General features: G+C 38.4%; 1 protein-coding gene across 7 annotated transcripts; it reads left to right on the top strand.

The window, feature by feature from the left end:
- Nucleotides 1–55,308: 55,308 nt before the first annotated feature.
- Nucleotides 55,309–135,378, top strand: gria1b (glutamate receptor, ionotropic, AMPA 1b). 7 transcript variants are annotated; one of them, XR_007139024.1, is made up of 16 exons: nt 55,309–55,833; nt 55,932–56,066; nt 72,689–72,928; nt 84,634–84,818; nt 86,412–86,465; nt 92,474–92,632; nt 93,303–93,470; nt 94,623–94,727; nt 95,129–95,239; nt 97,894–98,100; nt 100,421–100,878; nt 113,780–113,978; nt 116,267–116,508; nt 118,787–118,901; nt 119,401–119,515; nt 127,991–128,125. XR_007139024.1 is itself a non-coding variant. In XM_027153481.2 (16 exons), exons 1-16 carry the CDS (start codon nt 55,752–55,754, stop codon nt 132,495–132,497), a joined length of 2,754 nt encoding a protein of 917 aa, XP_027009282.1. In that variant the 5' UTR covers nt 55,309–55,751; the 3' UTR covers nt 132,498–135,378. The 7 variants fall into 7 exon arrangements, 5 of the variants coding, with proteins under 5 accessions (XP_027009282.1, XP_027009283.1, XP_047661824.1 ...); XM_027153481.2 differs by lacking the exon at nt 119,401–119,515 and adding an exon at nt 132,339–135,378; XM_027153482.2 differs by lacking the exon at nt 118,787–118,901 and adding an exon at nt 132,339–135,377.
- Nucleotides 135,379–144,179: the final 8,801 nt, after the last annotated feature.

Here is a 144,179-nt window from a genome sequence, read left to right as displayed (position 1 = left end):
GTGTTGCTGAGCCTGCTTTTATCCTCTGAACAGAACACAGGGATCTTCTGCCATCTGTGAGGAGCACTGTCACACCTCTAAAATAAAACGTGGGAAAGTCACTAGAATATCTCCACAATTGCTTTTACGCCAAGTTCTATTAAAATGAAAGTTTGGATGCATTTGGCAGGCCTTGTTCTGAACAGCAGTGCTTACCTTCTCTTGTTACTTTTACCTTTTGCCACTTGCCTTTCCTTTGGCAGACTTTCTGAGGGTTGATGATGAAAATGTGTCATCATGCAGGCAGATGTTATGCGTCCTGTTACGGTTTCTGTGTTAACATGACAAGAGTGATGAGTAGGATTTGAAAACGATTTGCTTGAAATAATCCCAAATCAGAAAATGTTTTAAATTCCTTTCCATTACTAATATTACACAGATGTATTATTATGGTTTAGCCTTGTATCATGTTCCAGCATATCTTCCAGATGGTACTTCATCCTGTAACTCTGATGCTTTTGTGAATATTCATGGGGATTTGGGGAAAATTGTACTCCATTATTTAAAAAGAATTTACACTTGGCTCATAAATTACAGTAGGCTTACTTAAAAGTAAAAAAAGAAAAGTCTTCTTTTTCTTACACATGCAAATGAATAATTATTCTAATCACTCAATATAAGTCAAAATTCACAGAAATTCATAGCCTTTACCATGGTCACCTGGACATACATTTACATTTACGGCATTTAGCAGACACCCTTATCCAGAGTGACTTACAACTGAGCAACTGAGGGTTAAGGGCCTTGCTCAGGGGCCCAACAGTGGCAACTTGGTGGACCTGGGATTTGAACCCATGACCTTCTGTTCAGTAGCCCAACAACTGAGCTACCACATACACATACATCAAGAAATGCAAGATCAAGTGATCTGATTAAATGTATGTCATGCAGACACAAATCCAAGGCTTCAGATAGAATTTTTAAAGCTAATTTAAGTATTTTAGGAACAGCTAATCGCCTGGAATTGTCCTTTTCAACATTCTCTCTAGAATGTACACAGAGTGGTGCAAAAAACAACAAAAAAACATCTCGTTGGCAGCCATTCTGATGGTGGAAACAACCAATTTAATTCTATTTAATTTAATTTGTATAGCACATTTAACAATAGACATGGTCTCAAAGCAACTTTACAGAACACAAGAAATATAGTACAAAAGGTTAAATATTATACAAAGATTAATATTATACAAAAGTTTAAAATAAATATTAAACATATTTAAATGTGTTTGTATTTATCCCCAATGATCAATATTGAGGTGGCTAGAAGAGGAAGAAACCTTGAGAGGAACCAGACTCAAAAGGGAACCTCGTTTGGGTGACACTGGAGGGTGTGATTATAAACTGTTATAAACCCTGGAGAGTGTTATTATTAATAATGTAATTTCTACAGTCATATTCAGTCAGTGTGTTTTAATTAGGAGGTTGTTGTCCTCAAAGACCACATGTAGCTGGCATCTTTTCTTTAAATGCCCGAAATCCGCATGAAGCGGAATCCAACTGGAGCTGGTACATCTCTATATGTTTCAGGATCCTTACAGGGTCGGCCTCTTCTCACTGAAGGTCCGAAATCTTCACAATTGGGCCTGGTACAATCTCTGGATGCCTCAGGATGGGTAGAAAAGAGAAGAAACAAATAGTATAGGATGAAATTCTTCTCTGAGAGGTCAGAGAAGAATGGTTCTATAAATAACCACTCTTTACAACCGTGGTAAGCGGAAAAGCATGTCAGAATGCACAACATGCTGAAACTTCAAGCGTCTAGCCTTCAGTAGCCACAAAACACATTGAGTTCCAACACATTTCCTGCCCAGTTAAAGTGAGTGTTCCCAATGTCATTACTTTAAAGCTGCCTGAAATGATCATGAAAATAGAAATGTTAATAGAAAAAACAAATAAATAATCTTGGCATATACTTAACCTGCTAAAATGTGACCATAATCCAATACGTATGAATTATTAAACAGCAATCAAAAGATCATAATGGAAGAACATCAAATCTAAAGTACACATTGTTTGTTAATCAGTTTTATTCATGCTTCCTTCAAATAATGAATAGTGTAGAAGCTACATTAATGTGTTTTATTTACCCAGTGTATTTTTTTATTTTTATTATTTATTTTTTACCTTTCTCTTATGGACTAGATGGGTGGTGTATATTTATTTATTTGTTTGCAGCTGTAGAAATGCTTTTGCCAACAAGCATTTTTTCCCCTACATACCTTTCTTTGCATTCCATCAGGAGGCTAAAATCCACACTCATCAGCTTTAAATCCTCAGTAGAGTAGCAATGAGAGGCAGGGTCATTGCTTGGAGCAGAGCAAAGACTGAAGCCCATAAAACATCACTAGATCCCATTAGCCCGCAATTACATATGGTTAGCTTTCCACTGTAGGCATGTTTGAGTCTCAGACCTCATCCGTTACAGCAATTCGGCATAGAATTTTACAATGAATCAATACTGCTTTATTGAAATAAGTAATATGTTTTTTGTCTGTGTCTTCAAGCCAATACATTTCCTTGCATTGCCTTGTGCTCGGTTCCTGAAAAATGATTGAGCTATTATAAATAGGTTTAGTTATATTAACACAGACATCCTGTGTCATTTAGGGCACAGTGTTTTCTCCGAAAGGTCTTTGAAAGGATGTGTAGGAGTCATGTGTGGCTGCAGAAAAGCTAATCAATACCCTATGTGTTGTGAAGCCTGCTTTTGATTTGAGAACATGTGATATTGAGGCAAGCTCATTTTCACAGCATTCAGCCAGTTTTAAAGAGGCTTTACCCGCCTTGATTAACTGACATTGAGTCAATGATATGAGGAAAATGACTTCTGTAAAAAAAAAAACTGTAGTGAAGAAATGTATTACTTAATGCAAAAATTTCAGCCTCATTTCTTACTATGATTTACGGCATAGATTCAAATGGTCCTCGACGTATCATAGAACATCTTCGTCAAATTATCAGTGGCGTTTAAATGGCAATGGAAGTTTGAGAATTTGTGGACAAAAAGGAGATGATGATTTCCAATATAATGAAAATACAGTTTTCTGTACTATATTTTGTATCTGTTCTCAAGTTACAATTATATTTCACATACATATCTCATATCTACATTCGTGATAATTGTATATAATACAAACCTGAAAACTTTCTAGCTTCTGGATGGTTTGTGAATATTACACTAATCAACATTATTGTTAGACAATTAACCCCTTATGGTCAAACGTTATTATGGAGTAATTCATATGAAACCATAAGCTTTAGTAGAAATACTATTGAGTAAGCAATAACCAGTGTGAGATTATACTGATAAATTCAAACTAAGTAAGCTACGTTTTTAAAATTGCTTTAGTATTAAAAAATGAAATTGAAATTGATTTAATAATTTCATTTCCATTTTCATGTGAAAAGTAATTTTTAAAATGACTAAAATGATTAATTATTTATCTTAAACATAATATTTTTTCCAGTTATTACATATTAATATTCAATTTGTTTAAAACAATTTAATTACGATTATTTAAATTTCTAAAACTACGCTGTTTTGCCTGAAAACATCATTTAAAATATCTCGGTAGGTTTGCTGGTCATGCTTGTGACTATCTTTGTTCAGTGTACTAAAGAATGAATCTTTTCCTGTAAAAAACTAATATTTTACTAGTAGTAATATATACTTATAATAATATTTACTCTAAATTGACTTTAGCAAAGAAAACACCCTGACGTAGTAAATATAGCATTTCTTAGCGAAACTTACCTCAGTATTGAGTGAATATGAGTGTGTGTGTGTCTATGCATAGTTCAGCATAATAGAAAAGGTTTACTGAGATATTTACCCTCACGTTCAACACAGTCCTGTTGTCCATATTCAGATGTACATGGAATTAATTAGCTATAGTGCAAACTACGTTATATAGCATGAAAGGTCTCTAGTGAGACAAATGACACATGGGTCCGATTCCTTACAGTGTTTTCCTACATTGATAAATTTAAATACTTAAATGCTTAAATTAAATTTTTTTTAAATGCAATCAAGTATTCAATTTCTGTAATACTCAGTAAAGTATAAATATAACAAAGGAACAGAGTACAATTAATCAAGTATGTTCCATACTTCTAATATAAAATTTTCCCATTCGATTTAGTTTATTTGTGTAGTGCTTTTAACAATGGACTTTGTCTCAAAGAAGCTTCACAGAAGTATAGAAACAGAATAGAAGTTTTGAAGTTTAAAATTAATCTAAACTATTTATTTTTAAAATTTATCCCTAATGATCAAGCCTGAGGCGACGGTGATGAGGAAAAACTCTCTGAGATGATATGAGGAAGAAACCTTGAGAGGAACCAGGATCAGAAGGGAACCTCATCCTCATTTGGGTGACACTGTGGACAGTAAATAATGTAAATGTAAATAATGTTCTTTCTAATAGGAAACTTGTAGCTATAAGAGAGATGAACATCTGACAGGATTTGGGATTCAGTGCTCTCTGTCTTATATTTTAGCTTTGCGCTCAATAGTGTCACTGGTTCCAAAAAGTTACAAAATGCTAAGTAAATGCCGCTAACGTCTAATGTTCAAAATCAAATTTAGCATATTAAAGAAGTAACAAGGTGTGTGCATGGTTCAGTGCTTGGTAGTAATTTCTGGAATCTGTAGAGGACGTTTAAGCAGTGATAAACGGCTGAATTAACAAAACAAACCAATTAAAAGGCACAGTTATCATACCTTCGGGGTCGTGGGACATTGGTATGGGATGAAATCTCTTCAGGATTTTTTTCTTTGCTTTTTTTCTGCCTATAATGCTGGTTGCTAGATAATCGAATGACAGATTTTCTCAACATGCTACTGTACTTCGGATAGATAAGTAAGCTGACTGCCTTATTGAACTAAATCTCTCAAAAGCAAATGTAATTATTGCCCCAATGATATTTATGTAACTGTGCACAAAGCAGTGAGCTTGACACTCAGTTTAAAGACAATGCTAAACATAATTGATGATACTGGCAGAGATAAGTGAGTGCCATTTTCAGCTGCAGTGTGTAGTGTTGTAGCTACACTCCAAATCCACACAGTTTCTTTTACTAGGCCATAACTCTTCTTAACAAGGAGGCTTCTAATACTGTTCCTCTGAGAGCACTTAAAAATACACACAAATGACAACGAAGTTTATATAGTAAATGAAACAATCGTCATCCATCTTTTAGACGTACCATACCGAACACATGCTTTTATTTATAATGTAATCGTTCTTATTACCATTTCCACATATTTCAATTTTGAAATGATATATTTATTCAAACGGCACATTATGCAAACGTTTAACAATTACATCTGTATTTTCAATTCTCAACATATTTTGAGGGGGCACGGTGGCTTAGTGGTTAGCACGTTCGCCTCACACCTCCAGGGTTGGGGGTTCGATTCCCGCCTCCGCCTTGTGTGTGTGGAGTTTGCATGTTCTCCCCGTGCCTCGGGGGTTTCCTCCGGGTACTCCGGTTTCCTCCCCCGGTCCAAAGACATGCATGGTAGGTTGATTGGCATCTTTGGAAGATTGTCCGTAATGTGTGATTGCGTGAGTGAATGAGAGTGTGTGTGTGCCCTGTGATGGGTTGGCACTCCGTCCAGGGTGTATCCTGCCTCGATGCCTGATAACACCTGAGATAGGCACAGGCTCCCCGTGACCCGAGGTAGTTTGGATAAGCGGTAGAAAATGAGTGAGTGAGTGAGTGAGTGAGTGAGTGAGTGAGTGAGTGAGTGAGTGAGTGAGTGAGTGAGTGAGTGAGAGAACATATTTTGAACCAAACCTGAATAAAGAAATATAAAGACTGAAATTACTTGTTTTAATTTCTGAATCAAATAATGAACGTTAGAGGTTTTTGTCTGTATAAATTAAATGAACCAAAAATGTACGCGTTAAGAATCGAGGTTTAATATTGTGAACAAAGTGTACTTTAATATATATTTAAGAAATTCTCAGTAAGTCTCAATAGTCTCAGTGACTGAGAAGTCATTTCAGCATGAAATAGAGCTCCAAATATGGTTAAAATGATTGACTTGTGTAGCCTCTTACATGGCCACTAGACTCACAAACAGGTGCTCAGTTATAATGAACAGTTATTATGTGTTTATTAAGTTATATAACGTATAACATGTGTGTCTCTCGGTATATACACACTCTTGCATTTTAAGCTCATGGGCTGTGCAAAATTCTGATCTTCAAAAAGTGCAGCAACATTGAAGATGCCACCATTGTTTCACAAGCTTTGATTTAAGGTATCAGTTCTCAGGGGTGTGTGAAGACTAGAGGAAATATAAGAGCTAGACCTATAGAACAAACTTGAGAAAATAAAAAATAAGATTCTGATTATGTTCTCTGCTTGTGCCCTAAAGCACTTGGCAATAAAGCATGTGCCTGATCTTCCAGCTTGATGGTGTTGTATAACAGGGGTGAGAAGATGTGTGTATAGAATTGGCTGTGACAAAACTGAGAAAATTGCTCAAAATTGCGTTGACTCTAATTAGGCTCAATTGACCCTTACCTAGCTCCAAATATAATGACTGTGCTCCAAATATAAGTGCTCCAAAACTCCAGCTCCAGCTTGGTTTTAGAACCTTTATTGCTGCTCTGCAGAGAAAAGGTGTGTTTCAGATTTTGAAGTGTTCAGAGTCTACATGTGAATAATGCAGTAAGTGAATAATGCATATGCTCTTGATTATCACATGGTATCCAGGCTGGAACAATGTGACAAAGTGCTGCCGGCTTGGCTGCATAAGTGTATAAAACTAATGGACAAACCAGGAGCAAATCACTGACCACAGACTGTTACACATAAATGATACATGCTATAATAAAGCAACGTGCACTCAAGACACCGCGGCAGCAATTAGAAACACATCTTTTACAACACCTTATTATTTAGTGCAGCTTTATTATTTGTATTTCATTTATGTATCTCTCTCTCTCTCTCTCTCTCTCTCTCTCTCTCTCTCTCTCTCTCTCTCTCTCTCTCTCTGTCTCTCTCTCTCTGTCTCTCTCTCTCATTCTCTACCTACCTGTCTCTCTGTCTGTCTGTCAGTCTCTATCTCTCTATCCTTCTACCTCATGTCTGTCTGTCTGTCTGTCTGTCTGTCTGTCTCTCTCCCTTTCTCTATACCTGTCTGTCTGTCCGTCTCTATCTCTTTATCCCTCTACCTACATGTCTGTCTGTCTCTGTCTGTCTCTCAATCTTTAGCTGTCTGTCTGCCAGTCTCTCTCTCTCTCACTATCCGTTTACCCCTTCTCTACCTACCTGTCTGTCTGTCTGTCTGTCTGTCTGTCTGTATGTATGTCTCTCTCTATCTCTTTCTACTTGTCTGTCTGTCTGTCTGTCTGTCTGTCTGTCTGTCTGTCTGTCTGTCTGTCTGTCTCTGTCTCTCTATCCCTCTACCTACATGTCTGTCTGTCTGTCTGTCTGTCTGTCTGTCTGTCTGTCTGTCTGTCTCTCTATCTCTTTCTACTTGTCTGTCTGTCTGTCTGTCTGTCTGTCTGTCTGTCTGTCTGTCTGTCTGTCAGTCTCTGTCTCTCTATCCCTCTACCTACATGTCTGTCTGTCTGTCTGTCTGTCAGTCTCTGTCCCTCTATCCCTCTACCTACATGTCTGTCTGTCTGTCTGTCTGTCTGTATGTCTCTCTCTATCTCTTTCTACTTGTCTGTCTGTCTGTCTGTCTGTCTGTCTGTCTGTCTGTCTCTGTCTCTCTATCCCTCTACCTACTTGTCTGTCTGTCTGTCTGTCTGTCTCTGTCTCTCTATCCCTCTACCTACATGTCTGTCTGTCTGTCTGTCTTTCTTTCTTTAGCTGTCTTTCTTTCTATCTATCTATCTATCTATCTATCTATCTATCTATCTATCTATCTATCTATCTATCTATCTATCTATCTATCTATCTATCTATCTATCTATCTATCTATCTATCTATCTATCTATCTATCTATCTATCTATTACCACAGTACTACAGAATTCTCACTTCTGATTGGTCAGAAGGTTCTTTACCCACAGCTCTGACTATAGTTTTAATACAAATATAAAAATGCACTGTTGTTTACCGAGGAAGAACATGTAGAATATTTTTAATGTGAGGTTTTTAATAAGGAGATATTTATCAGAAACACACTTTCTTATGTATGGATTACTAATACGTATTACACTGTGCTGTGGTCTCATTAAAATTTGGTCTCAGAAAACGTTTAAAAAAATCTATCTAAACAATTACAGGTGAAAAATGATTTCTTTGAGCTTTTGGAACAACAGGAAATCAATTTTTTTCCACGTTTCCTTGTGCTTTTGTACGCGCTAAACCGATGTGCATGCTTGGCAGAACACATACAGTGTTTAGTCAGCAGTCAGCTGACATAAGCTTTTAGTTTTCTTTTATTTATTCAAGCCTTATGGTGCTTTTAACATTGACGAGGCCTACGTGTGTGAGACTTTTCTGGTTTGAACTTGACAGCAGTTGAAAAATGGCTGGAGATTTCCTACAGGCTTTAGGCAGAGATTTGAAGGAAAAACTGGTGGGAGACAGTTAAAATGAATTAAGCGAAACAGGGGAGAAAAATCAATTAACAAATATGAACAATGAGAAAATAAAATTGTCGCGGGCATTTTTATATTTGTGTATCACCATAACAAAACAAACTAATGACAAAAAGATAACTGTTACTCGTTATTGTTTAGCGTTATTGTGTACTTAGCAATAACTTGCACAATACAATACAATTTCTGCTTTGTATTCATATCGTTATATTTACAGAGAGAAAAAAACACTGATCTTTTCTTAATCCTTTTGCTTTTTACTGTCATTATGATCAAGTTCATCGGTTTTACACAGTATCACCTTCACCAGTTACTGTAGAACTATAGTTCTTTAACTTTCTCATCTCATTTGCTTTCCCCGAATCTCCTTCCTTGCATCTCAGTTCCTCCATCTGATGCCGAACGTGTTCGCCGAAAGACACATCCTACTACGTGTACTACAACATCACTCTAAAGTGACACTTACTATTGACTTGTACAGGCGGCTTTAACGGATGTTCACTTACACAAGAAGGAACAAGTATACACTGAAGTGACATGAGCATTGATGATAGATAAAACTGGCAGCTTTAATGGGAACCTCATCTCCTCATCCAATCACGTAGCAGCGGCAGAATGCATACAATCAAGCTGATCAGGTCAAGAGCTTCAGTTAAAGTTCACATAAAACATCAGAATGGAGAAAAATATCCACACTGTTTCTAGACTGTGTCTTTTTCCAATCTCGAACCAATGCTTTATGCCAGTGTGGTATCACTCTGCAGTTCTTTGCTGATAGGTGTGGAGCATTATGTGATCTTCTGCTGATGTAGCTCAACAAAGCAGAAAAAATGTTTTGCTTGTTGTTGCCTTCAGAGATGCTATTCTGCTCACCAGAGTTTTAAAGAGTCTCTCTCTCTCGACGAGAGGCGAGACTGTTGGGCCCCTGAGCAAGGCCCTCAATTGCTTAGTCGTCTGCCAAATGCTGGAAATGTAAATGTAATATAAATATTTGTTGACCTGCACAAGTCAAGCCATAGATATTAAATAACAAGTTAAGTTATAGTGACCACAACCTGAAATCCTCTTTCCTAGTCCACATGTGCAAACCAAATCATGTAAAGACACTTACAGTGTTCTGCATTGATTGCTTTTATTTTCCTCACAACCATTTGTGTGTCAATTTAAATCAATGTTTAGGGTTATTGTGATCCATTTATGGTTAAGTCTTAAAGCTCTTAGCAGAGGCAAAGGTTTATTGGTTAAAACAAAATCCTTTTACTTGGCAGAATTTACAGTGACATAAATCGTGGGTTTTTGGACCACTAATTGCAAACAATTTTACTAAACATGGAACATGGAATTGAGTCACTTGTAGTTCAAATGATGTTTGGTGAAGTTCAGGCACGTGTGAAACTGGGAATTTTGAATTCTTCTTGGTCTCCCTCATTATTGTCCTCTGAGATTTGTACAGCTTTTTTTTTAATATTATTAACTGATTATGTTGATACAGTATGCTAATATTTTTGGTAGAAATTCTCCAAAACCTCATCACCTATGTTTTTTGAGTGAATGGCATTAGTTGAAATTGAGTGTTTTTTTAAAGCATTCAAAATATTTTCTTGAATTGTTTGGAACATTCAAGTCACTCTGCATAGTATTACTTTGATACAATAATTTCGGCCCTTTTCTTGAAGGATGCCTTTAAATGCAGCTGAGAATAACAAGCAATCAGAACACACTGAATAGAGATGTTTAGCATTCATAACATGTCATGCTCACACAGCCGAGCCCTGTTGAGGAGCTTTTACTTGAAATCTGTAAACCTTAGCTTGTGTGAACTTGTGTCCATTACAGAACAACCTCCACTTAACCCATGCATATACAGACAACACTGGAGACCACAGACTTTCATCTCCTTCACCTTCCAAAGCCCAGAGTAAAGAAAATGATTAAAATAAACTCTCTAGTCTGGAAAAATAGTTGTTATATATTCAAGACTTTAATCCTATGGATCATCTGTCCGGTGCCTCAATCCCTCTGCAATCACACTCTCACTTCCAACCTTCTTAAAGCTTCTGTGCTTCACTCACTAACCGTCCTCCGTCCCACAAAGCTTCTCATTAACTCTCATTAATAAGATGCTTTGACAGTAATTACCGCTCTGATTCGTTTCTTGTCTGGTAATATATGAGCATTCAGATTTTTTAAATAGAAGCTTAATTTCTATTGTGGTCCTAAAAACCTTGTTTTGAGATGATGGCGTCCAACTGTTGGTTTACCAGTTGATGTTAATGACCATCTGTGAAGTAAAAATTGTGATAATAGTGGTCATAATAAACAATGTGCTTGAAGCTTTTTTCTTTTTCTTTTTTTTTTGTGAACTAACATGAGCTCTAATTAGTTCCCTTTCAGAAGCTTCCAGCAGTACAACGCTCGAGATCAAATGATCTTTCTCTCTCCTAAAATCCTCGTCATCGTATACTTTTCAGTCTTATGTACAAGTGTGTTATTTGAGTCACTTTGTATATGTGTGTGTGTGTGTGTGTGTGTGTGTGTGTGTGTGTGTGTGTGTGTGTGTGTGTGTGAGTGTGTGTGTGTATGTGAGTGGAAGTGCAGTTGACACCTCCAGGAGAGACCCAGGGCTTAGAAGAAGCGCATCCCAGCTGTGAGCCCTCAAGCTATTGGTGCAGAAGGAGCTCTTTTCCACCTTCTGAAGCACTTTTTCCTCTATAGTTGGGTTTAACGAACAGAATCATTAAATGCATGTAAAAACCAGCAGGTGAGTAATTAGTACGTATTTGTCATTCTGTATTTCTTGATGGTGATGAAAATTTATGGGCAAAAAGTTCTGATATCTGGCACATGCTTTATTTATTCTTGATTAATGAGGCCTTTGCTTGACTAAACTAAGATGTCTTTTGGTTATTTTATTTTTTTTGCAAGAGATGACAAAAGACCTATTTAGAGTTTGTACTATGTAGTAATTTGGCAATTAAAGCTCAAAAATTCATCCATATTTACACAGGGAAACATTGCACAGCTGCTTAAGTTTACTGATTGTCTGAGCTGCCCATTCAGATTAATTAAACAAATTACCTGCTTGTAGTTTTAATGCCTCATTTGAGTTACTAGTTTTTTTCCTCTCTCTGTGTTTTCATGATGGTTTGGTTCAATATTAGCTTGATAATTGTTAAATACAATTGCCTTTAGTCTGCAAATAACAAATGTGGAGTTATTCGCTGTCAATCGTAATATGATGTAGAATAATAGAAAGAACACCTTTATTTTGGCACATAAACATTACAGCACAGTGAAGTTCTTTCTTCGCATATGCCAGCATTGGATGTTAGGGTCAGAGCAGAAGGTCAGCCATGATACAGCATTCCAAGAGCAGGGAGGGTTAAGGGCTTTGCTCAAGGGCCAAACAATGGGTGCTTGGCAGTGCTGGAGCTCAAACCTCTGACCGTCCAAGCAACAACCCAGAGCCTTAACCGATTGAGCCACCACTGCTCAACAAGGCAAATAAAAAAGAACTTGTAAGAGGTTAGAAGAAATGTTCTCGAAGACATAAAAGCGTTCAAATGAGAATCCAACAGAATTCTGGTATATTCACAGTATTTTGCTGCATGTATAATCTAGTTCAGGGGTTCCCAAACTTTTCAGACCACGACCCCCAGTATTGGACTGCTGATGACCCGTGACCCCCCCTCCCAAACAATTAAAACTTCATGTAAATGTATTCAGAAAAAACACCTAATGTAATGGATGGGCGCTGTGCACGGAGCAAAGCAGGTCCACTCTAGGTTCAATTTTGGAGATCGCCCCCCGCAGATCATCTTCCACAGTAAGCTGTGACCTGTGTTTATTCTTAATGTAAGTCAGTGTGGAGAAATTCTTTTCGCATAAATACGTTGAGCCAATTTGCATCAGTAAACCCAACACGGCTTTCGACAACTGTGGATATTCCAGAGCGACAGAAACCCAGAACTCATCCAGCGTTTTGCCTTCAAATGCCGTCCTCAGGATTCGATCGGTTGAAAGTTCTATCAGCACATCTTCCGTATCTGACGCCAGATTGAATGGTGACCTTATCCAGTCATATTGGTTGGGAAGCGTCTCCTTAAGGGAAATACTTATGAAAGTGATCCAAAAGAGACATCATTACAACCTTTTTTAACATATAAATAAATAAATAAAAAATAAAAAATAAATAAAGTTTCTGGAAATCATCTCGTGACCCCCGTTTGGGAACTGCTGATCTAGTTTACACCCTCATTATTCAGCAGCTTTTAAAATAGCACTTGATCCAGCACAAAAGGCAAACAATTGTGTTTGTGGGCCATTTAATTTTATGCTATTTGACAAATAATAAAATAACACGATCAGCATGCTCTCTTGCAAGAAAGAAAAAGAAAAAGAAGATAAAACATGCTGCAGTTTAAAGGAAAGCTGACTTAGCACTCATATTCATTGTTCTTATGGTTATAGCTATAACGGTAAATAAGTGCAGGTAATTCATATAATCCCCTGATGCCCCATGTAGATAAGATGATTAAATTTGTTTCATTTACTATAATTGTCTGTATAGTGTGCAGTAATCTGCAGGAATGCACTCATGTAAATCCCAGGGAGAGCTTGAGTCAATGCCCTTTTGGCCACAGACTTTACACTCTTGCTTGGTTTATATAATAAAGATATTTTATGTGGCCTCCGGGTGGCTCATGGATAAAAGATGCCTGACTGGAGTGTAGTTATAAGCTCTGCGACAGGGTTCTTGCCTCCAGGTATGACATACTCAAAGATTCACTTCGTCAAACATAATTGGCTCAGTCTTACTATGGGAAACAATACAGCTACAGTAAGGTATTAGGTTGGCTTCCATAAGTTTTATCACCCCTAGTAGGCTGCCATGGTTTGTCTAGGAATAGAATACCTCAGTAAATTTTGTCCTAGTTTTGGTTTTAGGGGCCCATTATGGTTCTTATATGTATCGTACACTTTTCTGTTCACAAGCTTCCGAATCCAAGTTGTAATCCCACATCTGTGAAAGTATACCTGGGACAGGTAAGACGTCACGTGACACATAGGTGCAACAGGTAGAGCCGTCCGTTGCAGAAGAGACACTAAATTAGTAGTGAGCACCGAACTTGGGTGTTGTGTGAGTGTTGGGGAAGTTTCTTTCCTTATCTATCTATTTTTTAGGCTGTCAGGTTAGAGGGTTAATACAGTATGTGAGTTAGACTAGAGTTTTGTTTTCTTCTTTTCTTTGTATGGCAAATATCCCATTACTTTTCTCTTGTTTTTTGTTTTTTTGCTTTGATACATCCTTAGTTATTACTGTTCGTATTTATTCTTGTTAACCTGTTTCATTATTGCATACAATTTTTTCCTTTGTATTTCCTTTCCTTTTTATTTGTGTCTAATAAACTCAATTCTTTTACACTCTTTCTGTAACAACAAACCCACACAAACTATTATTATCTTCTAAATGTTACACTCTCCACTCAAGATAACATCTGGAGTCATGACACATACTGGCACTTAATATCCAGAGGCTTGTTAATGAATTAAAAAAAATCTTAAAGCTTTGTTTAAGGAAGAGGTAAGTAATCGTGATACTCTGTTTGCTGGAGGGTTACAGGGAAAATAACACTTTCCTGAACATGTCAAACAAATATAGTCAAGGTAGCTCCGGCCGTCTTTCCTGACTACTGCAGTTTTTCATGCTGTTGTCTCCCAGATGTAAGATGAAGGCCGTTTCCGTCTCCAGCTGTGCCTGGCTCTGTTTTACCTTAACTGTTTAAATGATTGGAGTTATGTTAAGTCTTCTAACCTTGATGTTGCAGCGATCGCTGTCTGAAGTACAAAACCTTATGGAGTACCCAGAAAAACCCCATCTGTTATGTTTTATATTACATAAATATTCCAAAATAAAAACAATTACTGTATGAATATGTTTCATAACAGTCTTTCCTAAACTATCTCAATTTATGAAATTAAAGGGCTAAAATATAATATCTATCAATAGCCTGACAGTGAAAATTTTATGACGTAATATCACTAATATCAATATCTCCTCAATGGCACAGTAAAAATTATAGGACAGTATTACATAGCAGAGTGGCAGCTGGATTTGTGACGTTGAATACAATGTCCCTAAAAAGTCCCAACTGCTCTACTGAGATCATGACACATTACTACTAAACAAAAGACATTTCATTCTTACATTTCATCAATACTTCATTTGGACAATTACAGCATTTGTTAGACACCCTGATCCAGAGCAGCTTACATTTGTATCTCATTTCTAAGCATTAAGGGCCTTGCTCAGGGGCCCAGCAGTGACAGCTTGGTGGAGCTGGGATTCAAACAAAACTGATCAGTATTATAACTATTTTTAGTTTTCACTCCAGAAGCATTTTGAATTAAAAAAATAATAATAATTAAAATGTAAAAAAAAATGGCCAAGGGTATTTTTTAGAAATATAACTTTTGGCTTAAAATATGAAAGAAACATGGTCAATGGAAACTGAAATGAAAGAAGTAACGTTGAAAGAAGGAATTACCTCAAACACCTTTAACAGGATTGTACAAATCAGAAAGGAGCCAGTTAGCCGACATGCTAATAAAGTATGTGTGGCTTCTTTGGGACTCATTTTTGCTGGTGGAAAAATAAACATCATTTGCCTGTATCAAGAAGGTGCAGAAGTTTAGGTCTTTGAGGTCAACCGTCCAGTGTGATGGGGAGTGTGGGAAAGAGGTTAAGAGGCATGAAGTGTCAACAAGAATCAAAGGAAAGGTGAGAAGACAGTAGTGAGAGCAGCTCTGCTGTATGGGTTAGAGACTGTAGCAGTGAGGAAAAGACATGAGGTTGGCTCAGGTTGGCTGTTTTGGGGACAAAGTCAGAGAGGCTAGATTGGTTTGGACATGTACAGACGAGGGAGATGGTTATATTGGTAGAAGGATATTGGAGATATCTGCCAGGTAAGAGGCCAAGAGGAAGGCCAAAAAGGAGATATATAGATGTGTTAAATGAGGACATGAAGGTAATTGGTGTGAGAGTAGAGGATGCAGAGGATAGAGGTAGATGGAAACTGATGATCCGCTGTGGTGACGCCTAACAGAAAAAGCAGAAAGTAGAAGAAGAAGAAGATTTATGCGTATCTTGTCTGAAATATCACTTAATCAGGATTTCATCTCTTGTTTATACTGTAGAACTGTTGTATATAAGCAACATCACACTCGCAATCATGCGGTTAAAACAAATGTTGTCACAGAAGTAAGATTCTACCATTATTCGGTGTTAACTTTTTCTTTCTTTCTCTTTTTTTTATTTGTAGAGTAAAGCGTTACTCATTTATTTGACTGCAACCTTCAGCTGTTTTTCTCTGTTTGGATTCTGCCTGTATTGTTTTTGACACTTTCACCTTTCACACACTATTATCATTGATTCATTGCTTTTCTACATTGATCGGAAACCAATGGCGTGTTTTTTTTTAATCCAAACGTGTCTTGCCTTTTAAATTAATGATTTACAGCAACGTATGACCAATTTTCTATTTCCGTTGTTATCTAATTAGATGTCTGTGTGCATCTAGATACCAAGTAATTATAGAAAATGATCAGTGAATAGAGTTTAGATGCAGACAATTTGGAAACAAATAGCCATTGTGGTGGTGGTGGTGTTGTTGTTGTTGGTGTTATAGTTTGAGGGCTGGAGAAAGCACGCCTCCCCCCTGATGCGTGATGATGAGTGCAACCAGAGAAGGAGGGAGAAATAATGTTTCCTCTCACATAGCAGCCAGGTGTTGTTCTAATAGGAACAGATTGATGCACAATTACGCTGAGCCAATATGGAGAGGAGATTTCATCACTGACATCGCATGCAAACGCTCGCTGCCACACATGCGATCTCCAGCATGCATACTCACGCCTATTAGGGAATGTTCATGGCATATTTGTGCACTTTTCTTATGGCTTGTCCTTAAGTTTCCAAAAGCAAATTGCATTTCTGTAACAATGTTGACACCTGAATATATTAAATGGTGAACAGTAATCATGCCACATAAGCTTGGGGTAAAGAGATACACATTCAAGAATCATCTGCTTATCCTGATCAAATGAGCACAAAATAATTAACAGCCTAGAAAAGTGCTCATGAATAATCTGATACCCATGAAAACGTTCTTTGCCACAAGCATCAAATTGAATCTTGTTTTTTTCCCCCCAGTTTTTTCAAGAGTTTGAGAATTTTTAATGTTATGCTCTTCTGTGCATGTCTATAAGAAAACAAATGGAGATTTTATAGATTTGTTGATTATTCAAAGACTCTCTGAGATCACGTATGATTTTGGAAAGCTTCAAAAGAGTTTTCACATCCTTATAGCTATCATTGATTTATTTGTGTCTCATTGATTGGTGGCTCAAGTGGCTAAAGCTCTGGGTTTTTGATTGGAAACTTGGGGTTCAATCCCCAGCACTGCAAAGCTGCTGCTGTTGTGCTATGCTTGGGCTTTAACCCGAATCTTCAAATAAAAATCCCAGAGACTTAACCTGACTGCAATGGAACAGTTGTGATGATGTCTGATGAACCTTGATGCAGATCCCACACTCTACGGGTGGAGTCAGACCCTTCCATCTCCTCCTACCTACATGGAGTGGAACCAAAACTCCAAGGGGTGTCCAAGTGTGGTATAACGTTTGTTGTGAGTTATGGGAGGAGTTGGATTAGGCCCAGCCAAATCCAAGATTTTTTTAAAATTGGTGGATGGTTAAAAAGAGAATAAAGAACTGAATGCTCCAATTTGTAAATTCTGTATAATGCAAATCCAGGTATGTCATCAAGTAGCAGTCTTTGTGCATTGTACATATTCATATCAGTTTGTGGATTATTCATTCAGCATCTCTAACCAGATATATTTTCCACTTAGCAACTGTTTTGTGCCTGTTAATAAATTAAGACACCTACTGTATGTACTTCCTGGATAGCTTTGTGCATGGATCATGAATATGAACTTCTCTACATCCGTGATTTCTTCTTGTTCATAGTTCTAATGCTTCCTCTTTGCTACATTGCCTGCATGTTTCTATGTGATAAACACAGTCTGCCTGAAAAGCCTGGAAACGCTTGCGTTCTACCACCTCCGACTCCACAGCCTTTCATGCTTGATTACATATTTAATTCATTTGCACAAGGAACAAGTGACGACCCTAAAAAGACTCATGCAACTCATGACCGTGGATTCTGTGTGGGGCAGAGAAACATGGATAACGACATAGCCTCAGTAGTCACCTCATAATAGGCAGCTGAGCTTTAACGACCTACAGTCAGCCAGCATGCATTTTAGCAGCTCGTTTTGATACGTTTGGATGTGCCTTTGTTTGGTACAGCAGGTGTGTAACTGTTAGCATTCTCACACTGTGTATGATAAATGCAGTACAGCTAATAGCATTAACCAGGTCTGGCAGGTTGCAGCAAAACATTTCAGCCCAACTGCATCTCAAAATAACCACACAGAAGACCTGAAAAAAATTCAGCCATTGGAAAAGTCACCATTTTTAATGACTGGACATTATCCACTTATATTTTAATCTATTTGTTATTAGGAATCTTTCTGATACTGTATATCTTACAAGAGAAATTGTTCAATATACAATAGAGAGACTATAGTATATGCACTTACTGTATACGTTGCCATTGTTTTCACATTTCATGCTGGTTACTTGCTGTGAAACAAGATCTAGGTGGTCATAGAGTATTTTTAAACTACGAATGTGGAAAAAATGTAACCATGGCAACCCTGTCATTAACTATCCTGTCTTCGCCTTCTCCAATGTAAATGTTCATAGAGGGAGCCTGAGGCAGCGTAATTCCTGCCCTAATAGGCCTCTTTTAACACATGTTGCTTTTATGACCATTAGCTGCAATAATAAGTTTATGGTGCTAAATGGGGCTGTGGAGTGGGAATGCTATCTGTTAAGGTCTATTTAATGTCTGTAAAGAGAACCCCTATCAATAGGACATCAGCTTATAAACAAGAGGTCATTTACATGTAGGTTGCAAATGGGAACTTTATTTAGACACGATCTGAAAAAAAAGAAAAGAACGAAAAAATGTACAGCGCTGTCTGTACATGTGTGTTAGGTTTCGTTTGAGATGCACTAATTATAGACGTTGCCTTACTCACAAACTGACTCATTTCACTACCACACCAACCTGGTGTTTTTTTTAAATCATCACAAAAGCAGCAAGCGGCTGCATGGTTAAAAGCGTCTTTGTATGGTTCCTGGTGTGCCTGTACGTCATGAGAGAGAGAGAGAGAGAGAGAGAGAGAGAGAGAGAGAGAGAGAGAGAGGCATGTGGGACTGAGCCGTGATTCACCCCATCATGTAGCCCAGCCAAATGCACTGCTAACTCCTTCCCACAGTGGCTTTCAGCTCCACAGACGAGCACAGTCGTATAATGACACAGAGCTCCAGTAATACACAGGATGTCAAATCAAGAACAAGACTAACAGTCTAATGAGAGATTCTCGAAATGAGGCTCATTTCAAAGCGTGTCCTTTTCTCATCTGTGCAATCAATAGCCGGAGCGCAGTGCGGAAGTGTCACAGGGAATAGCAGATCACTTGGTATTACTGTTTGCAGGCCTGACATTCAGCATGTATCTGCATGTCCTTACTGCTACGAATACAAAACGTCTTACATTTCAAAGTCTTATATTTCTGATGTCTTTTACAAAATGTCTTAGATTTCAAAGAAATCATTTTGTATGCCTCTCATGTCCCTCGGTTATTAAAATCAAAAGTGCGAACACGTTTCCCAGCGGAATTTCAAACATTTCTCAATGACTTTTTTTCCTCGTGAGAGAAAAAAGCAAGCTGACAAGCAAATAAGATGTGTGTACCCAAGGAATAAATTATGAGGTTGCTGATTTCCTGACATTGTATCCGCTTTTCTCAACACTGTATTTCTTGATTTGGATGAAAAAGATGGTTATTTATTTGCCGGATACTGTATTTGCTTAAGATTTTGTTATATACTATAGGTAATAGGGGATAGATGTCAGGAAAAATGGTTAGCTTTAAGTGGTCAATTTTCAGATATATATTTTAAAATTATTTTCTTTTCTTAATAGCAATTATATTTTTTAATCATGTAAAAATAAATGTCATATAAGGGTTTATTGGCTCCTATCATCTATTATGTCTTAAAGCCAGACTTTGTGTTTTTATTAATCAAAAATTTAACAGTCTAATTAATTTTTTTTCCAAAAACTTTTTTAAGACATATAATTTAATGATATTCTGACAAATGCTGAATAATTTAGTAAACTGTATGATTTTTTTAATTGTAGTTTTATATTATATTATTTAGTGTTTAATTATACTTTAAAAATATCTCCAAAATTTATGTAGAATATTTCTAAAGAGTTAATGATTCATTCAGGATGAGATATTTCCTTTGCTTAAGCAAATAAAAAATTAAATATTCACCTTTAAATTTTTTAAAATGAACTAGTTATATTTAAGTAGATATCTTATTACCTAGCTAGTTACTAATAAATAATAACCCATTTTTTAAATGTTGCATAATTTAGTGTAGAAAAATCTTACTTTTTACTCGCTCACTCACTCACTTTCTCAGGGGTCATTGGGCATCAAGGCAGGATACACCCTGGACGGAGTGCCAATCCATCGCAGGGCACACACACTCTCATTCACTCACACACTACGGACAATTTTTCAGAGATGCCAATCAACCTACCATGCATGTCTTTGGACCGGGGGAGGAAACCAGAGTACCCGGAGGAAACCCCCGAGGCACGGGGAGAACATGCAAACTCCACACACACACAGGGCAGAGGAGGGAATCGAACCCCGACCCTGGAGGTGTGAGGCGAACCACAAATCCACCGTGCCCCCTCTTACTTTTTAAATAATTAGAAATAATTTTCAATTATTAAAAGTAATTGTAAAAATTGTTTATTTTGTTATCACTTTTTTTTTTAAATAACAAGATATACCATACATTTGCAATCTTTATATGCATAACAAAAAAAAAGTCTTGAAGGTTTCCTGATCTTAGTATTTTTCATCACCAATAAAACCTTCTAATACAAAGGTCATGGTTTGTTGTGGGCTTGTGGAGATGTGACCTGACTACAGTGCAGAGCCTGTGTCAGGGTCAATATTAGCGCATATCTTCAGAAGAGATTCTATATTTGAATGGTTGGCGTGAAGCTGCTAAGATTGATTCATTGTGTCTCAGGAGTCTCGCAGTCTCACAAAGACGACGGAGTTGAGACTACCATATGCAGTGCTTCGCTCGCTCACCAGTGCGGAAAAGGCAGAAGGTTTTCTGGCGGATCTAATATGTAAGCTGTCCAAATATGCGTAAATGCTACGATTAGTTACCGAAGAGTTTCTCATCCTTCAGTCTGTGGGTTCGATCGTGCTGCAGAGACCCATGCCAGGCTTTGACACATAAGTGAGCCTGTGGGGAAATCGGCTTGCTTACGTTGAAGTTGAGCTGTGCTTTTATGGAAATCACTCAAAGAATATGATACACGGTGCGAAAAAGAATAGAATAAACAGTGAAACAAATATCCAGCCTGTTCTAATGTGCTAGAGAAGAAAATATCACCACTTCAGTGCCTCCGTTCAGCGAGAACAGACCAGAAGCATTTACATACTATACATGCATAGAATTAGGTACAAAGCCACCGTAGAGCCATTGTACAGTGTTTGTAGCTCAAACCCCAGGTGCAGCATTTAATGTGTAGGCATGTGAACATTTTTCTTTGTGTGTGTTCATGTGTGTGTGAGGCTTTATCCATCAAAAGCCAATAATTATGCAATTATCTCTAATAGCACCATTTAGGTAGATGTGCATTGGGGTTTGTCAAAACTTTACACCTGGAAGAAACCTCCTTTTTGCCAGCTAGCTATAAAGCAGTACACACACACACACACACACACACACACACACACACACACACACACACACACACACACACACACACACTGACCATTCAGCTAATTAATGCATTGATTACACCAAAGGCTTTGAAATAAATGCTATAGTTTTTTTTTTTGTTGTTGTAAAAAATAGTTTTCCTACTTGGTAGATTATGGGCAAAACTGTTAAACATCTCAGTCTTTGTGGGGTATTTAGTCATGCCCCATCTCCTACAATCCATGTGTTTTATTATCCTTATGTACTATTTTTCCCGAGTTGCAAAAATCCTTCTGCAAAATTATGAGCAATACTTGATGAGCAATTCAATGAAAAGTAAAACACTTGAAACAAATATAAGCTCATGTAAGAAGTAAATATTTTTAAACACACATTCTACAAATCTAATAAAAAAAAAAATCACATTTTACAAATGTACACACTGTTCAGTACAAACGCTTTGGGTCAATAAAACATCTCTTATGCTTGAATACAATGTGGCCACATGCTCACAGACGGCACGTTAAATAATTCACACTAAAACATTTTATATAGATGAGTATTTTCGTGTCCACTCAAAATTCAGAGCCCTTCAAATTCTTATTAACTAATAATAACCCCATGCATGCAATGAAATTAAAATGGATGGCTGGCCAGAGAAAATGTTACATGATTAATTTAAAGGCTGTTTTAATCTTTGATGCTTCTTAACTTGGGCTGATAAAAACTTGAGTAATTGTACTTTGTTATTTTTTTTTAATTATTATTATGATAATTATTATATTATTATGTTGCCTTTGTAGAAGCCAACATTCTGATTTCCATTATAAGCTTATAATAATAATAATAATAATAATAATAATAATAATAATAATAATAATAATAATAATAATAATAATAATTATTATTATTATTATTATTATTATCATGATTATTCTTAGACAAAAATGTATTAAAACGTGACGTCACGTGAAAATAAAAAATTTGCACAACATGGACATGTGACATATCAAAACACTCAGCACAATGAGGGGAACTGCCCCACGGGTATTGTGGTCACGTCATGTGGGGCAGTTCATGTGGGGTCACGTCACGTGGGGCAGCCACGTGACATCATGTGAAAATTAAAAATTTGCACAACATGGATGTGTCATATATCAAAACACTCAGCACAATGAGGGGAACTGCCCCACGGGTATTGTGGTCACGTCACGTGATATTATTATTATTATTATTATTATTATTATTATTATTTTCAGCAGATACTACTATTGAAATCAAAATTGTTCTCTCACTTAAGTACATTAAGAAATATCTTAACTTTAATGCCTTATATTTTCATCTTGACCTTTGAACTTCTCTCTACAAATCTCACATGCTACAATGTATTACAGATAATTATTCGGGATGTATTTTTAAATGGCTAGTCAAGTTTATTATATTATTTTATATAATGTACTAGCTTATTAAGTTGTGTAATATAGCGATTTTATATTAGCTAGCTACCTAAGTTTTGTAATGATGTTATTGTAAATTAACTAGCTTGTTGAGGTTTGCAATGTACTGTAGCTCTTTTATATTAGCTAGCTAGTTATGTTTTTTTATAATGTTATTGTAAATTAGCTAGCTTGTTAAGGTTTGCAATGTAGCTCTTTTATATCCGTGAGCTAGTTATGCATCGTAACAGAGTTATTTTAAATTAGTGAGCTAGTTATACTTTCTTATGTAACTATTTTCTGTTGCTAGTTAAATTTTGCATTCATTGTCAATATACCTTCAAAACATAGGCTAATGGAAATTAAATTAAATCGATTCCCGCCTCCGCCTTGTGTGTGTGGAGTTTGCATGTTCTCCCGGTGCCTCGGGGGTTTCCTCCGGGTACTCCGGTTTCCTCTCCCAGTCCAAAGACATGCATGGTAGGTTGATTGGCATCTCTGGAAAATTGTCCGTAGTGTGTGAGTGAATGAGAGTGTGTGTATGCCCTGCGATGGGTTGGCACTCAATCCAGTGTGTATCCTGACTCGATGACGATGACGCCTAAGATAGGCACAGGCTCCCCGTGACCCGAAGTAGTTCGGATAAAGCGGTAGAAAATTAGTGAGAGTGAATGATAAAAAAAAATCCAAAATGTACTGGCAAAAACATCATGTATCTATTTAAACATCTATTTTTTGGCGTCATTTCATCACTTCGTGCATTAATATGAATGATGTTACATCTTGGTAAACAGTAACATCATACAAATGCTAAAAATGTAAAAGTTTAAGTTTAAGTTAAAAAGTCAAAAGCGTGTAAGCAGCACGATGCTTGTGCTCAAGCTTCAAGAATACATGCATAAGCTGTGGTGTGCACTTTATGAGGGATGCTTTTGAGAGCCAAATTATTATTCATTGTACATGTAAGCCAACTAATGCATAATTTACTCCATGAGCTATATAACGTTCTTGCCTGTGCTGTTTTTATGACATCAGCCATGCTTCAAACACACTATCAAAGGGCCTCACATCCCCTGGTCTCATTCTCTTCACAAGTCTTATTCCTGTGTATGTTTTTACTATACACTATCATGTGCCTGATCAGTTAGACAAAGGAATAAATAAATAAATAAACAAACATAATGTCCACCATTTTCCATTTTCACTTTTTTTTGGTGCTCCAATACTTTGCTACTTCTCTGATTACAAATTATTCATTGCGTTTTTTAATGCATTATGCATTAGAATACTACAGCATTAGGAGGTCAGCGTGTGTCTGCGTGTGGAACAGGATGTTATGTATTAGTGGGACTACATCTAATCTGAATCTCATAGACAACACTCGGACTGAGAGCAGCCAAGAGGTCTGCGCTCCACATTATATAATGCAGCCTTTGGATTTAACAAGTTTCACAATGAATATCTCTGTTTCCAAAAACATTAGGATGAGTATTTGGATTTTAACCTTAATGCTACATTGACACATACAGCGACTCTTCAATTCAATTCAATTTTTTGTAGAGCACTTTTAACAACAGACATTGTCTAAAAGCAGCTTTACAGAACATAAAAAATATAGTACAAAAAGTTTATTAATATTACACAAAATCTCAAGATTAATATTTAAATATGTTTGTATTTATCCTCAATGAACAAGCCTGAGGTGACTGAGGCGACTCTGTTGAGGAAAAACTTTCTTAAATGGAAGAGGAAGAAACCTTAAGAGGAACCAGACTCAAAAGTGAACCTCATCCTCATTTAGGTGAGACTGGAGGGTGTGATTATAAACTGTTATAAACACCGGAGAGTATTATTATGAATAATGTCCTTTCTACAATCAGATACAGTCTGACAATTCTGTATGGATTAGGAAGTTGTTGTCATCAAAGACTACATGTAGCTGGCTTCTTCTCTTTGAATGTCTGAAATCTTCATGAAGCAGAATTCAACTGGAGCTGGTACATCTCTGGATGCCTCAGGATCCTAACATGGTTGACCTCTTCTCACTGAAGGTCGAAAATCTTCATGAAGTGGAACACAACATTCATTCCATTTCAGCTGAGTAAGAACTAGCAATTTCTGGCATCACGATTGACAGCGACCCTTAGCGACTAGATGTGGGCGTGTCCTTTGAAATATTCAACATCACACAAATCTGGAGCAACTTACCAAATGCAATAACGACCAATAGGAGTGAAGACAGTAGAGCCTACTTGATCTGGATAGAAGATCACACACTGCTTTTTCTTCATGTCGTGTCTCATGATATGTTTCAGATACTGGAATGTTTTAATTTAGAGGCAAGAAAATTTTTTTTGAATGCTAATTAAAATGTGCCACCCCCTGATGGCAGGCTCTTATTTCCAGGGATTTCAGAACAGCGTAACAGATATTGCATCATCGGGTAGGCATGGTCTATTAATCTAACCATATTCCTAACCCTAACCATAACTGTAGTTTTTGGTTGTTTATTTGTTTTCTAAAATAAATCTACCTGTATGACTGTTTTGTCCTTTGTAGTATGCTGGGGTTTTTTTTAAAGAGAGCGTTTTTCCCAAGACCTCCGGAAACATGCCCACTTTACATTGTGGTAATGAAACCCCTAGAATTTAGTGAATGCCATCCACTGATATATGTTGCTATGGCAACCATTAGTAGGAACAACTCCTGGTGACTAGCGACTCGCAAGGATAAAATCGATCTCTGAACGTATATTTAGTGGCCATGACCTAAAACAGAAGAAATTTCTCTAACATTTTCACCCCATTTTGGCTACCTGCCAATTCCCTCCAAGCTCCCAGTTCTCCCATAGTACGATAAATACTAACTGGAGAACAAGAAGCCTGACATGTGACATGTGAAGCCAGACAAGTGAATCTGTTATGTTGATCTCATGATGCATCACAGGGCAGTGTAACTAACACTCAGAAAAACACTATTAACAATCTTCCGGATACATGAGCTCATAGACACTCTGGATCGTGTCACTGTGATTGAAAAGGATGGATATGCCATCCCTCCTACCCTTAGGGCCACCCCTCCTACCCTGCATTATTATGTGCTGTTCAAGTTAAACCTTTTCAGGTGTCTGCATCATAACAATAAAAATGTCATTCATTCATTCATTCATTCATCCATCCATCCATCCATCCATCCATCCATCCATCCATCCATCCATCCATCCATCCATCCATCCATCCATCCATCGTTCCATCCATCAAACCACTTTAATCTAAACTGGACTAAACCCCAGGCAGAAATACTCTCTCTCACACATACTCATAGGCAGACCATTGTGGAGCCACTCCACCTACAAGCATGTTTTTTTGCCATGTGGGAGGAAACTGGAGATCTTGAAGGATACCCATGTGGCCATGTGTAGAGCGTTGGAAATCTCTAAATTACTCTAAAACAGTAACCCAAGCACCTACGTGAACCCCCAAGCATCATCACCAACATGGCGGCTTTGCCACTTTGGCACACACCTGAGATAATGTAGTAGAGAATACTCTATTATCATTCCTTCAACTATCGAGTGGAACTATGAGGTATAAACACATTTTACTACTATGAAATCTACAAAAATCGTGTCATATATAATATCTTGGAAAAGCTGAAAGAAAAAACATACAAGCTGCCCATACTTGTGTAAATGCTGTGTTTATTTACCGAGGAGTTTTTTATCCATTGGTTCAACTGTGCTGCAGAGGCCCACGCCAGGCTTTGACACATAAAGGAGCCTGTGGGAAAATTGGGTTGCTTACACTGAGTTGTTCTTTTATGGAAATCACTCTTGGAAATATTACAGAGCATAAAAAAGCGAAAAGAATAAACACGGCCTAAATATCTTTCCTGTTCTAGTACGCTGGAGAAAAAATAGAACGGTTCAGTGAGGATTGTCTTTCGGCGTATTTATATGCAAACAATGAAATAATAAGCTACTTAACCTGTTGTACTAGAGATAATAGAGATAATATATGGACTACCGGAATATCGCTGTAATAATAAACAACAAAAACAAGGGCTGAATACTGAACTACTAAAAATGTGGCATGACCAGATGAAGTATGATAGCTTTTTCAATTCATCTGAGACAATGATCTACCAACTGGAGCTTGTCTAAAGGTGATATGAAGCATTGCAAATTGAATGTCCATGTTTACATAAGATTATTTTACATAAGGAGTTAGCAAAGCTGTAAAAGTCATCTTCTGCGTAGAGCTGTACAGCTTGCAGCTGGTGCTATTTTGACATTCTTGTTCCTGCCAACAAACAAGTGCTAAACTGGTCATCATCTGTCCTCCTACATAATGTGTTCACAGAGTAATTGTGTGTGTGTGTGTGTGTGTGTGTGTGTGTGTGTGTGTGTGTGTGTGTGTGTGTGTGTGTGTGTGTGTGTGCGTGCGTGCGTTGTAGTGCTGGAAAACCACTCTCCATCTGCTTCGATTTTATACGATCCATCATTCACGGCAGCTGTTGTTGAATTAATTGACCGTTTTTGTTACTGATTGTGGTTAAACTGCTGAATCTCACAGTATTAATGAGTCTTCAGAGGTGTTTTTCTGTTTGTCACCTAGTTTAAAGGACTGACATGATTTTTATTTCTTGATCCAATTTTGATCAGAACTCGACTGATACTCAAATGTCAGGAGCATGTTGTGCGAAACATCAAGGCTGTGATGGTTTAGGACAAAGTATATCCTGTGATTATATTCATTCATTCTTTAGAATGTGATTACGACAAACATTAATTAATAGAACTGTATCTGTAGGTGGTGTGATGGGACCAAATGCAAAGCATCGCCATTAACAACTTGAAATAGATTACTGTCCAATCACAGCAAGCGCTTAAGATGCCTTCCTATACCTTTCTGTATACTGCTGATAATGGAAGTGGTGTTTACTTTAGCATAGCATGGCTAGTTCACATAAGAGCAGAACAGATAATGTCAAAAATAGATTCTCTGGGACATTGATTTCTTCACTGTTTTTACTCTGATTAGATATATATTTGACATCTGACTTGATGTGAGGAAAACATAAAAATCACTGATCCCACCTTTAATGCTCCCTCACAGCTTCCTCTGTTCCTTGCATCTATGTTCCTTGCCCTGGGTTTGGTTTATGTTACCCACAGGATGCAGACTGCTTCCGCATCCAGCTGTCATGCCACCATAGGTGGCGTTGTATTTTGACATACCATTTAGTACAGCAGCGTGAGGTTTGGGACGCAGCCCAAGACTCATTACTCCTCCGCACGACCCACAAAAGCACTTCATGGCACTGCTACAGTTGCTATGACGACCGAAATAAAAGCAATTAAGGTTGCTTTAAGGAGGAAAAAAGCTGATAAGCCATAATTTCAATGTATAGTCCTTAGAGTGAACGAGAAGAAGCCAAGCACTAATGTGATCATTTATCCTTTTCCAATCTTTTCTTGCAGTTCTGTAGACTATAGGGAGTTCAGAGTGCTCACTCATGACTTGGATTTTGTGATTTGGTTCTGTGTTTCACTACAAAAACAAAGGACTGCTTAAGGAGGTTTCTTTTGGATTTGCTATGAATGATGCTGACATTCAAGTCCACTAGTCAGGGGTCTTTAATTTGATGCGCAAAAACGGCTGACGTGTCTGCAGGCTTTTATCCATCCAGACAACCGATTCCACTTCTTAAACGTAGTTATCTATCTTCAACAACTTAAAGGTCTGTCTCCTATTTGGATTGGACAAGAAGCCACAGCCATGCTAACCTTATTTGCTGTCACTAGCCTAAAGAGCTGGTATGCTAGCATGACATGCTTGAAGCTTTTAATGTGGCCTTATCAACTTTACCTTATAACTCCGTAGTGGTTTGCATAGGACGTGCCATTGTTGTTTCAGGAACAACATACTTTCCCCAGTGAATAGCAGATGATGTCACTAGCCTGTGTTATATAATCCCTACGCTCTTGGGCCACCTGGAAAAAAACACTCTTGTTTTAAACACGAAGGATATAGTGTAGGTGTATCACTTTCCCACTAATGGACTAATAGATGTGAAAGCACACTAAGAATTCTTATTTAAATGAATGACAAAAAGCATGCAGCTACAATACAGTGTTTGCTCTGAGTTCGTTCAATTTGTAGGAACTAAAAGCTGAGATAGACGGTGCTGTAATTTTCAGAATTACAGCATGTTTTGGACACAATTCATAAAATCAGGTTAAAGCTTGACAAACAGAGTAAAATAGACAAATTATGAAATGAAAAAATAATTAAATAATCTCCTTTACAATGTTTTATATTGTATCACAATGTTTACAATGCTTACTAACTAGCTATCTAGCATAAATCGAATACTAAGTGGAAGGGGAAGGCAATATATATATATACTGTATATATATATATATATATATACTGTGTATATATATATATATATATATATATATATATATATATATATGTAGTTCTATTAATCTAATATAATTATCACTAGAAGAAAATCACTTTCACGCATCACCCAAAAATATCTAGGGTGTGTAGGACTAGTGCAGAAAGCCAGGTCTGAAACTCTGCTCTCGGCGCTTCCTGTACAGGTCCTGTTTATCTCCACACTCTCTGTACGAGTACTGACAGCGATGTCTTCTTCCATCAGTCCCATGACGTTGATTCTTCCTCACAAGTTCACCATCAATAGTGAAAATGATTCTGAGCTTCAGCAGTGACTCGGGACCAGTTTTTGTCTGAACAGGACGACATTAATAATGACAGACTAAAATACAAAAATAAGTCGAAAGGTCATTGCAGTTGATATGACTTATGCTATAAGCTACTATAGCGCGAGATTTCAGTGTAATCCTGTAACAGGCCGATGAGAGTTGACAACATGCAGTCATCCCCCAGCATGTTTTGTGTGATTAATAGACATACCTTTGTTCAACTGGGTTTTATAAAGCAGGCATGATTCCTATTGGCAGCAAAGCTGAACACCAGACAGGCAATATATTTAACCAGGGTTGTCAGATTCCAGAAAAATGTCCCACCTAATTACATCACAGAAACCACACAAAGACCTGAAATTAGTCCGAAAGAGAGAAAGTGAAAAAAAAGAGCTCCATCTGCTCTGAAGTGGTCTACACCAAATGTGATTCTCTCGTCAGCAGGTCTTATGGTGTGTGTCATATCACAGTTTCAATTGCAGTCATGACTCTGAATCATCTCTCTGGTGTTTTATTCACTTCAAGAGCTCTAACCTTGTGGAGTGTGACCTGTGAAATGTGTCTTTTAAGGCCTATTTGTTGGCACTAAATACCTTTGTCATGAGACATATCATCATAACCCTCTTCTCAATCTAATTTTAGAATGACTTCCTTTTAATTTTAATAGTATTAATTTCACTGTAATTAAATAATAATATGTTTTAAGTAGAATAATTTAATTATAGACTGGGTTTTACTACTGCTGGGGTAGTGGTGGCTCATGTGGTTAACGCTCTGGGTTGTTGCTCAGCAGATTGGGGTTTAAGCTGCCACTGTTGGGCCCCTGAGCAAGGCCCTTAATCCTTTTTGCTCCAGGGGTGCTGTATCATGGCTGACTCTGTGCTCGGTCCTCCAAAGTTGGGATATGTAAAGAAATAATTTCACTGTGCTGACAAAATAAAGGATTCCATTAAATGAAACTTATGTTAATGTCCACTTGCGGTTTAATGAATATTAATAATAACAATAATTAAACACAAATACTAAGAAATATTAATAAATCACACGAAACAGAAAAATATAGAAACAAAAAGCTCACATACCAAAGATGCATTTAATAGTATGGTAAATAATAGGAATGATACAGAATTTTTTTTCCAAAAATACATCAAAATTCAATAAAAATGATGCGAGCTAAATTAATAAAAAAAAATACAAAATTACCGTTAAGACTAAGTTAACAAACCAGCAAAGTTTTTTAGAATCGGTTACAGATTGAGTATAATAAATGGTCCAGATTAAAAAAAGTTCATAAAAATAAAAGCAGGCAAACAAACAAACAAACAAAACAACAAATACATCTAATGTGATTTCATTCGTAGTATGTTTATATCCTTACTGTTTTTTGCTTTTTTTTATCCTCATCTCATTTTGTAGCTTGTTTGTCCTTTTAATACTATGGATTAAAATCAATTTGACATGCTGGTCCTATACAAATATTGAGTAATTTGTAAAAAAAAAAAAAAAAAGAAAGAAAAAGAAAAAAGAAAAGAAAACAAATATGTGTGTGTAAAACCTGCTCACTGCTGAAGTCTGACTATTTTTACACACACCTACCTCTGTGTGTGACTAATACACACACCACACACCACTTTATATTTATATTTGACAGTACAGCAGATCTCTAGAAAATAAATTATGAAATTCCAATATAAGAAAATAAAACAAACAAGAGTGTAAATTTCACTCAGTGTACACTGGGTCGTGCCTGGATGTTGTTTTTCCTTTTCATGTTTCGATTGTGTCGCCAGCTATCAGGGGACTGGAGGGAAATTATTTCTGAATTATTTATTACATTACTGACAGTTTGAAAAACTTTGCAATGGAACTCAAGTAGCAGCAGTAAGATGCTGAAAAAGAATAAAAGAAATAAAACAAAATAAGGTTTCAGGTACACTGTAAGCATTTATGGCAAAACTATACCATGGATCGTTTCACACCTGTCTGTGAAATATAAAGGAATTGTTAATTTTATTAACACGTACAATTGGATTAGTTACAACAATTTAATTTATATCTGTAGGCAGAAATTACAAATTTATTTGCCTCTATATGTAAAAAAAAAAAAGATAAGTAGATAAGATAAAAGATAGTTTGGAAAACAAAGATGACAAGAAAGATAATGTCTCAAACTCAAAAAAATCTAAACAGAATTTTAGTATTAAAAAAAAAGTATTGGTTAAAAAATATACAGTCAAATATGTACACAGTTAAAAAAAAACCTGGTGAAATGAAGGTAATGTCATGAAGGCTGAATTTTATTATGTGTGTACAAGTGTTAGAAGATGAACAACTACAACTATTTGCCTGAAAACAGCATTTAATTTGTTAAAATTTTAGCCAAATGTACAACAAATGCTACATAGCTTGCTATTGAATTAATCTGAACTAAAATATAATGAAAAATAAAGAAACATCTTTATGTGTCATTTATCCAAAATATTATTTGCAACCCAGTCATTTATGTTAGCTAATGAATTTGATGCTAGCCTATCCAGGTGTTAGCAAAGAAAACAGAAAAAAGCTAGCTTGTTAAAAGTAGCTAGTTTTCGTTGAGAAATTACAAAAGGAGTAAAGGCAAAGGAGACGTCACCTTTTTCTAGTACAAGGTTTTTTGCTTGCTTCAGTGTATTGAAATATTTTACTGAAGTAGCGCCAGACACGCTTATCCTCAAGCACAAGAGTGCAGTCTGTTAGCTTGTCCCTATTCAGATGCACAACAGTACATTTACTGTGTAGCATTAAAATGAATTGGCACAAATAACAGTGAATAGTTATTTTTACATTGATATTTTACATTTAGCTACTAAACGGAAAGGGTGTGATGCTAAATCCTTTAGATTGATATACCGTATTCAATTATTGGATGAATGTGAAAAAAAAAGACCTTCAAGATTCATACAAGTTATATGTTCTTTCCAATCCTATAATTACTCAAGCATTTTTTCTTTCCCCGAAGTAGGTCATTACACCAGCCTAAACTGTTCCCCTCTGTAAAGCTGAAGCGTTGTGGTTTTTACACAAAGATAATTTGTTTCCTTAGCCCTCTTATTCTACCCTTGACTGCTCACCACCTTTCCAAATAAACATTCGCTTCTTCCATCACCTTCGGTAATAAATAAGACCTGACAGCTGACACAAAGAGGGAAAAATTAACATGAATGGAATGGAGTTATTTTTCGCGTCAGTCCACACGGCTTTGTGCTATAATGACAGTAATGGCCACCTTGCTTCCTGTTCCGAGACCTTCTGCTGCCTCTCCGTCTGCCTTTCAAAGGTGAAAGGCTTTTAAGGTGTAATGCGAATGCAAATATTCTCAGCCAGCACTGAGGAGGTATATGTGCTTTTGCCACCTTTAACCATCAGATTAAAAAAAAAAGGAGATAGGTACAGTTAGAGGATATTTCCTGAATAGCAGTTTTGCACTAATTCAAATGAACTTTGGCCATTTTATAATGAAAGTTGACTTGCTCAAGGCTGTGTTCCATTATTCATATTTATTCATGTTTTATCCACCTGTTTGCACGTTAATCTGTATTGACGATGACTTCATCAAACTTTACGTGTATAAGCATATGAACGTAGGCATTGTGAGCTTTATCCAGAGCTATTTATTCTCAGTATTGCTGCACTGCTGTTTGCAGACAGATCAGAAAAGCTCATCTTTGATGTTTGTGCCCCTGATTTAACATTAGCATTAACCCAATGGTGAAGCCTGAGTTATGGATTATTGCAGGGGTTTAGTCAATGCTGAAGTGGTTCTTTGAAGCCCAGACAGAGGAGAATGATTACCAGGTTAACGACATTTCATTGAGGGGTTTTGCAGAGACAGGTCTTTGCAGAGACAAAAACACTATACAGAGAGGTCTACAGTATGTGTTGAATTTTTGGGAGTAAATCAGCAGCTGAAGCTTGTAGACTAGAATTCAATATCTCTGCCAAGCAAGCAAAAGATATAAAGAATTCTTTATTCATAACATAACTAAATTTATAGCATCGATGTCCTCATACTGGCCAGTTTATTAGAAACACTTTATTAGCTTATTCATTTATGTAGTGATGTAATGCATACGTTAATGCAGATGCAGATCCAGAGCTTCGGATAATATTCACATCAAACTCAATAATGAGAAAAAAATGTGATCTCAGATGTTCCCACCAAGCTCTAATGGTTTTAGTTTTCAAAAAAAAACGTGAGTTTTTCTCTACACATCTCCAAATCCAAGATGAATCCGGTCTGTAATTAGCCACATTGTTGTATCTTAATGGAATTTTTTCAGTTCTAGCAAGATTAAAATCAGATCAGCATGGTTTGTTTTCTTGCAGACTTCCTGCAGTGTACCCTCATTATAGGTTTGAATATTACAGACATCGGTTAGGTCCATTAAATTACCATTAAATCATCAGCACTCTGAACCCCATTAGAAAACCATCAAATAAATCTGGAACTAGCCACAAGTCACATTTTGGACCTTATTACACTATAATATATGGATAATATCATTATTAACTAATTATACAAAGTATTACAAAACAAGGCTAAAATAAAAGGGACCTGGAATGATTTTCAGAGTATTTTTCAGTATGGAGTCTACTGACCATATAAATGATCCAAAATATAACTGAATTTAAAGAACTTTTTACAGAAAATTTTAAAATGAAAATTTTAAGAGAACTTAGGGGAAATTTTTTCTGGTTTATTTTACTAGTATTAGCCTCTGAAAAAATACTTGGTGTTAAAATGACCGTTGTTATGTTACACATACAGCGATACACAGCTCTAAAGTGACCGGAGACCATTTATGGTACATTATTACCATCATTTATATTACTAGATATAGGTTTGTCCAGCGATGCAACAAAACTTTATGCAAATATGGAGCAACCTAGTGCAATGATTATGAATGAGAGTAATGTGTGTGTGATCTGGGGCACACACTACTTCTTTTTGTATGATCTTGTATGATACGATGTATATACGGTATACACTGTTGAATTTTATACACAAACTCCAAATCTTACTACAGAATGTTTTATATTAGTAGCAACAAAATTGATTTTGAACACTTGTTCAAATGCGGCACTCATTGATAAACGATATTACTATGACAACCAGTGTAATGTAGAAAGTAATGTAGGAAACTGGTGACTTGCAGCTATAAAATCACTGTATTACATAGCATTAGCTCTACGTGATATACAGGTGTGGTCAAAAGCTTTTAGAATGAGGCAAACATGTTGAGACAAATAAAGTTGATTCAGCTGCAGGATCGACTGACCACCAGTGCAGAGTTTGCTCAGGAATGGCAGCAAGCAGGTGTCAGTGCATCTGCACACACAGTATGGAAAAGCTGTTTGGAGGATGGCCCAGTGTCAAGAAAGGCAGCAAGGAAGCCATTTATCTCCAGGAAAAACATCAGGGACTGCTGAGGACTGGGGTAAGGTCATTTTCTTTGATGTGTCTACTTTCAGATTGTTTGGGGCATCTGGAAAAAAGCTTGTCCGAAGAAGGAAAAGGTAAGTGTTACCATCAGTCCTGTGTCATTCAAAAAATGAAACATCCTGACAATAGTCATTAATAAAGGGTTCACTCAGAATTTTGCCTAAAAGCACAGCCATGAATAAAGAATTGTACAAAAACATCATACGAGAGCAACTTCTCGCAACCATCCAAGAACAGTTTGGTGATGATCAATGCCAATTCCTGCAAGATGGAGCACCTTGCCATAAGGTATAATTGATAACTAAGTGGCTTGGGGAACAAGACATCGAAATATTGGGTCCATGAACAGGAAACTCCCCAGACCTTAATCCCATTCGAGAACTTGTGTCAATCCTCAAGAGGCAGGTGTACAAACAAAAACCTACAGATTCTGAGAAAACTGCAAGCATTAAGTATGCAAGAATGGGATGCCATCAGCCCAGACTTTGATTGACAGCATGCCGGGGCGAATTGCAATGAGAGGAAGGGTCAACACTGCATATATTGACTCTGCATAAATTTAATGTAATTGTTAATTAATAAAAGATTTTGACATGTGTAAAATGCTTGTAATTATACTTCTGTTTACCATAGTAACATCTGACAAAAAGATCTAAAGACACCGAAGCAGCAGACTTGTGTCATTCTCAATAGTTTTGGCCACGACTGTACAGTATGAGAGGAGCACACAGAAGAGATAATATAGTTAAGCAGGGTTGCCCTGTTTCAGCAAGCAGCATCTAAAATCTACAAAAAAGACCTAAAAGTAGCTAGAACAAAATTGGGCATTAAAAAAAAGCTAATTTTTCACTTTACCTTAGGTTTCATGTAAGAAAACAAGGTCATTGTGGTGCACATACTTTTCTGATGGACCACCACTGCATAAACATTCAGACAACCAGACAAAAGCCTTCACTTTCCATTGTTGGTTTGTAGAATTTAAGATCATGTTGGTATCTGTATTTTTAAAGAAGGAAGGTCATCATTGGGACGGTGAAAAATTCTATTAAAAATAATTGTTTGTCATTTAAAAGATAGAATGAGAAATTTAATGGGATTAAAAATTTGAGAGTAACGGCAATAAAAATGAATATTTTTTTAAATGCTTGATACATGTACCGTGTATGGTTGGATGGTTGGACCCTCATTTTTCACTACGGACGAGTTCAACTGTTGGCGTTGGAAACCTGATTAAGTAACAATGTTAAGCAAATCAGAGACCATGACTGAGCAATCTGATATTTTCCACCACACCTTCCAATCACAGCTGGAACACTTACAGTATGTTGTACCCAATTATTTAGAACGTTCATGCATTAGTTATTATCTGATTTATCAGTTACGTTTTATCTTACATTGCATGTGGCCATTTTGCAGAAGACATTGTTTCGTACCTAAGGGAGTAATTCAAAATGAGAACATAATAAGCAATAATATAATTTTTGCATGAGATACGACATAAGGGACTTCAGATGGCCGTCAAAAGAACTAGCAATCATCATGGACATTAATTTGATGGCACCGATCGTTCACAGAGCTGTTTTGTTTTCTCTTAAAATGGGTCATATAATTTAATGCATTATGAGCAAGTTTATTGCTTGGTGTTTTCAGCGTTTGTTAATTTGAGGGAATATTAGGAGTTTGAGCCAACTGCATATGATAATGAAGTATAAATAGAATAGAAAGAGGTGTTTAGGTCTTTGCTTTAAAAAGAATAATAAAGGGACTCGCCATGAGCCCTGTGTGCAAATTTGAAAGTAGAGATGGTGTGGAACGAATTCACAGTTTACAAATATAAATCTGATAAATTATAATGTAGTGAATATGAAGTGTTTATTATTTATTTATTTATTTTAATTTCACTTTTCTTTAAAAAGATAAAGTGCGAATAAAATCTTCTAGCTATTTACCGTATGGAATTTTCAATGCAAAAATGTAATGAATTTTATGTGTATCATAGCATATGTAATATAAAATATTATACAACTATTACACACAGTCCTTCTCTAACTGTGCCTGAGGGACCAGCTCTTGAGCAAGCAAATCCAAAATACGTACACTTAATAAAAGAGGAGACTAACAGTATATTGTGCATGATTTTTATATAAACCAAGTGATAGTTACTGTATATGGTTTTCTGTATAGTTGTAGGGAGTTGCTGTAAATATTTTATCGCACCTTAATTTCAAAGAACCAAGGCTCAAACAGTGATGTGGTAGCCTATTGTTTAAGGTGTTGGAATACTGATCAGAAGGTTATGAATTCAAATCCCAGGTCCGCTACGCTGCCATTGCTGGGTCCCTGAGTAAGGCCCTTAATTGTTCAGTTGTGTAAAATTAGACAAAAATGTAAGTCGTTCTGGATGTCTGCCAAATTTCAGAAAAAAATCAATAGCTTATAACTGAAAAAAGAAACCAATTGCCTTTAGCAGTAATTTTCTTTGCTGACATTTCTTTATTGACATTGGTTGAACAAAACCATCAAATACACTTATTCTCATTTCTCCTAAGACCAATATAATCAAAATAACTGTCGTTGTCTTTTATGTACAGCACTGGTTAAGAAAGAAAGAAAGAAAGAAAGAAAGAAAGAAAGAAAGAAAGAAAGAAAGAAAGAAAGAAAGAAAGAAAGAAAGAATGAAAGAAAGAGGATTCCAGCTGATGTTCAAGAGACTATTACAAGAGCTTCTGCTGCATCAGTACTGAAACTGAGATTAAGTATCCATGAAAATTCACTATACTGACAAAGGTTTGTGGAGATCTGACCATCACACCCATCTGACCTCCATGTCTGATCTCACTAATGCTCTTGTAGCTGAATGAATACAAATCTTCAAAATCTAGAAGAGTGGAGATTATAAAAACAGACAAAAGTGGGAATATATCTGGATTGGGATAGTATTAGATTGGGAATATGTGTGATTGTCAGATGCCCATAAACTTTAATGATATTCATTGATATACTCCATGATGTCGTCAGCTTGGACTAAGGTTCATTAAACAAACTCTCAATATCTGATAGAATGCCAATATACTGAATTAGTTGCTAAATGCTAAATATATCTCATCTCAAACATGAAGAAATCACTGCTGTCTCTGTTCTGACTTTCCCCGAGCGCTGCTATCAGAAATAAAACTATACATCCCCATTAGACCAGAACAGTGTTGACAAAACCATTTTCCCAGAGTTATGTAGTGCCAGGAGCATTTACTTCACCTAGGAATATTACACTCCTTATTTATTGTTTCACTAAGATGAAAAAAAAAAATCAGTAGCAACTTTTCGCTTGGAGATCCTTACATAAAACTGCCAGGAAGTGTTAAAAAACCATCACCCAGTTTAATGCTATGAGCTATATAAAAACTTTTACTGGGATGATGGATATAAATTAAGGAAGCCCTGAACTGCAAGTTGTGCAAAAGAATTTTAAAGTGCTTTGCCTTTATTTTGACTTAATAACTCATTATTTCTCGATATTGTTTCATTGTTTTGACTAAATATCTCATTATTTTCACAAAATAAGTCATTGTATTAACTTAATAACTCAATAATATATTGAGTAATTATCGCATTATTTCACCATACTGTCGTATTGCTTTGGCTAAACTGCACCGCACCATATATTAATACAACACAATTCTTTTTTTTTTGTGAACAATTCCAAATGGAATTCCAGGTGGAATCAGGTGTGGCTTGTGCTTGGTTGGAATAAAAACCTGCACCCACACCGGCCCTTTCCGGATAAGATTGGAGACCCCTGGTCTAAATGATCAGTAATTTACTTAAATGTGTTCAGGTATGTTACATAAAATTCAACCACACATAGCATGTATATCAATTACATCAATTCAGCCATCAGGGTCAAAATAATATGTGAAAATAACGAGATAATAACTCAACATAATGAGATGAAACCAAAAAAATAGCTAGTAAGTCAAAGTAGGAGTTCAGTTTTTCTTTATAACTTATGGTTCAGGCTGTACTGTAAACGTGTGTATTCCTTTTCGATCAATGTTTAATATCTCACAATTCATGCTCTGTTTTAATAGTTAATGGTTTATGGCTATTGATTGGGCCATTTATATGATATTTGGCCAATTGTATAACTTATAAGCTGGGAATTGATGCCAAGGTTATGCCATACTTCAGCTCAGGGCTATGTCACATGACGGTATGAAGCTGATTCACGTTTTGAGTTAATGATCACTTTAACCACAGTTTTGTCTTTCTTAGTGTTTGTTGTGACTCGGACCTTATAATCTGTGTCTGTTTTCCCTATAGATCATAGTTCATGTTTATGTCTTTAAGGTTTATGATGTCTGTATAGTCCATGTTTTGTCTATAAATTCCTGACAACTGTTCTTTAGTACACATAGCATTTTTTGTTCTTATTTCTTATAACTAAGATATTTGAGTCTGCTGTATTTAGTTCATATTTGGAAAGGTGTCATCCAAAGTACCGGGTTGTAAGAAATGGCATTGGACTTCTAACTCTGAACCCGAAGCCAAGAAAATAGCATCTTATCTCTGAAACTTTGCTGAGAAGGTCTTGTAAGGTGGTAACTCATATTTGGATTAGAATCAGCATATTAATTTATGACCATGAAAAGATTAAAAGTGGAAATATTAACCTACAACAAAACAAAGTAAGAACACATTGATGTTTTACAGAATATTAAGCTTGTGCTAGAATGAAAATGGAGCACTGAATTTCCTGTTAATAAATAAAATTTGGCCTGATTTATTTTGTCCTGATGCAAGATAAAGTTTTACACCAAACATCCATCCATCTACTGTACCTTTCCTGCTATTATATTCTTTTATATAATGTATTATATTATATAAGTGTTCATTCCAGTATTTCTACACATATACTATAGAATGTACCGTATGTACACTAGGTGCTGCTTATGTGTATTTTCCTTTATGTAATGCCTTGTATTGTTTGTTTTTACTGTTTTTTGTCCTGCACTATTTGCACTGTGGCCAGGACTAAATTACTTTAATTCTTTAAATTAGCATATTTATTCAGGACTCATTTTGGTCATATTTTAATCACTTCCCTTGTGTCAATTGGAATGTCCTACAGTAAATCAGACTTTTCTGTCCACATAGACTCCTCAGTCTGGACAGACTTTGAGAATGACCTTTCCATGCAGCCCGTTGCATTTTTTCTCCCCTCGATTTAAATAGGATTGAAAAAACAAGTCTTTTTTTCTCTTTGAATATTTCCAGCATTGCCTTGGCACTCTTAACATGGAATGTATGTACTTGGTGAAATATTCTGAGCTCTCAGAGCAGCTGTTTGACCACAAGAGAAGGCAGAGACATGGCAGAACCTCTCCATCTGGATGAAGCTGCTCTTAAAAGTATTTTTTCACCCTCCTTTCAAATCCCCAATGAAGCTTTTTCGAATCTGAAAAGGTTATGTATAGCTTCCAAAGAAGGTGACTCAGAATCTCACACTGATAATGCTGGGCAGTGCAAAAACATTCCAGAAATGCTCTTTTATTAAAAAAAGATTTATAACCCTTTTTTCTTTATGTATCTGTCCAAACGAGCAACTGAACACCATCAATAAATTTGAGAATAATTGTTTTGTATGACATTTTTACTATGACTATCACAAGACACATTTCAAGGTCATCTTGAGGACAAACAATGATGCGTTCTGTATATGTTTACTGACCCATATATCTACAATCATTAAGCACTCCATCACTGAGCAACATCTGTACACCTATTAATTTATGTAATTTTCTAATTAGCCAATCATTGCGCATTAGTGCAGTGCACATACAGTGTGGCAACTTCGGGTTAATGTTCAAATCAACCATCTGAATAAAGGGAAAATACAGCTTTCAGTATTTGTTTTTACTGTGAGATGATTGTTGGTGCCAGACTGAATATTTCTATAACGGCTGATCTTTTGGGATTTTCACTAACAGTTTACTCAGAACAGTGCAATAAAGAAAAACATCCAGTTTATGCTTTGTTGATAAGAAAGCTCAACAGAGAATTGCCAGACTGGTTCAATCTGATGGAAAGTCTACAGAAACTCAGATAACAATAATGTACAATTGTGGTGAGAAGAAGAGCATCTCAGAATGGACAACACAATGAACCTTTCAATAGCAGAAGGACACGGCAAGTTCCACTTCTGTCAGTCAAGAACAGAAACCTGAGTCTAAACTGGATGCTGATTGAATTTGGTCTGATGATTTGGTCTGATGGCCTGATGAACTTTGATTTCTTCTGAGGTACTGAGGTATTGTACAGTATAGACATGACCTGTCTTGCGTCAACCGTCCAGGCTGGAGGAGGTGATGTGATAGTTAGAGGACTGATTCTTGACACACTTTAGGCACTTTAATATTGGATTTGAATCCTAGAGAAGACCTTTGGGATGGTGCATAATGGGACATGAAACAATCATGTGTGATGGTTATGTGGTAGCCTAGTGGTTAAGGTGTTGGACTACCAATTGGAAGGTTGTGAGTTTGAATCCCAAGTTCACCAAACGGCCAATGCCGTGCCCTTTAGCGAGGCCCTTAACCCTCAATGCTTAGCATTATAAAATGAGATTAAATGAGAGTACTGTAATTCACTCTAAATAAGAATTTCTGCCAAATGGTGTAAATGTCAACATGGACCTGAATCATGAAGAACTAAGGTTGTTTTCAGAGCAAAGACAAGCCCTAGCTCTTATTTGTATAGTGTTAATAAATAAGGTGTTCTGGGAGTGTATGTGAATTAGAATTTAATCCAGATTAAGGTGTGTCTTAATCTGCTGTAAAGTTTCTTCTTTTTTTTCTTCCTTTTTTTTCCAGGCAACACTGAAAGTTTCAACCTCTGCTACATCACTCAAGTTCATAAAGGATCTAGAAATGTAGGACTGTGTTTTTTTTCCCCATACTTTTTATTTATGGTGCCTACCAAAACATGACCCTCCTAGACATAGTTATAAAGAATGCACTCGCATAAAAGTAACACTGGCTGAATTTTATTTTGTTGTGTCTCCCGGGATTGCAGTCTCTGTTCAATAAATTCCCGTTTCACATGCATCTGTATTTGTATTTATTGAGAACACATTATCTGTATTCATATTTGGTCATACCTCTAAAATGTAAGTAGAAATCTTATGTTCCAGATGACGAAGGAGAAGTTTTATACTGTAAAAGTGATAATATTTTATCACCGACAGTTAATCGCTGCAAGAAATACTGCAATGCCAATTAATTCAGGCAACCTGTTATTCTGACTTTCTTCTTTTTCTTAGCACCATCAGCAATTCCATACTCTTTACATTTATTCAGTTCAGTTTTGTGTGTGTGTGTGTGTGTGTGTGTGTGTGTGTGTGTGTGTGTGTGTGTGTGTGTGTGTGTGTGTGTGTGCGTATGTGTGTGTGTGTGTGTGTGTGTGTGTCCTGGCCCTGATTCATAATAAATCCGACAGCTAAAGCAATGCATACTGTCATTTTCAAGGAAATATTCCCCCAAAGGAAATTCACTTTACCACTGTTTCTAGAATGAATAGCCTGGAGAACTTAGCAGCAGTCCAACATCACGTTCATGATCATATTCATGATATTCTGTTTTGAAAACTTCTACAAAGAATAATAAATAGCTTGCCATGGTATTCCTAGAATGCTATTAACCAGCAGGGAAAACGGCTCACAAGCTCCAGACTGTATGAATATTGAAATCCTCCTTTTTTGTTTTTAACTTTGTAATAACAAAGGAAATTTGGATATTGTAACATGATAGGCTGTTATATGTTATGATGCAATAACATGCAACAATCTGTGTAGTAAAAGTAACTAGAACGTACATTTCCTGAAGAAAATGTGAATGGTGCTTGCACGTGGCAAATCTCGGAGGCTAGTGGAGACGAGCATGTGACGTCATCTGAATACTCTTGAGGAAGTTCCCCTCATTGTGCTGAGTGTTTTGATATGTCACATGTCCATATTGTGCTAAATTTTGATTTTCACGTGACGTCACGTGACATCACGGAGGCCAGTGGAGACGAGCATGTGACGTGACCAGAATACACGTGAGGCAGTTCCCCTCATCGTGCTGAGTGTTTGGATATGTCACATGTCCATTTTGAGCAAATTTTTTATTTTCACGTGAAATCACGTGACATCACGTGACTTCATCAAATTCCAAATGAGGAAGTTCCCCTCATTCTTCTGAGTGTTTTTATATGTCACATGTCCATTTTGTAAAAAGTTTTTTGATTTAGCATATTTTGGGGGCGGGGCTGCGGCACAACCGGAAGGCAAGTTGGAGACCCGGTACCGGAAGTACCGGTACTCGGATCGCTTAGAAAAGTCATAGCACACCTCTCCTCAATGAGCCAGTCAATTTGACACCTTATTCATGGGTCTAGGACAAAAGCTGCGGGACAAGTTACACGCCGAAGTTTTGTCCGGAAGAGTACGCACAATAGTAAGAATGTTGCTTTGCAAGCACCATTAATTAATAATTATTTAAATTTTAATGTCTCAAATATATGTTAAATATAAATATATGTAAGTCTCCGGTAATTGAATAAATTTGAAATATCCATGTTATTATTTACATTATTTAGCATGTTTTAAGTTAAGTGATTTTAAATTTAAATTGTCTCTCTTTTTTTTATTTTATCACTCCTGTCTTCCTTCTTCTGATATATTTTTAACATGCCTGTCTGGGTCTCGTTTTGTTAAACTTTTTTATTTTTTTATTTTCAGGGTCTCAAAGTATGTGTTATTAATCTATATGTCTGCCTCTTTGTTTCATTAGCTTTCTTACTTTCTGCCTCACTTCCACCAGTTCTATTTCATTTCTTTCTTTCAAAACCCTCCGCACGATTATTCATTCACTTTGATAGCATTTGGCAGACACACTCATCCATCTCATTTATACTACATGCGCAGTTGAAGGTTAAGAGCTTTGCAGTGGCATCTTGGTGGTCCTGGGATTTGATCTCCTATCAGTGGTCCGGCGTCTTAACCGGTGAGATAGCAATTTAGACTCTTCACTCTGTATCTCCATCCATACATTTCTTTGACACCAAATCCATGCACAGATTAATAAACTTGCAATTATTTAAAATGCTTTTTTGTTTGTTTGTTTGTTTGTTTATTTCGTATGGATCATGTTATGAACGCTAATGATTGTAAGCAAGTCAAATGATCTGTAACTTTAGTGATTCTATGATAAAGACTTGTCCTGATCTGCACTCTCTGTCTCACACTGTCCCTCATACTCCTCTTCATTCTCTCAGCCCACTGCTTCCTTTCTTACTTTTATGTATTATTTGGTACATCCTGCCATCCCACTCTGTGTAAAATGAAAATAAGAGAGCAGCTGGTCTTCTGTTGACTGTTGAATCAAGTATTAAGCAATTTCTTATTCAAAATCCAGAGAAACAAGAGCAAGAGCAAGAGCAACTTAGTTTGGGCTCAGCTGTACAGTATAAATGTAAGGTGCTCCGGACAAAGGTGTAAATGGAAATTGCACCATTTATTCAAGTGTGAAAATGCCACTACAGATCTGTATTATTTTAAAGAAAATCAAACTAAAAATAATAATATATGAGTATTGAACATATACTGTATCAAGTATTGTGTCAAAATTCAAAATTGTAGGTGCAGGGAAAATTTACGCTCTCTTTCTCTCTGTTTGTGTTTCTTAGTCTCAGTTCCCCCCCCCCTCTCTCTCCTAATATCTGTTTGTCTCTCTCACCCTCTTCCAGTCCTAGGATCTCTCTCTCTCTCTCTCTCTCTCTCTCTCTCTCTCTCTCTCTCTCTCTCTCTCTCTCTCTCTCTCCCTTTATATCTGTTTGTCTCTCTCGCCCTCTTCCAGTCCTAGGATCTCTCTCTCTCTCTCTCTCTCTCTCTCTCTCTCTCTCTCTCTCTCTCTCTCTCTCCTAATATCTGTTTGTCTCTCTCACCCTCTTCCAGTCCTAGGATCTCTCTCTCTCTCTCTCTCTCTCTCTCTCTCTCTCTCTCTCTCTCTCTCTCTCTCTCTCTCCCCTAATATCTGTTTGTCTCTCTCGCCCTCTTCCAGTCCTAGGATCTCTCTCTCTCTCTCTCTCTCTCTCTCTCTCTCTCTCTCTCTCTCTCTCTCTCTCTCTCTCTCTCTCTCTCCTAATATCTGTTTGTCTCTCTCACCCTCTTCCAGTCCTAGGATCTCTCTCTCTCTCTCTCTCTCTCTCTCTCTCTCTCTCTCTCTCTCCTAATATCTGTTTGTTTCTCTCTCTTTCTCTTGAGATACCAGACATCCTTACCCCTTCTGGTCTCTGGATCTGCTTGATCCATCCTGATGCCCTACTTCTGGTTGGAGTCTCATCAGTTGGAGGCCTCAGGCTGCTGCTGAAGATGGTTCCACATGGACAGCCTAGAGATACAAAGGATTTACATGGAACCACTTAGAAACCATGAAGATAGTTTTGGACTGCAATTTGCACTCAGGTCTCCATCAGTGAAGAGCTGATAACAAGACAGGCTTCATGTTAAAACTGGAATACATTTAACGTACGAAGGAGTAACCCATGTATAAAAATCATCAGACTTACTTTCTTTACTCTTGTATGTAAAGAACTTTACCTTAATTTTCAGAAACTTATGATCTCCAAGGATTTTCACACTTAACGGCATGAAACAGCATGAAGCTCAGAAGAAAATGAACATTACAAACATGCTGAGAAGAAAAGCATCAAAGAATGGACAAACTGAATGCACAAACTGTGGATGAGATACAACAAAGCCAGAGGAATGAAAGTGGCCAAAATAAAAAACCAAACAAAAAAATAAAACCATTCATTCATTCATTCATTTTCTACTGCTTTATCCGAAATTCTTGGGTCACGGGGAGCCTGTGCCTATCTCAGGCGTCTTCGGGCATCGAGGCAGGATACACCCTGGACGGAGTGCCGACCCATCACAGGGCACACACACACACACACACTACGGACAATTTTCCAGAGATGCCAATCAACCTACCATGCATGTCTTTGGACCGGGGGAGGAAACCGGAGTACCTGGAGGAAACCCCCGAGGCCCCGGGAGAACATGCAAACTCCACACACACAAGGCGGAGGCGGGAATCGAACCCCCAACCCTGGAGGTGTGAGGCGAACGTGCTAACCACTAAGCCACCAAATAAAACCATCCAAGAACCTTTTCTGAATTATTCAAACCAACAACCAAGTCGATAAGACTGCATTGTTCCTCTGTTCTGAGGTCTGACGTGAACATTAACTAAAGCTTTTACTCTGCTGCCACATGAATCACTGGACAATTAGAAGAATGCACTCTTCTTCCATTATAGAGAGAAGCTTGCAACAATTATTTATTTTTTTTAAATTACACCTTATCATAAACGTACAGCAGGTCATTTCTGCTCCATTTGCCATCTTGACTGTTTCCCCCACATGGAAATAGTCTGTTGTTTTCCCAACATCACTCCAGTTTTCCAGCATGATCAGTTTTCTAAATTTACTAACCATGTTATACTGTATGTCCTGTTTGAAAAGAAGGAATAAAAAAGCTAGATTTTTTTTCTCCAGAATGTTACTTACCTTAAACACTGATCTTTCTAGGTATGGATTAAATTATAGCTGCATAAAACTGTTAAAAAAAAACATAAAAATGTTTCATATTTCAACCATTTCTAAAGTGATTCTGTCCAAGAAGCCAGTTATGTTGGACATTTCTTGTCTATATGCACCGACTAACGGCGGTTTATTCAAGATCACAAACTGGACACATGAGTCTTCATTCTGTCCAACACTCAGCTTCTCCGTCACCTTCACCCTACTCTTTGAACTCTCCATCTGACAATTCTTTCTGCACTCTCTCGTTCTCTCCTCTCCTGCTGGCTCTCTCCCCACCTGAATCGTCTGGCTCTGTCTGACTTTCTGCATGAAGAAGTACACCATGTCCTTTTTTCTCTTCATTTTGGAGGGAGCTAAAATACAAACATAAATAATAAAATATGAGTATCTGGACACCGTCACAACACATTTTCTGATCTAGCTACAACATTATTCATGATTTTTCAGGTGCAAAAATGGACGAAATTTTTTAATTTTTTAGAATTAATACAGATTTTTTGCAGTTTTGGGCCGAGATGTCATCCGAAGTCATCATAATGTATTTAGCTGACCCCTTCTTCAATTCACTTGCGTAAAACATGAGTACAGCTCTCATAGAAAGTCATTATGTATGTGTCTTCATTGGTAGGAAATTAAGAGAAGAATACTGTGCTACGATGGCTTGGTGGTTAGCACGTTCGCCTCACACCTCCAGGGTTGGGGGTTCGATTCCTGCCTCCGCCTTGTGTGTGTGGAGTTTGCATGTTCTTCCCGTGACTCGGGGGTTTCCTTCATGTACTCCGGTTTCCTCCCCTGGTCCAAAGACATGCATGGTAGGTTGATTGGCATCTCTGGAAAATTGCCTGTAGTGTGTGAGTGTGTGAGTGAATGAGAGTGTGTGTGTGTGCCCTGCAATGGGTTGGCACTCCATCCAGGGTGTATCCTGCCTCGATGCCCGATGACGCCTGAGAAGTTTGGATAAGCGGTAGAAAATGAATGAATGAATGAATACTGTGCTTGCGATTGTACAAATTCGAGTAGCCCAAAAAATGGCAATTTTGAAAATAGTTGAAGGAAAATCAAGTGCTTTTGGTTGCAACAATCAAAAAAATACTCCTGGGGTGACTGATGATACACAATGTTATACACTACATACAATGTCATTTTTCTAGTTCCAGTCATGCCTCGTTACACTTCCCTCTTATCTAAGTGGAGAGAAAAAGCCCTCTGTTCCACACCATAAACGCCATCATCCATCATAGAAGGTATGATGAAAAAAATATCTTTGTTAAAATATGATCATGATATATAGTGTCGAAATACATAAAATTACTTCATTTATAGTGCAACCACATGAGACACTAAAACCCTCTAAAACCTCAAGAGAACCAAAAAGTGCCACTTTGGCTTGTTTCACTCCCTTTTTAACGGAATAAAATAAAGCTATTTTATTCCAGCACTTCAATTTATTTTATGATTTGATGAAGGCTGGAAATGGGTAAATGTTATACAATATGCAATATTGGAATTTTTATGAACTTTTCAAGACATAGATAAAAAAAAAAAAATACACATACATTTCAAAATCCTGGTTCTGTATTAGTGGTGTAATAAACGCATTACACATTTTACGCATTATAACACTATCCCAAGTCTCAAAGCTATCTCTCCTCTCCTTCAAAATATTCAACTCAGTCAAGAATTAACAGAGAATTGAAACAAAAAAAAAAAAACCAGTTGTGTCATGTTGAATGTGTTGATATCTCAACTGTTTAAGAGTCTAATAACGCATCATCATCATTAACTTAGGGTATTCAACCACTCGTACTCACGAAACGGTTAATGCTAATCTGCAGCCGGAGGGACACGCTGTTCTTAAAGCTTACAGACTTTCCTGAGATGAAACTCTGGTAAAGTTTTATATTTCTGTGCTTTCATTATGCAATCAATGCAAAGAATAGCCTGGAGACGTCACAGACAATCAGCACCTCCATTTTAACCTCCTGCTATGCTATGATTTGTAATTAGCTACACATTAGCATTAACAACTGTTGTTTTTCGATATTTTTTAAATACTAGAGTTCCTACTGATGTTTTTAGGGAGTTGGCACTGTAACGTTGGGCTTGGTGATTAGCGGCTAGGTTTCTGCGAAGCAATGACGTCTTAAATAATCAAACGAAACAAATGAAAAAAGTTGCTTGCGAGTGTTTAGAGTGAAATTAGGAGTAAATGTTCTTCTACAAGTCTAAGTGAGTCTAATTCTAGGTCCCGATGCATTTTCAATATCTTAAAATTGTCTTGAAAAACACACATTCTTTCATTGTGTGTCAAACAATCTGAGTAACTTGTACTGCTGCAAAAAAGTCTTTTTTTGGCTATTCATGTTAAGGCGTGCTTCTGCATTTGATGACATTCTGATATTTTAGCTTTGCCATCTCTACAGTTCCAGATTCAGTTTGAGGTTCACATTTAGCATTGTGCAATTCCTCTAGCAATTCTGGCTAGTGACTCTTAAAGACAGCCTGTGATGTCAGAGTATTTTTATTAAAATCTCAGAGAGCTACAATGCTAGTTGTTAATCTACTGATAATCTGACTGTTAATCTTATGACATATGATCATGTAAAACTCACAGAACAGGCTACAGTATAAATATAATGCCAAAACATAAACCATACAGATAAACGAATCCTTCTGACCTCAAAGTCAGTTTAAAGATGTTACTTTTAAACTGATATCATTTTCTACATAAACCAAGATCACACTGGTTGATAATGCAAGCATAGTGATAATCTTTATACTTGTTTTCATCATATTTTTAATTGTATTTCTTTAATTTTGAGGTTTGGGACTAAGATCCTTGCTCTGGGGCCCACTAGTGCATGGGCCTAGGATTTCAACTCACAACCTTTCAATCACTAGTCCAACCTTAACCACTAGGCACCACATCCAATAGTGTGTGTGTGTGTGTGTGTGTGTGTTTGTGTGTGTGGGTGGGTGTTGCTTTGTGATTGACTGGTGCCTCATACAGATTGTATTCCTGTCGAAGACCAATTCAGTTACTGATTAAAAAAAATCAAGAAAAAAAATGGATGGATGGATGGATGGATGGATGAATAGCATTTGCATGCAATTTGATTTACTCTCAGGTCAGTACACAGGAATTTGGAGGGCGACTTGAGTCGCAAGTCCGAGACTCAAAAACCAATCTTTCTTATAAATTAGCTAAAATTAAAATAATACCTTTTTATAATGTCACTGCTAATTTGGAAAATGTCACCAACCGGCATCTTTCCGCTCAGTTAGTAACATATGCAGGTATATACTGTATAATACACTTGTGCTTTTGTGGAGTGTATTTTATTTATACATCGATTCTTTCCTCAGTTTTTGTGCACCTTGAAAAACTGTTATATTAGTTACACAGTTCGATTAGATGAGTCTGTAATATTGTGGTGTTATTGTAATACGCAACTCATAACACTCAGAATTGGTCAAAATTGAACTCTTGAGGTTTCCACTACTTCAGTTAGAGGTTTACTGTAATTGGAACAGTTATTGCTAGAATGTTGGTAAACCTCAATACGAATGTAAAAAAACAAATGGGACTTCAGCCATACAGTACAGCATAAAAACACCACAGTTTTATTTAAAATAAATAGAACTGTTTCACATTATCAGACCTGCAATAACTAGGAGCTTAAAGTCAGGGTGTGAGAGAATCACTTTACCGGGGCTTATCTCGGAAACATTCAGAGGTTAGGCCAAAGACATCCAGGCATGTTTATCAAAGGTAACTCCAGACTCATAAATCTAAAAGGGCAGGCAGAGATTTTAAAATCAGGAGACAACAAAACGTGAATAGGACGGAGAACAAAAACAAAGCAACTTGGAAACTATGGTTACAAACAAGGAAGAAGAAATCACTTGGAAACTATAGCACAGACATGCTGGAGAAACAAGTGCAGGACTTCAGAAAGAGCACATACAAGCTGGGGGCTGCGTAAACACAGACTAAGGGGCAAATCCAGGCTGGCTAATGAGACCAAACAAGATAAACAAGACCATTTTGGAACAATGACCACAGGGTGTTATTCAGCATGATGCTGGAGAAGGAGGACTACCGGAAGTAAATACAAGTAAATACAATCGAAGTAAATACAAACTGGACTGGTCTTATGGGAAAAGTCTTCTAAATCTTCTTAAAGTTTTCTCAATGAAAATGTCCAGATCCTACAAGAACTTTTAAGATGAGATATATGAGACAGGTCTATTACATGTACCACACGCATACACGTTCACACACTCATTTAGAACTGGGGTGATCTACACTATATTTGTTGAAACTTGACCATCACACGTACTGTATATGCGCTTGTTGAAAATCCCATTCCAGGTTTCTTCCTTCTTTCTCTTTTAATAAGCATCTCTCTTCTGGAAAAGATTTCCACTAGCTGTAGGAGCGTGGCTGTTGGGATTTGTTCATTCGGTAACAAGAGCATTGATGAGGTTAGTCACCGATGTCAGGTGAGGAAGCCTGGGGTGCACTTGGTCTTCCAGTTCATCCCAGAGGCTCTGTCTGAACTTCTTTCCCTCCATCTTTGGTACACCATGTCTTCGTGGAGCTCACTTTGCATACAGATGCATTGTTATTCTGAAACAGCTTTAGGCTTCTTAGTTCTAGTGACAAGAATTTATAAAACTGAACCTAAACCATATCCACCTTCCAGTATATACAGTATTTTGAAGGTGGGACTATGTAGATATGGAGAATATGCAAAACTCCACAAAGACAGTAACCTAAGCCCAAGATTTAGACTCTGGAGCTGTTGAGTGGCAATGCAACAGAATGCTTTCTAATAATCTAGTGTGGATTAGTGAAAGAAGTAACTTCTTCCTCATCAGCAGTGGTCATTTTATTGAAAAGAACTCATTTTAAAGCTATTGTTGAAAGTAATTATGAACTTGTGAATCTTAGCTCTTTTTCCCAGAAGTCAGAATATGAAATTTGCAAATGTTTGGTTGTGTCCATATTCAACGTTGAATGTCTTTGTCATATTTCACTCCACATTGGTGGTTAATATGGAGCGCATATGAAGGTAAATACTCAGGACTTTGTAGTTTCTTGTAGTATTTCTGTTTGTATCTAGCCTAATAGGGGCAATATATTCATGGGAAAGTTAAAAAAAAAAAACATATTCACACAAATGTTTTTTATCTTCAAATTAAATGTTGATATCAAACTCATTTCTGCTCTCTGAGATGCCCCAGAGAACAAAAGTGTTTGTTCATGAGCATATAAAATTCCGTATAAGGTCATCCGATGGAGGGAAAAACACACGTCTCACACTGAAAGCCAAGTGTCCTGACTCCTTTTATATCTTACTTGTGACCAGAAAATAATTCATTTGTTTATACTGATTGAAAATGTCCCATACGTTGATTTGTCTTCTGCAGACTGGTGCACCTATGTACTGGTAAAAAGGTTCATTTAAAAAAGAAAAAGAAATGTCAAAGGGAAGATTTTCTCACCTGGTCCTTTTATTTTGAGAAACTCAGTTCCACCATGCACCATTTCAAAAGTTCTTTCTCAAAGAATTAGACAGCAAGGCTTTGTGACAGGGTAAAACTTTGAAAACTCCCTGATGTGTAAGAATGCATTAAAATTCAAGCCAACAGTCTGGACTTTAACCTGAACAGATTAGAATTATGTCCTGGAATACAGAACCGGAAGAGAAACTGCATGGAAGGGAAATTGCATGCCTTTAAAATATTTCTTTGGGATCTGAATCTACATTTGCAGGAATTATCACTTTTTTAATTAAAAGCCAGCTATGAACCCTGCTTAGAAGATCTCTCTGGTTAGTATTTAGTGTGATCATCCATAAGTAAGGAAATAAACCTCTTGGGCTTTTCAGAACCAAACTATGACCTTCACAATGTGGCCAATGGGAGGCTTGTGCTCACCAATGAAAATTAATTTACTTGTGTTGGGTATAAGCACACTTTCAAACCACAAACACTACATATTTCCCATGTGGTGCATGGAAGTATATCTTGTCTAGAATCGTAGCCCTGCACAACTGAATGGTGTTTTTGCCATCAACAGAGGAATTTTTCAATAAAATAACCATTTCATTAAAAGTCTTGAAAACTGCACAAAGAGAGCTTTAAAGTTAGCCCTTACGAATTGACGAGTTTTCTACACGGATCCCTGAAGAGTTCGAAATTTATTTTCAAATAATTACAGCAGAGACAAAGCCACTACAGCAGGTTCCAGTTAATGACTGCATCTATTAGTTTAAAGTTTGAGAAACCTATTCCCAGCACATTCATTGCCCTACATAGCAAAAATATGCTCGGTCACCACTCTGTTTTCAAACCACAAGTTGTGGGTTTATGAAGTTACGTTTCCTCCCTGGAGGGAAGGAGTTGAGATGGAGTTGTGATATCCCTGCTCCAGAACACCTACTGATCCTGGTAATTAAATGGTGAATTGAGTCTGGAAAAACAGTAGAAGAAGGAATAGTGGACTGTAGGGCGACAAGTTGGATTTAGCATTTAAAGGGAATTGTTTAATCATTTACATTTACAGGAGATAACAGCAAACCTACAAATAATATACAGTATATACAAATATATATATATATATATATATATATATATATATATATATATATATATATATATATATATATATAGATATATATACAGATAGATAGATAGATAGATAGATAGATAGATAGATAGATAGATAGATAGATAGATAGATATACACAGGACCTAGAAATTTATGAAAAGCACTGTACTTGCTTAAAAACAATGATCACAGGTCAATTCTTTGGAGCACTTGTATCAGAAAACAGAAAATAGCACCAATCAGGTCACACAGTGGTATCGCACTGGGTAGCAGCTGCCTATCTGAATTAAGCCACCCCATGTGCCACCCCAACACCAACCTCAAATCCCACCTCTGGGAGGTCTGTTTCCTTTGCAATTCATGCAGACTTGATGACTCATTTCTAGCTTGTGTTGATTACAATTATAGGTTGTAGATATTGTCGACAAATCATATATCTCAGCAAACACAAATAGAAAACACAGTGGTGCTTTACCCATAATGCTTGCATTTGACTTCTTCTTGGTTTTGAAACAGGAAGAAACTGAACATATTTTTTGAGCTCTAAGTGTATGAACAACAACGTGGTACAAAATATGAACTTGTATTCTATTAGGAACAGGCTAGCCAGCTAAAATAAAAAAAAGAGTATTTTTACTTTCTGAAAACTATACAGTCACTGTTTAAACAACTAATGTGTGTATGTTGATTTAACTAAAGTAAATAATACAATAAACTCAGTTAAAGTAAGTAAGTGATATTTGCCATATTGAAATGACATGTGTTGAACTTCAATTCAATTTAATTCAATTTTGATTGGCAATTAAAAACTCCCTTAGATTGAAGAGGAAGAAACCTTGAGAGGGACCAGACACAAAAGGAAACCTCATCCTTATTTTGGTAACACTAGGGGGTGTGCTTATAAATTGTTATAAACACCAGAGACTGTTGTTATGAACAATGTCCTTTCTATAGTCATATACAGGCTGACAATTGAGGTGTATTGGTTAGGAGCGTTTTATCCTTAACTTGTGGTTGAAGACTTTATTCTGCTGCAATGTCAAAAAATGAGGATGCCATTGTTTATATAGCGTATTTATGAACTGCTTCAAGATCACCAGCTATCTTGGGTTTGTCAGTAGATTTTCACACAGGATGGGGTGCTAATCTATTTCAGGGCACTATGTGCACACTCACTTACAACTATTGTCAATGTAGTGTCACTTATCCAGGAAGGAAACTATAGAACCCAGAGGAAACTCATGTGAACATGCAAAACTCAAGTCAGACAGTAACATGGATTTGGAAGGAAGCATCGTTTAACCATAATAATAATAATAATAATAATAATAATAATAATAATAATAATAATAATAATAATAATAATGGCCCTTTGGTGTTCCCACATTAGAATTGTTTGAGCATGCCAAAGTGTGGGCTACACACACACACACACACACACACACACACACACACACACACACACACACACACACACACACACACACACACACAACAAAACAGAAAACAAAACCTTTTGGCCATTTTGGGATCTCCGCGTGTCCCACATTGCCTGTGACGAGCCAATGTGCGCAAGTGGAGTGGGACTACAACTATAATAATATAGTAATAATAATAAATATAATGACAATTATAACAGCAGCAACACCACCACCACCACCACCAACAGCAACAACAACAACAACAACAACAACAACAACAACAATAATAATAATAATAATAATAATAAAATATTCTTCTTATTATTAACAACAATAATAACATTAAAATATTTGTTGTCAGAGTTTTTTTTATGTTTGTGTTACAATTATAATTACAGTTTTGCTTTGATGAACTAAATCTAATTTATTTACACGCAGACACGCAAACTGAGGATCCATCATCCAAAACAGCGCACAAACGCACGACTTGTGATTTGTGGTCTCCAGAAGCCGCGGAGAATAAAGCCGGGAGGGGAATTTGTCCACCAGAGCGCACTCATCCTGTTGGGTGAAAAACGCAAGCGTGTGTGTTCGTGTTCAGGTCTCTGCTGACGTGTTTAAATCTCTGTATCCGTGCGTAGCGCTGCCATTCTCGCTCATAACGCTGCGTATCGAGACAGTGTACGCGGTGCGGTGTTGTGCGGTGCGGTGTTGTGGTGTGCGGTGCGGTGCGGTGCGGAGCGCACGTTAACGTTATAGCGTTCATTCGACGCGCGCTTACGGCCGCGCTGTAAAGTGAAGCGGCGGATGCTCAGAGGGATATATATTCGGAATTCGGCTCATTTTCGCAAATGAAAAAGGAAACATGGAGCCAAGCCTGGCCTTATTGCTCACCAGCTTCCTCGGCTGGTGCTCGTGCTCGAGTTTCCCAAGTAACATTAATATAGGTGAGTGGAGTCGCGCGCGTCCTTATAGCGCATGAAGTTTTTATCTTTACTACAGAAGCTTGTGCAATGTTAAACGTTTTCTCTTGTTGTCTTGGCAGGCGGTTTGTTCCCGACCGACTCGCACGAATATGAGGTGTTCCGATTTGCGCTCTCTCAGCAGCATGAGCTCCCCAAACTGGTGCCACAAGTGGACATGGTGGACGTGGGCAGCAGTTTCGCCATGACATACGCATGTAAGTTCTGTCTCAGTCTCTGCCTCGAACCTTAACGTGACTAGATCAAAAAGCACATGAATGATGCATTGACTCGAGCACCTGTTCGCTCGCTGGAGACTTCAAACTCCTCGCCTTTAAAATGAGAAATGAAGCGTGTCCTTTATGGTCTCTGGATAGACGAGCATGCAACGAGGACAGATGAGCACAGACAGCCTTTAGGGAAGATTAGGGAATAAAAACCCATGGTCATGACTTCGGAATCTGTTGCAGCACTCAAAGTTGTGCAGTAAGGATTTAAAGGTGCATGCTCTTCTTAAACTGTGGGCTTATATCCATCAATAAATCTCCTTTCTGTTTCCCAATGTGTATATTTTGATTGTATTAGATATTTCTTTTATGATGCAGTATGATATGAAGGATGGTTAGATCCAGAATGCACATTTTTCACAATGCACAATCCCATTTTTTCCCATTTTCACTGCATATACTGTTTATAACTAGACATGCATCTTTGCAAGCATCTGTTACGCAAGTTATGCAAACCAGTCTGTGTTGTGTATTCATGTGCATGACCTGGGTCACGTCTGACAGCGTCATACTCAAATTTACAGCATACAATTCTTCCACTGAGTTCAAGACTTAAAATACAGAAAATACCGATCCAGCACTTTGCTCTGAACACATACAGTACACTGTATCATCTCAATTCGACCCTAAAGTGCTGTTTAATAGGAATAAAGTTCCTGCTTAATTGGAAGAAATGCAATAAAAAGCATTAAGCATGTTGTTTCTATGAGAACAAGGCAAAATAAGACAAAGAAACGAGAGACAAAGCTTTCTTTTATGTCATTACAAGATTACTTTGATTTACTTGAACATCAAAAGTGACTGCGTTCACGGCGAAGGCGAGAGGTGCATTCAGCATGTGGTGCATTTCTAAATCCCGCTGACAGCTTAGATGATGAGAAAATCCTCACCTCGACTCACTTGCTCGCAAGTGCGTCTTCTTCTTGTTTGAAGTCTGAGGTTAACTCAGGGAACTGGCATTATTTATGTCAGCTCTAGACAGAGTGCCTGAACAGTATTCAATCCTTATCATCACACTGCAAAAGGTCCTGGAGAAGATTTGGAAGATGTGATATATAATATTTTACGATGTGTTTTTTTGGTAGATGGTGCATTTAGCATGAAACATCAATCCCTGTTATAGGCATCTCCACCAACTATTAGCAGTTCAATTGCTTTTTGAAAGCTCCCCATGCTTTTTCATTGCACGTTGAGGATGCCCTGAGAAGCTATTGGAAACGCAGCGTAATTGGCCATCAGTACTGTGGAAGCGTCTGTGATTGATCCCCGGGATGATTGCATTAGTTGTGAATGTGGAGCATCTTGGGAGAGTGTGCACTTCAAAGTGGGCTCCTGCGTCTAACATTTGTGGAAAGTGAAAGCAATTATACAGAGCTAATTACCTACACGACCAGAGAGTCTTCTCATCAGGGCGTGTTTGCGCTACCTGCTTTGAGTCTCATCCCTTGATTGTGTGCAACTCTCTGGCCCAACTCATCATACCGAACATGATGAAAGAGTCTGCTCTGAACACCATCAAAATGAATTCTTTGCCTCCATAATAAGATCCCAAATAAGATGTCAATCTTGTTTACTTCATTTGGCATGGTCTAAAAATTGGTATGAAAGCAGCACGGGGGGCTGGTGGGGGTGCGGAGAGAGACTCTTGAATGTTTTCTGAAGGCCTGATTAGAAGGCTGGCTGATGTAATACTATGAACTCATCAACCATGTCCACAAACATTTGTCTGTTTGTTGTTTTGAGAAACAAGTACAAGTCCTTGATAAATGGGATGTTTGTCGTGTGTGACAAGGGTGCCATTTTTAGTGTGTTTTTGCAAAGACGAATCTTCTTCTGTGCTCATTTGTGCTTACTTGTTTTGAAGTTACACTTCCTGTCAAAAAAAAAAAGGACACTTTACAAATGCCAAAAGGAAAGTGCTATTAAAGAGATATTTGGCCTTATTAGGAATTCACTGCAAGTTCCAAACAGTTTCAAAATGCCAATTCATGTCCTGAAAATGTCAACCTTGCAGTGCAGAGTGTATGACGGTAATATGCATGATGTGCTCGTCACTTGCCGTCCTTCCTGAACTCCTGATCCCCAGCAGAAAATTAAACAGACATGCAGATTCAAATGAAGGAGTATTAGTCCCGATGTCCTGTAATGAAGATACACATTATCATAATCTGTCATTGGAGGTGATTAAAAGAAAATAAGCACCAATCATAGGTAGCTGATGACCTGTCCAGCCTATTATTTGTTACACCTGAGGAGATTGCATATATTATATACAGTATACTTACTTAAATAGACCAAGTGTTTATAATGGATAAAAGGCATAAGCACACTTGCCAGAACGATACTATAGGTATGCATCCATGTCTGGAATGATGCAGGACATCTTTAGTAATTCTTCCTGACCAGAGTCACATGGTTTAAATTCTACCGTTTGTTTTGGGGAAACATGACAAAATCTGTATTCGTTAGAAACTCATCACAGATGAGTACAAACAAAGATAATATCTGAATACTAGTTTGTACTATGAAAAGTAGCTGAAGGTTGAGGAAATGTCAAGAGAATTTTAGTGCATTGATGGTTTCTAACACTTCTGCAGGTGGGTAAGGTGTGTATTTGGTAGCCCAGTGAAACAGCGTACACTCCTGACATTATTTTATATCCAAGAATGAACAGAATTAATGATTTTTTGTCTTGAATGAGTGAACAAGCTGCTGTTGTCATAGCTAGTTGTAGTGAGCTAACAACTTGAAGTGTGCTAGCCTAGCACTTCTCAGTCTAAATACTAGCTAGCTAACTAGTTAGCCATGAGCATTTCCATTTAATTTATGACAAGTTGTCTAAATGTATTATTATATTTTGACTAAGTTCCTCTCCTCTTATTTTTCCTTATGATTGACAATTCTTCTTTATCTCCTGAAGTTCGTTAACTTATTCGGTTGGGTTAAAGTGCCATTTTTGTTCCTGTCACTCCACAAATGGCCTCTCTGTGGCTGCCTGATACAGAACCAAACTATAACAAAATGGCTTTTTATTGCTTATACCATTTATAGCAAGAAATAATCCTACACTGATCCTACATGACCAAAAGTATGTGAACACCTGAGCATTACACCTGTGCTTGTTAAACATCCTGTTCCAGATTTAGTGCCACTTTTCAGTTATAATAAGCTCCACTCTTCTGGGAAGCTTTCCACTAGATGTTGGAGCGTGGCTGTGGTGATTGGTGTTCATTCAGCTACAAGAGCAATAGTAAGATCAGACACAGATGGTGAGGAAGTTTGGGGTGGATTTGGTGTTCTAGTTTATCCCAAAGGTGTTCGGTGGGTTTGAGTCAGGGTCAATTTTAATGACTTTGTGATGCTTGTTTTGGGCACCGGTGCATTGTCATGCTGTAACAGGTTTGGGTCTCTTATTTGCAGTGGTGGAGATCTTAATGCTACAGTACAGCTATGCATACAGTGATACATACAATGATACAGCTACACAAACCATTGGCTATATAGAGAAGGTTCAGATATAAATCCCTTGCAGAAAAGCACTCAACGGTAAAAAGTTTCCATTAAAAAACTGTTTATATAGATACAGTATAGATAGTGGCCTTGCATTAAACCCCTAATTTATAAGCAGTTTGGTTCATATTCTTTATTCATCCTGATTTTTCTTTCCTGACAGAAAGTTACATTAACCTGTTTTTTTTTATTTTGCTCATGTTTCTATTAGCTGGCTTTTTCATGATAAAAAAAGACCCTTACAGCATGCGAAGGCCAACAGGGTGTACATAGACGAAGGAGGCCACTTATGCTAACTATTCACAGTGTGCTGCAACTTTGCTCCAATGGCAGCTGTAAAGGCCTGTCTAAGTGTCTGCATCCCGGAGGAGTTGCGCTAATCGCTCGGCACAGCCTGCGTCTGCCACGTTCATTTAATCTATTATTCATCGTCTCATAAGCGACGTGATTATTTTTCCGAAGTTTATTCTCGAGTAGCAGTACCCCTGTTCTCGCCGTCGTAATAGAACGTAGAACGAGAGTTGTTAAAAATCAATTTATGCACACAGGCGATATTGTGCTGGAATAGGACATGGCTCTCTGGAGAAGTGATTAAAAATGCCATTTCAAGAAACATTTTCAGATGATGGAGCAAGAAGGCAGAGTTGAAAGACAACATCAGGACAGGGACAGAAGTGCATTTTCTTTACCTTGTAGAAGGAACAGCAGTGATTATGTTGTTTACAATCATTTGACGATATTTATATGTACCACACTAAAGATCACTGTATATCAGAGGTGATTATTGTCATGTACCACAGAATGCGTACCGATCTTGGAGTCGGCCATTTTAAAAGCTTCAAAGACCTTTCCTTTTCTAAAAAAATCCAACAATCCACCACAAAAACCAGAGAGCATAGAAACTTACTATGTTTCCCTCCTGTAAAAGATGAATATTAATGCTGTACTACTAATACGATATCATTTCTATAGTAACACCTCATATATATGACTTGTAGGCCAGATGTCCATATAATCTAAACCTTATAATAAATTTTAAATATCAGTTTGGTGTTGTTGTTAAAATAAAATGTATAATCATTGATGTGGTACAGTGAAGTTCTCTTTTAGGAGACATTTACTGTAGTAACATGTATGGAAGGAGACTTCTGTGCTTTGTAACTGTTAGTACGGAGGCTTTCACACTGGTAGTTTAATTCAGTTTAATTAAATTTTATTTGTGGAGCGCTTATTGTCTCAGAACAGCTTTACAGAACATACGAAATATAGTACAAAAAGTTTAATATTGTACAATATTGTACAAAGATTAATATAAGACAAACTTCCTTAGATGGAAGAGGAAGAAACCTTAAGAGGAACCAGACTCCAAAGGGAACCTTATCCTCATTTAGGTGACACTAGATGGTGTGATTATAAACTGATATAAACACCGGAGAGTGTTATTATGAATAATGTTCTTTCTACAGTCAGATACAGTCTGACAATCGTGTATTGATGAGGTTGTTGTCCTCAAACACCACATGTACATTGACATCTTCTCTTGAATGTCTGAATCCCCATGAAGTGGAATGAAACTGGAGCAGGTACATCTCTAGATACCTCAGGATCCTCACAGGGTTGAGCTCTTCTCACTTAAGTTCCGAAATCTTCATGAAGCAGAACACAACTGGAGCCAGAACAATCTCCGGATGCTTCAGGATGGGTAGAAAAAGAGAAGCAAGTGGAGAGGAATTAGCATACTGTAGCTGCTGTTCATAATATTAGAGGATATATCAAGGTTATGGGATGTATTATGTGTATGCCTGACTAAGGAGATTTTAAGAGTTTAGTCTGAAACAGATCACAGTTTGGATGAAAATTTGGTAAAGTGAAAGCTGTCATGTGGAACAGGAAACGCACTGTGGTACCAAAGTGTAGGAGGTGGTGTGAGTTCAATTGCACTGAGACTGCTGCAGTTCCTGTGAATGTGAACACAACTTATATACAACTCAGAGTATAGTGTGTATTATTCGATGATGACGTGATTATTTCCCACAACACACGTGACGATGGAAGATGAACGCAAATGCACCGGCGTTAGATAGAATCCAGCGAGACTGAAAGAGACCACAGCTGCAGAGGCGCCAAAACAATCACACTCGGATTCGGACCATAGCAGTATGAAAACCATCCGAGAGTCTTCCGGACAGAGGAATTTGCGTTTTTTTCACGGCGGTAAAACACAATTAAAATCCAGTATCTCCAGTATCAGAGAGAAAAGCTTGGCACATCAAATAAGAGTACACTGAGCAATACTTTAATACCTTTATTCAATGACCAGTGTCTGTAGTTATAGGCTGAGTGGTTAATTAAATAATTATTAGTCATCTCAGTGGGAACGTGACTGTGAGGATGTGTGCTGGGAATCATCTTTGGCCCTAATTCCGGCATCAACATACCACCTTTCCTCTTTAGTCAACTGTCTGTTCCTTTGGGTGAATTTTATTAAATTGAATCTAAGTGTTTAGATAGATTAGAAAGCAGCAAAGAATAGTTTTCCAGCATCTCTCGTATCCAAAATCAGAAACTCTAAAGATAGATAATGTCGATAATGTAATGGGTTAAGAAAAACCCATGACTTAATTCATAATAATTATTTAATTCAAGCAAACGGGGGCACGGTGGCTTAGTGGTTAGTACGTTTGCCTCACACCTCCATGGTCAGGGTTCGATTCAGTCAGGGACGCCTTGTGTGTGCGGAGTTTGCATGTTCTCCCCGTGCCTCGGGGGTTTCCTCCGGGTACTCCGGTTTTCTCCCCCGGTCCAAAGACATGCATGGTAGGTTGATTGGCATCTCTGGGAAATTGTCCGTAGTGTGTGAGTGTGTGAGTGAATGAGAGTGTGTGTGCCCTGCGATGGGTTGTCACTCTGTCCAGGGTGTATCCTGTCTCGATGCTCGATGACGCCTGAGGCACAGGCTCCCCGTGACCCGAGGTAGTTCGGATAAAGCGGTAGAAAATGAATGAAAGAATGAATGAATGAATTAAAGCAAATCTGGAGAAGACTACAAATCATATGAAAAGCTTTTTCTACGGAACTAAACATCACCTTGTTATCTAAATCTAAAGAGCTTAAACTGTTTAGATGATTATAAAAACATCCAGTTTTAATGAGCTTTTAATTTACATGCTTTTTTTCCTTTGTTAATTCCATGCTTATGTGACTACCCTGTATGTTAAATGTCGTTTTGCGGTGTGAGTGATAAATAATAAACTGACTGACAGAACATGGGGAATAAATGATAAACGAGGCACGTATGTGTACCACAGTATGAGATAAACTTTGTGCTGTCTTTAAACAACACCACGGGTTTCCTACCGCTCCAGACTGCGAGCAGTGCCGGCTAGTTTAATGGAGCGCTAAAGAAAACGGTGTGTATAAATATATATATATATATATATGTGTGTGTGTGTGTGTGTGTGTGTGTGTATTTATATAATTATTTTTGTGTTTCATAAATAAAAAACCTGACAGATTCACACGTGTTAAGAAAAACTAAGATTTATGGGATTTATGAAAATACATCTTTACCAAAGATGTACCAAAGCTGCAGTAGATAATTCTTAAACCTTTGTAAAAACATCATCTATTATTATTTATGTTCTCATAAAACGGAAAAAAACGCCAGATTGAACCGATCTCTTATATTAACGCACCTCGGAGATGTATGTACAGTAATATGAGCATTGTAGCTTTGAAGATGATAGATTTCATAAGCAGTCACTGTAGTTTTCCTTCTCGTGCGTTATTTCATTTCTGAATTAAACTTCTTAATTACATCCTAAATTTAACCACAATACATTTATACATCATTAGATTTTTAGCCTTTCTTTTCAAACCAGCGTCAAATCTCCAATGGCTTGTACAGTACGATTTAACTGTATAATATCTGTACATGATATTATAATGACATGATGTCAAGTTAGGAGATTATATTACCAGACCTTTTTAAACTTTGTGTGTTTTTTTAATCACAAATAAAATAGCAAAGTAGCCAATTGACATAATAAGATATTTTGATATTTATGATGCTGCCTGGAAGCTCCACCCATATTCCCCATCTCACACGCTCTTGACTAGTCCCCCTAGGGCTGCCTCGCTTTCTCGAAAAAGGTTAATGAGAAAGTGGGAGAAGATAAATTAATGTGAAACAAAATCTCTCGGGGTTTGTCCAATATATGCTATTATTACATAAGAATATATTTAACATTAGGTTTCATACGTTTATTACGGATATTGCGTAATTTATTTATTAAGGATATAGTAAAGATATATTACGTTTATTAAAGATATTGCAGAAACATTTGGTGCATAAAATCAAATGCGGGTCAGAAACTACATCTTTAAACAGAACAGAAAACTGGATTTTGACCTAAAAGATTTAAATAAAGAGCCACAACAAATTGTCACATGTGACATTTGACACTTGAGCAGCTTTAGCATTAGCTTGTTTCATTGCCTTTTTTTGTTTACAAGATCTGAAACCTTTTGCATTGACTACGCCGAACATCACCATTTCCTCAGTTTTTTAAGATGTTAGGAATAGAATTTGCACCTGATTGTTTGTGTCTTTGTTCAATATTAAATGTCTTTGTCATATCTCACTATTAGCACTAACTCAAAAATTAACACTCAGGAGTTTAAGAGTTATTCATAAGTATTTTTGTTTTTTCCATGCATTCATAGAAATTTTCCAAAAATACAAAAACTCTCTTCAAAGCAAATGTAAAACGAAGCTAAAATTAGAAGTTTATCTTCAACCACTAATATTCAGTGTAACACGTGTCTAAAACACATGTCTAAAACACACTGACAGCCAATGGAGACCTGACTTACAGTATTTTAGATCAGACTTGTGGCCAGAAAAATTCCTTTGTTTACACTGATTGTGAATATCCAATAAGTCGATTTTAAATAAGTCGATTTTAAATAAGTTCTAATACAATTTTAGCATTACTTCAAATATGAAATTGTTGGATCGTGCGCAGTGCACACATCGGCGTAAGGCTTTGTGAGAGTTCACTCGATGACCATGTGATCGAGCCCTCTAAGGCGTTTGTTCTTACGAATATCAGCCTTTTTTATCACCCTGACAGGCAGCCAGGCCAAATGTCTGCAGCATGTCAATCAGCCAGGCTCCAAAGAGACTCATTGAGTCAGCTTTCATCAAACCAAGCTTCAAAACAAAAAGACCTTTGTGTATCCTCTGTGTGGATTACATGGCTCTTCAGAGGGGGATGGATGAGATGCTACCTGTGCAAACCTACCAGATAAGAAAATGTGTCCTTATGTAAGAATATAAGTTAAGCCTGATTTCTGTCCTTAGCTCAAGATGACATATATCAGGTCTTGGATCAACTGTACAGTCCTTTGGCAAGGACTTCCTGCCCTTCCAGGGTTTTAAATAATCTCCATGTCAGGCACTGAGGCATTGACTGTCTTTAGTATGTACAGTATAGTCTGGCTAGAAGAGTGTCATTGTTGATTGTGTAGGACAGAAATTTCATGAGCCTGATGTGCTTGGTCACTAGGAAATTCACCCCAGGGGATGATAAAAGCAGCTGGGGATTTGCCTTGATATTTTTCTTCCTGTGATGTGCTTCTCTGAGGGCCTGAATGACCTCTGTCCTTCACTAATAGCACAAGATGAGCGAGATGCTTTAGCTCGCAGCAAGCTGGGCTAGCGTACACAATAATTCTGTGTGGGAATTGGATGTAATTACAGAAAGAGGATTTATTATAAAAGAGTTTTGCAAATGTTCTCGTTGCCTAACTGTGATGTGGTACGTTTGCATCCGAGCAGGAGCACAGTGATCTGAAGTCTTTCCCTATGTTCACAAGTAGCATGCAGTAAGCAGTCATGACGAGTAAATATTAAACCGAGATTTTATTTTCTATGGTACGGATCTTCCTACGATTGTACCGTGTCCTATTTGACCTCTCATTAACAGTTTGTAGAGAATTTTCTAGATTTCTACATAAATATGGCCCAAAACATTGTCTTAAATGTTAATACAGTCAAACAAATGAGACAAAAATCTTATATTTTGTCATTTATTTATCAAGAAAAATGATCCATTATTACATATCTGTACATATCTGTGAAAAAAATGTGAAACTTTGCTTTCAGTATCTGCTGTGAATTTTCAGTACTTTTTAGGATCGCTGTAGTTCGTACACTTAGCTTGTTATGCTAATCTTCCAAGGAAGCGTATGCATTTAAATCAAACAAATGATTATAGCTAGTTCGTTTTGGAAGCTTGCTGGTTTGAACATACAGTGAGTTCAGCTTCCTACTCACAAGGAACTTGTAGCTTTGGTAAAAATGTGATTCCCACTTTTGTTCAAACCGACCATCGAATATACCCTCTCTAATTGTTTTTTTTTTCATCGGTTGTTGCGTTAAATCTTACCCAGATACAATAGTGCTATTTTCTGATTGGCTATTGTGTAGCCTCTTCTTTTGATTGGCTGATAAGTGTCAGGCTCGACTAAGAACTCTAGGGGAGACGCGCTTGGTTCCTGCCCGGTTCCATAGAGACAGTGGCACGGACTGATATGTTTTGGGCGCTGCAGCATATTAAATATATGATAAAATAGATAAAAAGTATTTCTGTGTGAAAAATACAATGTGTGGCAGGAGAGCGTGACAAAAGACCGAAATGAGTGACTGTCACTCTCAATGCTTGGTACTTGAAAGCCCTGATATTGATTGGGATGTAAACGTTTTTTTTTTACACATACCTAACTGTGATTTGCATTAGTACATTACAGTACTACTACTGTACTCAAATGAGTTTCGTATCATATTTTCTTGTGCTTCTGTGTTATACTTTTCAAGCCAGTTGAAAAAAGATGCTCAGCTTCAGTTCCTGCATATGCTATGCGCTAAGCAGAGCTCATTGTACCCAAAGGCATACGAAGCAAAAGGAAAGACGTGACAGTGTTTTTACTGAGATTGTAATTCGCCTTGCAGGCAGCAACGGGACGCAGATAATTACAAACTGCTCCTTTATTTAAATAGTTTATCAGTATTTTGTTGATTTTGATTTTTGTCTCTCGGGGCTTAGCAGTTCCTAACAAACCACTTGTAGCTTGGTGGTTAAGGTGCTGGACAATTGCTCGGGAGGTTGTGAGTTTGAATCTCAGGTCCATCATGCTGGCACTGCTGATCCTCTGAGCAAGGCCCTTAACTCTCAATTGTAGAAAAGGAGATACATTTTCAGTCTACAAAATAAAGTAAATACATTCTATCTTACCTTACGGGATTGATTCCTGCCCCAACCTGTGTGTGTGTGTGTGTGTGTGTGTGTGTGTGTGTGTGTGTGTGTGTGTGTGTGTGTGTGTGTGTGTGTGTGTGTGCGTATGTGTGTGTGTGTGTGTGTGTGTGTGTGTGTGTGTGTGTGTGTGTGTGTGTGTGTGTGTGTGTGGCGTTCTCTCCCTGCTTCAAGGTTTTTTCCCCAGTCCAAAGACATGCTGATTAGCATCTCTAAATTGCCCATAGTCCCCCATCGTCTTTCCCAAGTCCCCTGGGATTGACTGCAGGGTTCCTGTGTAGGATAAGCAGTATAGAAAATGGAAGGATGAATGGATTCTGCTTTCCTAAATGTGTTTCACATTGCAGTCCATATCAGCAACAACAGAAGACTCTTGTCTGCTCTAAAAGAATAATGTTAATCTGATCCTCACTTGGGGCAAACAATTTCTAATTAACACCTAATCCATTCATGGTATTTTAATAGACAGACGCTTTGTTTAATATGCTTCTGAATTCTTTATTGTCAAAGTAGAACATTTAAATTTTATCGTGTGCATTGTTTTGTTTTTTCAGACCGTGATTTCATGTCTCTGAGACACAAAATCTGACTACACAGACAAACGATTGGATCTTTTGTTTAAATCCACTTTAGTGGTCAACTGATATGATTTTTAAGTGCTGTTGATGAAGGGCTGAAGCTGATAGCGTGTAAAATGCAGACCCCAAAATGAAAATAAATAGCTGTGATAACACAAATTTGAATAAAAATCTGTGCAAAAGGAAGAAAACAAACATTTTAAAAATAGTCACGATTGAAGAAGAAGTAAAACTATCTGTACAAACAAAGGAAAAAATCTAGAAAGAAAATATAAACAATCTATATACTCATTTGGATTTGTAGCTATTGTGAATAAAGTACAGATTTTGTTTTATTTCGATTTAAACATCGCTTAAATGCTACTGATCACTAAGCTTAACTCCTAAACTTTGCTGTACTTGTGTTTTTTTTAATCCTACCCATGCTTCTCTACTTCATAAATATGAATAAAATCTAACTAGATCTCTACACTATAAAGGCCGGCTACCGTTTTACTAAAAATGCCCGTGCATGTCTCGATTTCTACAGACGTTTTATGTTAATTAGCACATTTTGCATGAGCACTAGAAGTTCTTGCGCTTTTAGTAGGCTAATACAGCTATTTTGTTAGATATATATTTTCTCACAGACACACACACACACACACACACACAAACAAGTATTTTACTGAGTAACAAGTTACAGGACAGTTCATTCAGATGGGGGTAATGCAGTACATTCTGTTCATCCTCATATCCTTATAAAACACAACTGTAGACGATATTAAACAAATCTTTCTTATTTCTTTTGCCATTCGTTACCGATGACACCAATGACGTCTGGGCCTGTCATCAAAAATGTCTGCGTCTTCATGCGTTCAAAGACATCACTAAACTGTTACATAAGGAATAATACACGACAGGATGTGCATCCGCAGGACAATAATCAACACCTAGTATGTGGTCTGCTTCAGTTCCAATAATGCACAGAGTCACATTTCAACCAGCTCTCATGCTGAGAAAGATGAAAATGAGTCAATCTTGAGCTTTAACCACTTGTGTTCTGTTCAATTCGATTCAGATTTATTTGTAGATCGATAGACATTGTCACCTAACGCTTTACCAATATCTGGGTGTAGAATTAGATCCAAATGACCAAGCCAGAGGTGAAAGATCAGTTAAATTCAGTTTACTTCAATGTTTCTTGTATAGCTTGTTTTGGACGTTGTCACAAAGCAGCTTTACAGAAAAAAAAATTCATAAAAAGTTAAATATTTGAATTTATATTTGTCTCTAATGAGCAAGTCAGAGGCACCGGTGAGGAGGAAAAAATTCCCTGAGACAATATGAAGAAGAAACATTGAGAGGAACCGGACTTATCAGTGCCAGTGTCAAGGAAAAACACCCTGAGATGAAATGAGGAAGAAACGTTGAGAGGAACCGGACAGTGTCAAGGACAAACACCTTAAGATGAAATGAGGAAGTAACGTTGAGAGCAACCAGACTCATCAGTGACAGTGTCAAGGAAAAACACTCTGAGAAGAAATAAGGAAGAAACGTTGAGAGGAACTGACAGTGTCAAGGAAAAACACCCTGAGATGATATGATATTATGATATTATAAAGCATTCCTCTTCAGCAGCTGTATGCTGTATGTTGTGAATGTTTATTATGAATGGACTGTGTATTGAGTCCATTGTATGATCCATCCATCCCTGTGTATGAGACATTATAAAACAATCAGTGGAAAAAAATCATAAGATTTGGGCAGAACTCTATAGAGAATAGGAGAACTGCTGTTCTGAGGTGATGCGGCATAAGCAAAAGTATGAAAAGATACAATGGCTGACTTGATGTGTCTCTCAGGAAACAGATTTCCCAAGGTTGGTAGTTGTCATGCAGTAGCTGAGATTTAGCAGGTGGGAATTAGCTAGGACTAAAAAAAAAAAATTCACAAAAAAGAAAGAGACAGCGGATACAGAGGCGAGGTTGCCAGAGCAAATTCATACAGCCCTGTCCTAAAATCTCCACAAGGGAGCCTGAAGATCAAAAAGGCTCGCTCTCCTCTGGAGCAGTCTGTCGCAAACATCTCAGCATCGGTGAGAATGCCTGAGGCTGAAAAGCAAGCTGTTTCTCTCCTCTCTCACTCCCCTGCACTCTGGACCCCATATGCGCACAACTCTGCCAAAATCACACCTCGCAAACCTTACCAAGCACCACTGCCTTAGAAACACTTTCTAACCCATGTTTTTTTTAATCTAGAAGTGGGAAGCTAATATATATATATATACAAACACACCCCATCACCCCATCCTCAGTACATGCACTTGGAAATGTACTGTTATCTCTTCAAATGATAGAGGTAATGGCTTTGTGCAGCCATGCAGTAGTGTTTTATCTTCAACAACGAGATATCAATCTCAAAGTAATGATGGGCCATTTGTTAATCCGTGCAATCAGTTACGTAAAAATGTTGCTGATTTGTATGGACAATAATATACGAATACACAGAGCGGGAGGTGAGTAAAAGAGTAGAGGTTTGTTGCTTGCAGAGCCAGTCGTCCCAAAGGAGCTTGGGATGTACTGGTGATGTTTGAAAGTAAGCCTGCCTGGAGATAAGAATTCAAACTTTGTATGTGTGAAGGTTGTGAAGGCAAGAATGATGGACAGCATGATGCCTACCTACTTGAGAAGTTAAAACAAATACTAAGACGAGGTCAGGGTCTGTTTTGTGTACGGATACGGTATGATCAAGGATATGAGGGATTGAATGGGTTTGGAGTAAACAGCATATTTATTTATACACAACACACTGCAAATATAGAGCAATATAAATATGCACATTATTTATAAACAGCAGTATTTTATTCATATCAACAGACATTGTATACATGTGCCATATTTTCCATATTTTCTCTATTTATTTTTCCTTAAAAATATTTATTTATTTATTTGTATTTATAGCAAATTCTATTTTAGTTCTATTTTAATTCTACTTTAGTTTAGTTTTATTTATTTATTTGTAATTAAATTTTCTTTTACTATTAAATTCCATTTTTAACCTTTTTTTTTGCCTATTTTAATAACACAGACAGTCATAAGAAGCATTTCATGCTGCATTTGATTGTGTATGTAACAAATTTACAAAATTACAATTTTGCAAGTTTGTGAAAAATTGTGAGAAAGGAGCTTGAAATTTTTAAAAATGACTTAGACCAAGACATGTCATATCTTTATGCGAGATTAGAAATCCTGTACTGGAAAAATTTTGCTAATGCAAGTAAACTTTTTTAAAACAACTGATCAAGATTAAAACATCAGTTTGTGAGAAAAAAATAGCTTAAAACTTTCGGTTGCTGTAAACATATGAACAATGCAGCTTATGGAGCCCAAAGATTATTTCATTTCTATCACAGCAGTTTGCCAGTTTGAAAAAACGTTTTATTTTATAACGAAATGATGTGACACACACACAGAAGATTTGCTCAAATTTGCTAAAATTGTAAATGGATCGTTGTGGTACATTTCCTAGTTACATACAATGTTGTGGAAAGTCTATGAGACAAACATGTCCCTGTTATCGCTACTGTATGTTATAGCAATACCCTTATTAGCATTTTAAAATATACAGTTTGTCATTTCCCAGAGAACCCAGAAAGCAGATTTCTTTAACCTGAAGACCTTCATGTGCTGCGTGCTAGGAAACTTTTCAAAGCACTTTATTACAAAGTGATGGCATCGTTCATAAATGTTAAATCTCGTAAGAAAAAAAAAACATTCCCACGTCAACCACTGTACGTTTTTCTTTGTTAAACAGCAACACGTTTTCTACATCCCTTTATTATTAGTCGTAGATTATATGGAGTTTCCACCATGTAAGTCCCTGTGTTTCTGGGCTGTTACTATAGAAACAACAAAATATTAGAACAAGTGCATTAATATAAACCTTACAGGCAGAACTAATGCCTGAACTGTGATGTTAATGAAAATGCATCGACACCTTCTGATTCAAAATGATAATATATTATTATATTATCATCATTACATATGATTATGTTTTAATTACTATGAAGGTTTAGCAGAAATCGTGTGTCAGTGCACTGATTATAAACCTTTGGGTAAAACTGGTCCAGGAGCCATCACGGTTCATTAAAGCACTGGGACTTGTATCCTCTGGGTTTTTGTTTTTTTTTATAAAGTGCTTTGTGTTTAATTCTTTTTTCCAGTACACTGATGCTGGAAATTGACTTATCAGATATTTTCAATCAGCAAACTAATGAATGATTTATGGCTGCAACTCTAATCCAGGACTCTGTTGACTTTCAGTGTGTTTTAGATGTGTGTTTTCCCCTCTGTTGATAACCTTACACAGAACTTTAGTGGTTGAAGATAAATTTGAGCTGCTTACGTATGATCAAACACCCGGGGCACCTCAGAGAGCAGAAATGGGTTTGATATCAGCATTTACTTTGAAATTAAAAAACAATTGTGTTGAAAGAAATGGAACCATTTTTGTTTTTTGGAACTATACTATCATCCCCCCCCCCCCCCCATATGCTAGGTAAAAACAGAATTAATTAGAAAATTCTTAATGCACCGAGTGTCTTCTTTCATCTGAGCCATTAACCACCACTGTGGAGTGGGACGTGACAAAAATATTGGGCACCGCGATTTTTTTTTTTCGCCTCTGTTGAAAAGAGGTAATTAAACCAAACAAATTTAATTTTAATTTTCCAAGAAATGAATGAACTGATAAAAAATAACTGCCTGTTGTATTAGATTCCATCACTACTTCAGAGTATGCATATTCATTAGGGTTAGACGGCACGATAATATAATATCAATATGTAAACTCCACAGTGGACTTAGGTAGCATGATATATGTAAAAACAACAAATAAACACCATGATGGGCTTTTTCAACATTGTAAGTATTAGCAGGGGTCAATGTTTGGATAAATTTGGATAACCATTGTTATTTACCGTGACATGGGAATAAAACGCACACTACGATGCGTAATGATTCTTACCAAAGCATGGGTTTTGAATAAACCTAAATATAGGATTGGTAAAAAAATCTGAAATATTTGGCCTGCTTTACCTCCAGATCAACTACAGAACTGTCACACCTACTTGTATCCAATGTAAACTTCTTTTTTTTTCCCCTCACAGTTTGTTCCCAGTTCTCTAAGGGAGTCTACGCCATCATCGGTCTGTACGACAAGAAGACCATGAACATGTTGATGTCGTTCTGTGGGGCTCTGCACGTCTGCTTCGTCACACCCAGCTTCCCAATCGACACCAACAATCAGTTTGTAATCCAGCTCAGGCCCCAGCTCCAAGATGCTCTGATTGGCCTTGTGGAACACTACAAGTGGACCAAATTCGTCTACATGTATAGTTCAGATTCAGGTAGGTAATTTCCAATAAAGTCAACAGCTAATTGATTGAGAATTAAGTAGTATAGCTCTTTTTTTTTTTTTGCAGCTTTGTGCTAGAACACTGCTGTATTTTTAATTTAGTTTTGTAGGATGTTTGCCATGTTTTCTTGTTCTTGCCCAGTCGCTATTTTCATGGCTCCATCTGTACTGATTTTGGTCGAGAAGCTCAACAAGGTATGCGACAGCCAACATCAGATGGTCCGGTCCAAAATTGCACTTACATTACTGCCTACTGATCCACTCTTGGGTAATTGGCAAAGCCAAAATAGTACTTTTTTTTAGTGGTGAAAGCAAATTTATGTCCAAATTTATGTCTTTCCAGCTCCCAAGGGTTGAATATTTACACTACTATGACTCATCTTCAATATACATTACTGACATTCTAAGCAAATCAAATGAACTTAAATAAATACATATAAACTAGTAAAGACAGGTTGGATTATGATTGTGCCATTTTGTCATGCTGTGAGGAAGTGAGGAAGCTGATAATGAGGTGCAGGCAGGTAAAAAAAAAAAACAGGCTTTGTTGCTAGTTTTAAAATATAGGAGACTAGATGAAGTCAATTCTACAGCCACCTACTGTATACAGTACTACACCCCAGAGGGCTTTCAGAGCCACAGGTTGCACATCATTGTCCAATCGCATTCAGCTTGTTTGAGAAATCAGTACTGATGCCTTTTCAAAGATGCTGACTCATTTCTTGGATGCTACTGAGTCTGAAATCTAAACCTTCAGAAACATTCTATACATTTCATCCTCCATCCATCAGTAAGCTATAAGAGCAAGAAGCTTTTGCACTTTTCTGAATTAACATCTTGACCGGGACTAGCCAAGATCGATTCAAAGCTGAGTCTTAAGGGAGCTGAGGCCAAGTCAAGATCAAGTTTATATGAAACTGAGAGAGAGTCAAGGTCAAGACTGAAAACTGTCAAGCCTTGAACTAGTCGGCTTCATTTTGTTAACTGTGCCAATCCGCTTTGATTTCTAGAAGGGGGTTGAGATGAATGTTGGAGTTGGAGGTGACAGGTCACTGGGTTGATCTGGCGAATGATTTTAAATGGACTGATGAACCTGGGACTGAATTTTCAGCAGGGTTGAGCTTGAGTTTAAGTTTTCAAGTAGACTGCCACACAAACTGGCCGGGTTGGTTGTGGGAATGGGGTCGTTTGTGTCGATTCACCTGTAGGCATTTGTGCCTGATTTACCTCTGAAGGTGCATGTGGGCACTTTTCCACACTACTTTGCGAAACCAGTCGTCAATGCTGGGCATGTCAGATGGGACCCTGACCATGTGAACAAGGGTGGCTGAAAGATTAATACACATTGAATTGGAGTGATGCCAGTAGAGGGGTGCTGCAGGATGTTCATACTCATGTTGATCCTCACAGCAATATGATCTGATAAGTATTGAGGGGATCCACCTAGCCGCTGGATTGGGGTGATAGCTCTGTGTAAGAGTGATATTTACCCCAGTTTCTAACAGATTGCCTTCCGTACCTGAGAGATGAATTGAGTTACTCTATTAGAAACAATGTCCTAGCGGAGGCTAAAACAGAAAACATTATGAACGAGGACCTTGGCAGTGTCAGTGGCATTAGGGAGACCCTTGAGGAGCACCAATCAACAGGCTTTCGAAAAATAGTCCTCTAACTGATGTTGGAGCAGACGCAACAGCACAGTGTGATCTTGTTCAATATGTTCCATCATAGTCTTGGAATATATTAGGATGTCATCTATATACTGTAGATAATGACACAGTTGCCCAGTAGGATATGGAAATGTTCATTCACGAATGATTGGAACTCTGTGGACATGTTAGTCAGGCCATATGGCATCAAGTATTTATTGTGCCCCTGAAGGTGTGGAAGGCCGTCTTTCATTCATTCCTCTCCCGTAAGGAAATGTGCCTCCTGTAGACGTTCCAGGGCAGAAGGCACCAATGGCAGGGAGGATGGGTAGCACAGAGTGATAGAATTATTAAGCTCCCATTCTTTTTATCCAAAAAAAAAAATCCAGCTGCTGTTAAATTGGACGGGTGAATAAAACCTGCCACCAGTGCCTCTTCAATGTAGGTTCGCAAAGCCATGAGCATTAGCAGTAAAGCAACATCCGCCATTGTTGTTGTGTTTGCCGCTGCTGCGCTAACTTTGCTAGGACACGTGACACATATACAGTGACGTCACACTCGGCGCTGTGATGGCTCTCTAGCCGGTGGAAAGGCAAACCGGTTCTTAGAAGGTTCGCCAGTGGAACCAACTTTGAACCAGCACTAACGCTAGCTCTGAACCAGCACCCGGTTCTTTCCGGGGGAAAAGAGGCAATAAGAGTTCTTTACATTGCCAGGAGCTCTGTGGATCATGAGCGTGGAGCCATGGGAGTCCCAGGATGATAGCTTTGGTAGGTGAAGAAATGATGAAGAGTACCATTCTCTCAACATGAAACAGTCCAACCTCGTGGGTGATTGAGGAGGTCCGATGGGTGATGTACCCCTCCCCGATGGGTCGGTTATCCTTTGCCGTGATTCTCAGTGATGCGATGCATGAAATGGTAAAAAGTCTCTTCCACCATTTGGCTGCCTTTGAGGTTAATGTTGCTCCAGAGTCCAAAGCTCTACACCGCACACATTTTTTAAAATAAAATGGTAGCTATTGATTTGATATTCATGGATACTATAGCACTATTCTTCATCACAGATCTTAAAAACAGTCGCAAACTGTTTGTAAAGATACCACTAAATATACAGTATTTGCCCTCCCATGCCTTTACCTTATTAATGCGGTAGTGTTACGGTATGATGTACAGTATATATGTATAGCATATCATCTTTAAAGATGCCGAAGCTGGCTCGTGTTACTGTGCTGCTTTTAGGTATCACATCTAATATGATAGAAGATGGGATTTTTTCGTATTTATTTATTTATTTTTCTGAATAATGAAACTCATTGCTGCAGTAGAGGATACACTGATTTATAATAAAGAGGTTCTTTGGAACCTGCAGTGACGACTGTGTAATGTAGAAAGTGAGGAGGAACATGATGCTGTTTGGAGCTGTTCGGCTTGGCACGGAGAGCCGGCGTTAGACCGTGGCATAGTGTAATACTGCCACTGTCTCTGGTGTAGTGACTTCAGTTATGGCTCCCCAGTTATGCTGAGATTCCACGGTAGAGGGGTTGCTAATTTGCATTAGCCAAATGGCTTATCTGCCTCGATTCGCTCTAGCTATCTTAAATTAAGGTGTAAATGATGAATTTACTATAATAAGGTGCAGAACTAAATTTAAAAAAGAGTGACGCAAATATGATAAGGCACTCGGTGTCTGCTCTGAATGAACTGAAAGGTTTGTGATAAGGTGTACAGTTCTGTTGAGGAATATTGAATGAGTTAGGAGGAAATGTATGGAAATGTAGGAAATGGACAGTTTAATTATCTAATCTAGCAGCTTCATGGTCTTCTGGTTTCTTTCTCTTTTTTTTGCTGTAACAGGATCAGTGTAGTGATTATGTGTATGATGTAAACTGGATTTTAAGCTTTACGAAGCATCTATCGTTCCACGATTGACTAAAAAATGTAGAAGTAGATTTGAACACGGATTAAAATGGAAGCGTATCTTTTCAGACTTGCTTGATACAGACAATTCAGAAACATTTGGTGCAAATTGGACTGGTTTGCCATCGATCATTTTTAAAAACTCCTATCCGAGGACTTTTCAGAAGCAACTTTTGCCTGTGGATAGCTGTAGGGCTAACGTACAGATTTCAGACAGAAAATAGATTTCCATTAGTTTTTATTGAGATCTTGTTCTGTTCTGTATGTCTGTACATCAGAAAGCATGGGATGTAGTAGAAGGAATTAGCGCCGTGCACTTCTGTTGTCTCAGCAAGCTTGGGTTTACGTCAGCTGATCACACTTATGACTGAATGTGATGCGGATTCACACTTTGGCAAATTTACGGCTGTCTCACGTTACATAATCAGGAATTCTGTAACGACAGCACACTTCTGAAAAACAGCATCAGATACTGAAACTATACTAAACAATGAAGTTAAACGATCTATTTTAAAACTGTGATTATTAGATGTAGTAGCTTTGTCGTTTAATTCACGCATAAAACTGTAACTCCCATTAAAATGACATTAAAATACAACCAAATAGGTTTGAAAATTGCAGTTATACAGGCTGAGAAATGCAGCCTTGTATTGTGTTACATACATCTGAAGACTGGAACCCTGATTTGTGACTCTGTATCTCATCAAGAAGGTACAAAACTATAGAAAATTTCCATCCGGGATTCACTCTGTTCCCACTGCACTGAGTGAATGCTGAACTCCTTCCAACACACAAGAATACGAAATAAAGAAGACTGAATAGCATACATTTCTTACATTTGCATATGAAAGCACTAATACAATCTGTTAATTATTAACGGATGTGTGTGTCTAATTTTCACCATCACTGAACTGATCACGGTTCGAGAACGCTCTCTGACACTGAGCTAGAAATCACCTCTGGAGCCCCTCCCACCGCTCTCCTGTTGCCTAGATACTGCAGTGCTCCGGTGCACGGCTATTTTCAAACTTTTAAGTGAGTCCTCTGTTTACACGTGTTTGTGTGTGCGTGTGTGTGTGTGTGTGTGTGTGTGTGTGTGTGTGTGTGTGTGTGTGTGTGTGTGTGTGTGTGTGTTCAAATGAAGCATTTCTATTGACCAGATTTTTTTCCCCTCCTTCCCAACTCTCACAAGTAGAGAGCTAGAGTGAAATGTCAGTACTTACGTAAAGGTATGTGTCAATAATGGAATGGAAAGTGAATATTGCATGCAGACCGAACGCAATTAAACAAGCTGTCGATGTCCACTTGCCAGCTCTGTTTATTGAGTACATTTGCAGTAAATCGGATGGCCGTAAAGATTCAGACTGTGAATCTTCGTGCTCTGGCCAAATCGGCTTTAAACACAGAGCCGGCTTTGTTCACAGGAACGAAAACAGCATCTGAATCTGCTTCAGGCACATTTATTTGGTATTTGGCACGACATTCAGTGAATATATGAGGAGAAGGTGAGTTTGAGTGACACCTCGAGGAGACGACACGGGTGCAGACCTGTTCTTTTTCGACCTGTCCTTTAGCTCATCTCCTTCTGTTTCCTGTCTTATCGGTCCTTCTGCAGTAACGTGACACGAAACTAACGCGAGACAGATAGAATGTGGGTATCGTCTTTTTCGGAAGCTCCCTCACTCTTTCTCTCTTTCTTTTTTTCTCTCTTGCTCTCTGTCTCTTTCCTTCTCTCTCTCTCCCGCCTTATCTGCAGTTTAGTGCTGCTCAGTGGGTGATAAAGCCGGGCTGCTCTCCGGTGTGAAACAATTTCACAGCTGCTGAGATCTGCCCAAATGTGCCGGCGTGCACAGACGACTGGAGAGGAGAAAGCACAGGCATGGCCAAAACTGGGGAGGCATTTCGAAGTGCAATCTGACACAGTCTTTTAAAGAACCACGTTGAGCGGTTGCAAACTCACTGTTCTTTTCTTTTTCAAAAAAAAATTATTATTATTATTTTTTTTTTAATGAAAAAAAAAAGGAACCATTTACCAGATTGGATATTTGTTGCCTGGATGAAGTCTGTTAGTTAACTGGGGAATTTTGGAAAAATTGCAACGTCCATATGCTGAAATTATTATTTACTATTGAGGTCTATTATATTATATTATGAAGTCTAATATATTATATTGCGACAGCTACACAGTCAGTAAATAGATCACCCAATAACCAGTCATTTAATGAATGATATATATCCAAGTTCCAAATGAATCCATGCAGATTACACTGAAAAAAAGGCATGTCTTGGAGTCAAGTGACCAAAAGTTTCCGGACACCTGACCTGATGTCGAGCGTTAGTATTTCCCTTCACTAGAATACAGAAGCCCAAACCTGATCCAGCATGACAATTCCGCCGTGCACTAAGCAAGCTCCATGACGACATTAAGGTTAGAGTGGGAGAACTCACTTTGTCCTAAAAAGAGCCCTGATTCTGACTCGACGCCACTGAACACCTTTGGGTTGAACTGGGATGCGACAGAACCCCAGTCGTCCTCCTTATCATGAACATCGGTGTCTGATCTCACTAATGCCTTTTGTAGCTGAATAAACACTGATCCCTATAGCAACGCTCCAACATCAGGTGGAAAGCTTGCATAAAAAAGATTGGAACTTATTATAACAGGAAAGGGGAATAAATTGTTCAAAAAAAAAATACTCAGGTGTTCACATACAGTATTGTACTTTTATTGTAAATATAGTCTTACAATATATCTTGTATTTCCTTTTCTAAATGTACAGTGACTCAAATATAAGATTATTTAACGTAATCCTAGACATTTTCTTGTAACAGTCGGGTTCTGCTGAAAGATAATTCTAGTCATTTTAAACATTTCTGGAAAGAAGCATATCTGCCAGTATTAAAATTTCGCTGACCAGAAATAGGTTTAATAATCTTATATTTCACATGTCCTCAACATATTTGACTATCTTCAAGATAGTTTCATTTGCTAAGATGTCATTTTTTTGGAGCGCAATATGAGATGATCTACCAATTTCTCAAAGCAATTTGAAAGGAGAGACGTTTGGAAATGGAAGAATGAATTTAGTAAACTAGAACCAATGAAATGAATATGTAACATATGATAATTAGCTATCTAAATGTGTCAGCGTTAGGTCATTGTGCATTCCCAAGATGATTAAATGATTAAATAGATTATGGAAATGTTTTTGTGTCCTGGAACGCAGAACATTAAGTTTTTTCATTTTGAGTTTTTTTTTCAAATGGTCCAAAAAGTTATTGGTGTATATGAATCATCAGAACTCGAGTTCTTGTTCAGTTCTTTTTAAAAAAATCAGCTTAGGTTTAATGAACTAAGTTGACTTGTCTCTGAATATTTATACCTAGTTATACCATGTTTTTTTTATAGATTTCTTTTTGCAAGATATACCTAGATTTTTTTAATGACACATTGGTATGACAGCACTAGTTAATGTACCAATTTTGTCATTAAAAAAAAAATCTAGCTAAATCTAGGTAGATCTGGCATGAACCCCAGCTGCACAGATTATATAAATGTGCATATTTTTTTTATTATGTTATCGTTTCTATAGAAACGCTCCATAGAAACTGATTATACATGTTATTACACAAACACACACAAACACACACTCAAATACACACACACGCACACACACATTCAGCATCTTTGCTAATTTTCAGTATATAATCTTTCCTGACATGAAGAAGTCTTTAGTATGAATGATTTTGCTGTTTTTGACAAAATGTACAGGAACGAAGCATTTCATAGATGTTCCTCAACATTTAACCTATCTACAAATGAATGACAAGTATGTGGCTGAGATTTCCCTCAAAAAAATAGGAAATTGCTGTCATATAAGAGCAATAAAACACCTCAGGATATTCAGTTCAAAACATTTCAAAATACCCAGCTTTACATTTCCAACATATAGTAGACGCACTTATCCAAAAAGACTTTCATTTTTATCACATTTTATACAACTGTGCGTTAAGGGCCTTGCTCAAGGGCCCAGCAGTGTACAACTTGGTGGACCTGCGATTCCACCTTCCATTCAGTAGACCAACACCTTAACCACAGAGCTACTCACATCCTCATCCCCATAGCAACATCCATCTTAGTGTTTTATTCATTACCTGAACTAAAGCAGGACAGGGACAGTAGCCAACTTTCGTCGTTCACCGTTAATGTATTAAAAATTGTATTAGCTGACCAAAAATCCTATCGGGGATCCGATCAGCTTTGTGTTTGTTGCTATAAACCATGGGACTCCTCTCCGTGAGCTTGTAAAAGACTCAGGCTCGATTTGCAAGCAGCAGAAGACGACAGCTGTAATTATCTACTACTAGTGCCACTATTCATTTCCACAACAGGAAGCGCTGTCTAAGCTCCATGATAAATGCAGAATTATCTCATTGCATAAATTTGCTTATCAATTGATTCTCTTAGTTTCTCCAGTAGTCCGTGTATGTCATGTTTATGAATTACACTCAGACGCAGTTGATCACGGGGGCCAGACGGGGAAGATTTATGTCAAACGCTGAATTTGTATACCTTCATATATCAGCAGGCGTGAGGTCAGCGTTCGGGGAAAAAGTGTCTGATTGGCTGGATCATTTGTATTCCTCATCTTTAGGCTGCTCAGATGACACATCTTACAAATATTGCTCTATGGATACAGCCTGTGCTGTTATTGATCAGCTGTCAGTTTTGCAGGTGCCGCGCAATCTGCCTCAGGTAGATTTATTAAGCAGGGTTTTTTTTTTGTTTTTTTGTTTTTTTCATTTATCATGTTGGACAGTTTGTTTCTCCTTAAAATGCACTGGAAAAGATCAGGAATCACACTGTTTGTAAGTGTGAAAGATTTTTATTTTATTTTATTAAAATGTAGAAGTGTTGATGCTGTTTCCAAATAATCAGTCAAAAAAACCAAAACAAAAAAAACAACAACATCCAGTTTAGTTTGAATGAGCAGCTACAAAATGCATAAAACCTCCTACCATATTGAACAGACACGGGGCATGGTAATTTTTTTCTTCTTTCCAAATCTGGCTAACGAGCTAGCTTATTATTTATATTTTTAGTCAAACCCTATATTGAAGTTATCCACTGAGGACACTATAAACAATTCTGCCATTAATAATTTAAATAAAGGAATTATATTTTGTTTTTTAGTTATAGCTAACACAGCTGTTAGCCAACTATGTTTAAAGATCTAGCTTGTGCAGCTTGTAATTTTAATAATTTGCTGGAATATTTGGCTAGATTTGTTTGACAAGATTTTATCCAAATGAAGGATTAACAAAAGTTGAAGATGCTAGCTCTAGTGTGTTTATAACTACCTATAGCTATTGCACTTGATAGCAAATTTTTCAGATAGCCTACTTTTTTGCAATTCCAAAGCTAGCCTAATTTTTTATTTTGCTATTTGGTTGCTTTAAGTCTTATCTGTAGATCCTATTATAAGTAAAAAAAAAAAAAAAAAAAATCCTGTTTCTTTGCTATTTGCCTACAGTATGCTAAGCAGTTGTGGTTGAAGATGCTAGCTCTGGTGAATTTCTACCCAGCTCACACCTTTAGCTTAGCAGGTTTATGCTTCCCAGCTACTTAAACTGCTGTCCTGGGTTGGTTAGTTCAATGTTTTAATTCAATGTTTTAATTCAATATGTTATACAATTTTACGGTTTAGTGCTCACAGGATCCTTTGATTAGCATTAGCTCTTTAAATTACTGTATGAATAAATTATGTTATGAAGTGGTTTACTAAATTCTGATAGACTTTTTTGTATCATTTACTAGATGAGACATACTGTACAAGTAAATTCGATTTTGCTGTACTTCTACCTTTCACTTCTACTTTTGACTTTTACTTACGTTATTTTTAAAAGCAAATCTCTTTCTAGAAGAGCTCAGTACATTACATTCGAGCTCAACATTGCATTTGTCTTAAATTTCTAACACATTTAAAATTTAACAGAACTATCAGCAAACATGAAACCAAAGCAGTTAGCGACAGTAAAAGTGTAAAATCTAGCTTTTAGTGTTCAGCTAGTTTGCATGGCCAGGATTGTTAGCATGCTTGCTACAGTAAGCTTTTCTCCCCCATCCTTGATTCCTTACTTAAAGAACGATGAATACAAATGATAATTAGTGTATATTTTGAAGCAGGTCTCTTTATTTTGTGGATATCATACTTTTAAATGTATAAGAACTTTGTGAAGTATTTTCAACAAAATATTATTCGGATACACTACATGTAGTGTAACGTATTGTATGTTACTTGTAAAGGCTATAGTACATTTCACCAGGACAGCTACGATGTTTTTTGTGCAGATTTTTGGCTTTTTTTTTTTGGGTTGGTTTTATTGCCCAACGTTTGTTTTTGTCACTCAGACCAATCAACAACAGCTCTACATTTTCATGCAGGTTCATCATCTCTGTTCCCTTTAGAACCTGACTCACAGGTCTGCTTTAATAAACCTAATTAGACCCATGTGTCTGCTCCACAGCAGACATGCTGTCATGTTTGGGAAATAACGTCTGCCCAAGGAACAGTCAATTCATTCTCTCATTTTCTTCCCCATATGGAGCAAGCCATCAGATGCCTAACCTGAACAGATCAAGAACAAATAGTTCATTAAGCAGCTGGAAGATAAACATAGCTGATTTAAAGCAGGCTTGGTTTTTCTCTAGCACCTGTGCCACAGTGTGAGACAGATTCCACAGAGCAATGAAGTCCCAATCAAAATCACAGTGTGAAGTCTAACATCAAGTATTTCTCCAGGAAACAAGCACAACAAGGTCAAGCTGCTTCCATGTCGCTTGCCAAACACTAAGATTCGTTTTTATAATTACCAATCAATTTCAGGCTCTGGTAAAATTTACAGCTTGTCAGGTCAAGATGCTTCAACATCAGATCACAAGTTAAAGTAATTTACTATGAAAATAGTTTAGGATTTCATGAGAAAATCATTTGTGTGATCAAGCCTGTGAGGTTTTTGCTTCGTCTTGCTAGAAGAACTAAATGTCCCTCAACTCTCTGGATTTATTTCACATTTTTACAAAATCTTTTGGAACTTCTGCTCATGCTGCACCACAGAGCAGCACATTATCTATCCTCTTTAATTTACATGAGCTCTCATACGTCCACGTTTGTCTAGCGTCGCCGGATTGTGACAAGTGAGACAATGCTGCACCTCCCACCCAAAAATATGACCCTTAAATCATTTCAAGTTCAAAATCAGCAGACATTTGTTCTTATTCTTGGCTGATATTCCAGAGCACATTTATGATTGCTAGAGAGAAGCAGCTCAGACCGTGTAAAGTGCAGGCTTTCAGACTTCTTACATATGAGACTCTTTCCAGAGTAGAATAATTTCCCTTTTATCATGGACCTGATTTTAATTTTAAAAGCAATAGTACCATCATTTCAAGCCATTAGAGCTATTTTATTCCTAGAACTTTCTGCTCATCTAGATGTAGATTTTAAATGCTGTGTGACATATTAACATATTATTTATACTTGCCTTTTTTTTGTAATTTTTAGATTAACCTAGTTTATTCTAAGTGGCCAGTCAATTATGTTTATACAGTAGCAACTTACATTTATACAGCTAACCGATTGAGGATTATGGGCTTTGCTCTGGGGCCCAAGAGTAGCACTTTGGTGATGCTGGGATTCAAACTCTTGACCTTCTGATTTATAGTCTAAAGTCTTAACCATTGAGCTAACACTTCCCTAATAGCAGCTTTGACTCTAGTCTCTCTGAGTCATCTATATCATTGTGTGATTTATGTCATAGATACATGGTGGTCTTTGGACGCCACTTTTTTGTCAAAAAATAAAATAACTGTAAAATTTAGAAAACCATCTTTAGAATATTAAAGACTTTTAGACTATTAAAACGTATCTATTTGTACCTATTTGTACAAAGGTGAAATAGAAAATGTAAGAAACGTGTAAATTGGTGGTTTATGGAAATTGTATAGAGTTTGTGAAAAAAAAAATTTTTTGAGTCAGGTTCATATTGCAATCCTTTGCAGTGTAACATTATGTTATGGGAATCAAAGTTTAAATGGTTCTTCTCCCCCCCTGTCTTCTTTCCTGTAGGACTGACCGTTTTACAGAAGATCCTGGACACTGCTGCAGAGAAGAGCTGGCAAGTGACATCCATCAACTTTGATACTCTTACAGAGGCAGCATTCCTTAACTCCATTCAGGACCTGGACACCAAAAAAGAAAACAAGATCATTCTGGACTGTGAGCTAGAGAGACTTAACTCCATTCTTAACCTGGTAACTATATGTACTGTATATATTTAATCATGAACCAGATAATCTGAGTCTTCCATCTGCCTCTTCCATCAGGGTCTGGCTCATGAGTCGATGTAGTCATGAAGACTTTGCTTGTGCTCGGTGGATGGATGTAATATTTAAATGGTTTTGGGAGATCTATTTGAAATTTTTATCATGTTAATTATTTGATCGATAATCGTTTGATTAGCAAAAAATGATCCTGCTCATTCATGTAATTATGCAATCAAACTTTCATGTAGCAGCAGGGAAATACATAAAATCATGCAGTTACAGGTCAAGAGCTTCAGGTCAGTCATCAGACATCAAATATCAGAATGTCAGAAAATGTGACCTTATCATTGACTTTGACTGGGACACGATCTGTGTTACAGGGCAGGTGGATTTGAGTATTTTAGGGTTTATTAAAAAAAAAATTATCATGTGGCTGGTACTTCTGCAGGTGGAACCACTTTGTTACTGAGACAGAGGTCAAAGGAGAATGGTCAGATTGGTTTAAACCAACAGGAAATCTAACTCAAATCACCACTGTTTACAACCAAGGAGCGCAGAAAAGCGTCTCAGAATGCAGTTTCTAGTTTGACACCAAAACGAAGGTTTCATCTTATCCTGTTATAAAGAAACTCTCATTAAATCATATGGAGATATTACAAGTGATTATAAGATATTATGGAGCACGATTGTTGTTGCCAGACCGGTGGATTTGAGTAGTTCAGGGTTTATTAAAAAAAATATATCATGTGGCTGGCAGTTCTGCAGGTGGAACCACTTTGTTAAGATAATAATTAGAAAAAGATAATAATTGTAATATTAAAAAAATAAATAAACTAAAGAAGTAACACAGCTCACTTGTACCTTTTGTGGCTAGTTCAGGAAGTACAGCTTACTCTGTTAATTAACAGATCAGCAATCATCCACAAGAGATCAAATCCATGAGGCACAATAGACGTCACTTTCCAGTACAAATATATGTTTTAAAGGATCAATTCTCCTGTTTGGGTCTTTTTTCTCAAACAGTTGATTTATAAAGCCTAATCGATTTGCCAAAGCTATGGACCATGTAATGCCTAAAACTTTGAATATTACTGTAAAGGGATTTGTCAAATGTGGTTGCCAGATCCCCAGCCAGTTCTTAAACTTTGCTGGCAGAACACTGTTTTTGCGTTTTTGAAAATCCCCAGAGATTTTGGAGTATAAAACCGTAAAGCAGTCAAAAAGCATGATCTATTGACTTGTCACATTTGGCAGCCATCTTGATGCTTGGGTATAAGAGCCTTCATTCGGTTAAGGCTTAGAGTTGCCAGAGGCTTACTATCGCTCACAGGTGTGTGAAGTCCTGGAGCGCATGTAGTCATTAAGGCCCATAATTGGGGTTCCCATGGTGACAGATGTCAAATCACACAATCTCGCACCCTCCCAGGGAGGAATAGAAGACGATGTGCAATTAATTGCTAAAAAAATGGGACTAATTAGTTTCTGTCTGGGGATCCTACAGAGATTTAGGCTATAAACAACAGAATGTTGGTATATGCATATGAGCATGTGTAATGGACTGTTTTATGTCTCTCTTTTCAGATTGCAGCACAAAGAAAGAATCTGAAGAATTATCACTTCATCCTGGCAAACCTGGTAAGTCAGACATATAACCGGACACGTAACCAGTGTCTGCATTGGAGCGGAACAGCCTTATCTTTAATACATCCGGAAATCAATTGCAGCACGTCACCACCTTTATCTTATAAGTATTTTTTTTTTTGTCTGGTCAGAGCGCATGTTCTTTTAAATGCAGAACACAATGCAGACAGATTGCTGACTGCCTGCTGAGTTAAAGACTTATCATCCCTACTTCTGCATGGAAAGCATCGATGTCAGGTGTCTTTTCATCTGCAGCTGTGGGAGTGTTGGTGTGAGTGTGAGATTGTAGGAGTGATGGTAGATTGTGATTTGTTTTAAAGCATGTAGCATCTGATTTTATTTTCCTCTGGCACAGTTTTACTTTATGCAACCTTTCTTAGAATCTGAATAGTGCTAGATAAGGTGTCACATTCAAATAGACATTGTGTTCACTCACTTTGTTTCGCACATCTGATGAAACACCGTGTGACACAGTGAGACGGGGGATGCAGGTTTCGCAGCAGGCCTTGTTTCTATATCATTAGCCAAATGGTCTTTACAGAAATGAATGTCAATATTAAATCTTTTTTGTTCCCTCCTGCCTGCTATAAAATGTTTTTCCGCAGTATTTTTAACACACCAAGCTCTGAATAGTGTACTACTGATTTATTATACATTCAGAAGCCCCGCAAAACATCAGTTCCATAAATTTGCATGAATAATTGCTGATTTCTAATCCCATACCTTTGGATGTGCTCCAGAAGTTAATCTATTCCCATGAAAATGAAGCTCTCTTGTGTCAGTCTCCAGTTTTTTCCACTTTGAACACACATTATTGTCAGTTTCACAAGGATGCATAGTGATGAACTCTTGCTACAAAAAAAAATCCCACTTTCCTCTTCTGTGCAAATCATTGTGATCTACAGAGCCGCTGAAGTGAATGGTTATTCTTTATACGTTTTTTTTATAAGCCAGTAAATAAACATATCAAGGCCATTAGTTACTATTTAGAGGCCATGTAATAAGTCTCTCCTGGCTACAATATAATAATGTCCTGACCATGAACTGTCATGAATTATTAGTCTTTATCCGTTTTGAAAATTCACTCAAGGTGACATGAAGGGGCGAATGGGATATTATCCGTGTCACAACTCCACTGAATCCAGTATGTCATTACGTATCATTTCAAGATCGAAACTAAATGGAATACTATCAAATCTTCATGCTTTGATTCTGTGTGTAACTCATTCAGAAAATACTAGCTTGATAAGTGCTTTGTTGCAAAAAAAAACACCCAAAACAGACAAAAGAATACCTTTGACTCTTCACACTTTTTATTTTTCCCTCATAGTGAAGTATTTCTTCTGTTGCTTTCAGAGCAACGTCAGCAAAATGCGGTTCATACAGTGCTTGAAATTTCCAGGTTGCTCTGGGATCAGGGAATAACTTTCTCAGATGTTTTGCAAACCGTTGTGCAAACCACTGACATGTGGCTATTGTGATTCTTAGCAGTGTGAAGTACACAAACTCCCTCATCAGAAGTCACTGTTCTACCTGGTGTTAAAAAGTTGAGCTCGATCAGTTGAGCTGAAGAACCTGATACTTTATACCAGGGGTGTCAAACTCTTGCCTGCGGTGTAATTATATTTGGCCCGCGAGATCATATCAAATGTGCATTACAGCTGGCTAGCCGCATGCTCCGCTAATACTACAAATCCCAGAATGCCTTGCCACTTTATTGATGCGTAGTCACGAACAGCAAGCGCCCCTCATTCTCTGTTGACAGTTGTTAACAACAATGTTACAGTCACATCGGGCAAGTTAATTCCACCCTCCACAAAAATGGCCCACCGAAAGATGGACAATAGAATCTTTCAAGACAGGTGGGAGGCAGATTAACTGTTCATGAATATAAAGGACAGACTTGTTTGTCTTGTGTGCTAACGGAGCTAACGTGTCTGTAACGAAAGAATATAACATAAGAAGACACTATGAAACGAAACATTATGAGAAGTATAAGGACCTGGACATAAGGCAGAAGTTCCAGAAGGTGGAGGAGATGAAAAAAAGTCTGGTTTCCCATCAGATTATGTTCATGAAAGCAAAATCAAAAAGTGAAGCTGCTGTAAAGGCTGTAAAGCTTTATTGTGGCAGCAAAGATCGCAAAATCTGAGGGAGAGTTTGTGAAAAAGTGTATGGTCAAAGTTTGAACACCACTGATGTGTCTTTTATTTCAAATTTAATTTCTTATGTGTTTGTAATATAAAGCTCTGGTTGTTCCAAATCCTGTGTTCAAGCAAAACAAGTTGCAGTTAATTTTTCAATAAATATTCAGTTTGGCCCGTGACTTTATCTCAGTTTTATATTTTGGCCCACTGTGAATTTGAGTTTGACACCCCTGCTTTATACTAATGTTGGTTTCTAAATCACTCGCTCCTTCATCCTCAATTGACACGTAGTAAAGTTCCAGCTTTACATGTTAGACATGGTTCTGTAAATTTGTGCCTTCTGAGCAACTTGTCGCATCCTTTTAGAGTTGGTTAAGAGGCAGGAATTTGGCTAATAGTAGAACACGCAATGCAAATATGTATACAATGAAATTAAATCCGAATCTTGGACATTTTTCATAAATTTAATATCTCTAGCGGGTGCCCTTTTTTAAGATCAGAAAAATAGGACATACTATCAATGTCCATATGAAGGACCTGAAAAAATCTCTACAGAAAAAGAGCATTCACATGCAGTTTTTCACATTTGCTTTAGTGGAAAATGTAAAAATGTAGATTTGTTACATTCACTCCACAGAAAGCAGGGTAACTCTGAGCATTCTGGTATCTTTAAAAGTATAAGTCAGAATTTGGGTTGAGTCTAAATAAGGAAGTCTAAAAGTAGGAAAAAGGAAATCATTGACATTGATAAATATCATTGTAATTTTTAGATAGCTATCTAAATGTAGTTAACCAGACAGGATTCATGCTGATAGATGTCTGTTATCTTCAATGCTAACAAAAGCAAGCTAACCTGACAGAATTTCTGACAGGATTTTTCAATCTTGATTGATGTCAGTAATCTTTACTGCTAACGCTAGGCAAATGGATGACATACGCTAACCTGACCGATCATAGCTAGTTGACTCACATTTGTTAAGCTGACAGAATATAAAATAAAATGTTAGTTAAAAGTGTATTATATAAATCCATTCAGCTAAAGAGTTGGCCTGATCATTGACATAGTTTAGATCTTAGTTCAATAAGATTTCAGGAGAAGGAAATTTAAAATCTGAACATTGCCTAACAGAGTCCTAACAAAGAATTTTGTCATGAGTCTGTATTTGAAAGTCTAAAAGTAGGAAGATTATTTTAGATAGCTAGCTAAATGGAGCTATCCTGACAGGATTTGTGCTCATAGAATTTTGTAATCTTCAATGCTAGCACAAGCAAGCTAACTTGACACAATTCCTGAGAGGATTTTTCTTTACTGTTAATGCTAGCCAAGTAGATAACATGTGCTAACTTTAAAAATTTTAATCATAATTCTAGATGGTAGTCGCATTAATTAACATAAGAGGATATTTAATAAAAATGTTGGTTTAAAAAACTGTATTAAATAAGCCCATGCACCTGAAGAGCTGACTGCAGATCTTGATCCTATCAGATTTCAGGAGAAGGAAAATTAAAATCCAAAGTCAGACATGTTAATTAGAGTAGGAAAAGTCTTAGCAATGTTCAATTTTCCAAACAGGAAATTTGGACAAATAGTCATTCAGCAGTGACAAGCTGTGAATTCACAAGAAGCATTGTGAAATTTGTAATTGGGCTAGATGAGAGGAGCACAGAAACTGTAATTCCACATGAAGCATGTAATTGCACTCAGCAATAATAAAAAAGATATCAGCCTATAAATAATCATAATAAGAAAGGCTGCAAGAATGCAACACTTGAGTGAGAGAGACCTATGCTGTATATCTGAGTCTGAGCCAGTCACCTCAGGATTCCCACACATAAACACACACACAGCTCACGAAGGCTAAAAGGTAATCAGCGCACTTTATCAATGTGGAAATAACCGTATCCTTATAAAAAAAAAAAAAAAATCCGATCTTTGAAATGGTGAACTGTGCACCTGCCTAGCATCATGCTATTCAGTGCTTCAGTACCATATTGATTAACTATTATATTTTATAACGTTTATTTTCTCTGGGACTGACTCTACCTCAAGCTCATTCCTTTCAACCTTAACCAAGATGGATAGTAGTGCATAAAAAATCCATTATGGAAGCTCAGAGTTAGGAGCTTTATGTATTTGTGTTTGCCCGAACCGCTGCAGACTCAGTGGTATTTTCTCTGAAGAAATTTATCTCTAAAGACTAACGTACCTTATAATTAAGTCCTAAGTAGGATTAGTCTGCATCTGCTCCACTAATAGAATGGATTTCATTCTGTCTAAACCTACTCTTCTTATTATTCAGTGTTTAAAACATGCTGGGCTTAAAGCTAAATTCTTACGTATCTTTATTGGAATTTAAACAACATATTTTTTTCATCAGCATTTTAAATCAGCACTTCTTAGTCTTTAGTCCTCTACGGATTCCTTAGAGGATGGTAAATGTCACTGTGTGCCCAAGAAAGGATTTGTTTTTATGTTCCTCAAACAAATTGGTGGAATTCAGTGAAAATTTAGTTCAATTTTGTTCAAATGGTTAAGGCTCTTGGTTGTTGATTGGAGGTTTGGAGTTCAAGCCCAAGAACGGCCAAGCTGCCATTGTTGGGCCCTTGAGCAAGGCCCTTAACCCTCTCTGCTTCAGAGGCACTGTATCATTTCTGGCCCTGTGCTTTGACCTAGACCTCTAAAGTTTTACTAAACTTTAAATATTTTTGAAGAAAGAATTTCAGTGTGCTCTAATGTATATGTGAAAAACTAAAGGTACTACCCAATTAATAAGTTAGATGTCGTAACCCTGAAAAATAAATCAATCAACAGGGTCAATTTTTACTTGACAGAGACTGTTGGTTTGTTACCTCACTGTGTCCACCTGTTCTATGTTAGGCTTTAGTTACTCCATTTACAGTATATGATGTGTAATTTCCTGTTTCAACACTAGTTGATGTTCCTTGCTTCATCAAATACCTTACCTTTACTTAATGTCGCATGCTTGTGATTAAACTCTGGTTATGATTTTTTTATATTCACAATAATAAGCTTATTCCGAGTATACACGCTTGTGTTCTGTTCTCTCACAGCATGCTACAATTACATTATAGCCAACTTATTAAGTTGGTGCAGAATGGCTGTAAATTATGGTTGTTTTGCATATAAATTATTTTTATTAAAGTGTATATCGTCTATGGTTTTTACTATTATTTTTTTATATTTGGCTAAAGAAGAAAATAATACTTACTCAGTAGGGGTACAACGAAGCAGAGATAGAAAATAGAGATATAAAACCCTGCTCCCTGCATCTCACAGTCCGAGAATTGCTGCTTTAAATACAGCAGGATTTAAACTGTATAGTCTTAAGTGAATTCCTGTGACATTGCTGTGATGTGTGATTTGTATGGTCTGGTCTTTATCAGCAGTCATTTGCAGACTTTGGCAGGAAGGAATTAGAGTTGGGTTTATAGTGAGCTCATAATTTGCACTGACCCATTAGTTCCCCAGAAGCTCTCCGTTGCACAACTATAAACTGTTGTAGAAAGGACATTATTTACATTTATATTATTTAATGCCCAGTGTCACCCAAATGAGGATGGGTTTCTTTTTGAGACAGGTTCCGCTCAAGGCTTCTTCTTCATATCATATCAGGGAGTTTTTCCTTGCAGCTCATTAGGGATAGGTATAGATGTGCATAGGGTAGAGATACAGTATACTGTATGGTAACTTACTTTTCCTTTTTTTTTGTCTATACTTCTGTAGAGCTGCTTTGAGACAATGCGAATTGTTAAAAGTGCTATACAAATAAATTGTACTGAATTGAATTGAAATTGAAATTCACATACTAAAGCTTTAAACAATTTTGCTCTTAGGGCTTTCTGGACCTGAATTTAACAGATTTCAGGAAAGGTGGAGCCAACATCACAGGATTGCAGCTAATGAACTACACAGACCCTAGGGTTAGCAGGACCATCGACGACTGGCTGGAGTTTGACAGCAAAGACTTGAAGAGCCCTAAGAGGAGACTCAAGGTGAAGAACAGTATTATCAGTGACAAGAGGATTTGCAGCAAGCTCTTACAGATATTGATTAGTGCTGGGTTTGTAAACACACTGTATATGTGTCTGGTCTGATATTTCTTGCAGAATTACCAGGGTCTAATTTAATTTGCTTATTTTTTTTATCTACTAATGAACCTGGTGCACAGTTGGAAATTGAGCAACAGGCAGTTGGGTTTATGTGAATTTGTGCTAATGAGTAATACAGTATTTTTTATTTTCCAGTTACTAAAAGAGAAATAAAATCTTGAGGTAAACAGAAAACTTAAGCTTCAGACCACACCTGCTAGCTAACCAGCTAGCTAACATAGTGAATATCTATAAACTTTCTTGTCACTACGGTATATTTTAAAAGTTTAGCTTTCAAGTATTAAATAAATTATTAATGTATGACAATAAAACTCATGATTCCTGACTACTTATGTGGATTTACCAAATTTTAGCTAGTTTTCTAGACTTTCTAACTCTTTCGTTTTCTTCAGTTAGCTGTGTGCTAATATTTAAGTAAAATATAGTATAAATTTTCCCAATTAAGTTTTAATCCAAGTTTAATCAGAAATCTGTTGTTGAATGTAGAATTCAAAGAACCTGTCCTCTCATTGCTCACTATAACACTCACTCGTGTCTTTCTAAACCCACACAGTACACAGGAGCGCTCACCTATGATGGTGTGAGCGTCATGGCTACTGCTTTTCAAAACCTCAGGAAGCAACGTATCGACATCTCCCGGCGGGGGAACGCAGGCGAATGTCTGGCCAACCCTCCAGCACCGTGGGGCCAAGGCATCGACATCCAGAGAGCCCTCCAACAGGTTTTACCCACACACACACACACACACACACACACACACACACACACACACACACACACACACACACACACACACACACACACACACACACCTCATTGATTTAATCACCAGACAGTTTAATCAGTTCTTGGACCGTCTGATAAAATGTGATTCGGAACTCATGAGGCATACAAAATGGTGGATTAAGATAAAAGTTAGAGATGAGAAAGTATGGAAAATATGCATACTATTACAGCAGTATAATATTACAGATTTTACTGCTTCCCATTTTCAAAGAGATCACTGAATTAATTGTAACATCACAGCAGCATCATATTAGATTTATATTAAAAGCATGTAATGATCCAGAAATGCTTTCTCTGATTTTTCTGTGTATACTTTTTTATTCTTTATTTTTTGAAATCCTGCAGGTTAATTTGAAAATTCATCAGAAATAACATTTGAACCTATATTTTTACTCTCGATAGCAGAGCATAACATCGATGATAAACATTTTATTTTCAGACAGACAGATTGTTATTCAGCTCCAACCTTTACATACAGTCAAAGTCAAAAACATGGTATTTATACTAATATAATTAACATACTATGTTTCACAGTAACAAAAGTATTAATAGTAAAAATACTTGCTAAGTGTTTTTATTTACTGTACCTCATCCTATAGCAGCTATAAACAAAATCCTTTATCCTGAAGACTTTCCACTTTATGGTGGAAATCAAACTGACTCTAAAAACTGGACACGTTCTCATACCTGAACGTCTCTTTTGCGAAACTCTCATACTGTACTTACCTGATGCCTTTGTTATAAATTAACAAAACATTTTTACATTTATTCTTGGGTTGCGATTATATAGACGGTCCCTCTAAATGATTTTACTTGGTACAGGAATGAAAACATATTAAAACTTGTATATTAATCTGTTTATTAAACATGTCATAGTATTCTAAATGTATATTTTTTGTGGAATTATTTAAAATAAATCATACAAAAGGGATAACTGGTGTTTTTTTCTTTTGGATCAGACAAATTTTTGCATTATTACTCATTTTTAACATCTTAGAATGCATGTTAAGGGAATCGAGGGGTGTAGGTGGGGTGGTGTACAAACTTTTACACTCAAGTTCAAAATACTGTATGTTATTCTCTATAGGTGCAGTTTGAAGGTCTGACAGGACACGTCCAATTCAACGAGAAAGGACATCGAACTAACTTTACAGTCAGTGTAATGGAGCTCGTCCAGAGTGGACCCAAGAAGGTAAACCTCTGGTTTCCAAACACCCACATGATGATTTCTCTTTTTTACGCTTGTCAGTAATCGTTCCCATCTATACAAAATATATATTTTTAGACGTTGTATTTTATTCTTTGACATACTTTACTCGAGGCTCACAATTGCACTCGTATTTATTTGTAGCTTTGCAGAATATCTATGTTCTTCCTTCAAAGTTTGCCAGTGAAGGTGATTAGCTGTAGCTGGTGCCTCCACCTTATCTCAGGAACACAGCGAGAGTGAAGTGTTAGTCGCTGGAGGGGTGAAAAGGGTGTGCATGCATTTCCAAGCGCTTTCCCTTCTTCTTAAGCCTTTAATATGAATATTTATCATCCTAAAAATAGCGGCACCAAAGTTCCTGCGCTGTTTCTTTCTTCTGTCTGCAGGTGGGCTACTGGAACGAAAACGAGAAGTATGTGAGCACGGCGACGTACGCCCCCTTGCTCAACGAGACGTTCGGCATGCACAATAGGACGTACATAGTCACCACCATTCTAGTAAGTGGCTCTTGTCAGAGTCATTATTTCTGATTTAGACACAATGTACCGTTCGTGAGCTTAATATAGACAGGAGCTAACTTCCATAGGTAACATTTTGTCGTTTTGTCGAAGGATCACAGGTCAGGCGGCTTGGTATTAACACATCTTAGGCTTCTTACCTCTTATTTTCTGACAGGTCTAGATTGTATTGTGCTACAGTAGATCGAGCATCACCAAATGGCGGACCGCGGTCCGGATCCGGACTGAGTGACGGGTCTGCCCGGACCCGTTAAAATTCTAATATTATCATATTAAGCATCTCCTTATTATAATCTAATATTATAAGATTATATAAGCTCTTTGATATTAATAAAAAGATAAATATTTCGTTCATGCGCAGTTAATCTAGTTATTACGACAGGAGCGTCATCAAAAGCCAAGCCAAAAACAGATGGTTTCTGTTCCATACTCCAGAGCAGAAGGTGGCAGTAATGCACCTAATTACACTGGCAGGACAATTAAGATTCAATCTGCTGGCAGGACAGTTACATGTCCATTTCTCTCACTAGGAACGCAAAATGGAAAGGGAGTAAGGAGAGGTGGAAAGGAGAGAGGAAAAAGGGAGCTGCTCAAAGCTCTGCACTTTTCTTTTATTCAGTAAATTCTGCCCTGTTCTATTTTACTTGAAATGTTCTTTTGCCTAAGTTTCCTGTGTTATTAATGTAGTTAATGTTTAAAAAAGGGGCAGCTCAAAAGTCTTGTGTTTAATTTTTTTCTTAAAGATTAAAAGCACTTTCATTTTATTCAAAAGATTCTGAATGTTTTACATTACTTGAAATATAGGCCCTAAGTTCAGGCTGCTCAAAGCTGTGTTTGCACTTTTTATTTATTTTATTCAGAAGAAATTCAGCGTCTGTTGTCTGTTACTTGACATGTAGTAAAGACAACTACAGGATTGTTTTCCATTCAAGTCCCAGACAAGTTCAGACTTTGAAAACACTTGAAATTTAACAATAAATTATATAGAAATGTGTGTTATTGATTTTATTAACATGAGGGTATTTTAAGTGACAATATAAGATTCGGACCTTTGCTGGGAGGAAATTTTAGTAACTGGACCTCTTTGAATTTTAATTGAATACCCTTGTGCTAGATCATATGACACTGAGGTCTGTCCTGTTACAGTACATTTTATTTACTTTCCTTTGATGCTTGTATCGTCGTGGCTGTGTTACTCAGCACCGAAGCAAATCTCTCTTATGGCTTTCTGTGCTGATTTCACTCTGTTTGAAGGGTGCAGCTCTCCTCTGAGGGACTTATTAGTTAACTATGTTTGTTAGTAGCAGAGCTTGCCTGTCTGGAGCTTGCCTGTGTGTATTAAAGTAAAGCAGAAGGACTCTTTTTTTACCGGTATCCCTGCCAATAACATTGCAGTCTGCAGGTTGGAAACAACATTTGCCTGGTCTCCCTCAAGTCCTGGACTCGGCTTTAGAGAGAACCGCATTGCTGAAGTCGTATTTATTTCTTTCACTACTGCCACTGAACATTGTGAAAATTTTATAGCAACATACACGTCATCAGGAAAACACCTGTGTATTCATGCAAATACCTAATCAGCCAATCACGAAGCAGCAGCCCAATGCATATAACGCTATCAAACACCATTCTACTTAAGAGTGAGCGAGACCTCAGAGACGATGATTGTGAAGTGTTTATGGGTCTCTTTTTCATTCACAAACATCTCATAGAATGCTTAAACTAACGTACTTGGTGAGAAATATTAAAAGTAATCCATTGTACTTATCCCTAGTTATACCTGGATATGATTATATATAAAAAGTTGTGAATATGTGAGACACTTGTGAATATGTGAGAAGTGAATATACTTTATAGACTTCTCGTCCCGCAATAAACGTGTAGTACACTCGAATGTAGGGTTCTTTCTTCCGTAAGAGTGGCTAAATCCTGTCGAGTGACACGGAGAAAGTTCGAATCTACAACCATCCATGGCTTCGAGTCCATCGGAAAATAATTGGCCCAGGCCCACGTCACCTTTCAGAATGTCGAGTGTCTGACACAACACGATAAGTGCATCCCAGACAGAACCGGCGAGCATGCTGTTCCACAGGGAAGGAAAGGAGAAAAGGAAGAACCCTGTTGTCTGTCTTTTATTTATTTATTTTTTTTCTAAATAAGCTGACCGTATTTTCTAAGGGCAGGCCACAGCTGTTATTCACAAACCCCCAGCAGTCGAGGCTCATCCCTCTAGTGATACAGCAGAGAGCTTTAACTGGATGAGTGACTCAGGGGCCAACAGTTTTGCACCACACACAGGTCAGCAGCAGGATGATAGAGCGGTATTCTCCCCTACTTGTTTTGCAACCAGCCTCACAAGGCCCTTATAACAAGCGGAAATCCATTTGTGGCCTGTCGAGGATGCTGTTCCGCTCATTAGGAGCACAGTCTGCTGGCCTTATTTTGGTGTTCGGGGACATTACACATCCTCGTTTTCAACCCACTCGATTTTACACCGCAAGCATTTTGACGAATCTATTTCTCCTTAACGCGGGTTCATCGCACTTTAAAGACGGCCGAATCGTTACGATGCCAAATTGGTTTAGATGTTTTGGGTGGCTTGAACGTGTGCATTCACTGCTTTGCTCCAACCTTAGGAATCTCCCTATGTGATGCTGAAGAAAAATCACGAGCACCTGTCAGGGAACGATAAGTACGAGGGATACTGTGTGGAGCTGGCTGCCGAGATCGCCAAACACGTAGGCTACTCCTACAAGCTGGAACTCGTACCAGACGGCAAGTACGGAGCCCGAGACCCCGATTCCAAAATGTGGAACGGGATGGTTGGAGAGCTGGTGTACGGGGTAGGTTAAAATCTAAAAGCTCTTGGAATAAGGACATTTCCATGTATATAAGCTTAAGCCAAAATCTCTTAGAGAAGCAAAAAAAAATGCAAAGATTGTCACATAAAAACATTAGAAACAATATTCACGTTAAATGTCAAACATTCTTGATTACAAGAATTAAAAAATATATATAAATTCACACATGCACATAACTGTGATTCAGGTACGCTGTAGATTTACGGACACAACATGACGCGAATCGCAAATAAACGTTTGTACACATGAGTGTTTTGTTTGTGCTGTAAATAGAAATAAAAACCCTTTCATTCGCAGGCTGTTTCAATGCTACTAGCGTCACAGGTGGGAACATTTATCGTGACTGAAAAATTTACTGCGGTAATATCAAGCTGTAATTTTGAGCAACTTTAATAAAGTAACGATTTAATTTCGTCTTCAAAATGGCGGACGTGGCCTTATTCAGATTTAATACTCGCCCTCGGGTCATATTAATCTGCACACACGACTCCCAGTCCGGGCTGCACTAAATTACACTGTGAGCACTGTATTAGTCTGTTTACATAGACACACACAAAGCCTTGCATATTGCGCATGTAAATGTTAATGCTCCCGATTGCATTTGTATTACGACAGAAGCGCAAAATATTCACTACATGCTACTGTGGAAGCTATAGAATTCTCCCTAGAGCTGATTAGTAATTCAGCTTGGTTTGCAACTGAACACAAAGCCTTGAGTTGATATTGTATAATAAAATAATCGTGAATGATTTAAATTAATCAGCACTGAGTTAATTTAATGCTTTAGTTAGAGCAAACCTGAGGAAAAATCTTTTATAAAATAGAAATGCAAGAAGATTCCAGATTGTTTTGTTTGTGTAAATCAGGGACGGTTTCTGTCTTATATGCAGATTTTTTTTTTTTTTATTTGTTCTGGTGTGTTTTTAAGGTCTATATTTGCTCTATACTGTACATTTAGACATTCCTTCATGTTGCCTATAGGGAGAATTTCTCCATTCTCTCTCTCTCTCTCTCTCTCTCTCTCTCTCTCTCTCTCTCTCTCTCTCTCTCTCTCACTCTCTCTGTCTATCCCTCTCTCTCTCTCTCTCTCTCTCTCTCTTTCTTTCTCTCTCTCTCACTCTCTCTGTCTATCCCCCCCTCTCTCTCTTTCTCTCTTTCTTTCTCTCTCACTCTCTCTCTCTGTCTATCCCCCTCTCTCTCTCTCTCTCTCTCTCTCTCTCTCTCTCTCTCTCTCTCTGTCTATCCCCCCCCTCTCTCTTTCTCTCTTTCTTTCTCTCTCACTCTCTCTCTCTGTCTATTCCTCTCTCTCTCTCTCTCTGTCTATCCCCCCCTCTCTCTCTTTCTCTCTTTCTTTCTCTTTCTCTCACTCTCTCTCTTTCTATCCCTCTCTCTCTCTCTCTCTCTCTCTCTCTCTCTTTCTCTCTCTCTCTCTCACTCACTCTCTCTGTCTCTCTCTCTCTCTTTCTTTCTCTCTCTCTCACTCTCTCTCTTTCTCTCTTTCTTTCTCTCTCTCTCACTCTCTGTCTATCTCTCTCACTCTCTCTCTCTCTCTCTCTCTCTCTCTCTCCAACGTTGACACAAATCCCTCGTGAAAAGGATAACGATGCGCTAACATAGGTGGCCCCTAAGAGTCGAGGACTCAACAACCCGATGTCCGAGCTATAAAAACGACATTTTGACAGAGTCGTGTTTTTCTAGTCTCTCTTAATGTCTGTTCCAGTCGTCTGTTACTCGTCCTGGGAGCTCCCCAGCAATGCCGTCGCTTTTTAATGACTGGCTGATTGACAGAAAGAAGAATGGGAATGATTCAAGGGGTTTAAAAGTGACAGGGCTTCCATCTTGTCAGAGAAGAAAAAGCTGTGTCCTAAGAGAACTGAGATATAATTGGATTTAAGATATCTGTATATCTCTAGTGACTCACTGAGTGAATGTGAGCATTGTATGGATATTATTTAATATTCAGTCTGGACAGTGGTGCTATAAGAGGAACGTGTTTCGCTCGGTGGGAACAGGCTCTTTTCGCGCATACACACACACACACACACACACACACACACACACATATACACACACATCCTTAATGCAATGCAACAATCAGTCATTTAAATGAATGGGGTATAAACTTATGCATATATATATATATATATATATATATATATATATATATATATATATATATATATATATATATATATATATGGTGTGTGTGTGAATTTTATCTATGAGTTAAAATTAATATTTTTGATTTTTTAAAAGCAAATCCAATATGTCAGTTTGCTCTCTTTGCTATTTCGCTGTACAGAAAGCTGACATAGCCGTGGCTCCTCTCACCATCACTCTGGTCCGAGAGGAGGTCATCGACTTCTCCAAGCCCTTCATGAGCTTGGGCATTTCTATAATGATCAAGAAACCCACCAAATCCAAACCAGGCGTCTTTTCCTTCCTGGACCCGCTGGCGTACGAGATCTGGATGTGTATCGTGTTTGCGTACATCGGCGTTAGCGTGGTCCTGTTCCTGGTGAGCCGCTTCAGTCCGTATGAGTATCACGGCGATGAATCAGAGGAAGGTGGCGAGCAGCAGAGCCAGAACCGGACGCCGTCTCCGGAACCCGGACAGTCGCAGGGACAACAAGGCCAGAGCCCCAGCCAGCAAGACAAGCAGGAAAGAGGACCCGAGTACAACAATGAGTTTGGGATCTTCAACAGTCTGTGGTTCTCTCTGGGTGCCTTCATGCAGCAAGGCTGCGATATTTCACCAAGGTAAGTTCTTTGAATTTCTATGATCAAGATAGGAATGAAAGCATTGAAGGCGTTCAATAAAACTTAATAAGACAATAAAAAAATTACTACAGTAACTAAAAACACAATAACGTTTAGTTGCAAAAAAAGACAACAACAAAAGTAAATCCAACTCAATTTAAACTAAAAGGCAAACATCAATAAAGCAAATGAAGCTGAAACAGGAAAAGCCAGATAGAGTAATAAGGGGAAATCAGGAAGATGGAGAGAGAGAGAGAGAGAGAGAGAGAGAGAGAGAGAGAGAGAGAGGAATGAAAGATTTATGAATCATCAGCAGAGATGATATTCCAAATCTGGAGCGTGAGAAGCACCTGGGGACGAGAGAGCTTTTAGGATTTTTTTATATTTTTTATTCATTTATTTATTTTATTTCTGATTACATATGGAAAAAACTCTCACTTTAGATTCCAACAAACCTTAAAAGTTAAGTCTGTGAATCTCGAACAAATCAATAACAGTCAAAAAAGATTGCTGGGAAAAAGAAATTGGACATTTCTTTTCAAATAGCAATTTAAATTCAATGTGAGGAGGTAATGCATTAAACCACGTGGACATACGAGCGAGCGAGTACTGTGAAAGCAAACCTAGTTTTCCGTCTGAAGTTCCGTTTGGATGGGAAAAGATCTGAACATACAGAGCATCTGTGAAGTAACGTTGCCAGATATCTCCACACCACTCATTCAGAGCTGGCATTTGAGTTTGTCGGTGGAATAGAAATCGATTGGGACATTTTCAATCTGTATTTTCAGTCAGAATGGATGATTTTTTTTTGGCTTCAAGTCTGAGATAAAATGAGTCAGGACTCGTGACGGCTTTCGGTGTGTTTTAGCCGTGTGTTTTTTCCCTCTGTTGAGAACCTTACACAGAATTTTAGAGGTTGAAGGGAAATTTTGAGCTTCTTATGAACAACCACTTGGAGCGTCTCGGAGAGCAGAAATGGGTTTGATATCAACATTTACATTTGAGAGGGAAAAAAATATCTGTTTTTTTTTTTTTTTTTTGGAACTTTTCTATGAATATATTGCCTCTAGATAAAAACAAAAATACTTATAAAACACTACAAATTCAAAGTCCTGAGTGCCTACTTTCATTTGAGCTACTTATTAATCACCACTGTGGAGTGAGACGTGATAAAGATACTGAACATAAACACAAACAAACAGGAAAAAATTCTATTTTTTGGATTCTGGGAAATAGAGAATCCATATACTTGTGCTAGGAACACAGTACTTCAGTATTTTATCGTTCTACTCTTTTTTTTTGTTTTTCCTAAATACGTCTAGCAAGATATCGAATCTTTACCATCATGTCATCATGTCAGTCTGGTTAAACCTTTCCAGCTTTGTGCGCACACAGTCTAAAAAAATCGGACATGACGAGAGGTTCAACAGAGATATTCTGGTGATCATTACACCACCGTGTGAAACAAATCCAATCTGAATAAGGTTTAAGCTGTGGTGTTTTATTTTGGGTTGTTTTTTTTTTATGGTATGAATTCGTGTCATGGTCTGTGGTGAGACGTCAGTTCTGACCCAGTTCTGTATAACGGTGTGCGTCTTGCTGCAGCTATGTATTCCCTGACCTTTCATTTCCCACTCCCTTGAACCGAAGCTGTCTCTTTCCTTCGTCTGAACTGACACTTGTCGTACTATTTTCTCTTGCCGTTAGTCATTATGGAGAGCATTAGCGTGTTGTGTGGCTGAAGCATCGTGCGATTGTCTGTTCTCTTCCCCTCATTATACCCGAGATGGTCTCCGAGCCTCTGGAAGTTGCGGCTCCTCAACTGTCGTTTGACATTTAGATACGACATATAAATATATCCTTGGCTTGAGGGAAGAGCTGCCTCGACTCAAATTAGATTCCGCTCTCAGTCAGGGACTCGGGCTGCCGTCGTTCTCCTCGCTCAACAGCTGCAGAAGACGTTCCCACTGTCCGTCTCTGACTGGCTAATTAAGGTCAGACTCGTTGCCAAGCAGAAGGTCCTTATGAAAATCTTCACAGAAGCCATTGATCTGCTCTTATCGGGCAATTACACATAGGAGCACAGGGAGAAGGACGGGCTGCGCTCCGGCCCCATGTGACCCACTGAGACGTGTGTTATATCAGGTAAATCTGAGGGAATGAGAGAATATACAGCAGCGTGACATGAATCATCTTTTCAGTCCTTCGGGGCTTTTTTTTTTCCTAATGAAAATCTCAGCTCTCTGCAGTGGTCTGAGAGGATGATTTGCAGCTGCTTATGAATATACTAAATCAGGCTCTCTACATATTCTGCCAGTCTGTTGTGTTGTTTTTACAGTTCAAGCACTAGAACATTGTATGTATGGAGTCATCAACACTCTAGAGCCCTGATTTCCTAAGATCCCAAATAAAGAGCTCTAATTTGCATGCAGAATCAGACGGATTATGCGCGCCGAGGGTGATTTTACTAAGGATCGTTGCACGAATTACGTCAAGGGAAAAGAAAGACGAGGAACAGGGAAAAGGGTGGGAGATTTTAGCAGCGAAAAAATTCAGCTCGGGAGAAGTCAGAAGTCGTTTGGAAAAAGATTGAAACTTGTCAAAACTGAAATTCCCCACATCACCCAAATGAGGATGAGGTTCTCTTTTGAGTCTGGTTCCTCTCAAGGTTTCTTCCTCTTCCATCTAAGGGAGTTTTTTTCCCCCACCACAGACAATCTCGATCACATCAGGCTTGTTCATTGGGGATAAACACAAACACATTTCATTATAAGACTAATAATATAAGTCTAACTTTTTGTACTATGTTTCTTATGCTCTATAAAGTTGCTTTGAGACAATGTGCATTGTTAAAAGCACTATACAAATAAATTTGAATTGAATTGAACATGTGTAGGGGGGGGCACGGTGGCTTAGTGGTTAGCACGTTCGCCTCACACCTCCAGGGTTGGGGGTTCGATTCCCACCTCCGCCTTGTGTGTGTGGAGTTTGCATGTTCTCCTCGTGCCTCGGGGGTTTCCTCCAGGTACTCCGGTTTTCTCCCCTGGTCCAGAGACATGCATGGTAGGTTGATTGGCATCTCTGGAAAATTGTCCGTAGTGTGTGTGTGTGTGTGTGTGTGTGTGAGTGAATGAGAGTGTGTGTGTGCCCTGCGATGGGTTGGCACTCCGTCCAGGGTGTATCCTGCCTCGATGCCCGATGAAGCCGAGGTAGTTCGGATAAGCGGTAGAAAATGAATGAATGAACGAATGAACATGTGTAGTTGGATATCAAGTATAGCGCATATTAAAGGCTTGAGGAATATAAACTCAAAATAAGGGGACAAATCTCTACAGTATATTGTCCCGGTGTCTGCACAAGCCCCGGAAACTAAACCTCATGAAAACGTTGTCCATCATATTATATGTAAGAACACGTGCAAAGTTCCCGTCACGTCACAAACTCTGTTTCAGCACAGCTCGCGAACATGTCCGCCTCCGTCTCAACCTCCCGCACTCCTGCACTCAGTCACCGTCATTTTCACCTGTGTTTATTTCTGTATGCACAATTTAATGCTCTTTATAGTCACACCTTTGTTCCAATCCACACACTGCGTTCAGTTCTCGTCCTTTTGTGACTTTTGCCGTGCCTGCATATTGCTGTTGTTTGTAAGAAAATACCAATTAGACTAAAAACAGCAAACGTTAGGTGCCACAGTGTCGTACACTTAGGAGAATATTCATTAAATGAACTAAAATCAGGCAAGTACGTGGTACATGCGACAGCACAATAGTTGCTATTAGCATGAAGCCAGATTTTTTGAAACCGTATTTGTTTGTATTCCGGCGGCGCTTCGTGTGACGGACAGTGTAGGCACCAACGTTTGAACCACAGCTCAGTCTAACAATATAAAAAATATGTAGAAATAATAGCTTATGTACTCAATAGTGAGTGAGGTTTTACTTTAAATATGTAAGATCCTGTGGATGAGAATTGGAAGCTAAATGCTGCTTCACTGTCCTGCTAGATTTGAAGCAGTTGTGCAGGCATGTACAGTATTGTCAGGGTCATGCTTGGACATTCCCTGCCAGAACAATAGGGGGCGATCCGGCAGCATGTTTAGTGTCACGTGTCTTTGTTTTTCTCTTTTCACCTGTCTGTTTCCTGCCTGTTCTCACCAGTTCCAGTGGGCTGTTACTTACCCTACATGTTTATTTTAGATGCTTTCTATGTGGCTTCGCAGAGTCCTCGTCTTTTCTTCGTCTTTGGGTTGTCTGTGTTATGTTGTTTACACTGCAGCATAGTTGGTGTAGGCAACTGCCCTGTTGATGTAATTTTGTTAAGAAAGTGTGTTTGTTTTTGTTATCCCCACACTTGGAACTGGTTTTTATCCACTCCATGGCAACTGAGATTTCTATTCCTGCAAAATAGAATAAAAAACAGTTTAATTATCAAGAAACGAAGACACGAACACAAGCATTTCGACTGTTTCAGGTTTAAAGAGAATAGGAAAAGGGGGCGGGGCTTGTAGGTAGAGTCAGTTAATATTGGAGAGTTCAAAGCACTTGAGGGAATTTATCCCTCCATTCATTCATCCATTCATCCATTTATCCATCCATCCATCTATCCACTCATCTATTTATTCATGCATCAAGCTGTCTGTCCATCCATCCATCGATCCATCCACCCATCTATCCACTCATCTATTTATTCGTCTATCCAGCTGTCTGTCCATCCATCCATCGATCCATCCACCCATCTATCCACTCATCTATTTATTCATCTATCCAGCTGTCTGTCCATCCATCCATCCATCCATCCATCCATCCATCCATCCAGCTATTCATCTATCCATCCATCTATCCATTCATTTATCCATTCATTCATCTATCTATCCATCCATTCATCCATTTTCTGTAAAATGTATCTCACACTGAGTCATATCCAATGGGACCTTCCAACCTATTGCAAGGAACACACACACACACACACACACACACACACACACACACACACACACACACACACACACACACACACACACACACACACACACACACACAATCTAAAGATGCCAGTAATAATAATGATGGTAACTCTGATGGTAATTTTTTTCCCCCAAATCAGAGTAAAGATCAACAGCTATCATAGGAGTAGAGAAGCATGTACTTTGACACCAATTCTGTATAATGATATTGTATTTATTAAGACATTTTCTATGTATTTATAATTAATTTATTTAGATATTAGTTTTGTTGCAATTTGAAAATATCTATTAAGCACACATCGATATTTTATCTCTTGTATAAAATTCTGGAAATCGGTTCCCTCCATTTGAAGTACAAAAGTGTTTGTCCTTGATAAATGTCAGGGCTGCCACTCAAACGCTCAGCGCTCGCATGGTAATTCATGTCGGCTCATGCACACGTGGGCCTTATCATCTTAAAAGAACGACCCTTTCCTCCTGGCTGTGTTACTTCAGTTAGCTCTGTCTGATTTTTAGTGCAGCTGTTTAATCTGATAAGACATGTGAATGGATTTCTTCTCCTGCACTGATAAAGGTGTAATGGTGAAAAAAAAAAGAAGAAAAAAAACGAGCTCGTCCCATTCATCTTTTTTTTTTGGGAGACAGACGACAAACGGAGTAGAAGTCAATCAGGGTCGTTTTGTCTGGTAGCTGCTTTAACGCGAGGTCAAGAGAAGGTAGTATAGCTGATTAGCGAGCTAGTGCTAAGGCTTTAGCGCGGCAGATCGGCCTGGTGTGGTTCTGCTAGCACGACACTGATGCACATGGAGATTATGTCCATATCTATATCTATATATTATATCATCGACTGACTTCTACAGTATAAAGATCGATTCATATTTCTTTCCTGTCACCGTTCATGCTTCAGGATTTTACGCCGTTTATCTGACGCGATCTGATGTTGGCATTGTCACGTGGCTACGAGACGGCGGCTGTCTCTCACACAATACCGTGGAAATACTGAAATGCTTCGTACGTGGCCGAAGCCTCTGCGGTAGTCTCTACTTCCTCTCCTTGCTTGCAGCTTGCACTGGCTGATATTAGATTATGCAAATGGACTAAGCCTGATGTTAATGGTTTCAGCACTAAACAAAACGGTTGGTGCAGATTTAAATGTCAGAGTCACAAGGAACCATTGTGACGGAGAAGGTCTCGATTTATATGATTTATCGATTCCGACTAAAGACAATACAGTGTGATTTATGGTAATGTTCGCATGCATAACATTATTAATCTAGATTATTCTGACATTTTCACACAGTGAAGCATTACGTGGGCATTATCATGACAGCGCAGTGTGCACTAATGTGCACCATCACAGCGAATTGCATCATTTAAAAGCATTTATTTTTATATTAACCTGCTAAAGGCAAAAGTATACCTCATCTTCTGCTTAAGCCTGGGTAAAAATGTCGGTGCTGAACTTTGGCTTAATAAATATGTTTGTTTTTATTGCCTTTTTTTTTTTTCAATTAAACAGAAAAACAAAGAACATTAAGTCTTATAGAAATGAGTTCATTTCCAAAAGGCTCTTGGTTGTTTTCTAAAATTAAGAAGCTAAAGCGATCTAGACCAATATCTGTCCTCTTGTATTTGCTTTTTTTTGTTTCGAGATCTATTTTATACAGTAGTTATAGTGTGCTAATGATAATAGAGTCTCAAATGCCAGTGTTATACTATGTAGTGAGCGTTTTTAGTGAATTTGAAAGCGTTTTTCGAATTGTTTTGGAGAGGATTAACTTAAAAATGTGGTATCGTAGTGGTCAAGGTGTTGGACTGTTGTGAGTTCAAATCCCAGGTCCACCAATGCCCCTTTTCCACCGAGGCAGTTTGAGTGCTAGTTCGGAGCCAGAGCCTAATTTAGAACCAGTTCTTTCTGTTTCGACCGCCAAAGCACCGGCTCTGAACCAGGAAAGGTGGTTCTTAAGTAGTACCAAAACGTTGCTGGTCTAGACTTAAGAACCGCTTGAGTTAGGAGCTGTGGGCTGGGCTACTGTTAGCGCCTTTGATAATGTACCTTAAGTATACTAATGTTTAATACACTTTTACTTTACCGTGATATGATCAGTTATTAGCACACATGATAGTAGGTAACTACATGCTAAGGCAAAATTTTTTCTGTGTTAATAATAAAATAACGTTGTACTTGTCGATTACTTTATCGTTGTACTTGTCTAATGTACTTTATCGATTACAAACTCCGTTTATTACACGGAGCTGCACGTACACGTTTTATTCACCGCGTTTGGATGCCAATGTAGGTTAACAAAGCCATGAGCATTAACGGTAAAGCAAAATCCGCCATTGTTGATGTTGTGTTTGTGTTTGCCGCTGCTGCGCTAAAGTTGCTGGGACACGTGAAACGTATACAGTGACGTCAGACTCGGCTCTGTGACGCTCTCTAGCCGATGGAAAGCAAACCGATTCTTAGAAGGTTCGCCAGTGGAACCAACTTTGAACCAGCACCTGGTTCTTGGTGGAAAAGAGGCACAAGATGCCACTGGTGGCCCTTAATCCTAATCCTCAGTTCCAAGGCTCTTAATCCTCAATTTCTCAGTTTTTACATAAAATGAATGAGAGTTTGCCAAATGTCAAAGGTGTAAATAAATAAATAATAGTGTAAGGAGGTCAGATAATAAATGTAGAAATGTAAACCCTATGTTTCTTTTCTAATAAATAATTGAGTGTTGAAGCGGCAATGCTGGGGGATGGACGAGGAGGCGGCAAACACTCTGAAGGTTGTACAGAAGTAACTAAAGACCAAAGTAACATATTTTCAAATTTTATCAAACTGAATAGCAGGTACAACCAGTGCAGTACAACGTCATCCACCTTCTTGTTTGTTTTGAGTTGAATGGGTCACATGACTTATAACATATAACACATGAAGTATGTCATCCTTGTCACTGGTGCAGACAGAGAAAAAGAAATGTATTTTTAAAATGCGAACGTAACCCAAGATGAAATTACGTGCATAACCTGTAGTTTACAGCAATTAAAATACACGTTTAATTAGACTTACATACATACTGTACCTAATCGTTTAAGGTCAACTACTCATCGTCTGAGCTACACCCCGAACCCTTAACTCATTAGCGGGGTGCTTTTCTCTCGTGTAAGGCTCTTCAAATAAAAAGGGTTTGTCGAAACGAAAGAATACATGTATGGGGCTGGAAGAAAGAGGATCCTTTCAGCCTTTGAGGCTTCAGATCATGTCACTTCAAGGACAGTTCTGTGTAAAATAGAAAAGTCATTACCTGAATATGAATAGGTGCTTAAAGAGGTGCCTATGAGGATAGGAATATCGCACAAGGCAGATTCAATGGATTGGAGGAAAATGTAGGGTTTAAACAAAAAAAAAAACCCCACAAAAATAGGAATAGCTGAATACAGAAACCAGGGGGAAAAAACAGGCAAACAACCATAGACAATAAATAACAGGTACATATTATTAAACGTCTGGTGACTGTGAACGGGGGGGTGCTGGTGTTGGCTGATGTTTGTCCGTGGCGTTACGTGACAAACTTGTGAGGACCTTTAGTTGGTTCCAGTGAGGGGATATTCTTAAATGTAAATAGAAAGAAAGAAAGAAAGAAAGAAAGAAAGAAAGAAAGAAAGAAAGAATAAGGAAGGAAGGAAGGAAGGAAGGAAGGAAGGAAGGAAGGAAGGAAGGAAGGAAGGAAAAATGTTTTCTGCTGGTAACTAATGTATGGTTAAAATTAGAATTAGGTGTAGGCATATTTAAGTGTGTATGAGTTTTTTGTAAGCCACTGTGTGTGTGTGTGTGTGTGTGTGTGTGTGTGTGTGTGTGTGTGTGTGTGTGTGTGTGTCTGTGTATTTTGTAGCCTTGTTACGCCCCACCAGATAGACCCACTGTTGATTCAGTTCTGCTTCTCACATGCTTGCGTATTTAAAAATATTCACACCCTGTTTACGCACCACCATTCACACGTACACACACACACGCACGCACACACACACACACACACACACACACACACACACACACACACACACACACACACACACACACACACACACACAAACACACACAGCCCAGGGCCTCTCTCGATGCAGAGGTGACCCTTCCACCAACGGAGTGCGGGCATGTTCAGCGCTGTTAAACACGGCCGGCTCTCCAGAGAGGACAGCTTGTCACAGCACTTGATGTGTTTGCTTTTACGATGTCCGTAACGGTAAAGACACCAGTGCGAGTCTGAAGTACATGAGATGAATATGAGCTGAAAGGATGAAGTACTGTGTCTCCATGGAGTTTGTATATCTTATTAAAAACCTAAAAGCTTTTGGGCTCAGAGTATCGCAGTGACCCATATTCTGAGGATTACTCCATTAATTAATTACAGTGATTCATTAGAGGGTTTAAGCGGTGAGATATGCCGAGTTTAACCGAGCCATGAGAGCAACGACACGTTGTAGTGTACAGTATGTGTCAGATAGATCAGCATATCAGGTGCTGGAAACCCTGTCCCAATGATTTCCCTGGATTCCTAATATTCGCTACATACTTTTGATTCATACGTGATTCATAGGTTCTTTTCCTCATATTCACTCCATACATTTGATTCATACATGATTCACAAGTTCTTTTCGCTCCATAGGTTTGATTCTCACATTCATACGTGATTCATTCATTCGTTCCCTAATATTTGCTCCATAGATTTGATTCATATGTTTGATTCATACATGATTCATAGATTCTTTTCATTAAATTCGCTCGATAAATGATTCAGCCAAGACGAAGCACCTTAGAAATTTCTGCAAACGAAAGCACGAACAATAAATTCATTTTAAGCAGTGATCATTTTTGACAGTTTGTTGTAGGGATTGTTATGGTTCTGGCAACCAAATGAAGCTGACCTTTTTTTTTTTTTCATTCCTTAAAGAAGGAAGCAAAAGTGATGGTGCAGAACATGATGCTGAGAAGTAAGACATGCGTTGTCACTGTTTCCGAAGCTTGTTGGTCCATCACTTGGGAGGATTCGACCCTGTACGTTTTATACGCACATGCTTGGGTTTTAAAGACTCTGAAGCCAGTCCAAGATGAGTAGAACCGATCGTGTAGAGAAGAGAAGACTGTAAGATCCAGGACTGCATTGAGATGTAATTTCTCAAGCTAATAAAGTCTTTTTTTGTTGATATCGGTATTCATGTTGGTATGTTTGTGTTGCCTATGTACAAATACCTACATAGGCTACATGTTTGGTCACTCAAGTGGCAAGAAAAATCGACTTCTTATCACTTCAGATTTTCACTTGCTGTGGGTTTCCAAAAGCTCTGACTGTGGTTAACATAATCAGTGTCATATAACAGTGTTATGAGCAAAATGATGTTCGTAAAAGGTCAACAAAGTCATCATTACACCTCCAAAACGAACTGCCGCAGCATGCCGTCATCTGCGTCATCTTTATTTCTCTAATACAAAAGTGGGAAACGAACAGAATGGAGCAGAGAGATGTGACAAGAATAATATCTTTACATTTAAGCCGTCTTTCTCGATGTGTTGCAGGTTCTAGAAAATATTGCCGTCTGGTAAGTTTGCCTGTAGCTCATCGGTCTGAGCATCAGACGTCACGTTACAGAGTGTTGACTGAACGTTTGAGGCACATGGCACGCAAATTTGGAAGTCGTCATCTGATTGGTTGGATTATTGGTAGACTTATGTGTGGAGTCTTTAAACCGTCTCTACCTCACTCATGGAAGAAGGAAGCCATCTTGTTTATAACTGACAATGAGCGCTTATGAGGATCAGCTAAACGCTGGGTTTTCCGAATGATGTGAAGTCTTTTTTTTTGTAGAAACATAGACTTTACATTTACACGCCACTAAACGTGACACTAACACTGTAATTGGTTGCTTTACATGTTAGTCAGAGGTCCTTGACCATAAAAAGCTGCTATAAGGGCCCAGAGCTTCTGCGGTCAGTCTGAAACCCTGAACTAGTGGCTTATTAGCCAGTGGTTAAGTTTATTCAGGCTCACAGCAAGATCGTACCTTTCTATATGTGCCATTGTAAACACTTTCCGTTCTTCTCTGACTCTCTAGTACTAGCGCTGGCAACCTGCTGTTTACGTTGCCATGGAGATAACACAGTTGATGCTTAAATGACTCTAATAATATATTTATTTATTTGCTTGCTTGTTATAATGTTCTATCTATCTATCTATCTATCTATCTATCTATCTATCTATCTATCTATCTATCTATCTATCTATCTATCTATCTATCTATCTATCTATCTATCTATTTACCTACAGTACCTGTCTTTCTATCTGTCTGTCTGCTTTTCTTAGTATTTATTTATTCATTTATTTATTTAGAACAAACTTTATGTTTTCGTATTCTGAAGTTTATGATTTTGCTTTGCTTCCTGCAATAGTATTGATGGATGGATGGATGGATGGATGGATGGATGGATGGATGGATGGATGGATGGATGGACTGATTGAGTAAATGATTGATAGTAGAAGTGCCATCATATTGTCTAAACTGTTTATAATGGCACAGGAGTTCGAAGTCCCCTGCAGCCTAGATGCTGAAAGCTGCAGAAGATTGAAGATTTGCAGTCATTTGTGGAAACCTGCTGTTCAACACAACCGAGATTTTGTTCCCGTCAGCAGGGCGATGCTGCATGACTGACAGATTGGTTTCTTTGGATGGAGACACAAGTGCACTTGTTGTGCTCGCACAGTGGCTGAGCTGAAAAAAGAGGAAGAGGCAGACACGGACTGAGAATAAAGGGCAGGAATGAGAGAGAGAGAGAGAGAGAGAGAGAGAGAGAGAGAGGGAGGGAGGTGTGAGGACTGGATGGAGGCTGTTAGCTGTCAGCAGCAGAGTGGAGAAGAAGGCTATGGCTCATTGTTTTTCGCCTCCTTTTGGCTGGCGTTATCAGTGTCACATGGGCATGCTCCCTCTCTCCTCTTTCTTTCTTCTCTTCTCTTCTTTTCTCTCTCTCTCTCTCTCTCTCTCTCTCTCTCTCTCTCTCTCTCTCTCTCTCTCTCTCTCTCTCTCTCTCTCTCTCTCTCTCTCTCTCACACACACACGTCTGGCCTCGTTTTGCTCCTTCACTGCATTGTGTTGGAGGGGTTGAAGCCCTGAAGCGAGGAGTGATAAAGGAAAATCTTTCCAGAATAATGATTGCCATAAGGCTTTGGAATTAGGTCTGTGGGTGAGGATTTTCTTTTTGGCAAATTTCAGCTTTGTGTGAGTGTCTGTGTGTGTGTGTGTGTGTGTGTGTGTGTGTGTGTGTGTGTGTGTGTGTGTGTGTGTGTGTGTGTGTGTGTGTCCAGGCAAATCCTAAATAGGATCCTTCTTATCTGTGCTGCTTAGCATGAAATAATGTACTCATCTATTTTTACCCTTGTGTGTTGCCTTTTTGCCCCTTAAATCCCCTTCTCTCTATCTCTCTTTCTCCCTCTCTCTCTCTCTCTCTCTCTCTCTCTCTCTCTCTCTCTCTCTCTCTCTCTCTCTCTCTCTCTCTCTCTCTCTCTCTCTCTCTCTTTCTCTCATTAAGAGACATAAGTCTCCTTTGAAACCCAGAACCAGGCCACATGTGTTTTGACACCATTTCTTCTGGTTCCCTGAACATTTCAGCATCTATTGTTTGACTTGCTCAGGTGTTTTATGATTTGCACCTTTAGATGAAGTGTAAGAAGTGTGTGAACGCTAATGCGTAAGACAGCGAATAAATAAATGAAGAGACTCTCAGGTATAGCCGAAGGGTACGACCGACTTCCTTTTCACACACCTATAGTCCAGGTTTATCAGTGTACTTATGACAGGAAAGCAGTTTGCTCAGACAATACTGTATGTATCTCTATACCTCAGGCCCTGATCCTTGATTTTACTTACTAGAGTTTGTTCTTTCTCGTGCTTCAGATCACTCTCTGGTCGTATAGTTGGAGGCGTCTGGTGGTTCTTCACCCTCATCATCATCTCCTCCTACACGGCCAACCTGGCTGCCTTCTTGACTGTAGAGAGGATGGTGTCACCCATCGAGAGCGCAGAAGACCTGGCCAAGCAGACAGAGATCGCCTACGGCACCTTGGATGGAGGATCAACCAAAGAGTTCTTCATGGTGAGAAATAAAGCACATTTATTTAACACTTATTTTCATGCTTTAGGTCAGTATAATATTACAATATTAGATTTGTACATTATTCACAAAGAAAAGATAATGTGTTTCCAACAAATTCAAGAAATCCAGTTACAAATATGGGAGATTTTTTGTAAAACACAGGGAATGTGGCTGAGACTAGATTGGGATCCTGTGGGATACAACAGAAAGCATTGAACACAAACAAAAACACATTAACACGAACATACATGTGAACCGCTGATCATCCCAGGTGAGTTATCCCCAGGTCAGGATCTTGCAATATGTATACATAACGATCTGATCTCGCCCTCGGTCACGGCTCGCGACATTGGTGTAACCATGGACAATCGACTGACCTTTTCCTCGCATGTTGCTAAAGTGTGACACCCTCATGTTGGTTTCTTCTCTACAACATCAAAAGGATTCAGCTATTTTTTTCCACACAGGCTGCTCAGCTGCTTGTTCAGTCACACAGAAACTGGACTACTGCAGCTTTGTGTTGGCACGTCTACCTCTGAACGCAATTCGTCCCCTGCAAATGATTTAAAATACAGCTGCGTGACTTGTTTGCAACTTGTTCTCCAACACCACCCCACTGCTGCGCTCCGTCCGTTGGCTTCCAGTAGCTGCACACATCAGATTCAAAACACTGATGCTTGCTTACAAAGCCAAAAATAGACCAGCCCCCTCTTACCTCAAAGCCCTTATCACTCCTCGCACTGCACCTCATTCCCTCAGATCTACAGCACTGCTCGACTGGTCCCACCGTCTCTCTGGGTAAGAGGTAGACACACATCAAGACTCTTTTCTGTTCTGGCACCGAGGTGGTGGAATGAACTTCCACTAGATGTCTGAACGTCTATCTTCGAATGAACTTCTTCAACAGTTAAACTAGCTCTTATTTTAACTGTTTGGTTTATATATATATTAAAAAAAAGCCTGAACAGAGTTTTAGGGTTGAGTTTGATTGAATCCTAATTGTGTAAACTCGTGAACCAGTGTTAATGTATTCATTGATAAAGACTGGGATGTGGTTAACATTAAAGCTCAGTGGTTAAGGTGTTGGGCTACTGATCGTGAGGTCATGGGTTCGAACCCCAGGTCCACCAAGCTGCCACTGCTGGGCCCCTGAGCAAGGCCCTTAACCCTCAGTTGCTCAGTTGTAAGTCACTCTGGATAAGGGTGTCTGCTAAATGCCGTAAATGTAAAAGCACTTTTGTACATCACTCTGGATAAGGGTGTCTTCTAGATGCTGTAAATTGTCGTGGAAGTTTTGAGGTTTGAGAGATTTAAAGTATAAAGTATCACACTGGTAGACACGGGCAAGAGTAAAAAAGCTTTCACAATTTATTGTGCTCAGCTGCACAGCAGAACACAATACTCCGTATATAGCATGAGAGATGAAGGGCCACCATCATTGATTACATCACGGTTTTATAGACAGAACTCAAGTAAACAAGATATGTAAAAGCAAAACATCATCAATCATTGGCTCAAATTCACCGCATACTTGTCTCCTGATCAAGCTAATCTGGACCGGGCCAAGGTCTGCTAGAATGCTTACTAGAAGATTTACTGGACGTTGTTCATACCTAATTCCCGACAACTCGTCTCCAGTCCCTACTGCCCTTGTCATAATCTTAAGAAATCAACCGATGACAATGTCATCGGAGGACAAGGCTTTATAAACATCTTTAGATTCAAAATTTCCACCACAAAATGTAAAATGTAAATGTACAGCGTTTGTTCATTTATCCTTACTAACTGCTTGGTCAGAGTCTCTGTAGTTTAAACACTGGAAAAGGTGAATATTCTGGGTGTATTTTAGGACACACTGACCATCTACATCAGTTAGACAGCATAACAGGGATGTGGTAGCTCAGTGGTCAAGGTGTTGGGCTACTGATCGGAAGGCCATGGGATCGAACCCCAGGTTCACCGAGCTGGGCCCCTGAGGAAAGCCCTTAACACTCAGTTGTAAGTCACTCTGGACAAATGTTAAATCTGTTAAATGCTGTAAATGTAAATATATAACAGGTATTTACAAACACCGCACCATTTTCTGGGAGTGATTCCAAACCCAAGTGATGTAGCTGAGGTTGAGGAACTGCTGCCGCTAGATCTCTAGATTTATCCAGTGTCTCCAGGATAAGCCACGTCCACTTCTTCTTTACATTTGAATAATGATATAGTATTGTACTACTCCTAGATCACTTTTTCCACTCTTATATATAAAAGGTTTAATAAAAAATAATCTTTGCCCTCAGAGATCAAAAATAGCCGTGTTTGAGAAGATGTGGTCCTACATGAAGTTTGCAGATCCCTCAGTGTTTGTAAAGACCACCGACGAGGGAGTGAAGAGAGTGCGCAAGTCCAAATACGCTTATCTGCTGGAGTCCACCATGAACGAGTACATCGAGCAGCGTAAACCCTGCGATACTATGAAGGTGGGCGGAAACCTGGACTCAAAAGGGTATGGGGTCGCCACTCCTAAAGGATCTGACTTAAGGTACAAACTTGTACTCATATTTACTAATCAGAATTAAAGTGATAGTAGATTTTGTTCTGTAGAATTCTGTCTTATAATCCTGAAAACCGGAGAGATTTCCCTGGAAAACATTTTGCTTTCATTTCCAAATGACTGTCAATCTTGTATCCTTATGTAACGATATCTCTGAAATCGAATCCTAACCCTAGCTATAATCTCCTGTTTTCCTGAGAAATCTCTCTACACTTTGATACATTGGAATATTTGTGACTGTCCTCATATCTGGTCCTGTGAACAACCATTCCTCACGCATCTATTTCTATCCCTTACGTGTCACACTTTCATACATTAACATGCCACTTTGACACTCTTCTTTTTATCGATTCCTTCAGGATTCACTCTATGATGTCACTCCATCCCATTTCATGACTTCCACCATGGCAGTATGCTGAACTCACCCTGACGTTCAGCCAAACGTCATTTTCACAGACATCTCACAGAAAGCATCTAGCAAAACTGATAACCTGGCTAACGCGCTAACGTTAGCGTAGATCTGAAAATCAGAAATGTTTTTAAATTCATCATCTTCATTTGTTGACCATTAGCCTCATTTATGTCTCCTCACCAAGTCTTTTTCTTTGTAGTATGGTGTTTTCCACTTTTTCTGGACAATAAGTGTCTGCACTGTAAATCAGCACTGCTTTAAAGACGGAATAAAGTATCAGGCGGTTAAATTTTTTTCCGTAAATGCGAGTCCTGTAGGTGTTCACAGCTTCCAGGATAAAGAAGATTATTCATGTGGATTACCATGAGAGCGTATTTATCTCATTCGCTCACTCATCTTCAATAACTGCTTTATTCTGTGCTGGATCATGGGGTTTGTTTATTTATTTATTTATTTATTTATTTATTTATTTATTTATTTATTTATTTATTTAAATAGAACCAGATTTTGTTCAGAAAATATGGTGGGGGAGGAACAAAATAACTGCAGCTGAAATCTAGGATTGGTCAGAATTTATTTGGGGTTTTATTCATGTTTCTAAACAAAAGCCCTCATTTTATATTTTAATGAAGTACCGAGCACATTTACTGCTCAGGTGATTTCTATATAGTGACGCTTGGAAAAACTCTCCGAATTAAAAGGAACAAATATTTTTATGGGGTGCGATTACTTTTGTCCCGATTGATTGGCTAGCCTTTCAAGCCATTAATACGACCTTGGAATGACCAACTTAAATTTGTGGGTTCAGTTTAAATAAATAATAAATCGAAGGAAAAAAATGAGTGAGGTTTTTTTTTATATATATATGTGTAAATTTACACAAAGACAGGAACTCTTGAGGTATAAAAACATTTTTCTAAAAATTCTCCTTTGGATTAATCAGATGTCGTATTTCGTTTGATAAACGAGTCCCGAAATTCTCACAAAATCGAATGCTAAATTTTTTAAATCCTCTCGTTGACTTTTGTTGTTAAGATATTTAGGGTCCGATTGTTGTGCTAGTGTCATGCTAAAAGTGCCTACAGGCCTACAGTAAAAGCCCTAATAACTAGGCGCTCGCTACAGGGCAAAAGACTCTGGAAAATTCATCTCTTTCACTCCTCTCCTCTACGCCTGTTACTCTTTCTGCCAAAGCAGTGAATTTCAGAATCTAACGTTCATGAATGCAGTCTGGCTTTCTGTTAGTCACCCATAAGCCGACCTCTTTCTAACCCCCCTGCCATACACAGGGAGGGCTCAGAAAGAGAGGTTTTACTGAGAAAGACACTGTTGCCTGGGAGCAGAGCAGACCCTGAGTGGTCTGTTCGCTTTCCTTCCCAGCGGCACTCTCTGCCACGCAGTGGAAGGGCTTCCCTGTAACAGCGCCGGAGCTGGAGCACATGAAGTCTGGGTAAAGGGCGGAGCCGGCGTATTAACAACGCTCTGCCGCAGTTTATGGATTTGATCAGATTTCATCAAAAAGAATCTCCTTTGACCTGCTGAAGCAATTCGACAACCACAATCAAAAATCAGAATAAGCTTAAATCCAGAGCGTTGCTAATGCCTCCTCTAACCTGCCCGGGAATCCATGTCTTGCTTGGTAAAATCTGTTCACACTACATTATTTTTTCTGAACATCACACAACACAAGACAAGAAAAAGGTCTTGTAGAAACAGGCACACGATCAGACAATCAGTTTGCTTTTTTATTTATTTAATTTATGATTGACTCACGTTTCATTTCCTACAACCTCTGCCTCGCTGTCCCATTCTCACCACTGACGCTGACCCCGATTATTTTATTATCATTTCAAGAAACCGAGTAAACCTGGCAGTGTTAAAACTGAACGAGCAGGGCCTGTTGGACAAATTGAAAAACAAATGGTGGTACGACAAGGGCGAGTGCGGCAGCGGGGGAGGTGATTCCAAGGTCAGCCCCAGTATGAGCTATCCAGCGGGTAACCACTACGGTGGAGGGGTAACCGGCAACTACGCACACCAAACACTCGTACATCCGTAGACCCGTACTCAAGCAATACGGGGCTGTGCGCTGGAACCCGATCTGGATCAGACAAACACATCATCCTCCAAAAAGATATATTAAACAAATTCTAATTGAATATTTCGCAACCACGCGAAAAACTATCCGAGTGTTTCCACCTTTTGCCGGTTACCCAAAGTGATATAGTAATACACATCTTGCACTAGGGAGAAAGGCAACAAAGCTAGATGGAGTATTAATGCATATCACTTTGGCACTGACACATTTATTCAAACTTGTGATTAAGCTATTTTTTCCTCTTTTTTTTTCAATCTAGCTCTAGCCATGTAGAACACTAGTACATACTGTATAGGTGTGTGTTTACTTAAATGCTGAATAACATAAGATAACATGGGTAATGTTATTTATGTTATTTCCCTGGTTGAAGAATCCCTGTAAACCTAGCGGTGTTGAAGCTCAATGAGCAGGCCGTCTTAGACAAACTGAAAAACAAATGGTGGTACGATAAAGGCGAGTGCGGAAGCAAGGACTCCGGAAGAAAGGTTAGTTCCCGCATTGGTGCTTTGCCTCACTGTAGTGAACAAGCCTCAGAGCTTAAGCAGAAAGCCTACTCATCCCCCACCCCCTGGTACACAGCAACTGCCTGCGCTCTGTCTCCAATCTGCCCTTTACCTAAACACAACCACACACACACTTTAGCCTGTCTCATCGCTCACGGTAATGACATTTTCAATAATACACTACTCTAGGTAGGTGTGTGTTAGATAAGCATCTCTGGAAATGTAGCCATTTGCAGATTTTCACATCATGGGATGTTTAACCCTTATGTACTGTGCTGTCAAAATGACCCAGTGGCCTTTATACAGTATGTGTTTACATAACCTGCCAGGAAGGAAGCCTAAGCACGGAAAGGGTTTTTCTGGGTTTCTACATCATTGTTTTTTGGCGTCTTGCTTGCTAATACGAGACGTTACAGAAAAGTTCTCTGCTCTGCTGTTTCAAATCACCAATTATTCTCCAGCTTCAGGATCCCATGCTCTCATTGACAGATACAAATTGGAGGGTTATGTCAGGAAGGGAATCCGGTGTAAAACATGTGCCGAATGTAATGTGCAGACCAGATGATCTGCTGTGGCGACCCCTAACGAGGAGCAGCCGAGGAAAGAAAAAAAAAATTAAAGGAAAAAACAAAAAATTATTCTGTAATCGTTAATAAAAACTCGACTCAACTGGTACAAAAAAAAAAGCTGTTCGTAAAATTGGGATGCATATACGACAAGAAAAAATTTATTTTCGTCCTTTCGCTTTCTGGCGACTTAGTCAATCAAATATGAGCTTTGAATTCATGAGCCACGGTCTTGAAGTGCACAAGATTGTAGCCTGTATGGTCAGTAAAGAAAAAAAAAAAGTGGGGCTACTGTAGTTCTAATAGTATGTAGTGTAAAAGTAGTCATTTTTTTTCCTTGTAGTCTGATACTGATAACAGATAAAAAATTAAATGAATAAACAACCAGAGTGTTTAAAAATCAGTTACTGTATACAATTACACTGGATTTGTAGAAACAAAGCTCAAAGCTCAAAGCTCTGGGTCCAATGTTTAGTCACTGTTCACGAGGGTTAAATAATCTCTATCTGTATTTATATTCATTTACTCTGATTGAATTTGGATTATGTCGATCCGTTACGATCAAAGTTAGCGGCAAATATCGAAACCGAACCTGGCTACAAATTCAGATATTAGTAAAGCGTCACTGTATTGTTGATGCCTATCGACTACAAATCATCAGCAATGTTTATTTAATCAGATACGCCTCTGCTCCTTTCTAGAGATCTACAAACCTGCAGAGTTTTGTTCCAACTTTAACATTTCAGTGCTAAAAAAGACGTTTATAAAATCAGGAATTTCTCTGTCATTTAAGTAATCTCAATCAATTCAAGCTAATATAGCTAGATTTACTAATCATGATCATTCCAACCAGGAAAATTTGATTGGAAAAGTCATATATGCTCAAGGACCACTGTATTAGGAAAACAGACTGGAATAAGACCAACAGATGGTTTTCTTTGCCTCTTGTAGCCTCTGATATCTGTTGGCTTGATAGAAGTGGAACCTGATGTGATCTGCTGCTTTTGTAGCAGAATATTAATCAAGGTTCAACCTGTGATACTTTTCTGCTCACCACGGTTGGAAAGAGTGTTCACCATAGCTTGGAACAATCTGGCTCTTCTCCCTTGACCTCTTTCTTCCACCTGACATATCAGTGCCCGTATTCATAAAGATTCTCAGAATGATCTCAGAGAGCTCCTAATTTAGCTTCAAAATTTCTAACTAGGAAAAAACTTGCACTTTTATCTTAGAGAGGAGGCGGGGCTAAACCCTGTTACTAGGTATGACACATTCTTTTGAACACAGTGATTGGTTGTCCAATTATAAAAAAGGAGCGTTTTTAAAATCTGGTCTATTATAAGCCTTCACTTTGTCTCTAGGTTAAGATATTGAGACTATATCGTGTAGGGATTACGTTCGTGACCGATCATATTACAGATGTTCTAACATCTGTATGTTATAAATGTAATAAATGTAAATGGAAACATCTCTGACACAGCACAGAAATGTCATAGAGACAATTTTCTGCTGCAATGGCATTTCGGAGATGTTAGAGTATCTATAAATGACATAGCGACTGAATATATATATATATATATATATATATATATTTATTTATTTCTGTTCTGTGCCTCTAAAATGATTGAGCACAAAAATAATCCTTACTTTGATCTCTTTAATTCTAAGTGGACATGCCCACATTTCCAAGAATTTCGTCAGTAGGAGAAACTCTTTGTACGAAGGATTTTCAAGAATACTTTTATTACGTTTATTTATTTATTTATTTATTTATTTAGCTTTTCTATAGCATTCTGTGACTCTAGAAAAAAAATGAAATGGAAAAAAAAAATAATCCTAGGAGACCAGCGGTTTCTACCCTGCATAAACAATATGTAATGCATTTAGCTGGATAACTATAAAATTAGCAGGTGTACTAGCCTATATATTTAGATAGCAACAATGATCGGTAAAATTAACAATGACCAATTAAAATGCTACTACTCGAACTCATCATCAAAATTCTAAACCAGGTCATGAAATCTTCACAGGTGAGCATACTGTGCTTTATTTCATCTGTGCTTTCAATTTGCAATTTCCTTTCTCAGCTGAAATTAGTATGTATAACCATATTTTGGTTAACGTGTGCTCATTTCTGAGGAATACATGCCTTTCTGAGGAATACATGCCTGGGTTGTAGTGCAGGGGAAGTGGTGGCTCAAGTGATTAAGGCTTTGGGTTGTTGCTTGGAAGATCGGGGTTCAAGCAACCAAGCTGCCATTGTTGGGCCCTTGAGCAAGGTATTTTACTCTCACTGCTCTAGGGTTGCTGTATTATAGCTGACCATGCGCTCTGACCCCGTCCATCAGAGCTGCGATAGGTGAAAAAGAATTTCACTGTACTTTAATGTATATGTGACAAATAAAATAAAGTCAGATATAGAATGACCCAGAAAAAAATGTGAATTGTAATGTTCAATATAAAGACTTTTATACAGTAATACCAGGGGAGCTAAAGGCAGTACATGTTAATTAGGCCTTCATAACACATTCCCATGCCAAAGTACATTTTAATTAAAGATCCCTATTCATAGCAAAGACTTATAGCGATTCAGCCTATTTAACTGAGCTGCAACCTGCTTAATCACGTTAATCCACATATATCACATGTACATATTAGCCCTGTAAAACCCAAATATTGAAAAAAATAAGCAAAAATTTTTTTGACCTCTCATATATTGTTTTAGGAGGCCTCTGATGAAAGGCTTTTCAATTTTTTTTACATTTTAGTAAGTTTCCAAATCCAGTGATGCAAAAAAATAGAGATGAGCTCAACGTGAAGTTTACAGGTAGAGTGAGTTCATGGCCAGATGACTGGACCTATAAACACTTCTTCTATCAAATAGCATTATGAGGACAAACAATAGAACCCATTAACTATGTAAATGTGGTCTTGAGAAGAAAAAAAAACATTAGCAGGCCTTTTTTAAAAATTGTTAAAAGTGATGTTGTAATTCTGCAACCGTGGGCTTTACAGGGTTAAACGAGAGCACCAATGAACAATTGGCTTACACTATTATAACACTAATGAAGTAAAATCTACTATAATATCGGCATTATTTAAGTAGCTAATTTGAAAATTTCAAATAGGAAAATAAGAGTTGAATCGAAAAATTCTAATATCCTAAACCTAATATCCCATCTTCAATTTCAAATCCACTAGAGCTAGAAGTTCTGTGCAATAAACAGAGTGGTACGATTATGGAATACAAAGGGTATAAAATGTCTACGCACTCCTGTTAGAATAGCTGTTTATTTGTCCTAAAAATTGAAACCAAAATAAACCATGCCAGATTTTCTTCACATCATCATGGTTTCATCCCGACTGCTGGATCCATGGGCTGCAAAGCATGCTGGGTATCTGAAATGTTGAAAGGTATCGATCAACAAACAGAGAAAATGAAGCTCCATGGTGTCTCCACCAAGCTGCAGGAATATCTGACATGTTGACTACTCTCTGAATGTGACAATAATCTCTCCTATTCTTCACTTGTCTGGGCTGTGGGCCAGGACGGCTAGACGGACGGCCTTGTTCACAAAAAACATCCGCGCCTCAAACTATGTGGAAAAAATGCCAGACTAACGGTGCCAGACTAACGGTGCAGCATGGTGGTGTTAGCAGGTGTTACAACCCAGTCTAGGGTTGAACCACACAGAGTAATAGCTCAGGATTCATTGAGTTGGTACCTTTATAATGGGGCTAATGAATGACTTAGCCTAGAAAATTATAGAATTATATATACACTGCTTAAAAAAAATAAAGGGAACACTTAAGCAACACATCCTAGATCTGCATGAATGAAATAGTCGTATTAAATACTTTGTTCTTTACATAGTTGAATGCGCTGACAACAAAATCACACAAAAACTAGCAATGAAAATCAAATGTATTAACCCATGGAGGTCTGGATTTGGAGTCACACTCAAAATTGAAGTGGAAAAACACACTACAGGCTGATCCAACTTTGATGTAATGTCCTTAAAACAAGTCAAAATGAGCCTGTATGACCTCCCTACAACGCCTGGGCATGCTCCTGATGAGGTGGCAGATGGTCTCCTGAGGGATCTCCTCCCAGACCTGGACTAAAGCATCCGCCGAACTCCTGGACAGTCTGTGGTGCAACGTGGCGTTGGTGGATGGAGAGAGACATGATGTCCCAGATGAGCTCAATTGGATTCAGGTCTGGGGAATAGGCCGGCCAGTACATAGCATCAATGCCTTCATCTTGCAGGAACTGCTGACGCACTCCAGCCACATGAGGTCTAGCTTTGTCTTGCATTAGGAGGAACCCAGGGCCAACCGCACCAGCATTTGGTCTCACAAGGGGTCTGAGGATCTCATTTCTGTACCTAATGGCAGTCGGGCTACCTCTGGCGAGCACATAGAGGGCTGTGCAGCCCTCTAAAGAAATGCCACCACACAACATTACTGACTCACTGCCAAACCAGTCATGCTGGAGGATGTTGCAGGCAGCAGAACGTTCTCCATGGCGTCTCCAGACTCTGTCACGTCTGTCACATGTGCTCAGTGTGAACCTGCTTTTATCTTTGAAGAGCACAGGGCGCCAGTGGCGAATTTGCCAATCTTGGTGTTCTCTGGCAAATGCCTGACGTCCTGCCCGGTGTTGGGCTGTAAGCACAACCACCACCTGTGGACGTCGGGCCCTCGTACCACCCTCATGGAGTATGCTTCTGACCATTTGAGCAGATTTGTGGCCTGCTGGAGGTAATTTTGCAGGGCTCTGGCAGTGCTCCTCTTGTTTCTCCTTTCACAAAGGTGGTGGTAGCGGTCCTGCTGCTGGGTTGTTGCCCTCCTACAGCCTCCTCCACATCTCCTGATGTACTGGCATGTCTCCTGGTAGTGCGTCCATGCTCTGGACACTACGCTGACAGACACAGCAAACCTTCTTGCCACAGCTCGCATTGATGTGCCATCCTGGATGAGCTGCACTACCTGAGGCACTTGTGTGGGTTGTAGACTCCGTCTCATGATACCACTAGAGTGAAAGCACCGCCAGCATTCAAAAGTGACCAAAACTTCAGCCAGAAAGCATAGGAACTTAGAAGTGGTCTGTGGTCACCACCTGCAGAACCACTCCTTTATTGGGGGTGTCTTGCTAATTGCCTATAATTTCCACCTGTTATCTATTCCATTTGCACAACTGCATGTGAAATTGATTGTCAATCAGTGTTGCTTCCTAAGTGGGCAGTTTGATTTCACAGAAGTGTGATTGACTTGGAGTTACATTGTGTCGTTTAAGTGTTCCCTTTATTTTTTTTGAGCAGTGTACAGTATATAGGAGCAACAGTGATGATGAAATCGAGGTGGAGGTGGGATCAGGGCAGGCCAGAACCTCTGGCTGGGAGTCAGAGCTGCACCAAAACATGCACAAAGAGCACAGTCACCACAAACATGGGTTGTAAAACAAAGAATCATTCATATCTACAATAATAGTTGATTTTAGTCCTTTAGGTGTATGACCCAATGTATACATCCAAATCAACAAAGAAACGGCTTTACCAAAAGTCGATCAGTCATTTCAAATGACTGATCCAGACCCCAAAGGCTTCCTGGAGTGATATGAAACAGGAGATTCCCTTTTCATTTGATGGATTTAGAAGGTTTTTGCAAGAAAGAGCAGGAAAATATTGGCAAGTCAAGATAGCTGATAGACTCTTACTCAAAAAACACTGAGTGGTGCAATAAAATCAAATGGGGCTTCAGAATAAATAAATCGAGTTCTGACATGATTTATTTTGACATGGGGGTGTGTAGACTTTTTATATCTACTGTTCAGAATCAATACAGGAATTGAAACAATGACAAAACTAGCAGAAAGCACCCTAACATTATGATCTGATCTCACAGGTTTGATCTTATGGGCTTCTTGTTCTGGCAACTGCTTCAAGGGAAAAAAAAAATTCTGAATCATGTCAAACCATCAGCAATCCAATCTGGCTAACTCAGTAATCCGTGTACAAAGAGAAAGAACCAGGGTGTGTTAGATAGAGACTTGAACTAAACTCTGCAGGGTGCTGGAGCTCCAGGGGCAGCTTTGGGCAGATGTGCTTAAATTATTCAGTGGGATCTAATGTCAAAGCCTGTGACGTTTAATAGGTGCACTTTTATTAATCGTGGTACCTTAATCTAATCTAAATCTGATCACCATATAGGACAAGCCATCATCAATCCACCATCCACATATGAGTAAAAGACAGTTTGGAGAGTAATGTAAAATCACTGAGAAATCCCTCACTTGATTGCTTTTCCCCAGAGAGATCAGTAATGCTATCTATCCGTGTCTATGTTTTATAGAGCCTTGCATAAGTATTCACCCCTCTTCAACTTTTCCACATTTTGCACACGCAACTGGACGTAACTGAAATTATATAACATGAGTCCACACAAAATAGCCCATAATATCAAATGTGGGATGAACTATATATATATATATATATATATATATATATATATATATATATATATATATATATATAAGATAAAGTCACATAAGTCAACAAACAGCATATGCATACAGTGGCTAAAGGTATCGGACGCACAAATAAATCTATCTCCAGGCCCCCATTATAACAGACCCACCCATATGACTGAGATGGTTTAGTGTCCTCTTGTATTCTGGAAAATATCGAGATGAATCCTTGAATCCATATTTTGCTTAACGTTTAGTACCTCTGTTGCTCAGGGTTTGATTCTGGCCACCTTTTTAGAGTTTGCATGTTCCCTTCATGCTTTGGATACTCCAATTTCCTTCCCCAGTCCAAAAGACATGGGCTGTAGGTTGATTGGCATCTCTAAATTGTTTGATGTGTGCACTGTGTTGGTTGTGTCCAGGATGTGCCCTACCTTGTGCCCCAAGTCCCCTTTGATAGGCTCCAGTTTAACCTGTTTAGAATAAACAAACAGAAAATGGATGGATAAATGTTCGTTTAAGATGGGTATTATTATTATTATTATTATTATTATTATTATTATTATTATTATTATTATTATTATTATTATTATGAGAAGCAGTTAGTTTAGTATTATGGTTTATTTTGTGTGGACTCATAGAAATATAATCTAATTGTCTTCATTTCAGTTCCTTACAAAATGTCAGAAGTACAAGTGGGGTGAATACTTATGTCAGCCGCTGTAAAAGAAATGTGCATGCTGATGGATGAGACCACCAAAAAAAATGGTCTTAAAACTTATGCATGCCACTGATTTCTGCTTCCCCAACGGAATGACATGTAATGGCCACCATCATGGGGACAGAGAAAGTGTTCACAGCCCGTAGCTTACGTACTAGACATTATATAGTATGCTCTAACTCCTAATTCCCAACTCCCAAGTCCTTTAGAACGATTCCACTCACCTAGAGGCTGCTTAAATTGTACACTGGTGAAATGTTTAAATATGTTTTGTTTTAGATATTTTCTTAAACATCTAAGTCTGCAGAAAGAAGATGAAACTGTCATGTTCTGAGGAGTGATATGTGTTATTCCAGCTTGTGATTTGTGCATGAGTTTGTCTCTGTCTGCATGCTTTAGAAAAGTGTTTACTAGATTGCTTTTTACTTCTAGTTATTTATTCAAATCTGTAACTGAGATTTAAAAACAATATGTATTATATTGTAATATAGTACTACTGTATATACTATATTGTATCTCAAAACAGTAAATTTCCTTGTATGTTTTTTGCTAGCCTAAATAGGATACGTGTCCTTAGGTGAATGCATGTGTGTGTGTGTGTTTGTGTGTGTGTGTGTGTGTGTGTGTGCATGTGTGTGTCAGTGTCAGTGAGTATGTTGTATGTATTTGTATGTACTGACTGTATTTTCTGTGCTGTTCAGGATAAGACCAGTGCCCTGAGCCTCAGTAATGTGGCAGGGGTTTTCTACATCCTGATTGGAGGACTGGGGCTAGCCATGTTGGTGGCCTTGGTCGAGTTCTGTTACAAGTCCAGAATCCAGTCTCGGAGAATGAAGGTTTGTAAGGAAAATAGTGTTACACATATACTTTATTTTACCCCTAATGTTTTGTTCCTACACACGTTTTATATCAAATATGTTACATACTGTGCAGTTTAAAAGGAACACTTGAGCATTGGAGAGAACAAAATGTCCACTGATGTCTCATTATTTTTGTTCTTGTCTGAGACTGGAACATGGTGTGGCTTGGAGTTTGGCTGATGTAACCCATTCACTCTCAAGGTTTTACATGTTGTGCATTCTGACATGATTTTCTGCTCAATGGTTATTTAAGTTATCATAGCCTTCATGTCAGCTGAAACTAGTCACTCCATGCTTGTATATACATCCAGAACTGGAGATTTTTCATTTTCCAGACCATTCTATAGTGTTGTGTGTGAAAATACCAGGTGTTTCTGAAAGACTCAAACTAGCCCATTTGGCACCAGCAACCATGCCACGGCCAAAGTCTCTAAGATCACTTTTTGTAAACATTCTGATATCTGATGTGAACATAAGCCGAAGCTCTTGACCTGTATCTGCATGAATTTATGCATTGTGATTACCTGCTTAAAAAATTGCATCAGGGATACAGATGTTCCTAATAAAATGGCCAGTTATGTAAAGGTTGTTCCAAGGCCACTCACTTTTTTCATATTTACAAAGAGAAATTTTAATATTAATTTCAATAATAATATTTACCTTGATAATGCCAGGCCAAAATAGATGCAAGGTAGATGCTTATATGCTAATGGCTATTGTATTGTCACATATTGCTTGCTTACATTAGCTAAAATTGCTTACATTAGACTAACTGTTAAAGTTTGTATACCATTAGAAAATCAGAAAGAAAGAAAGAAAGAAAGAAAGAAATCAGAAAGGTCTTTATTGCCAAGTATGTTTTCACATACGAGGAATTTGTTCTAGTACAGGAGCTCCTCAGTGTAAACAGAATGTCAATGATAAGAAATGAACACATATATAATAGACAGTTGTATGTACAGTGGAAAAAAATGTGCAAATTGAAATATAAATGTGCAAATTGAAGTATAGATGTGCAAGTTCAAATATAGATGTGCAAATTCAAATATAAATGAGTACGTGGAAACAATGTAAGAATAGGGTTTGTTCTATCTATGTTAGGTGTTCATCAGATGTATGTTAAGTGTTCAATGTTACTAAGACGTCTGCTAACTTTAAGCTAATTGGTACAGTTTATAAACATTTTGTAAACATTTTTTATGCTTCCATTAGACCAGATATTACATTTTGTAAATTGTTAGCCAAGTTTGCTATCAAAGTTACTGTACCAACTCAAACCTGTTACAATCTGTGAACAATTAGCCTAGGTTGTTAGCAATCTTGCTTATATAGAGCTAACTCTTACAGTCTGTAAACCATTAGCCTAGGTTGGTAGCCAATGAGAACTTTAAGCTAACTGTTACATTTTGTAACCCACTAGTCAAGGTTTCTAGCAAAGTTACTTACTTTAGTGCGTCATTTTGTTTAATTGTACTCAACGTGGCTAAATATGATTTAACGGTAATTAGAACTATGTCCCAGATTTGATAGTAAATATAAGTCTAGTAGTATTTAAAGCTACTTCCTAGTAAGAGTTAGCCTTCAAAGTCCCTGATTGAGGCTATGAGGGATTAGCAGTGACTAAAGTAGATTCTATACCATACAAATGTCTGTTTTTACCTTGTGTCTTTTTCTTTTTGTCTAGGAAAATATCTTCTAATTATTTTATTCTAATTTATTTTCACTAGAACACAGAATCTAAAATGTGATACTGAGCTAAACTCTAAAGTAATTCACAGGCTATTCCTCCATTTTTTCCCCCCCGGAATAAGGATCCCCTCCAACATCCGTATCTTGGATGAAGTTCATCAGTGTGAAATACACAGCGTGATTATAAGAACGTGATCGCCCTCATTCTCAACACAGGGTGTTAGTAGGAAAGAGGTAACAGTGGGCGAGTGCGAAATAGAAGCCCTCCTGCTGTGATTTTTTTTTTCTAATCGTGGTCCACACTTTCTACCTTCCTTCCTTCTCAGCCGTCAGAAAAAAAAAAAAAACAGTGGCAAATTTAGATTCAATTACCAGTGGAACCATGTGGTCTTAAAAGTGCCATTTTCTCTGTACACAGTAGTGTCCATTTATGAAAATAGCTTCTTATTCCCTAATATTTGACAACAGTCATTAGTGATGTGCTCAACAAATCATTTTAATGATATGTTTTAATTTGCTAGCCGTAATTACACTGTTCTAGCATTAACTAGCGTGTTGTCTGATATCTTTATCATACCCTGAATCCTCTCAGAGTCTGTGAATGTCTCCTGGTCATTTATTACTGTCACACTACAGCAGATATATCAGCACTAGCTGTATTATATTTATTAAAGAATATCATGACATATGATTTAATGAGTTCATAGTTGCGGCTAATGTTGCAGAACATCTGTGAAACGAGTTCTGATTATCACTTACTGTTCATTATAACATTTATGAACAGTCATTCTTTCCCATCAACTCCAATTTTGTTTTGTTTTTTTGTTTTTTTTTATGCAAGCTAGTGGCATTTAGGGGCTTCTTTACTATAAATATCTTCACCATATCAAATATATACCCTAGGCTAATAGTTATCATTTGGTATAACAGTAGCCAAGGTTGCTAGCAAACATGATAACATTAGGCTAACTGATTAATTTTGTAACTCTTTAGCCATGGTTGCAAGAAACCCCGTCTAAATTAAGCTAAATATATTCTTAAAGCAAGGTTCTAGTAAGCTAATTAATATTATGTTAAAAATAATTTAAGTTTAAACCTCTAGTTAGCATGAGTTAGCTGTCAAAATTGCTGACTCGGGTGATAGAGAGGCATGAAGCTACTGTACAAAGTTGGAATTAATTCCTTTAACTAAAGTTGATACCAAACAGTACAATTGAAATTGTGAATGCAAGTGAGTATATTGTTACCATAGAAACAAAAATTTATTAAAACAAGTTCACCTGTTTATAAAACATTAAACGTCCTTACGTTAGGCTAACTGTTGTAATATAGAAAACAGTAACCGAGGTTGCTAGAAAACATGCTTACGTTAGGCTAATTGTTACATTTTATAAACCATTAGCCAAGATTGCTAGCAAGCTTGACTAAGCTAACTGCTAACCTTTAGCTAACCTTTAGCCAAGGTTATTAGCAAAATTCCTTACATTAAGCTCACATTTACATTATATATTTTAAAGACTAGCCAATTTGACTAGAAAGCTGGAAAGTTATTATTTAATGATAGCTAAAACTATAAACCAGATTGGTCAATATAAAGTTATTAAGTACAGTATAAATGAGTAGCTGGCAAGAGTTACCCTGGAAAAATCCCTCACTGATCCCTCACTTACATGTAGCTTATTGTTACACTTAATTTGAAATATAAACGAGATCTGATAATAAATATAAGGCTATTAGTGTGTGGCCACTAGCTGACTAGCATCACGCCTTGAAATCCCTGACTGAGGTTATACAGATCATGAAAGCAAATACCTCTTAACAGAATATCACAGTATCAACGCGTAGATTAACGTGGAGCGTTACATCAAGGCAGTTGTTACCATAGAAACAATTACGTTTTAGAAGAAGCTCATTATTATGAACCAGAGATTTGCCTTGCAGTTGGAATTATTGCCGTAGCCGTGCTTTTACAGAAAATTAATCAACTTCTTTTGATCAATCAGAATTGAGACTTCAACAGCACCGAAGTTTAAAATATTGCAGAAATCTTAGCTCCTAGAAGGCCAATTGGACGGCATCAGCAGGGGAAACATTATCCTCTCTGAAGCAGTGAAGTGTGCTGGATTTGAATTTGAAGCCTGACAGCCACATCATTAGCTCCTGTTTGAAGCCTACAGGGTTTCATTATGTGAAACTAATGCGGGAGCGAGTGGCTTCCCGGATAGCATCATTTCTTTTATTGTCCTAATTATTTTCTAACTGCTGAATTATTGTGCAAGGCTGCCATATTGACAGATGTATACAGCTCAAGTGAGGCACGAATTTCCACCACAGCCTGTAGATATACAGCTTCGAGTGGCAATCGACCCGGATTTAGAACTTTTTTATTTTTTTTTAACAATAAAAAAACAAAAAATTTATTATGACACATATACACTTTAAATCGAAAGATAAATCTGGATTTGGTGTAAAAATGGTCCTTGTGGTCTGTGTCTTGTAGCAAATCATCGATGCAGCAATGTTGGGCTCCAGCCTGAGCCACATGGGCAGCGGAGGTGAGAACGGCCGTGTGGTGGCTCACGATTTTCCCAAAGCGGCACAGACTCTGCCCTGCATGGGCCAAGCAGCCGGCATGGGAATCAACACCGGCGGCATGTAAACGCCCCTGGACAGAAAACGCATAAAAACACATGAACTTCAGCCAAAAGAAGGACTAACTCATTTTACACTCTGAACTCACGATGAGAGAACAGAATCGGTGGAAATCTTTTTCTAATAGACCTTTGATGAGTTTTTTTGCTTATCTGGTGCAATAAGGAGCCTGAATGGGAGTTTTTTGTATGAAGCATCGTTTTCTTCGGAGACTTTAACACCGAAGCTGGATAAATAGTGACACTTGCACTATTACTATGACACTATGTACGACTTTTGTTTGGTCTCGTTTGATTTGTCAGTGTCTTGATGACGACGAACCTGTTATTTTGTTTCTTGTTGACCTGCTCGTGAATAGCTCCTTCCCCCTGAAGCCCCTGACACCCCCATGCTGATGAAGTATGATGCATTTGTTTGTCTCATCACCCTCATTAAAGTCACCGGCCAAACCTCCTCTGAAGCCCCGATGAGATCCCTCCAGAATGAAAAAAAAAAAAACAGGATCTGATCGCTCGCACTTGTCATATCCTGCGCTCTGTCTCCTTCTGCCCTGGCGTACATGATGAATCACCTGCTCGCAGTCTCCGAGCTGTGATTAGATCTCGGAGAAAGAGCAATCTAGAGAGCATGTGAAAGCGTAGGAGAGTCAGAGCCCAAGCTAAGACAAAAAGACAAAGCAGGAAAAAAAACAGTTCATTCGAATGTTTTCATCCGGCATTTTTTTCCACGTGTTGTTTACATTTTTTCACGCTTGAGCAAAGTTTTACGAGTGTGTCCATCCTAGAGTGCTCTGTAAGGTGTTGGAACTTGCGACTGGAGATATGCAGAAAACCGCTGAAGGAAATGGGATGAATTGGACGATGTTGATGCAATACCTTGAAAACACTTTAGGAAATACTGCCTTTAGCAACATCAGGAGTAAGGATTGATGTGAGTTAAATAAGAAAGTAGCTCCCTCACATTTTTTTTAAAGATTTTATGCCCACAAATTAAAGTGGACACAAAGGCTAATAGTAGCATCCCAAGTCTTATGTTCTTTAAACCTCAAACCTAAAGCTTGTTGTTTAAACGATGATGTTTAAATTGGTCACGGTTCGAAGAGTGCGTCACAAATCTCATACTTGTTCACTATTCAGCACTGTTCTGTAGTATAAATAGGGTAGAGAACATCCTAGCTTGCGTAGAGGAAGGGGCGGGGCTAGAAAACACGGCCACCGGATGAGAAAAATTTTCAAGATGGCCGGCAAAACTCTTTATTTGTTCAAAAAAATGTTTAATTGTGCTACACAGAACGACGCCGTAAAGCACAAGAGATCATTTTGCACAACTGCAACGTCACGTCACCTTTTCAGCTTTTTAGCCTCAGATCATCAGCAACCTTCTGTAAGTTTCCTCTATAAACTCTACGGCACACTGTAGCCACAACGCAGTGGAGGCCACGTGGCTACGATACCTGTAGAATAGATCGTTTCCTTTTTTTATACCGGCATTGATTTTTAAAAAAGGAAAAAAAAGAAAAGAAATAAATACGCATATAAATAACATCATTTCCACTAACAAGAAAAAAGAATATGATGTCGTACATTTGTGGTGTTTTGATAGATTGTTTTCATTTATTTTTGCTCCTGTATTTATGGTGCAGTTTTTAATCCCCTCTGTATATTGTTTCCTTCATGTTTTTTTTTTATTAGTTTTTTTTATTATTATTATTATTATTATTTATTTTTTATTTTTTTTTATTTTGATGATGTAGATTTCTTTTGAAATCCTTTTCAGGGCTGTCTTGTAACTTTTTACACATGTCAGTGTTACAAAATACCTTTCAGAAACCGCACAGGTGAGTCTGAATTCAGAAACTGTTCAAAAAAAATATGTTGACATGTGTTGCTCAGAAATAAACTTTTCTAAGCACAATGGTGGGTTTGTGGATCAAAGGTCCTTCCTTCTCTCTCTTTCTCTCTCTCTCTCTGTTTCTCTCTCTTTCTCCTTCTCTCTTTCCTTCTCTGCCTCACACGTTTTCACAAGAAAGGTGAATCGAATTTAAAGCGGTAATTCTTTCACAATTGCTTCTTCAAATCCTCATTTCAGACTGGATTGTGCTTGGGTGCTCAGGGTTATGCGCTTCACTCAGGCTCATTTACTCCCTATTGTGGCGTTCTGTTTTACCTCCTCCTCTCCAACAGCTCAGTCGAACAGCACAACAGATGATTTTATCCCCACCGCCGAAATGCATCCATATAAAATAACTATTTACGGGACCTTTGCGCTGCGGAGTTCTTTCTGATGCTTCTCGCAATTCACTATCGATCTCAACAAATGCCACATTTGTTCTCTCTCTTTCATTTCCCCCATAGACTTGGCCTTTCCAGACAAGCCGCTCAGCAAAAGTAGCCAGTTGTTTTTTTTTTTTTTTTTTCCGTTTTTTTTCTACAAAGTCAATCACCAGAAAGTGCCTGCGGCTTTCATGTGTGTTTCAGTATTCAATAACGTAGGTCTGTCTGCTGGGACTAAAGCCATACCTGCCCGTGCTATTCCTAATGCACATTTACTACACAGTAGAGAAATATACTTGGAAATATTGCTGTTTTGACACATCTGCAACATCTCCACTGCCTCGAGCTAACCACTGAATACATCTTTTTTTTTTTTTACTTCATGCATTACACTGGTGTGGAGTTCAGTAAAGTGTAGAACTTGATTGTGAAGATGATATTTTCCTTTCAAACTACACACATTCCATTACACTCAAGAGAAATTTGTCAGAGGAGAAATTGAAGAAAAAAAATGGTGCTGTTCTACAAAAAATGACATACCACATCAAAGCTTATTTTTCCAATAATATAAAGTGTTTTATTTCTTTTACACCATAGAGTTTTAAAGTTGTATGTAAAAGTTTTGGCACCCCAGGCAGAATTGCATATATGTAAATTGTTGAATTTTTTTGTAAATATTCTCTGTGGATATATATATATATATATATATATATATATATATATATATATATATATATATATATATATATATATATATATATATATATATATATATATATAATGTGACCAAATTTGTAATTTTTAGTATTGCAAAACTTTGGACATCCTTGCAAATAAATTGACTCATTAAGAGTTGTTAGGAAGGCCAAGAATTATTAGAGTGTAATAAATTGTCTGACTCTTTAAACCTTGTGCCACCACTCACCATCCATGAACACTCCACAACACTCCAAACAAGGCTAGAAAACGATATCAAAGCACTTCCAGCTCACTTTTCCACGTGGATGACCATGAAAACTTGTGGACAGAATTGCAGATGACTGAAAAGCAGATGACTCTGTGGTTCTGCAGGAAGGTTCAGCTAATGCAGATTTGTTTATACTACTGTAATATGATCTGCATGGAAGGGTCATCAGAAGGGAATCTTACCTGCATGTAAAAGGTGAAGATCAAGATAAGAAAAAAATGGAATCCTTAAATTTCTGACATTTAAAAAGAGCTTGCCAATCTTATGAGGATTTTGAGGAGAACCACTTCTTAATTTAAACACAAATTAAGATTTTACGTATGCTGAACCTCCATAAGTGATCATTTCAAGGCTTCGGCTCAGAGGACACGGTGTTGAATCTATAATGAACTCAAATGATGAGCTAATTTCTGAGTTACACAATTCCAAACTCTATGTATGTGACTGTAGAAAAGACATTATTTATAATAATAATAATCACACTCTGGTGTTTCTGGTAATTCACATTCTCCAATGTTTATAATGATTTGTAATCACACTCTCTGTTGTCACCCAAATGAGGATGGTTCCATTTTTCTCAAGGTTTCTTCCTCACACCATCTAAGGGAGTTTTTCCTTGCCCCAGTCACCTCAGGCTTGCTCATTAGGGATAAATGCAAATAAATGTACGTGTTAAATTTTATGTTCTGTTCTGTTCATACAAATAAGCGTGAATAGAATTGAATTAAAATGTAATTCTGTGTCCATAACCGAAAATATAATTAGAAGAAGAAAAAAAAAACACACAGAGCATCATTTGAATTACTTTTACATTTACAGCATTTAGCAGATGCCCTTATCCAGAGCGACTTACATTTTAATCTCATTTTTACACAACTGAGCAATTGAGGGTTAAGGGCCTTGCTCAGGGACCCAGCAGTGGGAACCTGGTGGATGTAGGAATCGAACTCACATCACATCACATCTGATCACATAGTAACACTTTGCCCATTGTTAAACATAGGGATGGATCTTGTTATGTTTCAGGGCTGTGTGACTGACAGCCAGTGACACAGGAGACAGAGAAAAGAATGGGTTCCATTAAATATCAGAAAAGTCTGGAAGCTAACATTTAGTGGCTGAAGCTAAAAAAGCTAGCTTTTATGACAGGACAGTGATCCATAACATACTTCAAAGTTCATCATGAACTTCATCAGGAAATGCAAGACTTTAAATAGTTGATCTTAAACATGATGAATCCCAGAGATTTCAAGAATAAAGGGGGCGTTATTAAGAAATGACTTGTCCAAACATTTTTATTTATTTATTTACGTATAACCTTTTTCTTTCTTTCTTTCTTTCTTTCTTTCTTTCTTTCTTTCTTTCTTTCTTTCTTTCTTTCTTAATTTATTAATTTATTAATCTATTTAATGTTCATTTAGATTTGTTTTAGAAATTGTATTTTATATTTATTTGTTTTAATTTTTGCTTTTTAAATTTTATTTTAGAAATTCTATTAATTAATTAATAAATTAATTATTTTTCTTTTAGGTTTGTTTGTTCCATCCATCCATTTTCTACCGCTTATCCGGGGCCGGGTCGCGGGGGCAGCAGTCTAAGCAGGGACACCCAGACTTCCCTCTCCCTAGACACTTCCTCCAGCTCTTCCGGGGGAATACCGAGGCGTTCCCAGGCCAGCCAAGAGACATAGTCCCTCCAGCGTGTCCTAGGTCTTCCCCGGGGCCTCCTCCCGGTTGGACATGCCCGGAACACCTCCCCAGGGAGGCGTCCAGGAGGCATCCGAAACAGATGCCCCAGCCACCTCAGCTGACCCCTCTCAATGTGGAGGAGCAGCGGCTCTACTCTGAGCTCCTCCCGAGTGACTGAGCTCCTCACTCTATCTCTAAGGGAGCGCCCAGCCACCCTGCAGAGGAAACTCATTTCGGCCGCCTGTATCCGGGATCTTGTCCTTTCGGTCATTACCCAAAGCTCATGACCATAGGTGAGGGTAGGAACGTAGATCGATTGGTAAATAGAGAGCTTCGCCTTGCGGCTCAGCTCTGTCTTCACCACAACAGATCGGTATATCGGCCGCATCACTGCAGAAGATACACCGATCCGCCTGTCGATCTCCCGCTCCATCCGTCCCTCACTCGTGAACAGGACCCCAAGATACTTAAACTCCTCCACTTGAGGCAGTAGCTCTCCACCAACCTGAAGGGGGCAAGCCACCCTTTTCCGGCTAAGAACCATGGCCTCGGACTTGGAGGTGCTGATTCTCATCCCCGCCGCTTCACACTCGGCTGCAAACCATCCCAGTGCATGCTGAAGGTCCTGATTTGAAGAAGCCAACAGGACAACATCATCTGCAAAAAGCTGAGACGAAATCCTGTGGTCCCCAAACCGGACTCCCTCCGGCCCCCGACTGCGCCTAGAAATCCTGTCCATATAAATAATGAACAGGACCGGTGACAAAGGGCAGCCCTGCCGGAGTCCAACATGCACCGGGAACAAGTCTGACTTACTGCCGGCAATGCAAACCAAACTCCTGCTCCGGTCATATAGGGACTGGACAGCTTTTAGCAGAGGGCCACGGCCCCCATACTCCCAGAGCACCCCCCACAGGTCACCACGAGGGACACAGTCAAATGTCTTCTCCAGATCCACAAAACACATGTGGACTGGTTGGGCAAACTCCCATGAACCCTCCAGCAACCTGGTGAGGATATAGAGATGGTCCAGTGTTCCACGACCAGGACGAAACCCGCATTGTTCCTCCTGAATCCAAGGTTCGACTATCGGCCGAATTCTCCTCTCCAGTACCCTGGCATAGACTTTTCCGGGGAGGCTGAGGAGTGTGATCCCCCTGTAGTTGGAACACACCCTCCGGTCCCCCTTCTTAAACAGAGGGACCACCACCCCAGTCTGCCAGTCCAGAGGCACTGTCCCCAACCGCTACGCGATGTTGCAGAGGCGTGTCAACCAAGACAGCCCCACAAAATCCAGAGACTTAAGGTACTCAGGGTGGATCTCATCCACCCCCGGTGCCTTGCCACCGAGGAGCTTCTCAACTACCTCAGTGACCTCAGCTTGGGGGATCGACGAGTCCACAACCAAGCCCTCCGCCTCTGCTTCCTCAATGGAAGACATGTTGGTGGGGTTGAGGATATCCTCGAAGTACTCCTTCCACCGTCCGAGGATGTCACCAGTCCATGTCAGCAGATTCCCACTCCCACTGTAAACAGTGTGAGAAGGGCACTGCTTCCCCCTCCTGAGGTGCCGGACGGTTTGCCAGAATTTCTTCGAGGCCAACCGATAGTCCTTCTCCATGGCCTCACCGAACTCCTCCCAGACCCGAGTTTTTGCCTCTGCAACCACCCGTGCTGAAGCTTGCTTGGCCCTCCGGTAGCTATCAGCTGCCTCCAGAGTCCCCCGAGCCAACCAGGCTCGATAGGACTCCTTCTTCAGCTTGACGGCATCCCTTACTTCCGGGGTCCACCACCGGGTTCGGGGATTGCCACCACGACAGGCACCGGAGACCTTACGGCCACAGCTTCGTGCGGCTGCATCGACAATGGAGGTGGAGAGCATGGTCCACTCGGACTCAATGTCTCCAACCTCCCTCAGGATCTGGTTGAAGCTCTGCCGGAGGTGAGAGTTGAAGATCTCTCTGACAGGAGACTCTGCCAAACGTTCCCAGCGGACCCTCACAGTACGTTTGGGTCTGCCAAGTCTGTCCAACTTCCTCCCCTGCCATCGGACCCAACTCACCACCAGGTGGTGATCAGTTGACAGCTCCACCCCTCTCTTTACCCGAGTGTCCAAGACATACGGCCGGAGGTCTGATCATCTACTTCCGACCTAGGGTGTCCTGGTGCCATGTGTACTGATGGACACCCTTATGCTTGAACATGGTGTTCGTTCTGGACAAACTGTGACTAGCACAGAAGTCCAATAACAGAACACCACTCGGGTTCAGTTTGGGGGGCCGTTCCGCCCAATCACGCCCCTCCAGGTGTCACTGTCGCTGCCCACGTGAGCGTTGAAGTCCCCCAGTAGATTGACGGAGTCCCCGGTCGGGGCACTTTCTAGCACCCCTCCCAGAGATGCCAAGAAGGTCGGGTACTCTACACTGCCATTTGGCCCATAAGCACAAATAAGTGAGAGACCTCTCCCCGACCGGAAGGCGCAGGGAAACGACCCTCTCGTTCACCGGGGTGAACTCCAACACATGGCTGCTGAGCTGGGGGGCTATGAGCAAGCCCACACCAGCCCGCCGCCTCTCACCGCGGGCAACTCCAGAGTAGTAGAGAGTCCAAAGTCCCGAGGAGTTGGGTTCCAGAGCCCAAGCTGTGCGTGGAGACTATCTCTAGTCGGTATCTCTCAACCTCCCGCACCAGCTCAGGCTCCTTTCCCCCCAGCAAGGTGACATTCCATGTCCCTAGAGTCAGATTCCGTGTCTGGAGATTGGGTCGCCGAGGCTCCCGCCTTCGACTGCCACCCAATCCGCATTGCACCAGCCCCTTAAGGTTTCTCCTGCAGGTGATGGGCCCACAGGAGATTGGCCCCACTTCGCTCCTTCGGGCTTAGCCCGGCCGGGCCCCGTGGGGTAAGACCCGGCCACCAGGCGCTCGCATGCGAGCCCCAACCCCAGGTTGTTTGTTTGTTTGTTTATTTATTTATTTATTCTTTTTTTATTCATTTTAGAAATTCTATTTATTTATTTATTTATTTATTTAATGCTTACTTATATTCAGATTAGATTTATTTGTTGTAGTTTTTTCTCTTTTAGATTTGTTTTAGAAATTCAATTAATTAATTAATTTGTTTATTTATTTTGTTTTATTTTTCTCTTTTAGATTAATTTTTTTTATTTATTTATTTATTTAATAAATTTAAGATTCATTTTAGGGGGCACGGTGGCTTAGTGGTTAGAACATTTGCCTCACACCTCCAGGGTTGGGAGTTCGATTCCCACCTCCTCCTTGTGTGTGTGGAGTTTGCATGTTCTCCCCGTGCCTCGGGGGTTTCCTCCAGGTACACCGGTATCTATAAAATATGTCACTTGGCCTGAAGTTCCAAAACTTTTAAAAAATGTACATTGAACCTGGAAGAATCACCTTGGTAGGACATGCCACAACTTATCCCTTTGTTTTTAAATTAATTTTATTTATGTATTAAACGATACTCTTCACAGAACAAGCGAGCACTTTGTGAAAAAAAAACGCACATCGGATTGAACTTGGATTTAAAGTCTGCATGTCCTTTTAGCTCAGTCAGACTCAACATCTGGCAGCAGCGTGCACCCTCGCTTTTGAGAGCCACAGATCCACATGAGCCTTCCTTCGTATCATCCAGGGTCAAGTTGAAACAGTCATAATATGTGGTGTTATTGGGAGCTCTAATCCACAGAGAGGTGTTGTGCAGGAGTTATAGCGTTAAAGTAATTAAGCTCCGTCCTTTCATTACACACCCGTTCTTTCATTAAAAATCCAGCAAACTGTTCGCTTCATGCCACAGAGAGAAGTGAGAACAATAAATTATCTTGTGTTCATCTCTTTAGAGCATTAAAGGGGACAAAAGCACTACAAAAGAGAAAGATTCATCATGTTATTGGGTTATAAAAAAATAGACATAACATTATTTTAGAGAAGACAAAACAATAAATAATCGCATTGATACTAAAAAACCTTTAGTAGAGATCATCAAAAGGAAAAAAAACACAAGATGCTTTATCTATCATGTGCCATTGCTGCATTTCTCCACAGTCAGCTGACCCACGGTCTCCATAGTTACTGTAAAAGGAGGTCTGGAAATAAAACTGCTCGACCGTTGTGAAGTGCTTTGTGAGCCGCGTTTGACTGTTTTTCCACCCTGTTGCATACACAATGGGCCGTGGTTCAAAACATCTAAACCTTTCCGAATCATTTACAAAGCGAACAAAAGTTCAAACATTTCAGACGAACCACCGATTACCAAATCTATAAATGTCATTAGGCGAGTCTGTCTTTCCGACTGGATAAATGGTACAGCAGGGTGTTGGATTAAGTTTATCAGCAAGCAAGAGGAACCGCATCGTGTGAAGCCTGAGGAGATATTGAACCCGGCAAATGGTTGCCCCCTCATGCTGGTTCTGATGAAAACACTTACAGAGCAGCATGTTCCTCCATATGCCCGTCATCTCATCTTCACTGAGCGTTCACCACTCTGAGATTTATATTCACTCTGAGTCCTGAAACGACGCGATGTTTTGTTCGAAGTCAGCTCTGCTGTGGTTTTAACGCTTTATTGCAGCACAGCGAGTGAAAAGCAGATCAATTAGAATAAGTTTTTCTATTAATCTGTATGGATATCTTTTGGTATGATTTTTGCTTTAACCTGAAAAAAATGTATTTAGTATTAAAATTAAAAATGTTTCAATACCCCTGTTCATTCATTCATTCATTCATTCATTCATTCATTCATTCATTCATTCATTCATTTTCTACCGCTTATCCGAACTTCTCGGGTCACGGGGAGCCTGTGCCTATCTCAGGTGTCATCGGGCATCGAGGCAGGATACACCCTGGACGGAGTGCCAACCCATCACAGGGCACACACACACTCTCATTCACTCATGCAATCACACACTATGGACAATTTCCCAGAGATGCCAATCAAAATACCATGCATGTCTTTGGACCGGGAGAACATGCAAACTCCACACACACAAGGCGGGAATTGAACCTCCAACCCTGGAGGTGTGAGGCGAAAGTGCTAACCACTAAGCCACCATGCACCCCTCCCTCTTTTTTTAATTATTTTAAATATCTCTGAGTATTAAAGAATTCTGCCATTTTTCTGGCATTTTCTGGCAAATGTTGTGTATCTGGACATGCTTTTCTGTCCAGCATGGTTGTAAAGATTAGTTTATTGAATTCTTCTGGTCTTCAACCAGCTGATCTGGACATTCTTCTCTGACTTATCTCATTTTAGAAAGTCCAACATACAAACACAGACATGATCACAGACGTCACATCTACAATTCTCTCCACAAGTCTCTCTGCTGGTATTTTTTTTTTCAGTCCTGCATACAGGGGATTTATTTCACCCCCCAGAAAAAGGTTTCACACAAAGTCAAAGCTCCTGTTCCCATCTGTGGGCAGATCGTCGGCCGTGTGTGTGAAAGCTTATTTCTCTTCTACCCTTACAGAGACATGAGCAAAGTGCAACAACATCATCTTTCTGCTCCTCTCCTTCTGTCACCATTGAGTCACTGCACAATATTGTGAAGGCTTCTCTTAAAGGTTTTTTTCAATGCAGTGCTTCCAGCAGGTCGGATGCTCGACGTGAAGCTCTCTTTGCTCTCTGTACAGCTGCTGAGCTCAAAGGAGATGCTGCTCTTTAGCTGCCCTCCCAATTTGTCGCCAACTTCGCCGTTTCCGAAAGCAGAGCGCCCGCCTCCCATTTGCGCTCCTTTTTTTTTTTTCAGTTCTCCCAAAACGGTTGCCATGCCAACCCCAGCCATTACACTGCTTTGCCTTTAACTTTGGAGTGCTGCAGTGGCGCATCTCAAGCTTCCTGTTAGCTAAAACAGGGCAGCTGTACTGCAGTCCATTCATACTGGTCAGGAAACAGCTGCGCTTTTAAGGCATCTGTTCACCCATGATCACTCAGTGTATCCACAGTCAGCCGGCTGGATTTTAATCTCCGTGCTAGTGTTTTCACCACAGACTGAGTTAATGAAGGACTTAAGAAGAACATAAGCAAATGAGCCGAGGTGATAATGATCATGGTCCATTAAAGTTACCTTTAATGTTGAGACAAATTAATGCTTGTGGCACTTATGTTAGAGCAGCTAGAAACAGTTACAATATACTGTATGCTTGCCAGCCTCATTTTATCCCTTTCTTGATGAAAAAATACAACTAAACATATCTAATCTTGAGGAAGATCCATGAGACACACTACTTCCTGTTATCTCGTACAAACATTCGATTCAGCCATGGTGCGGTGCCCCTGGAGCAGGAGGGGCTAAGGGCCTTGCTCAGGGACCCAAAGTTGATAGCTTGGCAGTTTAGAGGCTTGACCCCCAACCTTCTGATCAGTAACCAGTGCCTTCACCACTAAGTTACCTCAAAATTAATCCACTAAAATAAATAAATAAATAAATAAATAAATAAATAAATAAATAAATACTTGAAAACTTCCGGTTTGTTACAAAGGCTTGACACAGGAGACTCCTTCCTTCCATATTAAACGTTAAATACCCTCACTTACAGAAAGGTTGGCCACATGGACACTGATACATTTCGTAACTTTACAATTTGACATTTTTTAATCTATTTATGATTAGTCTTCGATCACGTGTAGCGCCAACATACAAGGCTGTGTGAATGCGTTGTTACTATAGAAACCACAGTGACAAAGAGATGCTGTAATGGAAAATGAAACCCCTTCTGACTAATCAGCTTTGAGAATTCAGAAACTC

This window comes from Tachysurus fulvidraco, chromosome 21 (assembly GCF_022655615.1).
Source record: "Tachysurus fulvidraco isolate hzauxx_2018 chromosome 21, HZAU_PFXX_2.0, whole genome shotgun sequence".
Lineage (NCBI taxonomy): Eukaryota > Metazoa > Chordata > Actinopteri > Siluriformes > Bagridae > Tachysurus > Tachysurus fulvidraco.
This window is presented reverse-complemented; position numbering and strand designations above follow the sequence as displayed.

Bases quoted from the DNA above. Each gene is read 5' to 3' on its own strand.
- gria1b (XM_027153481.2), top strand. From the start codon at position 55,752: ATGGAGCCAAGCCTGGCCTTATTGCTCACCAGCTTCCTCGGCTGGTGC. The intron at 55,834-55,931 runs GTGAGTGGAGTC...TTGTCTTGGCAG, and splicing joins CCCAAGTAACATTAATATAG to GCGGTTTGTTCCCGACCGAC. The intron at 94,728-95,128 runs GTAAACCTCTGG...TTCTGTCTGCAG, and splicing joins TCCAGAGTGGACCCAAGAAG to GTGGGCTACTGGAACGAAAA.